The sequence below is a fragment of the Sebastes umbrosus genome, chromosome 12 (assembly GCF_015220745.1).
Source record: "Sebastes umbrosus isolate fSebUmb1 chromosome 12, fSebUmb1.pri, whole genome shotgun sequence".
Classification (NCBI taxonomy): Eukaryota; Metazoa; Chordata; class Actinopteri; order Perciformes; family Sebastidae; genus Sebastes; species Sebastes umbrosus.
Window position 1 is genome coordinate 24,805,741 of NC_051280.1, and position 129,889 is coordinate 24,935,629.

The 129,889-nt window shown below is 40.1% G+C and overlaps 10 protein-coding genes across 12 annotated transcripts; 7 read left to right on the plus strand and 3 right to left on the minus strand.

Moving 5' to 3' along the window:
- The first annotated feature begins 3,100 nt into the window (after positions 1-3,100).
- On the plus strand, positions 3,101-8,092 carry prdx1 (peroxiredoxin 1). Its single transcript, XM_037788650.1, has 6 exons — positions 3,101-3,248; positions 5,245-5,361; positions 5,578-5,731; positions 5,829-5,951; positions 6,669-6,799; positions 7,270-8,092. The coding sequence occupies exons 2-6, from the start codon at positions 5,256-5,258 to the stop codon at positions 7,350-7,352; spliced, it is 597 nt and encodes a 198-aa protein (XP_037644578.1). The 5' UTR covers positions 3,101-3,248; positions 5,245-5,255; the 3' UTR covers positions 7,353-8,092.
- Positions 8,093-9,482: 1,390 nt separating this feature from the next.
- Positions 9,483-13,692, plus strand: zte38 (zebrafish testis-expressed 38). 2 transcript variants are annotated; one of them, XM_037788794.1, is made up of 12 exons: positions 9,485-9,830; positions 11,061-11,208; positions 11,875-11,938; positions 12,031-12,067; positions 12,159-12,179; positions 12,276-12,302; positions 12,434-12,501; positions 12,585-12,733; positions 12,833-13,059; positions 13,261-13,309; positions 13,388-13,428; positions 13,535-13,692. In XM_037788794.1, exons 1-12 carry the CDS (start codon positions 9,780-9,782, stop codon positions 13,580-13,582), a joined length of 930 nt encoding a protein of 309 aa, XP_037644722.1. In that variant the 5' UTR covers positions 9,485-9,779; the 3' UTR covers positions 13,583-13,692. The 2 variants fall into 2 exon arrangements, with proteins under 2 accessions (XP_037644723.1, XP_037644722.1); XM_037788795.1 differs by lacking the exon at positions 13,388-13,428 and having other exon boundaries at positions 9,483-9,830; positions 13,535-13,685.
- Positions 13,644-22,957, minus strand: aldh9a1b (aldehyde dehydrogenase 9 family, member A1b). Of its 2 annotated transcripts, none has more exons than XM_037788793.1 (12): positions 22,831-22,957; positions 20,746-20,950; positions 19,010-19,155; positions 18,161-18,290; positions 17,665-17,799; positions 16,764-16,960; positions 16,389-16,529; positions 16,109-16,297; positions 15,932-16,019; positions 15,598-15,739; positions 15,221-15,333; positions 13,644-14,437 (listed from the first exon to the last, which is right to left on the minus strand). In XM_037788793.1, the coding sequence occupies exons 2-12, from the start codon at positions 20,915-20,917 to the stop codon at positions 14,343-14,345; spliced, it is 1,548 nt and encodes a 515-aa protein (XP_037644721.1). In that variant the 5' UTR covers positions 20,918-20,950; positions 22,831-22,957; the 3' UTR covers positions 13,644-14,342. The 2 variants fall into 2 exon arrangements, with proteins under 2 accessions (XP_037644721.1, XP_037644720.1); XM_037788792.1 differs by lacking the exon at positions 22,831-22,957 and adding an exon at positions 21,026-21,161.
- Positions 21,340-30,020, plus strand: uck2b (uridine-cytidine kinase 2b). The gene is made up of 7 exons (XM_037788796.1): positions 21,340-21,499; positions 25,677-25,836; positions 26,478-26,574; positions 26,778-26,920; positions 27,048-27,145; positions 28,221-28,269; positions 28,548-30,020. Exons 1-7 carry the CDS (start codon positions 21,395-21,397, stop codon positions 28,682-28,684), a joined length of 789 nt encoding a protein of 262 aa, XP_037644724.1. The 5' UTR covers positions 21,340-21,394; the 3' UTR covers positions 28,685-30,020.
- Positions 30,021-30,904: 884 nt separating this feature from the next.
- czib (CXXC motif containing zinc binding protein) lies at positions 30,905-35,676 on the plus strand. Its single transcript, XM_037788797.1, has 8 exons — positions 30,905-31,035; positions 31,127-31,210; positions 31,459-31,515; positions 32,389-32,470; positions 32,569-32,600; positions 33,271-33,348; positions 34,533-34,598; positions 35,367-35,676. Exons 1-8 carry the CDS (start codon positions 30,973-30,975, stop codon positions 35,442-35,444), a joined length of 540 nt encoding a protein of 179 aa, XP_037644725.1. The 5' UTR covers positions 30,905-30,972; the 3' UTR covers positions 35,445-35,676.
- Positions 35,677-36,907: 1,231 nt separating this feature from the next.
- Positions 36,908-57,337, plus strand: scp2a (sterol carrier protein 2a). Its single transcript, XM_037788791.1, has 16 exons — positions 36,908-37,080; positions 38,948-39,005; positions 39,131-39,202; positions 39,448-39,579; positions 39,778-39,842; positions 41,227-41,353; positions 41,489-41,552; positions 41,655-41,741; positions 41,944-42,094; positions 44,287-44,434; positions 45,985-46,092; positions 49,172-49,325; positions 49,584-49,680; positions 52,125-52,254; positions 54,696-54,775; positions 56,743-57,337. Exons 1-16 carry the CDS (start codon positions 37,027-37,029, stop codon positions 56,836-56,838), a joined length of 1,623 nt encoding a protein of 540 aa, XP_037644719.1. The 5' UTR covers positions 36,908-37,026; the 3' UTR covers positions 56,839-57,337.
- A 3,074-nt stretch (positions 57,338-60,411) lies between these two features.
- On the minus strand, positions 60,412-98,434 carry slc1a7a (solute carrier family 1 member 7a). The gene is made up of 11 exons (XM_037786371.1): positions 98,294-98,434; positions 88,800-88,879; positions 74,442-74,657; positions 72,030-72,072; positions 70,796-71,027; positions 70,429-70,528; positions 68,309-68,542; positions 66,832-67,026; positions 63,822-63,956; positions 63,400-63,499; positions 60,412-62,268 (listed from the first exon to the last, which is right to left on the minus strand). Exons 1-11 carry the CDS (start codon positions 98,432-98,434, stop codon positions 62,002-62,004), a joined length of 1,743 nt encoding a protein of 580 aa, XP_037642299.1. The 3' UTR covers positions 60,412-62,001.
- Positions 98,435-110,176: 11,742 nt separating this feature from the next.
- On the plus strand, positions 110,177-114,499 carry LOC119498005 (protein shisa-like-2A). The gene is made up of 3 exons (XM_037786471.1): positions 110,177-111,031; positions 112,844-112,980; positions 113,204-114,499. Exons 1-3 carry the CDS (start codon positions 110,850-110,852, stop codon positions 113,383-113,385), a joined length of 501 nt encoding a protein of 166 aa, XP_037642399.1. The 5' UTR covers positions 110,177-110,849; the 3' UTR covers positions 113,386-114,499.
- A 7,748-nt stretch (positions 114,500-122,247) lies between these two features.
- LOC119498036 (leucine-rich repeat-containing protein 19-like) lies at positions 122,248-126,122 on the plus strand. Its single transcript, XM_037786500.1, has 3 exons — positions 122,248-122,377; positions 124,322-124,505; positions 124,683-126,122. The coding sequence occupies exons 2-3, from the start codon at positions 124,343-124,345 to the stop codon at positions 125,078-125,080; spliced, it is 561 nt and encodes a 186-aa protein (XP_037642428.1). The 5' UTR covers positions 122,248-122,377; positions 124,322-124,342; the 3' UTR covers positions 125,081-126,122.
- A 782-nt stretch (positions 126,123-126,904) lies between these two features.
- Positions 126,905-128,915, minus strand: tmem125b (transmembrane protein 125b). Its single transcript, XM_037787916.1, has 2 exons — positions 128,283-128,915; positions 126,905-128,171 (listed from the first exon to the last, which is right to left on the minus strand). The coding sequence occupies exon 2, from the start codon at positions 128,140-128,142 to the stop codon at positions 127,438-127,440; it is 705 nt and encodes a 234-aa protein (XP_037643844.1). The 5' UTR covers positions 128,143-128,171; positions 128,283-128,915; the 3' UTR covers positions 126,905-127,437.
- Between the last annotated feature and the right edge of the window lie 974 nt (positions 128,916-129,889).

A 129,889-nucleotide genomic window follows, 5' to 3' on the forward strand; every position in this document is an offset into this window, starting at 1 on the left:
CCACCAATCCATCATTTATCCAGAAGCCTTTAAACATATTGTATACCCTCACATGGATGCACTTGGGGAATTACTCAAGGAGAACACATACCTGTGTTGATTTACCAATATTGGATCAAAAGGACCAATACTTTGCAACAGTTTTTCATCCATTTGAACTGTTTTGATTATTTGCATGGCTAAACGTGACCAGGATGATGGACACTACAAGTGCCCTTCAAACATCCAGTTGCTTTGTAACCAGCAGTGGAGCAGATGCACTAATTATGGGCACATTGTGAAACAGGAGATGAACGCAGGGCAACGTTTGATCACTAGCCTACCGCGGTGCTTCTAACGGGAGGTTATTGTGTGTCCCCCTCTTATCTGGCCCTTGATGCGGTTCCCATGGCAACGGCATGCAAAAAACATTGCTTGGTGACAGCGGAGAGAGAGGGCACGGCGGAGGGGTTGTTTGAGCAGATAACAGCGTCTGCCTGTCCAGGTTACATATATAGACTCAGGTGTACTAATGTTCTCTGAAAAACAATACAGGTTTATCTTATATCTACAAATGATGGTTTGAAAACATACATATAGAGCTTCATTTCTTGAAATAAATGTGTCAGCATCTCTACTCAGATATTTGATTTGTTATAGATAGGGCTGTCAAAGTTAACGCAATAGTAACGCGGTTTAAAGCCACTCATTTCTTTAACATAATCGATCTTTTAGAGGTTTTTAGCATCTTCAATTTTAAAGGTAAAGTGACCATGTCATGCTAGCTTGTCGCGAAGGAGGCTAAATAACGCTCCAAACTTATGCTAAATTTTGGTGAGGAAAAACTGGCATGGCCATTTTCAAAGGGGTCACTTGACCTCTGACCTCAAGATATGTGAATGAAAATGGGTCAAGTCAGCACACGGACACACTGACAGCTGTTGTGGCCTGCTGGGCTTGAGTTTTCCATGTTATGATTTGAGCATATTTTTTTTGCTAAATGCAGTTCCTGTGAGAGTTTCTGGACAATATTTGTCATTGTTTTGTGTTGATAATTGATTTCCAATAATAAATATATACATACATTTGCATAAAGCATCATATTTGTCCACTCCCATGTTAAGTATTACATACTTGACAAATCTCCCTTTAAGGTACGATTAATTTGGGATTATTCGTGATTAATTATGGATAATCATGCGATTAATTAAATATTTTAATTGATTGACAGCCCTAGTTATAGAGTCAAGTGAGATTGGCAATAAAATTACATTTTTATAGTTTGTCATTAGGCTCACTAAAGAGTTTCTACTATCAGCTAGTTTGACATAAAACTCAATGTTAAAACAACAGTGCAACACTGTGACCAACAGCATGTGTCACTGAAACCAGCTTCACTTCCCTTTCATTGTGTTTTCTCTTCTTAGCATAGTATTTCTCTCACACAAGGCTTATTGTACTTTATGTTACTGTAGGCTTGTGTGTAAGTTAGACATGGAAAATATCTTCAGATCTTTCCACAATTTTTTCCAACAATGTGAAGTACATGTAAGTGAAAGTTTGGGAATAATAGATATCATAAATTGGGAAAATGCACATCATTTTTTTTTCTAAACTATAAAACTATGTCCTGACTCATCATGTCACTAGGGAACCAGTACAGATGATAAAATTAAAGAAGGGTCTCACCCTCCTGGGTCTTAAAAACTGTCCTGTGGAGTCGACATAATGACACTTCTCAGTGTGACATCAAGACCTTATAGAGAATTATTAAAGAGAACAGGCTCATGTAACATAACCAATCAACAGGATTTTATCTCCCAACCATTACCTATACTGTACGTCAACAGAAGTTATGTTATATTTGTAAAACCAGCATAAAGAATTTCATGAAGGATTAACAGAAAAACACCTACAAATATTAACAAATGATATATTTTTTAATCTATAACAGACTCTCTGAACAGAAAGTAAAAGGCCAATTTAAATTCTTTTTTTTTTCATTGTAGAAACTCCTGCCAGTGTGAACAAACATAGCCAAAGGTTGCTCGTCATTACTGTAAGTAAATATGGCAGTGGCGAGGAGGAAATGAGAATGAAAAATGCCTTCTGCAGCCCACAGGATAAGTACAAGATGTTGCAACAGTGCACCGCCCTGTGCAAAATATCCCAGTGTAAATACAAAATAGCTTGGTATTAAGTGACAATCCAGGAAACATGGAGGAAACGGGTCAGCACATGCAATGGTCTTACGAAGTTTAGTAATATTTCAAACGTGCAATGGTCTCAGTCTATAATTAATATAAATGTGTTGAATTTGTTCTGGTTATATGTTTAAAAAACTGTGTGTGTGCTATTGTTTGGGGAACTGCTGTTTCTATTCTTAGCATGCAAAATCAGTTCCCTCAGTTCCCTCTGAAATGCACACCAGTGACAATTCACTATCACAATGCAAAAAACACTTTAATGTAGAGTGTGAGCTTATGTTTTCAAGGCTATATGTCTGAGGGTCTCAGCCCCAAGCAGTACACTATACATATGCTGAAGTGTTGAGCAGTCTATTTGAAGCAAAGTCATTACACCAAACAAATGTGGGTTGTATGAGGTGGTGGTTTACTTCCTGAGCAGGAAAATTAATCAGTAAGTCATTGATAAGATGCTGCAACAGAAAGCCACGGTGGCAGCAGAAATGTCTGTTCATGATGACAAAGTATTAAATCTGCATCCTGAAAGAGGATGAGTCATATGATGAAACTATATGACTCTGTGACCCCTGCATGTCTGCCAGCTTGGATCAAGGAACTGCAAGCCATTAAAAAATCTCTTCTTTGAGTTTCAGATTAATAGATCTAGTGTTAAACACCATACCTGGCTGTAGAACTAATGCAAATTGCCCTATACATCTGACTAGTGAAGATGGATGAATTATAGAGGTCACATGTGTACCACAGGGATTGATAAATATGTGTGAGCCTTTGAGAAAATAAAGTGTGCAAAATATTTCTGTCTCCTCATCCTTACTCTTTGTGGGGAATGTAGTTTCACAAGAGCATGAAAAATTCCCAGAAAAGGCATCAGGAAAACTGCAAAGTCATGCTGTGTAGTGAAAGGTTGAGACCAGACTGGAGGACTGGAGGGGATGAAGTGGGCTGAAGTCTCGTTCTGAACCGTGTTATCGCGAGAAGTGAGCCGTGGTATAAATTCCCCAGTCGAGCCTGTCAGCTCCTCCACTCTCTCTCTCCTCCTCCTCTCCTGTGATCAAAGCTGAGGTATGTGTTATACAATACATTTATTTACGATTTTCTTATGTTGTTTTACAGATTAAGTTTCAAAGTGTTAATTTCTTCGGTTTATTTACGAGTTTTTATTAGTTGTAGGCTGAATTCAAAGCTCAACAAGTGGTTTTTTCCACAAAATGATTGAAAAAACACGATTTTTTATAAGTAGTAAGCAATTTTGGGAGTTAAATAAAACGTTAATTTGTTGATGGTTTATTTTTGTTAACTTGAAAAGTTTCCACATGACAGAAATGACGGTTTTATACGGTTGATGCTCAGACTGGATGGTCCGGAACCAAAGAGTCAAATCTCAGAACATTACGACATGTTTTGGTGCTACACCGTTGATGTTAAAGTTGGCTAAATTAGTGAAATACCAAAAATGCACTTGGGCATAAATAATCTTTACCTTGACCATTGAACTCAGATGGGTAAATTCATGAAAATGAAACAGGAATATGTATAAAAAACAGATATGTAGACAACCATATGGGGAAACACCTGTGAACACCACAGAAGAAGAAGTGGAACTGCTTCATAGGTTTCAGTTGTTGCCAGTTTAAGCTTTGGTTTAAGCTTTTGTGTCACTTTTGTGCAATGTAAATACTGTAAATCTACTTTTACGGATATGTGCAATAACATCACTCTGTGCAATAATTATATAATTATCTGAGGGACACTTTGTGCAATAATCTGGCAAAACTGTCATCTCATCAATATACATATTGTATTTTTATATTTTATATGGTATTATCTTTTATGTTTTTTATATTTATATTGCACTATCTCTTTTTTTATTGTATTATCTTTTCATTAGCACCTATGGGATTGTCACAATCTAATTACGTTGTACTACACAATGACAGTAAAGGGTTTGAATCTTGAATCTTGAATCTTGAGGCTTGATAATAGCTGATCTGAGCTGATCTGGGTTCTGCAGAATGAGCTTTTAATATTGCCTACATCAGATATCAATCTGTGGTTTCAACTTTGAGTTTAGCAACAAATAAAAAAACAATCAGAAACTCTTCTATTATATTAGAGTGTATTATACACAGTATATTACACGTTTTCATACTTCCATGTGCCACTGATATTTGCATAGTTCTATAAGAATGGCTTCATTCTGATGAGAACACATTTGCTTCACCTTTTAATAATTAATTCAATGAATAATTAATTGGTAGTTACCAATTGATTATTATTTTTTACGATTAGCTGGTTAATTGATTTTTTTTATTATGTCAGAAAATAGTGAAAATGGCCATCATATTTCCTAAAGTCCTAAAGTGATGTCAACAGATATTTTATGTCTGACCAACAGTCAAAAACAGTTTCAGTTTACTACCACATAAGACAAATGAAAGCAATATTGGAGAAGCTGGAACAAGGAAATGTTTGCTATTGTTGCTTGAACTAAGTCAATCTATTATCAAAATAGTTGCCCATTTATTTTCGACTTTTGATAATTAACAGAGCACATTTAGTGTGTTGTTGCACATTTTCGATGGTAAATGCACTAGAGCTGAATTGATTGGACGATTAATTGATTATCAACTATTTGATGATTGATAAATCAGTTTTGTTTTTTTTTATTAACATTTTATAACACCAGCTTCTCAAATGGGAGGATTTTCTGCTTTTCTTTATGTTGTATGATAGCAAACTTAACATGTTTGGGTTATGGACTGTTGGTCAGATAAAACTAATGACTTATCGCCATGGGCTTTGGAAATGTGATTAATTTGATTAATCAAGATGATAACTAGCAGATTAGTTGATAAGGAAAACAATCATTAGTTGCGGCCCTAAAATGCTTTCAATTGTAAAATTGGGTTAACATTCTCCTTAAAAGAGACGTAATTTTTTTGTCCTGTAATTGAGGAAGAGTTATGGTTTATCCATGATTCATTATACACACAAAAGAAACAATGCTGTGAGAATAGATTGCGTAATACATAAACGGTTTCCTTCTTCTGTTATCCAGTTAGACTGAAAATGGCTGCAGGCAAGGCACAAATTGGAAAGCTGGCCCCGGACTTCACAGCTAAGGCGGTGATGCCAGACGGACAGTTCGGCGACGTGAAGCTGTCAGACTACAGAGGTACACCTCCTCAACCTGTGTCTCATCCTCTGTTGAGTAGAGGACATGCTTTGATGACGCTCTCTTCTGGACTATGATTCACTGCTGCTTTGTGATCCCACAATATATTGAATAGATATTCATTTACATTACTAAAGACTAGAATGAATTAGCCCGTAATTACATCACATGACAAACTCAATTGAATTATTTGTTTCCTTTTCCCTTTGGTTGCAGGGAAATATGTTGTCTTTTTCTTCTATCCTCTGGACTTCACCTTTGTGTGTCCGACTGAGATCATCGCGTTCAGTGACGCTGCCGACGACTTCAGGAAGATTGGCTGCGAGGTCATCGCCGCCTCCGTCGACTCACACTTCTCCCATTTCGCATGGTAGTTACAAGCTTTGTATTTTTACACAGTGATTTTGTGGATTCACTCTTACAATCTCCTCACTTTTTTATCCTTTTTCCTGTTTTTGTTCTCAAAGGACCAACACACCACGAAAGCAGGGCGGTCTGGGCCCCATGAAGATTCCCCTGGTATCTGACACCCGGCGCACCATCTCCACAGATTATGGTGTCCTAAAGGAGGACGAGGGCATTGCCTACAGGTGGGTTTAACAATGTGGAGTTTCGGTAGGCTTGAAAACTAGGCTAGGCTAGTAGTCTAGAAACAATAAAGCCAGTGTGAGTTGCTTCCTGAGGGAGATGGATCACTTACCTTAACATGTCATTAAATGCACCACCCTAAAGATGTGGTCTTAAAGAGATAGTTTGGGTGTTTTGAAATGGGGTTGTATGAGGTGCTTATTCATAATCCATATCCACAGGTCTTATCCATAAAACGTATTTTAGCCACCTAAAGAAAAAACCTGTAATTTTTTTTTGCAAACAAGCAACACCCGTGTTCTGCAAGGTCAAATTACTGTTTTTTTCAATGGAGTCTGGTTGCTTTGGCGAGAGCATAGATTATGGCTTCAGTTCCCCGTCGGAAACACAGACTGTATAGCTGTCTGACAGCAAGGTAAACCGGTGAAAATATTCTAAATAGGTGACTTTTATGTGGGTCTTTCTTTTAGGTGGCTAATACATTACTATGCTAAATTAAAATACGTTTTGCTGCCGGCCCCGTCCACAGCAGTACATTGCTTTGCTTCCGTGCGGTAACTCCTGTCTGTTTCTCCAAACTGGGGGCGTGTCGACCGTCATCTACTGTAGGTAATACACCTACTATGGATGAGCACCTCATACGACACCCACTTCAAAACACCCGAACTATCCCTTTAAATCTTTGGAGACTCATGAACTGCTCTTTCTCTCTATTTCAGGGGTCTGTTCCTCATTGACGACAAGGGCGTCCTGAGACAGATCACCATCAACGACCTCCCAGTTGGACGCTCTGTTGACGAGACCATGCGTTTGGTCCAAGCCTTTCAGTTCACCGACAAGCACGGAGAAGGTAAGTTACTGCTGTAACATACTGCAGATGTTTGGCACCTTAACGTATGTGATGTATTTTACTGTGTGTTCTTCTGTAGCATATAACTTCAGTTTATTAAACTCTTATGTTCCTAAAAGATTTAAAGATTGCTTGACATTTGTGACCCAAATATGGTAATATTGATAATTTAACCATTGTACTTCCACATTACATTATTTGAATCAAAAGTTGGCTTTTTGGAAAGCAACATATATGTCAGACAGGGAAAAGACCATAAAGGCTTATTCAAATTCAACAGTTGATATTCTTATCAGTGCATGGTCTAGCACAAAGAACCTTTACATTATGCAACCAAACGTTTGATGCATTTCCCTGCTTTAAACCCAAGACAATAGAGGTTACATAGACTGTATATCGGCGTCATATTTGCACAAGTCTTTATTGTTTCGTCTACCGGGCCAAGACTCATTACAGGCTTATCTTTTCAGTCTGCCCTGCCGGATGGAAACCAGGAAGTGACACCATCAAACCTGATGTCCAGAAGAGCAAAGACTTCTTCTCCAAGCAGTAATAAGCCCAGAGTCTGCAGCCTGCTGTAGCAGATTTCATTTAGAGATTACATTTCCAGAGAACAATATTTAAGTCAGCCGTCGTGCCTGTGGAGGAATGGTTATAGGAGACAGTGTCTTGTAGTCAACATGCTGTGTGTGGTCTGTCGTCTGTAGAGTGAATAGTGCACTTCTGACCGAGGTATATCATTGTGTAATTATGTTGTGGTAATGTTTGCTATTTTCACTGTTGGATTGAGCTAAATGTCTGTTTGTTCTTTCATGTCATTCCTTGCTATTGTTAGATGCAAACGACCATACGAACAGTTTTATTGGAATTAAGCACTCTAAATTATGTTTTGTTTTTTACAGTGAACAACACATGTTCTTTAATCTAAACAAAGAATACAGTTTATAACACTCTCCTAAAGGAACAAACATTACAGGGGAAATGTTACATTACACATTACTTTTGATGGTGTTATCAGTATCAAGTCAGGTACATGTTAGATTGTGTTTTGTGTGTGTTCATGTACAACGCCTTAAGTACTTTAAAATATGGCACAGCATTAGATTAAGGTACTATGATTCCCTTATATTCATCACACCTATTACCTCAGTGAAGAATTACAGCACAAAGTCAAACAAATAAAAAGAGTGTTGGGAGATTTAAGATAACATATCTAAAATAAGATGGAGGTTTATGCTGAATCATGTCCATGTATGAAGAAGTTTAAATAAATATGCTTTCCCTAACAGGTTACCAAATGCTTTATTCTTTGCCAAATGCTCCTGCACACAGCCCATCACAGGTGTTTTTACTTAATTTGGCTGATTAGACCTCTCTGTGCCTCTGCTGGTTTATACCTGTTGGGCAGAACATCCTAAATCATCAGAAGATTTACTTGTCATAGGATGAAAATGAATAACCCTATAAATCCTGATTGTGTTCCTTTGTATTGTGCGTTGCTAACTGGCACACCTAAATCAAACAGGGTCATTAGTAATATCATTAATTACACCTGTAGAGCTGGTTACTGGTAGGCACCTCTGGTTGAGCATACCAGTAAGTTAACTTTCTCTTATTGTATAGTGTGCTCCAGGGATGACGCATTTTTGTAGGCCACAACAAGGAAGTTAGCATTGCCCTGGTTCCCTCGACAAAAAGCCAATGGGATTTTACCTTTGGATTATTGCAGAAATTAACCTCTGTGGCAAACAAATGTTCATGGTACTTACACGTTTTGTTCAGCAAGATAACAAGATAATCTTCACAAATGAACATCACTTTTATTATTTTTTGAAGCATACATTCAATCACCAGAAGTAAAAAGCTAACGTTAGGCCAGGGGTCGGCAACCTTTACTATCAAAAGAGCCATTTTAGGCAAAAAAAAACAAACAAAAAAAATCTGTCTGGAGCCGCAAAACATTTGCAGCGAGGTACGGGGCCACATTGAGGGAAATTTCTTTTGGAGATTTCGAAAGTAAAGTTACAACTTTGCGAGAAAAAAAGTCGTAATATCACAAGAATGAAGTCATAACTTGACGAGAAAAAAAGTTGTAATATTACGAGAATAAAGACATAACTTTACGAGAAAAAAGTCGTAATATTAAGAGAATAAAGTCATAACTTTATGAGAATTAAAGTCGTAATATTATGAGAATAAAGTCGTAATATTAAGAGAATAAAGACATAACTTTACGAGAAAAAAGTCGTAATATTAAGAGAATAAACTCATAACTTTATGAGAATTAAAGTCGTAATATTAAGAGAATAAAGTCATAACTTTACGAGAAAAAAAGTCGTAATATTAAGAGAATGAAGTCATAACTTTACGAGAAAAAAGTCGTAATATTAAGAGAATAAAGTCATAACTTTATGAGAAAAAAGTCGTAATATTAAGAGAATAAAGTCATAACTTTACGAGAAAAAACAAAATAAAACGTAAAATGATTACTTTATAATATTATGACTTTATTCTCATAATATTACGACTTTTTTCTCATAAACCTATGACTTTATTCTCGTAATATTATGACTTTATTCTCGTTTAAAGGCATACTAAATGTCATTGTTAATATAAGTCAATAAAGTAGTAGTATTTTATGTACAGTAATCAGTGAGATGACGTCAGGATACTCTCGCGCTCTCTACTTTTGGCGGGAAAGACAAACTGATATCTTGATTAACGTTGGAGTAACTTTAGTGTTTGAGTAACTTTAGCTTAACCTGTTAGCCTTACCTTAAGACTATAGAGCAAAACATTGAATTAATTATCTGAGGAAAGGCGCCGTTACTATAATCTTTAACCGTTTGTTGTATTTAACTGTTATTAACTGTTATTAACTGTTATTAACTGTTATTAACTGAGTTAGCTTAGATTCATCCTGTTAGCTCGGTTGGCTAATCGTTAGCATCAGTTATAACTCAACTAGAGAAGGAGAACGATGGCAGCTGGGAAGATGTGCATCAGGAAGAACAAGGAGGAAACTGCTGAGGTTTGACCACACCACATACTAGATCTGATTTAACCAGTTTGTGTATTCATAAATCAGTGTTTAACAGGATGTTTTAAGTCTGCTCTGGAGGACAGATTGGGCCATCCTGTGGTCTTCATGTTAGCTCACGTTTTCTCCTTTTTTAATATTTTTATTGAATTTTACATATAGATATATATACATATATACACATACAGACAGACTAACATACAATGAAATGTTTAGTCAAAATGTCCAAGAAAGAGAGACATGACATTTGATGTATTTCACATATCTAACAAAGAAAACAAATAAAATAAAAGATAAGACAAAATAAATAAATACCTCAAAGAAGAAGTACAAAAAAACAAAAACAAAAAAACAACAATATTTTTTATTGAATTTTACATATTAACATATATACATATATACACATACAGACAGACTAATAATATTAATAATTCAATTATACAATGAAATGTTTAGTCAGAATTTCAAAGAAAGAGAGACATGACATTTCATGTATTTCACTTATCTAACAAAAAAACCCAAATAAAATAAAATATAAAACAAAATAAATAAATACCTCAAAGAAGAAGAACCAAAATAAACCCCACAAAAAAAAAAAAAAAAACACAACACAACAATTTCAACAACAGCACTCAGCAACACACAGCAGTTTCAATTTGTCTGTCCAAGAAACTCCAACAAAGGTTTCCAAACATTTTCAAATTCTGCTGCTTTTCCTCTGGTTATGTATGTAAGTCTCTCCAGTACAACACAAGATGCCATCTCCCTCACCCACACATGTATCGAAGGTAAATCCATATTCTCCAAGACAAAGCTATCATTCTCCTGGCCTGCAGGGGTCCAAAGTCAATTAAAATTCACTGTTTTGAGTTAACGATAAAGTTATCTGGATATATACTTAGTATACATATCTTTGCTTGGTGAGGCACCTTCACTCCAACAATCTCAGATATATTCCGAACAATTGTTTCCAGTATTTGTTTAACTTCAGACAGTCCCATACACAGTGAAACAGAGTACCCCTGTAGTGTCTGGGACGTCAGGGGACCATTGGTTCAGTTTGGCCGGGGTAATGTAAGTTCTCATTAACCATTTGTATTGTAATAACATTAATTCTCATATTGATTGATTGTTTTAAGGCCTTTAAACATGCAAGTTCCCAATCTGTCTCTTGTAATGTTTTTTCCTTTTATTCTTTGTTTATCTGTTTTATTTATTTAGAAATGGACAGGGTTATTCCTGAATGACTTGAAAACAGAGCAAGAGTCCCTGGTCTTCGTCAAGAGGATGATGGCGGTGGCTATCTCCTCCATCACCTACCTCAGAGGGATCTTTCCAGAGGATGCCTACAGATCCAGATATCTGGAAGGTGACCACAAATGACCATAAATAGCCTAAAAGTTGAGGAAAATCAGGAAAACTCATGCATGCACTTCATATGAATAGACCTAACGCTATGTGTACTATATGTGATATAGGTAGAATTTTATTGAAAAAGTTATAAATCAGTTATAAATAAACTTCATGGTAATATTTTTTACCTATTGTATGTCCTTTGGGTATGGTTTTTATGTAAACCATATGATAGATAGATAGTAACTTTATTGATCCCGAGGGAAATTCAAATTTCCAGCATCACAGTTCCATAGTGCAAAACATGTTAGTAAAAAGGCAGTAAAAAAGTTAGTAGTACAAAGTACAAAAAGTATACCAGATATAAAAATACCAAGAGCTGAAGAAAACTGTTAAAACTGAATATAGTGCAGGGTAACAACTGAGATATGGGACTAATAAAAATGTGAATATAGTGTAAAAGAAACTGTTAAAAAATGAATATAGTGCAGGGTAACAAATGAGATGCAGGACTATTAAAAAAGTAAATATAGTGCAGAAGAAACTGTTAAAAATTATACAGGTTTCTACATAACCCTGACACATATTTTATATTCCTTTCATGTGAATTGTATTTTACTGTCTTTTTATATGTGTGAAACAAATAAACATAAACAAACATTGTTGTTTGCCATTTCAACAGATTTGTGCATCAAAGTTTTGCGTGAAGACTGCAACACCCCTGGTGCCAGCAAAGCTGTGAAATGGTGAGTGCAGTGATAATCAGCACTTGGTGGCTGAAGGTAATTTCCAATCTCCTAATTGATGTTTTCACCTTGTTCAACCTTGCATGTTCCAGGTTGATGGGCTGCTTTGATGCATTAGAGAAGCAGTATGTAAGTTAATGCATCCATGAATACTTTGAATAATGTTTCATGTGATCATTACTGCCACTATTTTTTACTATTGTTCACTGTTCTCTAACAGCTCCAGTTTGTATTCATTGGGGTGAGTAAATAAAGTCAGCACAGCAACATTTATAGTTAACATATTGCTCATATCAGGCGGAAAAATAACTCTGTACAACATGTTATTGCAATCTAGGTGTACACCAATCCAGATGAACCTAATGTAAGTTCTCTTAAAATACTGAAAAATTATGTGTTTGGATTATGAACATAACACACTGTTGGCATATTTTGTTAAATCATAATTCCAGTGTGAAGCCTGGTCAACATTAAGAAGCATTTCTCTTTGTGCAGTGCATTATTGAGTCATACCAGTTCAAATTCAAATACACCGAGAAGGGGCCAGAGATGGACATACTCAGGTTTGGATCAACTTTCTATGTTTACATCAATGTACTGGCTAAAGCCTCCACATGTGACTGAACTGATGATGATATAACCCCAGGAACAACGACGTGGAGATGCAGGTGACGTTGGAAGACACCAAGAGAGCCTCGGTGCTTCTCATCAGGAAGCTCTTCCTGCTCATGCAGAACCTGGAGGCCCTCCCCGACAAAGTGTACCTCACCATGAAGCTGTACTATTACGACGACAGTAAGACGCGTTCACGCCTCTGCCGAACAAAGTTAAGAATCTAGTGTCACTTCTTGGGGTTGCACAGTGAAAACATCTCCCTCTGCTCTCCTCTCAAAGTCACCCCAGAGGACTACCAACCACCAGGCTTCAAGGAGGGCGAATGTGACAGCCTCTGGTTTGAAGGCATGGCTGTGCACTTCAAGGTGGGCGAGGTGCAGACGGCATTCCACACCTTGAGAGTGCGGGTGTCGGCGGAACAAGGCCGGCTGGAGAAGCTTCAAGAAGGGAACCACCCGAGGGAGACCAAGCAGGAAGGAAATCTTCCAGAAACGGGAATGATCGAGGTGGGTGCAGAAAGAGGATTATTAAAGTTTAACAGTCAAGCACAACATTCCCTCTTTCTCTGCCGACATTTTCTCAAAAAAATTCAACATCTAGCTCATTCCTGTTAAACCATGTCAGTTCTCTCATGTAACAAGTTTTTTTTTCAGTGGGTGCAGTTTGCTGTAAGTTTATTATAATTGTCTGTAAACACCTGGTTACAGGATCCTCTTAAGAAAACAAACGCCGAAGAGGATCTGCCTTCCGAAGATGGTAAGTCTGTGCTGCTACTGTTACGAAACTGTAAAAAGTTATCAAAAGGTTTACACTGTCGACTGTCCTTTTAAACAGAGTCTGCACAGTTCAAGAAACCTAAAAGACCCATGGCAAAGGTACAGTTGTACTAGAGGCATGATTATATTAAGAGTATGCCGGTTACACATGACATTTGACACAATGCAAACTGGACAGGTGATTATCTTTTTTTTTCTATCTTAGAGAAAGGCAGCTTCCAGAAATCTGTCAAGGAAGAGAAGAAGAACTTAGCCACAACATCACACAAAACAAAAGCTCTGTCAGCAATGTGAACACAAACAGGAACTATTTCTTCATTTTTTTGCAATGTTAAACACTGTTTATTGTTATGTTACAATTTATTCGACATGAAAATGTGTTTGGACTGGTTCCTTACATAATTATCTCTACCCACAAGGCAGGATGTTACTGTCTCAGTTCTAATTTAAACAGCAGTGTGCAAAAAGCGTATATGAAGTGTACAATCTAGACTGATTACATTTTGTGTTTATAAAAATATATTGATGTGGTTGGTTCAAGAAATAAAGCTTGACTTGTAAACGTTTCTGTTCTTAAGTACAACTAGAAATGTCATTCTCTACATGGCTTACAGAATCTATTAAGCAAGAAAATATACAGTGCAAATCATATATCACAATGTGCAATTCTCTCTACGCCTTAGAACCTGAAATCAATCAAGGTTCAGTAAATACTGAGTACTTTAACTTGATCCATTTTGGCACAGACGACAATGTGATTTCAAAAGTGTTTCAGATTCAAATGAATATTTCCGTAACTATTTTCCTCACTGTTACATGTACCTCAGATTCAGAAAATATTGACATATATCCTGGTTCATTTTCAGGACGGACTTCCAGGCTTGTTTCTCATCACTTTTGAACACTAAAGGTTTGATGCTCTTTCCCTGACGTGTTGTTCTGGTCCAGAACGTCTGTTTCAGTCTCTAGGTCACAGTTACAGCGCCACCTTCCTCTCGATGTGTGTGTGTCCTCTAGAAGAGGCTGTCCACATCTCCCATCTCCACAAACACCGTCTTCAGCTGGGAGTAGTACTCAACTGTCACCTGACCGTTCTCCCGCCCGATGCCTGGTGAATGTAAAGATTACAAGTTTACTTCCACTTCCACTAAAAAAGTGTACGAAAAAATTTTTGTATGTTCCAATACATAGTTAACTAAAAATAAATTAACTACATCTGGTTGCAAGCCAGCATGCTTTTCTGGCTATTGTGACCTACAATCCTCTGCACAGCGGATATGTGAGCAAGAGGGTCAAAGTTCAAGGCGCAATGTTATGTCAAGTAGTATGTCCCAAAAGTATGCATACAACATGCATGCAACAGTATGTGCTTTGTAGGGGCAGCTGCAGTACGTACTAAAAGTAAAAAGAAAAAGTGTGATTATGTGATTTGGAACGTAGTCTAGGTTTTTAAATAAGGACGTACTCTCCACAATGATCAGATTAGCTACTGATGTTGTTTTCTGACGGTATTATAAGTAATGGATAATGTACAGCGAGCCGGTCATTGTTTTGAAATAAACCCCGACAGGGCGATGTGGACCTGCTAGCTGTACATTTTCCCGCTTATTACACGGCTACTTACTTAACAAAATCAATAATTTGACACAAAAATGGTCCGCCACAGTCTGACATCAGATCTGCGCCCATAGCAACGGTCTGTTATATATAGCAACACAAATAACAGTCTGCAGAACACCATGATTGACCAATCAAAATCAAAAAGAGTATTCAACAAAGCCGTGTTATAATAATAAATAACAGCCCTATAGTGCTTCAAGCAGACTGAAATCATTTTAATGAAAACAATAATTGGCCAGTGACATTTGGCTCCTGGTCTGCGTGCCTGTACCTGACATTTTGAAGCCTCCAAAGGGCACCTCAACAGGAGTGATGTTGTAGTTGTTGATGAAGCAGGAACCAGCCTTGAGGTGTTCCACCACGCGATGCGCTCTCCTCACATCCCTATAGACACAAAGCAAAAAGTAAAAAACATTTATTCATTTAGTTCTGTGTTCATTTTAAGAATATTTACATATATATACAGTATATATATATATATGTATATATATATATATACATAAACTGAGGATAATTCTGCAATAGTGTGCTGCCAGGTGCCATCACTTTGCTGCTTTTAACTTAAATCTAGATTCTTGAGAAAGGTTTAGGGCAGTCATGGTTCAAAAATCTAATTTACGAGCCCTCAATGTCTCGCCACAAACCCACCTGGTGAAAACTCCTGCAGCCAGACCCATGGTGGTGTCGTTGGCTCTCAGCAGCACCTCCTCTTCTGTTTCAAAAGACAACACGGACATGACGGGACCGAAGATCTCCTCCTTCACACAGGTCATGTCATCTGTGCAGTTACCTGTACGAGGAAAATAAAGAAAGAACTAACACTGGTGTGACCACAGAGTCACCTATCTGAACTGTACTCAGGTAGTGATGAATCCCCTTTGACTCTTAACAAATTGTGGTGTTGCAGACAGAATTTGAACACAGTAGAACAGTTGTGTATCTTCTGAATGCACTGTATTAATGGAAGAATGTATGGTCTTACCCAGTACACATGGAGTCATGTAGTATCCACCTCTGAGTTTGGGATCTGATGGGACAAAAGGTTCACCTCCGCACAACACTGTAGCTCCCTAGAAACGGAACAAATTAAGGTCTAAATTTAATTTGCTGGACGCGAGCCTGTTGACAAAGCAAAATAAATGATTAGGATAAGTCTTACCTCTTTCTTCGCCTGATCAACAAAGGACAGGACTTTTTCCAGATGTGTCTGGTTGACCAGTGCTCCCATTCGGGTGCTCTCCAATAGTGGGTCTCCTATCTCGATCGCCTTCGTCCTCTTCACCACCTCCTCCAAAAACTCAGGCAGAATATCCTTGTGAACAAAGACCCTTGTGCCGTTGCTGCAGACCTGTGATGCATTTAATCAAATCAAATATACTTCCACGTGTAGATGTGTAGAAATACAACGTATAAGATCCAAACCAGAACACAGTGTTTACCTGGCCTTGAGACAGGAAGTTGGCCATGAGAGCTCCCCTCACGGCGTTCTCCAGATCGCTGTCCTGAAAGATGAGCAGAGGAGATTTCCCCCCGAGCTCCAGAGTCACGGGCTTCACCGCCTTGGATGCCATCTCCATGATCTGTGGGTCAAAGTCACATGGAAGAATATCCATCGATTACTCTGGTCACATCACAGATTAGAGCGGGAAAAGACAGACCTCAACATCTTTAACACTAAATCTACAAATCCTTAATCTTCACCATCATGAGAGGTAAGGTGTTTTATGAATGAGTGGCATTTTTTTATTTAATGTCTCATGCTAAGTTGATGAGGTGTGTAGAATTTTCAGCTCTACCATGTAAATAACACCGACCTTCTTGCCCGTGGCCACACTCCCGGTGAAGGACACCTTAGCTACGTCGGGGTGGTGGCAGAGTAAGCTGCCGGTCTCCTGGCCGCCCTGCACCACGTTGAGCAGCCCCTCTGGAGCGCCGGCCTCGTCGTAGACCTCAGCCAGGATGACCGCCGTCACGGGCGTCACCGGTGACGGCTTGAACACCATGGAGTTGCCTATTTTAGATGACAAACAAAAAGGTGAGTAAGACTCATTGCTTGACTCATCTAATCAACTAAAGAGCACCCAGAGATTACACCTACGTCAACACCTAAATTGTGAATGTCAGGGTTTATTACATCAAGATTTGTGCAAAGAAACAGACTCACAGTCACTGAGATGTGACCATTTTTATGTTGCTGTAGTGCCATCTAGAGGTGAAATGCCATTATATTTTTCAGGATTGCTCAGGGTAAATGTGCATACCTGGCATTTAAATTTGGCTGCAATTGGACAGTATGTTTGAGTGAGTTATAGCAGCTTATGTCCAATAAGCCAAACCTAAAACTATTTGACAACCAATTATAGAAAAATGGTATGAAGAAAAACAACCATTTTACAGATTTATTTGGGCGGACAGTCTGTTAAGTTAAAATGCACAAAATCTTAACAGCCTTTTCCTGCTTTTAAGCCTTACTGTTGAGTTATATAAAGTGCTTTATAAAATTCTCACATTGTGGTGTTATCCAAACCCAAAACCTCAATGTTTCCCTAACTTCTTAACAAATCCCTGAATCCCTTAAGGTAGCTTTTGAGATATTCTTTGAAATAAACAAACACAGCTAACCAAACACAAAAACCTTCCTGACAGAGGAAATCATTTAGGTGTACTAAAATTAATAATTAACAGTATACAGGAACTTAAGAAGCATCCCATTACCACAGGCCAGAGCTGGAGCTGATTTCCATGCAGCTATCTGGAAAGGATAATTCCAAGCACCGATGCCGACGCAGACGCCCAGAGGCTCCCTGCGGGTGTAGGCAAAGGATCCCCCAGACAACTGGACATGCTGGCCTTGATAAAGGGAAAGCACAAGTATTTTGTAAAAGAGGTTTAAAGGTTGTCATTTTAAAAATGTTGGTTTAAAAAGCGTTGACAGTGTAAAGCTGAATAATGCATCGCATAAAACCTTTTCTTCTACCAACACATATGCAAAACTTGTAAGTGTTTAAGATGATAATATCTGATAATGGGCTAATGCGCCATCATATGGGTGGCTTTCCCACTTAACCTCGCAATTCATAAAAATCGTGGATAACATATTGAGTGAAATTTCAGTCTGTCATGCCGCCGCTATCAGTTATTTTATTTGCCTCCAGACCCTTGGAAGGAGGGAAAACATGTAACTAATGAGTGAGAGTTGCATTATACCAACCTGCCAGAGTGCTGGCCATGCCTGCATAATACTCGATACACAGTCTGGCAGAGTCAACGTCCATACGGGCCTCTGTGATGGACTTCCCATTGTTGACCACCTCCAGTTCAGCTATCTCCTCTCTCCTGCTCTGTGCATGACAGTGTAATACATTTTTAGTGTTACACAACATCTCAGATCCATCACTGGATGTACAAAGCAGGGTACTCTTTTCATAAAGTACAATGAATTTAGGCTGAGGCTATTATCCCCTATTTAGTTTCATTATAAAAATGTATGCTAATCACAAAGGAAGAAATATAGATAATGAGATGAGTTACAGAAATATTTTAGCGTGAGATTAGTTGTTTTAGTGTTGCTGTGTGTTTTATTGTGTTGCTGAGGTTTTTGACCTCTTTAAACATTCAGCTGAGACAGTAAAGTTAGTTACCTTGAATGAGTTTAAAGCTCTGGTGAAATCGCTGCAGTCCAGGTTGTCTGTGTGCAAGTGTTTTTTATGAGCAAGTTTTAATGTTGTTAATTTATATGTTGTCTGTTACTTTCACTATAACTGTCTTGCTGCTATCTTGGCCAGGTCTCCCCTGTAAAAGAGATCTTTGATCTCAATAGGACTAACCTGGTTAAATAAAGGAAAATAATAATAAAGATGTGGATTGTGTGAAACAGGCTGCAACTCGGTATCATGTCTCTGGTAATTTTTTTTACATTAAATGTATACAGTGTATAGTGATTCCCACTCTAGAGATTGTTGTTATGCTTGATATAAGAGAACCTCAATTAAATCACAGGCACACTGAATGTTTTTTGGAAACCAGGGGTTGGCATACAAATGAACAAAACAAAAAACACCTCGATGATATGGGCAGCTTCTATCATGATCCTCGCCCTCTCCATCCCAGACATTTTGCTCCAATGGCCAAAGGCCGACATGGCAGCCTTCACGGCCTGATTGACCTCCGCGGCACCACAAGGCTCCAAATGGCACAAGACCCGCCCTGCAAAGGGAAACATGTCATGGTGACGACTGTTAAGTACACAGGTAAAATGCAAACAAAAGGTTACACAACTTCTATTTGGCAAAGGCCATATCCCTTTGTTTGTTCATTTAGTTTGTACTGATCGAAAGTCATCCTTCAACAAAGAAGGAAATTAAATCTAGGCCTGGCGGCTACAGGCTGTAATATATTGAATGTAACGTGGCATTTACACTCTCTTTTCCAATGATGGGATTAGTGATAATATAAGGAGCATCATTCTGCCTGGAGAGTAGGCTGCACACAAGCTGTGTGCTAGTATTAAACCAAGCTACAAATAGCCTTAAAATCATCATCATCATCATCATTTTAACTCTGATGAAGACATAGTAGTAGTCATGGTCTGAAATTAAATCTTTTCCTCACGTGCCACTGTGGCAGGTCACTGAACATTTCTACTAGCTACACAATCTTTTTGTCTGCCACTTCTGAAATCTATGTAGAACGCTTTAGAATTGTAAACACTGGGACTGAGTATTGGCAAGAATCTGGCGATAGGATACCTATCATGATACAGGTGTTACGATTCAATATATTGCGATATATTGTGGCACTGTAAGCAAGACGATATTTTGTGATTTTGTAAAATCTAGTATAAAAAACACACCGCCATATGCATAACATTTGAGTAACTTTTTTAAAAACTTTTTTATGCAATCAGAATAGTAGTATCTGCATTTGCATTTCTCTTTGCAAATACAATAAAGTGTTGACTGAGTTCATCTTTGCTTGTAAACTATTAATTAGAAATCAATACAGGGTTTCTGAGAATCGATACAGTATCACAAAACATATTATTGCAATACTTTTCAATATTTTTTTACATCCCTAGTAAACACTGAGTCAGTGGTAACAGACAGATTTTAAGATTTTATTATTAACTTTTAAAGCTCTGCATGGTTTGGCACCAAGCTACCTCACTGAGCTCCTTACACCATCATTACATCATTGTATCTGTGCAAGCACTTTGAAACTATGTTTAGAAAGGTGCTATACAAATAAAGATTATTATTTATTATTATTATTATTATTATTATTTATCCCAAACTATTTTTAATTTAGGAATTAATTTTTAAAAATAATATATTTTTTTATATAAGGAAAATCTCTCTGCCATGGTGGCAGGTGACCTAAATGTTTTACCTGCCACAGCCAACATTGACCCTGTATTTAGCAGGTGGCAGGTGCTAATGTCATTCCCTGGTAGTAGTTGAAATGTTTAATTGTGGTTGAACAAGAAAAGAAGCCACGTGTGACTAAATGGACATACTACAGAGATAAGCATGTAAAGGAGTGTGTTGCTGGAAAAAAATGGGTGCAAAGTGGACTTTTCTTGGGTAAGTAAATGTCAAATAAGAAAAATGTATTACTGCATGTAGAAAGACAACTAGAAAGTATCCAACATAATAACATAGATGATATTGTTTCCCAGGCCAGAGATCACCAGACAGACATTTCACACAGCAATGGTCAAAGTCCAGTTAGGAAGCCAGGTCAATCATGTCAAAAGACAGACAGGTTGTTTTAATACCAAAGAATTGTGTGGCTTACCAGTTGCAGGTTCGTAAACCTTTTCCTTGTTGCTTTTCTCTTGGCTCGTCCTTCTCTTCCCATCCCAGAAGTTCAGCGGGGCGGTGATGTCCACTGTGCCCGAGGAGAGGCATCGTACCCCGGCTGCAGCAGCAGCGGGCCGCCGCAGGCACGCAGCGAGCCTCTGGAGCATTCTCTCAAAAAGGCTCTGTGGCTCGAAGTTTAGCTACAAGAAGTGTACAAAACTGTTACAAGTCATTTGTCAGGTTTCACCATTGTCTTTAAATCTTAGCAAACTTACTTTTACAGCCTTATTCACACTTAGTAACTGCGTATTTTAAGGTTGTGAGTCTAAAATAACTGTTAACGACATGATTTTACTGTTGAGCAACCAGGAGGCGGGGCAAGTAACGTACGACCGTTAGTGCTGCGTCAGAAGCGTAACAGCTGTCAATCACAAACAAAGAAAAACGATGAAAATATCTACGAATTAATTTAATCAAATATAAACTATCATCATTAACCTAGACTGAAAAATACATAAATATAATGTAATAAATTAATGTAAAAAAAAATAAATAAATAGCGAGTGCATAACCGTTGGTGTTGTGGGCGGAGCTTCGCCTCACTGATACTCCAGCACAGCAGCTCCGGCAGCCTCACTGCAAGCATGGCCGGCGACAGTGAAACACATCAGAGGGACCGTGTCGAGAACACCGACGTTATTCGACAACCTTTCCTCATCGGTGTCTCCGGAGGCACCGCCAGCGGCAAGGTTGGCACCTTAAGCTAGTCAATCTGACAGGTTTCGCGAATTGCCATGGTTCTATTGTAAGCTAAAATCACGTTAGCCGGGGTGCTAAGTTCGGACCGCGTGGCTTCCTTCAGCGACGAAACGTTTGAGTTTTGATTGACAGATGATGGTGTTAAAACCAGCCAGCTCTTCTCTGGTTTCATTTGGCACTACCACCGTCTGTTGAGCTGGATTTGTTCAATTAACATGTTCCTCCTTTTGTTACGTGATGGCAGCACTGTCGTTAGCAGGATCAACTTACATTAGACTACGTGGAAGAGCTCTGATGTTAGCTTACTTAGCTTAGCTTAGCTGCCTAGCTGAATTCCATCACATTCTAGAAGTAGCGGTTGGTCTAACGGTTAGATCAGGGGTCTCTAAGCAACCAGCAGCTCTGGAGCCACACGAGGCTCTCCAGCTCCTCTCCAGAGGCTCCCTGTGGGGTTATATAAAACAAATAGTGGAAATGAATAACTGTTTTTTTGGTTTACATTTTCATTTTTATTTATCATTGTTGTAGGTCTATGGTACGACGGTTAGATGGAGTATTAGGGCCACATTCAGGAAAAAAAAAATGAGATTTTGAGAATAAAGTCGTAATATTATGAGAATTAAGTCGTAATGTTATTTAATTTTTTTCTCGTAAAGTTATGACTTTATTCTCATAATATTACGACTTTATTCTGTAAATCTCAGATGTTTTTTCCCTCAACGTGGCCCTATTAATACTCCGTAGTACATTGTCTCTTTGTCCCTCACTGCATTAGACGTATATACTATATACTCAGACTATAAACCTTCATCACAATGCTATAATGTTTTGCGCTCCAGACAGATTTTTTTTTGTTTTGCCTAAAATAGCTGTTTTGATGGTAAAGGTTGCTGACCCCTGCGTTAGACAATAACAAGTGAACCACATCTCCTGCATGTCTAGAATACCTTTTAGACATTGCGTTACATGTAGTTAGACTATTCCCCGTTGTGTGTTTTGTTGTTAGTGACCTGATATGACCGCTAACCGTTAAATAACGTCAACCTACACGTTGGTGAAATACGAGATAACGGTCACATGGCGCTAGCTAGCGGGAAACGGATAGCGTCACTGGCGCCCACGTCCTTTGTTCTGTAAAGTTTAAAAAAAACCCACCCAACCCTGTTTTTGACTAGGCCGGTTTGTGTCGTGTAGTATGTATTCGGCCTAGATTAAATCACCGAAACCAACTTTTATTTCATTCCCCTCCATGATTGGACTTTTTAACCGTATTTTACCGCGGCAGTGTTAGCTGAATCACCGGCAGCATCCCGGTACTGACCTCCTTGTTTCCACCGAGCAGCCCACACTGACGTGGATGTTTTTCGAAGACGTCATTGGATTTCTTTGTTATGAAGCGGGTGTATTTTTTGCGACCGAAGAGACCAGGCCTCGTGTTTATCTCGAGTTGAACTGATACGCTTTGTCAGTGACGCTCATAAACCAAGATGCTTTCAAAACAAAAGCGTCGAATAGCTTGACTTTTTAACGGCTGTAATATGTGTCTCATGTGCAGAGTAGGTGCATCGTCCTCAGTTAGCCCCTCCTCCCAACTTTGTCCCAGTTATCACTGAGCCAGTGTTTTGCTTCCTGAAAAGCCCCCTCACAAGGGACTGGGAAAAAACTGCACTGTGGTCTGTACGTTTTTTATTTGCACATATATAAAACTGCACAAAATCCAGTCAATGAAAAAAACAAACAAGAAATGTGTTAGGAGAGGTCAAGAAGCCACAGGCTTATAAAAAGGACCTCCTCCCCAACCCTATGAGAAAAAAAAACTAACAAAAAAGGAAGAAAGATCTAAACTAACATAATTTTAAAAATACAACAAAAGTTAAACAGCAACAAGAAGCGCACAAACTGTGCAGAAAAACCTAACCAAACAGTGGAAAACAATCCAATAAAAACAATAAAATACATACAAAAGAAACAGTACAGGGGGAAAAAAAGAAAATGTATCTGAACATATCAAAAGATAATTGGACATCCTGAATTAAATGTGATGATAATTTCCTTTTTAAAATGTTTTAAGGAAAACAAGCTCTTGATAACGTGTATTTTGGTGTTCCATATTTGTACACCACGATATCTGAGGGAGTACTGGCCATGTTTTGTAAAAAGGCAGGTGAAGATGATTAACCTAGTGTTATGTGAATGAATTACTGAAGTACTGTGGTCTGTACTCAGGGTACGAAATTAGCACCTGCCAAATAAAGAGTAAATGTTGGCTGTGGCAGTTGAAAATTTCAGGTCACCTGCCACCATGGCAGGCAATATTATTTTTAAGAAGCAATTCCTAAATTAAATGTAGTCATGGATTAAGGTTACAAAATATATTCCATAAATCTACGGTCTGGCACCACTGACTCAGTGTTTACAAGTCTAAAGCGTTCTACCTAGACTTCAGAAGTGGCAGACAAAAAACTTGAGTGGCCGGTGGAAATGTCCAGTGACCTGCCACAGTGGCAGGTGAGAAAAAGCTTAATTTCAGACCTTGTCTGTACTGTTTTGACTAGATCAGTCTGATTTAGTAAAATGACTGCACTCAATGCTCATTGATTTGATGATGCAATTTTAGCCTGCTGGTCTGAAAGCAGCCTCCAGCTCAGTGTAGTGCAGCAGCAGTGCAGATTTTGCATTTTCATCGGCCTAACTGCTGATGCTCTTTAGAATATCTTTTTCTTGGTAACAAAAGTAATGAAAACCGTTCAGAATCAATTAACTCATCAATCATTATTTTCAGTAGTAAACTAGGGGTGTAAGAAAATATCGATACACGTGAGTATCACAATATTATGTTGTGCAATATTGTATAGATTCTCTAAAAAAAAAAACTATAGTTTTTTTTTTTTTATTAACCTCTTAAAAATTGTGATGGCTTGTTGTCTGGCCTGGCCACTATTGGGCTCAGTTTTAAAGCTAGAGTGAAGATTCTTTATAGATTCATATGAAACTACAAAACCTAAGGAATCCATCGGTACCAACCATGTCATACTAGCTTGTCACAAAGGAGGCTAAATAAAGCTCCAAACTTGCACTAAATTTTGGCGAGGAAAAACAGGCATGGCCATTTTCAAAGGGGTCACGTGACCTCTGACCTCAAGATATGCAAATTAAAATAGGTTCAGTTTGGGGCAACAAAAACATTTTTTTTTTTAATGCAGTATACATTTGTTGTTTTTGCCTATTCTAACATTTCTAGTGTGTTCTTTATACTATGACAGTTTTCCTAAAAAATCGCCTTGCTTACAGTATCGCAATATATTGATTCGTTACCCCAGTGTCATGTTACGTATCGTATCGCCAGATTCTTGCCAATACGCAGCCCTATAATAAACCGATATTGCCATATATGGCTACAACACCAAGTAGCTCAGTCTTAAAATGGAACATTTTTACAGTGATAAGAAATAAAAAGAAATGCCAGCTTTTGGCATTTGTAAAACTGATTCACTTTTGAAATGGTTGCTTTTCACTTTATGAATAACGAACAATGGATTGTCAGAATATTTACGGATTAATTATCAGTCAACTTTGTCAATCTAGAGTTTGAGCTTTAAAAATGATGCCTCGTTACAGTAAATGTCAGTGTGCATTGGAGCTTTGTGTTCGAAGTCGGATCCTCTGAAATTGTTGTATTTGAGTGTGCTGACACAACTTCCCAGCTCTCCAGTGGGGGCGTCCAAATTCATTGTAGCACAGTTTCATGGACACAAAGGCAACTGAGGTTAGGGCAGCTGGATAATGCCCAGTCAGCACTGGGTATGAGATTCATTTCACTGGGAAGGTCAGTGGGTACAAACATTGTGGGCCGCTGGGCATTTCACCTATGATTGTTAGGTTAGTTGACCTCACACACAAGGTGGGAAATTACCCACCCACGCCATTTCTGGGTCAATGTGACTGTGGGTGTAACCGAATTGTTAATTCTGTTCTATTGTGGACTGAATTGAAACTAGTTTTCACTCCATATTTGGGTTGTGAAAAATACCGGTGTTGCTGCTGATTTTTTAACCGGGCAACCTTATATATATTTTTTTTACCTCATGTAAGCATACTGTTAATGCTTAATCACCCCATTTTCCCCATCTACTGACCTACTTTTTTTCTATTTGTCTGTTTCTGCAGTCGTCAGTATGTGAGAAGATCATGGAGCTGCTGGGCCAGGACAAGATCGACCACCACCAGCGGCAGGTGGCGATCCTCAGCCAGGACAGCTTCTACAAGGTGCTGACTCCAGAGCAGAAGTCCAAGGCACTTAAGGGCCAGTTCAACTTTGATCACCCAGGTATGCACATACTGCGTAGTTGGTGGCACAGCTAATGAGGGGTATAATCACCTCTGATGGCTTTGCAGTAGGCACATGTTGGCTAGTCATATCACAGTTGAAACCAGATTCTGTAAGTGGGAGTTTCACTGTGGGTGTGTGGTTTTAAATTTCTCCATGTACCTGACTTCAGCCAAATTTATATTGTATGAAAGTGGATGCAATAATTTGCACGTTCAAATAAGCAGTTTGTCAAGATGAGATCAAATATTGGCTTGTGTTCAGCAGCAGGCGTTGCTGCCACGTTGATGATTTCTTCTAGTGCGTCTCTGGCAGAAGCATAGACTCCATTTTTGGAGTCTGACTTTGACCCCCGATGCTCCTGCTTCCTTTCTCAGCTGATTTTAAATCCCCACAGTCAGCAGGCCTTTCTCCGAGGCAGCTGCTCTATAAGGCTCAGACACCGAACCCAACACCTGTTACTCGAAGAGGATTCCTGGGTTACCAAACGTGCAGTACGGTGGTCCCATGTGTCCGTGGGCGCACACCAAGCCGGTGGTCCCACGTGTCCGTGGGTGCTCGCCAAGCTGGTGTTACTGCCATTAAGTTATACGATGTCTCATGAAGATCTCATCTGAGCGTTTATCTTTTCTTTTCCTCAGATGCCTTTGACAATGAGCTGATAATGCAAACACTCAAGCAGATCCTGCAGGGAGAGACTGTCCAGATTCCAGTTTATGACTTTGTCACTCATTCCAGGTGAGCACCTATCTTCTGCACGTCACAGTTGCCGTTTGGTCTACAGCTCCCAGCATTGTGTTCCTGCAGACTAGACCCTTGATTTATAATTACAAGTCACGTTAAACCGGTTCCTGATTGACCTGATTATGTAATCATTTTACACTTGCATAACACCATGACTGAATGTAGTCTCTGATGGGTGTGTTGTTGTGTTGTTTCAGGAAAGAGGAGTTTATTACAGTGTATCCGGCCGATGTGGTCCTGTTTGAGGGCATCCTCATATTCTACTCCCAGGAAATTAGAGATCTGTTCCAGATGAAGCTGTTTGTCGACACAGATCCAGACACGCGCCTCTCTCGCCGAGGTGTGTAGTGAGAGTTTGGTTAATGCACACATTGCTGTAGAGCAGTGCATCCCCTAACCTTTTGTCATTTTGTTAAGTGGCTGGTATTTATATTGTCCATCTTTTTTGTGTGATTTCTCCGTTTCAGTTCTGAGAGACATCAGTGAGCGTGCGAGAGAGCTGGAGCAGGTGCTCGCTCAGTACATCACTTTTGTGAAACCGGCCTTTGAGGAATTCTGTTTACCTGTAAGTGACGTTCCTACTTTTCAAGCATCTGTAGTTGTGCAATAGAGCCCAACTGATACACTGGGTTGCCCAACATTATCAGCCAGTTTTAGCTCTGAACAGATATATTAGTTTGAACATATGTCAGCCCATCTGAATCAAGAAATTGCAGTACAGAAAGACCAATATGGGCAGAAATGTCACTTGAAACTGAATTTGAATAATTTATATTTTTATTTAACTTGAATAATCGCATTGAAAACTGAATCACATAATTTGAAATTGAATATATTAATTTATATAAACTGTATTTGATCCTTTTTTTTGTTTTTACAATGAAAATTCAACTCTCAACTACCACATTCAGCGGGGAGGACGATGACGTTTTCTCCTCCCAGCCACTTTGTATTTAATCCAGTAAACAAACTATTAAAATGTACACTGACCGACAAAATGATTGACAAACTTCGGAAGTTTGGAGGAGAGTGGGAGAGCTCAGCGAACTTTGTAACTTTGGAAGTTTGCTCAGTAAACTTTGGAAGTTTGCTCAGTAAACTTTGGAAGTTTGCTCAGTAAACTTTGGAAGTTTGCTGAGCTCTCCCACTCTCTTCCTGGCAGAAGTAGTCTCCCGGCAGCGGGGAGGACGATGACGTTTTCTCCTCCCACCCACTTTGTATTTAATCCAGTAAACTATTAAAATGTACACTGACCGGATGTGTGTATCGGTAAACTAAATTTGAATTGTGATAACTGAATGTGAAAAGATGGAGAGTTGCATTCTCAGTGAGGATGAAATACAGTTTCAGAGCAACTGAATTCAATTCATAATATTGCATTCAGTTTCAAGTCCATTGGAATCCAGTTCCAAACTAATAAATTCAAATTATTTCTAGTGACATATTTCTGCACGTGGGCCAAAATCAAAATTTTTTTCCTTATTAAAATGGTTGTTTATATTTTGTCTATTTATTAAAAACTACTGGTTGATATGTTTTTTTTATACTCCCAAGTATCGGTCTGGCTCTATTGTGCAGTATACAACCGATGATGAGAAAATGTTTTTTTTTGACAGTAACCTTATCTTTATTTCTACTAGACAAAGAAGTATGCAGATGTGATTATTCCACGAGGAGCAGATAACCTTGGTATGGACAATTATTACTTTATAGTACGCAGACATTGCATTTGTTGCATAAACTCTGTTGGGTTTGAAGATTACAAGTTTTTAAAAATGAGAAAAATCTGGGGATGTGGAAGGAAAGAATTGAGCTTACCAAACTTGTAGCCCACTTCTCTTGCGTGGTAGTGTGTAGAAATATAAAAAAAGACCATCTGGTTCTGCTGCATCGATTTTGATACTTTTGAGTCTGACAATTTTGGTGGTTCACTCTGTGTAACCATCTCTCTTCCTCATTTCCCGCAGTGGCCATCAACTTGATAGTACAGCACATCCAAGACATTCTGAACGGCGGACTAAAGCGCCACAACGGCTGCACGAACGGCCACAGCACTACTCCCCGTCAGCGGCGGACCTCCGAGTCCAGCAGCCGGCCTCATTGACCTCATCGCACCTCTCTTCACCGGCCGGAGAGGGGTGTGGGGGTTGCGCTGTAAATAATGCCTTTTGGCATCACTGTATTTAAGAAGAAGAAAAGAGATGCAAAAAGAATTGAAATGCCTTTTATTATTATTATTATTAGGACTACTCTTGTTAACCGGTTCTTTTATTGTAACTGTTGAACTTGGAATTTAGATTTTTTTTTTTTTTTTTGTTTTTTTGTCAGAAGGGTTAAAAGAGGAGCTCTTATTGTTCTTGTGATGAGACCATTGGTTTAAATTGACCCCATGCATTTTCCTCCCAGATTGCATTTTGTTTTTTATGTATCCCCTGCTGCTCCATGGAAATTCATGCCGCTAATGAATAAAAGAGGGGAACCCTTTTTCCTTTTTTTGTAATGTCTGATAAAACTTGAACCCCTAATGGCGGGGGGAGTCTGATAAATGTTTGGGTAAGCTCCCAACGAGAGGGATGTGGATTAGAAAGGAGTTGAAGAAACCGGGATTGCACTCCGTAATTGTACCGACAATCTTGGGAGTGTTTCCAACCCGTTGTTCTGTGTTTTAAGTTCCCTCAGTGTAATGTGTTACACTAGAGGTCTGTTTACTACAAAGTGTCCACCACACTGACTCTGTATAATGTCTGCTGCAGCAGGAACACACTACATGATTTTTCAGTACTGATTGTCAGGTGCAGAATAATGCGACTACCAGACCTATGAAGCCAAAGGCTAGTGTCGTGAGTATACTTCTAATAATTACAATACTGATGACTGCCCCAATCAAAAAACTCATTTACACGAACACGTATAATGTGAATGAGAATAAGTTCACTATCCATTAGACAGTTATTTACTCATAGTATTCCCCATTTTAAATGGTTTAGCTAGCATTCACACGACACAAATCAGCCCCTGTTAAATAAGATTAAGATATGATTCATGTACTCTCAGGTTGGTAAATACCATTTCTGATTTCAAATGCCAGAATAAAAGGTGTGATGAAGGTGTTCAATGCCACAGCAATATTAGTTTCCCCAGGTGTGTGGCCAGTAAAACACCAAGACATCACCATAAATGCCTCTGCAACGTTGCCTCAGGTTAACATGTACAGTAAGGATCCACGCGAGAAGCCAGTTTCCATTCTTTGACTTAAAGGTATGATAAACTGTTGAATCGTTTTTTGTATTCTACGTGCTGTATTTGTTGTGTATAGTGTGATTGAATGACAGATTTGTACCAGATTTGTACTGTAGGCTGTGGAATTGTCTTGGGGTTGTTGGATGATTTATGACAGAATGAAACAATTGCTTAATGGTTAATAAACTCATGCAGCCGTGTCCGTGTCTGAAGAGTGTTATTTCTCAATTATATGCTTTGATTACATTTTTGTGAATGTATTATTTGTGTATATGCGAACAAAGAAGGCTTCTCTCACTACAATGATGTTGCATTGGCCACTAATAAGTAGGTCATTCATTTTATTGTGTCCACTAGAGGGTGCTGGAGTTATGCTCCCTTAAAGTGCTGCCGGACATGTGAACATTAAGCCTGTAATCATCCTGAATACTAACAATGACATTCATTTTTTTTTTCATTCTTTATTATCTAATTTTTTTTTAAACAATTTTAGAATATCTAATGCTGATGTTTTGTTTTTTTGTTCGTTTCTACACTCATTACTTTAAAGTTTGTCTATAAACTTTTGTTGGTATGAACTATAAATTGCATATATAAAAACAATCTCGAAAAAAATAAACTATGTATACAAAGAGTAGTAGAATAAGAGAAAAATAAAGTATATATACAAAGAGTAAAAGAATAAGAACAAAAATAAAGTATATATACAAAGAGTAGTAGAATACAAAAATAAAGTGTATATATACATAGAGTAGTAGAATACAAAAATAAAGTATATATACAAAGAGTAGTAGAATTAAAAAAATAAAGCATATATACAAATAGTAGTATAATACAAAAACATAATGTATATATATACAAAAAGTAGTAGAATACAAATAATAAAGTATATATACAAAGAGTAGTACAATACAAAAAAAGAAAGGAAAAATAGCTGTCATGCTACGTTTAGGTGTCAACAGCATTACATGGGAAAACATACCGTATGCGGTTTAAAATGACAAATGTATTAATATATGTATTGTAAGCACGCCGCACGTGTTACTATATTCACTCTCATCTATATTATTACTAAAACAAAACAGTTTATACAATTTATAAACTACTTTGTCACGTAGATAACGCCACCAAAAAAACTAAAACTAGTCCTTTATGACTGAGAAGATAGAATTACGAAGAGTCCCTGAAGGCAGCAGCGGAAGCTTCATCATGGTGGTATGTGTCACTGCAGCATGTTTCTGATGTCAAAAATGAAGCAATTTTGCACATTTTAGAGACATTTTAACCTCTTTTTTTGTTGTGACAGAAATTTGGGCTCCAGTTCAAAGCCACTCTGGAGAATGTCACCAATGTGAGACCACTGGGTGACGACTTCCGCTGGTTTCTGAAGGTAGGATGGCTATCAAGCTAACATGCTAGTTCACTTTACATACTAGAATATCATGTTGTTTACCTCTGTGGTTGATACTGGTCATCATTTCATCATGAAACGTACTGACATTACCTCCTACGGGAGAACTGAATAAGGGATCAGGTTTACACTGTGCAAATGTTGATTATGTTGCTTCACTGTTCATTATTTACTTGAGAAACACTAAACACAAGCCATGTTTTGTATCCTTTATCCCCTTAATGCAGCTGAAGTGTGGAAACTGTGGAGAGATTCCAGACAAATGGCAGTATATAACCCTAGAGGTAAGGACAAACAATAAATCTGTGCAATATTAATACACTGAATGTGAAATACATTTGACAGTGCAATATATCCTTTGATGCAATATATATACCTCAAGTGCAACTACCTTTGTTTACATTTTATTTATTACATCTACCCTACCTATTTTACAAGTGAAATTACCTCTGTTTACATTACATCTATTTTACCTATTTTATTCCTTTAGTACCTCTGTTTATATTTATTTATTACATTACATTGCACCAAATATCTGGAACAAGCTCCCAGAAACCTGCAGGACCGCTCCAACTCTGAGTTCTTTTAAATCAAAGCTTAAAACTTTCCTGTTTGCTGCTGCCTTTTATTAAACCAGATAATGATCTTATACTGCACTATAACTTTTACTCTTGTGTGTTATATTCTAGTTTAGCTTCTATCCTAGCTTTTATTTTTAGCTTGTTTTTATTTTTGAATCTTTAATGTTTTTATAACTGTTTTAATTATGTCTTAAAGTACTTTAGCACTTTGTGGCAATGTTCTTGAATGTTTATGTAAAGCACTTTGAATAGCCCTGTTGCTGAAATGTGCTATACAAATAAAGCTGCCTTGCCTTGCCTTGCCTTAAGTCTACTTTACCTGTTTTATTTGCTTTATAACTGTGTGTTTTACCTGTTTTATGTTTTACCTGCCTCGTTTAGTCTTGTCAAGTATTTGTTTTAAAGCACTGACCAGAAGTGGCAACTGTGAATCTCGTTGTATTTAACAAGATGATAATAAAGCTTTCTATTGTATTCTATTCTATTCTAAACATTATATTTGTGTCCTTACTGTTTGGAAAATGTTGCACACTTTGTCACTCACACACAGTGTCCAACCTGTTTTTTTTAACATAGGAGAGTGTGCCACTTAAAGGAGGAAGAAGCAGTGCCAGCATGGTGCAGAAATGTAAACTTTGCTCCAGGGAAAATTCAATTGGTACGAGCTAATTTGCCTCATTTTGTCTTTTTTCTGAGATAAAAACTGTGGTGGAAGTATAACATGTAAACTGTTTTTTTGTTTGTTTGTTTTTACAGATATCCTGGGAGACACAATCAAACCTTATAATGTAAGCAAACATCTTGTACTTCTACATATCACCCGTCCGTCACACAGAAGACTTATTTGTTCTATCTCCAGTGCAATAGGCCTTTTTCACTGCACACATTTTGAGTTGTCACAGTAGGAAAAACACAGGTGTAAATAATGAAATGAATGATGGCTGAATTACATTTAATTTTAGTTTTAGCTTCGTCGCTCGTTAGTTCATTCAAATAAAAAACAATGCAATCAAACTGATTTTGTCACATTCATTTGTCACATTCTGTTTGGACGGTGTAATATACACACATCCCAGGACATTAGACCTTTCTGCGTTGTACACATTACCTTCCCTCTAGATAATTTTTTGTGAACCCCAAACTGTAAAGTTCAAACTGTACCTATGCTTCACGAGGGGATCTTTTAATAGGCAGAATGATTACAGCAAGAAAAACCTGTTTCAGTGTTCACATGAGCACCTGACTATTGTTTTAGGACAGACTTGAGAAATTGTGAAACTATTCTTTAGTGTTTTTTTCCGGAAGTTTTGTTGCATTTTTTGTTGTCTCTTCAGTTCTGATTCTAGAAATCCGCCCTCTGTCACATAGACCAACATAATGACAGCTTGTGCTTCTTTTTCCAGCCATTAACAGTGTTTCTCCTTCTCTGTATGGTGCCGTATGTTTGCTGGGTTGAAGGCAGAGGACAGCGAAAAATTCAAGACAATGGTGCAGTTTGAGTGTCGAGGTCTGGACCCCATCGACTTCCAACCTCAAGTGAGTCTCTGTGAACTGATATGAGTTTTACAATGTGTCTTTAACATAAGGCTTCTACACAGCACACATTTTAACTTGTAGAGAAAGCACAGGTGTTACTAATAACATTAACGATGGCTCCGTTCTATTCATGTGTCCGTGACAGCAAGCCAGCATGCATAATACCAGGAGCCTGAAACTGAAGCAGCTACTGTACATGAAATTCAGCCATCATTTATTTTTATCATTTCCACCTGTGCTTTTCCTGCTCTGACATGTCCAAATGTCTTCTATGAAAACAGCCTTTAAATGTGCAAGTTTTTATTTGACCTTTTCACTGTTGACTTTTGGCCAAATACAGCTGCAAAACACAATTGCTGCATTCTAGAGGTCGACCGATAGTGGAATTTTAAAGGCCGATATAATAACAATAGTTTGGAGCAGGAAAAAGCCGATATCTTCTTTACTTCTGCAGCAGCCTAGTCGGCTACTTTGCATACGCTGTTTTTAATAAATCGTTTTTTTGTCACTCTGAATTTAATAATTCGTAAGACAATCTCCTGAAGTGTGATTTGGTGGATTACATTGGAAAATTTTCCATTTATTTGCAATGGGCCATGCGCTGTTCTGTGGCTTACAGTACAACTGGCCAGGGTTACTTCTGTTGCACATCCTCCTACATTGTTAAATGCCACTCTGGCAAACCATAATGTTTGTGTTTCATGAATGGATGGTTACATGGCTGGATTATTTGGAAGAGAGAACGCTAAATTGGCAAGCAAGTTAAAGTAAGAGTGAATGATTTTCCTCCCTGTGTCTGTCTTGTATCTGGCACAAAGAGCTGGTAGTGTTGTGTTATATATTCGAGTGATAACTTTTTTTCTCCCCCTCTCCCTTGACTTTGTGTATGGAGCCTCCGTGCAAAACAGTGATGTATGTCCCCGCGTGACTGGTGGAGGCTGCGCAGCCACCGGCCGCTATTAGAGCCCAGTTCTGCCGATTATAAGCATATTAAGCATATTGACTCACTGGAGCAGCTTATTGGCACATCTAAATTGGATGAAATTGATTGTCATTAGATACTGCTGCGAAAAAGTATATTGCTCCTGAGTCAGACGGTTTTACTTAAGGTAACAAAATCCATGAACTGGACAGTATTATAATAACATCTGACTCCTCTCAATTTCCTCTTAAACCCACTCCAGGCTGGCTTCGCTGCACAAGGAGCAGAGTCTGGAACACAGTTTCCTGAAGTCAACCTGCTAGAAAAAGTAAGTGCCGTAGCCATGGTTTAGAAATTAGTGAGCGCCATACACTTCATTTCCTGCATTCTGGAGATTTTTTATGCAACAGCTTATGGTGGAAATGCATCTATATAAAGGAAAACAGAAAATTCAGGCGGCGGGTGAATATAAAGATATACTAGGTTCTCATTAATTTTGTATTGCTTTCAAATATGAAGATCAACTATTTTAATTTAATGTTATCTCTGCTGAGTCAACACACATGTATGTGCTGTCTCACCATCACATTCCCCCCACCCCCAGAGCACAGGAGAGGGCTGGACTGTATGCTGCTGACCCTCTTGGTCAGCTGTGGAGTGCACCGCAGCTCATGAAACTATCATCATCGGTTGTAGAAATCCAAGATAACATTAAATACTGTGCATATATCACCAAGTACGATTTTAATTTTCATATAGTTTTTGTGTATAAAATCACTGCAGTGAATTCTGAAGACAGAAATGGGCTTTTTAGGAAATAATTACCGAGGTCTGGACCTCGGTGTCCTCATAGCTGGCTACGACCATGATAATGGGAATAACTTGTCTGTTGTTTTGGGACATCATTTATTTGTGTTGAAATTCCAGTAGTTATTTAGTTACAGGTTTTTTTCATGTATTTGTACTTCTGCTTCAGTCAGTTGTGATTTCCCAAGTCTTCCAAAAATGACTTTCAATAATCCCGACCTTGTTTACATAATGTGGCCGCCTCTTTTTTCTGTGCAACTTGACCACCCCATGTTTTTGTAAATTTCAGGACTGGACAGACTACGATGAGGAAGTCAAGGAGTCGGTGGGAATATATGAGGTCACACACCAGTTCATCAAGTGCTGATGTCATCATGTGCTGAGCCTCAGAGGTGGGCGAATGAACACTACAGCCAAACATCCTCAGGCCTCAGACTTTGCCGGCATCAAGGGTGCTTCAGATGCTGAGGTGGCGTGTTTCGGTTGATGATGAACATTAACAGGTGTGGATTGATACCACAGGTTGTCCATACACGTCTTGGATTAATGAACATGTTCAAGGCTTTTTTCACTGCCTCAATAAAACTGAAAGGTGGCAATTTTGAATGAGGCTCTTTTTTTTGCACATTTGAGTGCCACTTTAAACCTGCAGTAGGCAACAATTCCATAATAACCTTTCAGCATATTGCAATTCAAGTGTTCTGAGAGAAAACTAGACTTCTGCACCTCCTCTTGGCTCCTTTTTCAGGCTTTAAAAAATCTAGCCCGTGACGGGAGACTTTGGCCAATCACAGGTCATTTTAGAGAGAGCGTTCCTATCTGCTGTTCATTCAACGGAGGCAGCTGTCAATCATTGCAAACTCTGATCAAACGGTCAAACTAGGGAACTGTAAAATGTTTAGCTGTAAAATGAGAAAGTTTGCTCCAGCTGGTGGGCGGTGCTTGGTATTTCTTCAACTGATCTCAACATCAATTCAATGAAGCCGTATGGAGCAAAGAAGCCCTAATCCTCTTAAGTACAATAGCACCAATGGAAATGTGTATTTTTTTTAAGAGAGATAAGCTATTAACATGTTAAATGATTGAACACTATGAACAGAAGGACTGAGTGCTTATTGGTTAATAAATCACTGGTTCAGTTTGTGGAAAGTTGGAAAGATAGCCTGGCACAGACTGCACAAGGTCATTGGAATGTGTTTATCTACAAAAGCATTCTGGGTTTAGTTCCTTCTTACTCGTCTTCACTTTAAAACTGGAAGTCATAATCTTCGTTCTATGGACATTTTGCAATTTGTTGTTCCCAAAGTAAGGACTGAATTTGGAAAGAAAGCTTTTAGGTTTTTCGGCACCTACAGCTTAGAATAATGTACAATCTGATCTTCAACTTCAAAATTTAATTACCTTGAATGAGTTTAAGGCTCTGGTGAAATCGCTGCAGCCCAGGTTGTCTATGTGTCAAGTGTTTTGTATGAACAAGTTTTAATGTTGTTAATTTATGTGTTGTCTGTTACTTTCACTATAACTGTCTTGCTGCTATCTTGGCCAGGTCACCCTTGTAAAAGAGATATTTGATCTCAATGGGACTAACCTGGTTAAATAAAGGTAAAACATAATAATAATAATAACAAGGTGTAAACAAGTGAAATCTGGCAATAACGCAACTATAATTAAGTTATTTAATAAGGTTTTTAAAGAGAACACTTTTTTGTTTTTAGGATAACTCTCTCCAGCATGCCCACAGAAAGGTGTTGTTTTTTTCTTACCGAGTGACACATCAGATGAGGTGTAGACGATCTTTGCTCTATAGATGGTAATGTTTTTTTTTTCTTACCGAGTGCGCATCCTTTCGGGGATAGACGACCTTTGCTCTACAGTGAGTGGTGCTGTCTGCTCTCTGCTGTTGGGACTATCATCTCTGTGAGGACCAGCTGCTGAAGAGAGAAGCGACCATGGCACCTGGAAAGAAGAACAGGGTGTTCGTCATCGGTGTGGGCATGACAAAGGTTATATTATTCATATATTTATATAGTCTCAGACAGTCTGCAAGGCTCTTCTGACATTGTGTAATCAGACTTGAGGCTAGCTTAGTTAGCTAACTTCAGATTGCATTGAACATGTTCCTCTTAAAACATCTGTTTTGTCACAGTTAGACAAAAACCTCAGTAACCACAGTGTAGTGAACTGTTAATTGTGCTCATATTGTGTCAACAACTCTCAAAGACATGTGTCACAAAGGTCACTACACATTGTAAACATTAGCTAGCTAGCTAAGTTAGCCCAAACAAGATGCATTGTTGTTTCAGTTTGTTTTTGTAGTTTTAAACATGTTTTTTCTTTTAGTTAGGTATAGCTGCAGGTCTGGGTTGAGCTCTTAACACACGTGGCTCTGTCTCTCATGTCTAACAGTTACATTTTGAGTCCATAGTTCATGGCCAACAGAGTTACAATCTGTGCTGATGGTTATCACTGCAGCAGGCTGCTGTGAACTCTGTTTAGCTAAAGTTAGTCTCAAGTCTCATGTCAAGTCTCCTGGTCCTTCTAGTGGAGTGGAAAAATTGCCCTTTTTCACATGTTTTTTTCTTGTTATGAACTGAGAGATAATGTCAGTTTAGTGTGTTTTAGTGGGGATTCATGAGGATGTTTACAGTGGTGCTCCAAGTGTAATAATGTTATTATGAAGCTGTTTATTGATGCTCCTGTCACACTGAATAGTATATAAACAATATTTCTCTTATTTGTTCATACTATTTTAAAAGTGCTATCACTTACTGTGTTTTATATTTTATTATTTTATGTGGGTGTTAATATTCTTGAGGTTTCAGGTTGCATAACAATGTGTTCAATGTTGCCAAAAAGTCAGGAAATATTTTTCCAAGTTCACTAAAATGATTATAATTCTAAATATAAAATGTATAAATACATGCTTTTACAAATAAGTATTATAGGATAAATCTATTAATTAATATGCACTCTGCAGATTATTTTTTCGCTTGATCAATTAACCATCAAAAATGTAAAAAAAAATAATAATTTTACAATGATGGATGACAAAGAATAGCAGCAAATCCTCTCATTTTGAGAAGCTTTAACTAGAGAATGTTTTTGATTATGATTAGAACGATTAATTGACTATCAAAATAGGTGCATATTATTTTACTGTCAATTGATTAATCGTTTCAGCTTTATTTGCATGTCAAGTTCATCACAACCATTTTATAAGTACAACTTGAATAGAGTGACTGTCACTTAAAGCAGCGGTGGGTCGAATTGGAGCAAATGTGATTTTAAAAAGTTATGACAGTAGTGCATGAGACAGTGTGCCTCTGTGTCCTCCGGTGTCCTTTGGTGCTCCTAAAAGATTTCATCGAAAGTTTGTGACCCGGCAGCCATGGTGAAAACAGTTGAGAAAATACAAAGCACCGCCCACCAGCCGGAGCAAACTTTCTCATTTTACAGCTAAACATTTTACAGCTCTCTAGTTTGATCATTTGATCAGAGTTTGCCAGTGATTGACAGCTGCCTCCATTTTCAGCCAATAGGAACGCTTTCTCTCTGAAATGACCTGTGATTGGCCAAAGTCTCCCTTCACAGGCTTTTTTAAAGCCTGAAAACAGAGCCATGAGGAGGTGCAGAAGTCTAATTTTCTCTCAGACCACTTGAATTACAATATGCTGAAAGGTTATTATAGAATTTTTGCCCAATGATGCCAAAAAATATTCTGCCTACTGCAAGTTTAAGATTCATCTAATGTAATGGTTACGATGACAATAAAGTTTAATATTTACTCGAGAACAGGAAAAACAGCAGTGAATGCTTACGTTTATTGACACTCACCGTCTGACTGTCCCACTTTTCTGTATTTTGCTGCAGTTTGACAAGCCTGGAGCCCGAGGCGACTATGATTACCCTGACATGGCCAAGGAAGCAGGTTCTTATCTTTCCGAATATGAACATTGTTCAGTCACTCAAAAGATATCATATCTGAATATCTGTGAAATGATTCATATTGCATAACCAAGTGTTTTATTATTATATGTCTACATACTATTTTAGGTCAAAAGGCTCTAGCAGATGCAGGAGTCCCATATTCTTCCATTGAACAAGCCTGTGTAGGATACGTCTATGGTAAGACGTTAAGTCTCAAATAAAATGTTTTGTATATTGTTTATGTTTTACATGTCATATGCTGAAATACTGATAGTATCAACTTTTATATTACAATGAACATAAACACTAAAAAAATAATTGTTACGTAATTTTAAGTAAAATGCTTTTGGTCATAAAAGAAAAGTCTCTCATATTGTAATTATCTGAGTAAAAAAGTAAAATAAATAAGGATTAACATCTTCTGCTCTGCCTTATTCCCTCAGGGGACTCCACATGTGGGCAGAGGGCTATTTATCACAGCCTGGGCCTGACCGGGATCCCCATCATCAACGTCAACAACAACTGCTCCACGGGCTCCACCGCTCTCTTCATGGCTCGCCAGCTCGTTCAGGGAGGTGAGTCGAGCAGGACGCCTTGAAAATCTATAAATCTAATCTAATCTATAAAAGCTGCAAAGTATGACGGAGTATTAGGGCCACATAAAAATCAGAGATTTCCAGAATAAAGTCATAATATTTCAGGAAAAAAGTTGTAATTTAATGAGAATAAAGTCATAACTTTACGAGAAAAACACTTCTCCTCTCCTGTTGCAGATCTTGCTGACTGTGTGCTCGCTCTCGGGTTTGAGAAGATGGAGAGGGGCTCTCTGTCCGCAAAGGTATAAAACTATATGCCGTGGGTTGTTGTACTGGACGTATAACACTTTACATTATCTTGCAATCCACTCATACGGGTTTTGTTCTTATTGTGTTCTCCCCATGTAGTTTTTTGCTATCTGTATGGTTGTTCTTGCTGAAAAGAAAGAATACCAGCTCCACACTCGTCCTCAGAGGGATACACCTCATTGATAAACATTTAAAAAACGGATCGCAGTAGATACAACAGCTTAGTATGGCTGCACCCCAGAAATGAAGAAATAATGAACATCTGCCTTCTTTTATTAGTTTTCACTAACCGCTTATTGCTATTGAGTGAATTCCTACTACAGGGGAGCAGAAGGGGCAGCGGTTATAATAAAAAGGTCTACCTTTTTAAAAAAACAAACCTCAAACACAAAAAGCAGTTCGTCAAAATCCAATTTGAACTTGTTACCAAAACATAACAAATATAGAAATTTAGGGCTGTCAAAGTTAATGCGATAATAACGCGTTAAGGCAAAATCGTTTTAACGGCACTCATTTTTTTAACGCATTAATGCAATTGATATTTCGGTTATAGTTCAGTTTTTAGTAGTTCACTGATATCATATGAAACTAAAAAACTTAGGGAATCCATTGGTACCAACCATGTCATACTAGCTTGTCCTGAAAGAGGCTAAATAACGCTCCAAACTTGCGCAAAATTTTGGCAAGGAAAAACTGGCATGGCCATTTTCAAAGGGGTCCCTTGACCTGTGACTTCAAGAAATGTGAATGAAAAGGGTTCTATGGGTACCCACGAGTCTCCCCTTTACAGACATGCCCACTTTATGATAATCACATACAGTTTGGGGCAAGTCATAGTCAAGTCAGCACAGCTGTTGTTGCCTGTTGGGCTGCAGTTTGCCATGTTATGATTTGAGCATATTTTTTATGCTAAATGCAGTACCTGTGAGGGTTTCTGGACAATATTTTATCATTATTTGGTGTTGTTAATTGATTTCCAATAATTCATATATACATACATTTGCATAAAGCAAGCATATTTGCCCACTCCCATGTTGATAAGAGTATTAAATAGTTGATAAATCTCCCTTTAAGGTACGTTTTGAACAGATACAAAATTTGCGATTAATTTGCGATTAATCAATCGACGGCCCTAATAGAAATACATTAATATCTATTATCAACAAAACAGGCATTGCTATGTTATATGCCTGTACAGATGTGGTGGCTCACTCCAGATGTTTATGGATTTGTTTGCTTATACAATTCTGTTTCTGAACATTTTGGAAATCCCAGCTTGTTTATGTATTAAATGCAAATTCGCCAGATTATACCATCATTCTCCACTTAAGATGTCTCGTAAAAGTAAAATGTTATTTGAAAAAGACCTGTTTCTAGTTTATGGACAGGACCAATCCCATGGACAAGCACATGGAGGTGATGATCAACCGCTACGGGATGGTGGCAGCTCCAGCAGCAGCACAGATGTTCGGCAACGCCGGCAGGGAGCACATGGAGAAATACGGTACATGCTACGTGTGTGTGTTAGATACAGAAACAGCTTACTAGCCGGTCTAAAATGAGAAAGTGATGGTCGTATCTTGCATTGAGGTCATGATTTTACTATAAATGTTTGTGTCGTTTTTTTAATCTCCTTCAGGCACAAAGTCGGAACACTTTGCCAAAATTGCCTGGAAAAACCACAAGCATTCCACCAACAACCCGTAAGACAGGGTCAACTTTAAAAAAAATGCTTCAAAAATATCCTTGAATTTACATAATATTCAAGTGTGTGCGTGTGAATATGTGTGTCTGCATCCATGCAGGTATTCCCAGTTCCAGGATGAGTACAGTTTGGATCAGGTGATGAACTCCAGGAAGGTGTTTGAATTCCTGACTCTGCTGCAGTGTTGGTAAGAGCCTCACTGATTCACAGTTAGTGTCGTCATCTTTTGAAAATAAATTCATCATCCTGCCTCGAGTGTAACTATGTCACAACAGAGACTAGCAAGTAGCAGTTATTTCTATTTGATCAAAGTGCAGAGTTATTGATGATAAATGCTTAAATTCCTAACGCCACCGTGTCTCCTCGTCCTGCTCTTCTTGTCTCGTCAGCCCGACATCAGACGGCGCCGGAGCAGCAGTTTTGGCCAGCGAGGCTTTCGTCAGGAAACACCATCTGGAGCACCAGGCGGTGGAGATTGTGGCTCAAGAGATGGTGACCGACATCGCCTCCACGTTTGAAGAAAATAGCTGCATTAAAATGGTAAGATATTGTCATTAACATAAGTGTGTCTCGGTAACATTCTCCCCTCATCTGGATCTACAGAAAACTAAATATTTGAGGTTTAATAGTACTTTGTTAGGGGATGAGAAATGTAGCTACATTACAGCCAAAACTAGGGAGAGATATGTAAGAAAACACACTTTGATGGCTGAACTAAAGGAATTAGTACGACTCACTACGGCGCTATATTGCATGAAGAAACATCATTTGCACTATTCAACGAAAATATCTTGAGAATGTTGAGAAAGCAGGCAAAATGTTAGACTGAAACAAATGGAGAATAAGCCCTCGGTTCCTGCCATTCATGATGACAAAGGCTCCCTAATATTTGAACTAAATCAAATAAATTGCAGTAGGGCTGGACTATATGGACTAAAAATCATAACTCTGTGTTTTTAGATTGAATGGCAATACACAATAAAATATCTCTGTATTTTTTAGTGGGCTAAATGTTCAGTTGTAGTCAAAGCCACGTGAGATGACAGAAGCACTTTTATTAAAACAGATATCATATCATGAGACAAGATTAAGCTACTGTATGTTTGAGACAAATAATTGACGACTGCTTTAATTCAATAAATTGATGCAAACACTGACACGGCTTTACGGAAAAAAACGGTTTATGTAACGCAACATCACACTATATCGATATAAACCATATTGTCTCATCTTATATCTCGTTTGAAAATGTATCGATATACCTTAAAAAGTTACCCTAAATAAGACAGTAAAGCATCAGGGGAGGACTGTCACAGCATTGAGTTTTATAAATGTTTTCAAGATGTACTGATCCCCTTCCTCACTCCACTATACACACAATGAGTCCTGCTGTGATTTCCCCGTTGCCAAAACCAGGCAAAAACCATTTGCACCATTTTATCCACAAAGTCTGTTAAATAATGATTATAAAGTGTTTGCAGAGGTATTGCAGTACGTCTAGAGAGGTTTCATCTTGAACTCATATAGATGAAGTGGGTTTCATTATCGGCTGCCTCACCTCTATTACCATGAGGGGACTTTTTCATATAATGTCAAGAGCTGAATCAATTCATGGACTTGCATTTATATATCGCCTCTCTAGTCATCCAACCACTCAAAATGCTTTTACACTACATACCAACATTTACCCCGTTAGTGAGTTAAGTTTCTTATCCTATCCTATTTTCACCTCCTTTTCAACTGTTTAGATCTATTAGACAGGGTTCTCCTGCATCTCCACTCATATTTACAGTAGCACTTGAACCATTACCCCTATTGTATGGAAAGCACAAGGAATGACATACAGTATTTATATTATAATCAAATCTCCAGTGCTCCTGAAAACAATAAAGGAAAACCTCAAGAGATGGGTAAATTTGCTATTGCCATCATCATGGAGGACAGCAGAAATAATTAAAATGAATGTTTAGTTTAGTTTTTACTTTATTTATATTTGCACAATTATTTTCGAAAAACAAACAAAAATACACAAACAAAACAAAAAAATTACAAATAATATACATTGCAAGTTTCTGAATTCCACATGTTTATTCACGTTATATATTAATCTATAATGGTCGATATCCACTGTTAAAGAACAATATGAAGCGGGTAGTTGGGTCTGGTTGGAGCAAAATATCATCGCAGAAAATACAAATATAAAATGTCACTTGGCTCTCTGTGGTGTTACTCTAAATGTAATAGAAATATTAGTAACCCATTAATTCTCCATTCATGTGACAAAGCTAAAGATCTTTATAGACGTCTTCCTATTTTGGCTATTCCCTGCCTTCTTCCATGCAAATCCATTATTAACAGCTGGAGGGAAGCTGATTTTTAAGAGGGGATTGGCAGCAGAAAAATATTGCTAAATTGTGTCCATTGCTTTCTGTTGTCAATATTATTGAAGTTCATGAACTGAAAATGCAGTAAAACTTAAATGATGCCAACTTCTTTCATTCTTTACAGTTAAAAAATACTTACATTGCTAAAGGGCGTCACAATATCAATATTCCATTATGACATTTGAAGCTGTGTAGTCGAAGCAAAACCAGGATTGAAGGTTAAGTCTTGTCTTTTAGTTATCAGCTATAAGTGCTTATGATTTATCGGGACCTGAAAGATAACTTCATTATGATGAATTTGTTTCGTTAAATGAGTTCCTAAACATACTTATTTTTTTCTTTGTTCAGGTGGGATATGACATGTCTCAATCTGCTGCCAGAAAGTGTTATGAAACCGCAGGTCTGAAGCCGAGCGACGTCGACGTGATCGAGCTGCACGACTGCTTCTCGGCCAATGAGCTCATCACGTATGAGGCTCTGGGGCTGTGTCCAGAGGGTGAGACTGCAGCGCTTCAAACGTACTTTATCCCCCTATAGCTATTTTAAAACTGGGCTGTTAGAGCAGTTAACTGTCCTTCTTCTACCTGTATTTAAGTTTCTACATTTGGGAGAATACATAGACATGAAAATGGGACAGGATTAGGAATATCTTTATCGAATTGATATAAGCAATTATCAAATAAAGTCTTTCCTACAGGGATGCTGAGCTGAGTGGATAGTGTGTGACAATATTGTGTAGAGCAGCCTCCAATTTCCGCCTGTCTCAACCCGCTGAACACATTTGAAATCAAATAAATTAGAATTTAAATATGATTTGTTCATTCTCAGAAACTTTGCCTGTAGTTTCCTGCCTCTTTGTTACTCGGTTTTGAGGCCATTTGGCTGTGAGGCTAAACACAGAACATGGCACTCACTCAAGCTCCGCTCTTGTGGGAAATTCAGTAATAACGGAAACTGAATAAAACCTGTGGCCTGCCTACTAGTGTCGCACTGCAGGACGTGATCCAGAAATACCTCAGATATTACTGAACCATACAGGCATGACAAGACTATTATACATGCAGGAACTGACAGTATTTTCCCCCAAATGGGATTCAACGCTACTAAAAACTGACATCTGTTTCCACAATACGCAGGGGATTCAAAAAACAGCTATCATAATGTTTGATCAGCTTTATTGACACAGCAAATGAGTGATTGCATAGAGAGTTGGAGCCAACAGATACTTGGCCGCTGCTGCACAGAAGCACCCGACCATTATGTGGGAGGACTGACGGCTTCATCGGTGTTGCTGAACAGCTCATTTTCTCCTCACTGACGCTGCAGAGCAAGCGTGACAAATATATTCACTCTGGAAAACGCTGATTTGGTGTACGAGTGACTGAAACTATAAGTACATTTTGATTGATTTGACTTTCACCAGGTCATGTCTTTGACTGCAGAGATGTATTGGCTTGTCCAGTGCAATGTTAAATTAGATTAATCTGCCAGGCATGACTTATGGTCTTTCATTTGGTTAACATTCATCAGCTCTTATTAGTATATTGGGGTCTAGAGATACACATACAGACGTACATCAGACCAACTTCATAGTATTTGTAGTATTTCTTTTTTTATTTGTAGGCACTTATTATTCGACTCCCTTTCTTACATTTCCCTTTTCAAATAGACCTATACAAATGAAATATTTTGAAAAAGTTTGCTTAAACTTTTCTTCACTTGTGATTGTTTTTAATTGATCCTTTAAAAAAAAAATAATAATAATATTTTTCTATAAAATGTTCTACTATATACACACCAAGGTGTGTTTGTATTATTATTATTATTATTATTATTATTATTATTAATAAGTTAATTTCCAAAGATGCAGACGCACCTTCCATAGAACACAATTCACAAAGTGATTTACAAGAATAAAAATTAAAAACAATAAAACAGCTGTTAAAAACACAATACTACCATGCATGTACTGATGATATCATATTAACATGTCATAATATTAAACTGTAGATTTCACTCTGTGCTGTTTTGTGATCTGATCTGCAGGTAAAGCCGGAGAGATGATTGACCGAGGCGACAACACATATGGAGGCAAGTTTGTGGTCAACCCCAGCGGTGGTCTCATCTCTAAAGGACATCCTCTGGGCGCCACAGGTGAGCCGAGCCTCTGACTCTTGATGAAAGCCTCTTGTCGCGTACTGGAGGACAAAGCACACAATACATAATCCAGTCTGGTAGAGAGCATAGACTGTATATAAGAAGTGGACGTAGTCACCGTGACGTCACCGATTGGTTTGTGGACTGCAGTTTTGAAGCCTCGAGTTCGGCATTTTGGCCGTCGGCATGTTGTTGTTTTGCAACCAGGTATAAGTACAACCGAAGGCTGAATAAGACATTTTTAGGCGACCAAAATGTTACAATTAACTTTCATGAACTGAAAACACAAACTGTGAAAGGGTTAAAGTTGTAAGACGAAAACGTAGACAACTCCAAGACCGGACAACGCTGTGGTAGCGACCTGTCACTCACAAGGTAGCCCCGCCCTAAAGCATCCCCTGCTTTATGGTTTATGTGACTCTAAATGGGACCATCATTTACTAAATGAACATCATGCTGTATTGAAGAAGACTTGAAACTAGTGATTGAGACCATAAACTCATGTTTATAATGTTTACTGAGGTAATAAATCAAGTGAGAAGTAGGATCATTATCTCATAGACTTCTATACAATCAGACTTCTTTATGCAACCAGAGGAGCCGCCCCCTTTTTTGGAGCAGCAGATGAATGGGACTTGCTACACCGTACAGAAGATATAAACAATAGTGTTTATTGTGATGTGCATGCTGGTGTGCATCTTCAAACTTTGCCAAACTCCCACTGTGGCCACTAGGTGGCATGTGTCCCATAGTGATGGCCACCTTGTAACTGGGTAAGCCTGCCTGTGAGAGGGCAGGAGGCTGTGGCTTTGACAAGCCTCCCCTGTAATCATTCCACATATTAAACTCTTGAGGGACGAGACAAGCGGTGCAGCTGACTCACCCAGGCTACCTCGCAGGTCCAATATTTTTTTCATACACATACCATTTTTCATATTATACATGGTCACAGCTGCTTAGGTTTGTGTGCACTCAAACACACAAACACAGATGGTGAAACAGTGCTGTATTCTCTCCTTTTTCCTTCTTGTGATACAGATCAGTAGATTTCTGACTTTGATTTATCATCTTTATTGTAGGGTTGTCAAACAAATAAATTAATTAATCGCGATTCGCATGATTGTCCATGATTAATCACGATTAATCATAAATTAATCACATTTTTTCATTTGTACAAAATGTACCTTAAAGGGAGATTTGTCAAGTATTTAATATTCTTATCAACATGGGAGTGGGCAAATATGATTGCTTTATGCAAATGTATGTATATATTTATTATTGAAAATCAATTAACAACACAAAACAATGACAAATATCTCCAGAAACCCTCACAGGTACCTCATTTAGCATAAAAAATATACTCAAATCATAACATGGCAAACTGCAGCCCAACAGGCAACAACAGCTGTCAGTGTGTCAGTGTGCTGACTTGACTATGACTTGCCCCAAACTGCATGTGATTATCATAAAGTGGGCATGTCTGTAAAGAGGAGACTCGTGGGTACCCATAGAACCCATTTTCATTCACATATCTCGAGGTCAGAGGTCAAGGGACCCCTTTGAAAATGGCCATACCAGTTTTTCCTCGCCAAAATTTTGCGTAAATTTGGAGCGTTATTTAGCCTCCTTCACGACAAGCTAGTATAACATGGTTGATACCAATGGATTACTTAGGTTCTAGTTTCGTATGATCTTCAGTAGTTTCACTCTAGCTTCAAAATTGAGGCTGCTACAACCTCTGAAAGATCAATTGCATTCATACGATCTCAACCATCACTCCCTCTAGCTCATTATTTATGCAGTGCTGTTCCCCATTCATGTCACCAGCGCTCCCTTTATCTCCTGGGTCACTCTCCCAGTGTGGGAGTGCCCCAATCAGCTCTAAGCTCTGTCTGATCCATGGTGTTGCTCCTAATCTTGGGTGTGACCTTTGTACTCGGGAACTGTGAGCAGAGATATTGATGGCTAATTTACTGACCCGTGCAGGGACCCAGTCTGAGGAGGTAGCGTGAGCCACTTCAGGAGGATGTGATTATTGTGTATTAACCTGACATCCAGGGACATTGAAGTGTGTATGTGGTGAATTACCACATGCCTTTACCCTTCAGAATTTAAAAGGGCTTGTGATCATCAAAAGAACCTTATAATCTTCTCCCTTTAGAAGACTTTACTGAAGGACGATTTATGAACGTTCATTTTCATTGTGTATAAACAATATGAGTGATATCCAGAGGCTCTTCATTATGATAAATAGCCGTACCAACAGTATATTCTCCTATTGGCATTTAGACACTAACGAGTCCTCATGGAGCAGATTAGGAGTGTGCTGCACAATGTGAAAGAGGCAACATGAAGAGGTCTTTACTCTTAAGTCCTTTAGCTTATTGGGATAATGGAGAAATGCAAAAGCTCATTAAGCAGAAGGGATGAACAGCTAAGCTGTAACGCTAGCGCAGGAGCCGTCAGTGCCGAGATTAGGGAGTTGTCAGATTAGGAGTCAACTTGTCACCCCTCTCATTGTGAAGATATCGTGTTTAACACTTGCAGAATGCTTTAGTGTCTTCACCTGGAGACTGAGACATGACGGGATTGTAGCCACACTCTGTGTTTGATATGCCCCGCTGGCTAGCTCACGGCCGCCACTCTGAACTGCTCTCATACGGCGGTTACAGCTGATAACGCCGTCCTGACCGACGCTGCCATTGCGAAAGTGTAGCACCCGCCCTCCAGTCCCCCCCCCCCAGGTTAACACTGTTAGCTCTGTCAGCAGGTTTGCCGTTGTTTTCATGTTTGCCGCTGTTCGCACCATAAGCTGTCGGCTCAGCTGTCGCCATGTTGAGAGCCGTGCGGAGGCAATAGAAATACTCCCAATCTCACATTTAGCAGCTTTAAAACATAATGAACCAAGGGGTTTAAAAAACAGTTCCCGATAATGTCTTTCTCACTTTATTTAATGTACCTTTCCTCAGTTTGTGTATGACGTTGCCAGATCCACCCTACACCACATTCCCCCCCCTACGGGTAGCGCCAGCCTCAACCTCTTTTCCTTCTTCTCTCCCTCCTTGTGCTCTCTCAGGTCTGGCCCAGTGTGCAGAGCTGTGCTGGCAGCTCCGAGGGCAGGCTGACAGGAGGCAGGTCCCGGGGGCAAAAGTGGCCTTGCAACACAACATTGGCTTGGGAGGAGCTGTGGTTGTCACTCTCTACAAGTTGGGATTCCCTCAGGAGGCCCGGTGAGGAAGTAGTTACCACGATTTGTCATTAGTTCAGTTTATGCAGCATCTATTAACAGCTCTTCTCTTCATCATTTGGGCTGTAGAAACGGTACATTGCTGTACCCACTGTTCCTATTCTGCAACATAAACTCTAGATTGAAATGTGTACAGCTTTACATGTGTCTGAATCAAAGTGAAACCTCAGATAGCTAAAGTCCTTTTTTTTCTCCACATAGTTTGTACTTTGATTCTTGCTGTTCTTTCTGCTTCCCACAGTTCCCACGTAGGTGCTGTTCCCACCAGCTCAGCCAGCGGTCTGGAGGGGTTTAAAGCTTACCCTGTCTTCAAAGAGATAGAAAAACAGCTACAGGAGGTATAACGGCACACTGTCCCCCTCACACATCCTGTGTTTGATCCTATGGAATCAGTGTATTTGCATCCAATTAGATGCATCCATATCTTAGATTTTTCTTTGTTCCCTTTTCTTTCTTCCTCTCTACTGATCGCTCCATGTTATGCAAATATGCCCGTAAGCCCTTAGTACCGTAGGGGTTCATTAGTATTTCATAAATGCATCCATAAAAGAAAAGTAAAGGTGGTTGTGAGTCTATCTTCTCTCAGTGGGCAGTTTATGGTCTTTAGATGTTTTTATGTACAAAAGCAGCCATAAAAGCCGACTGCAGTTTCAGGGCCATGTAGCACACACACTTTTTTCTCGGCATTTAAAAGGTCTTTATAGCCACCAAGGACTTGCTGTGTTGTGAACATTACTGTTATAAAGGTATAGTATGTACTGTTAGAGTAGAACAGCAACAACAATGTAAATGTTATTTATAGACCACTTTTCAACAAATATTATACATGTAATATATCATGCTTTGGAAGTGCAATGATTCACAAATCAAAAATATAAGTAAGGGATAATGTACAGCGAGCCCTTCAGGGCATGGCTTTATTAAGAGAACTGGATACAGCGTTGGAGGCGGGGCCCCGTTCATTCCTATGAAAGTTGCTCAGTGGCGCATGATGCCAAAATGGCTCGACTTCCGTCTGAAAAAAGTACTCGGATCTTCCGGCGATCTTCCGCATCCATTGGGCCCATGGAACATGCGCAGTAGCGTCCGCTCGGTCACATGGCTCGGTCACGGGGTCCCAATGTCACGCTGGGTCTGGGTCTCATTCACATGAACGGAGGAAGGGAAATAACTCTGGATTTGGCTATTAGTGGGTTTTACAACTTTAAGGACCTAATGATTTAAATAAGGGCTATTAGAGTGTTCGTACTGGGGAGTTGATTTACCTCAAAAGAAATTATCCGAGTTACAAACGTCTCTTTCCCAATGTAAGTCTATGGGAAAAGTCTTTTTGGGCCCAATGGCATCACGTGACGTACACGGAAGTTGTAGTAGCGCCGTTTGGCTACTACGGAAATTAGGATCAATGACTGCCGCACTTCCTGGGGGCTTGCTTCAGGGTGATACAAGACCCCTGACGGGATTTATTTCACAACAGTGACCCGCTAGCTGTACATTATCCCGCTTATTACACGGCTACTTGCTTAAGAAATCAATAATTTGTCAGTCCGCCAGAGTCCGACATCAGAATTTGCGCCCATGGCAACGGTCTGTTATACATAGCAACAGTCTGCTATAAAGAAATAACAGTACCGTAGAACGCAGTGATTGACCAATCAGAATCAAGTATTCAACAAAGCGGTGTAATAAAACCTGTTAGTTCAACACTGACAACACACGTATGTAACTGGGTGTTGTTTTATGTTACCAGAAGACATGGTCAACAGTAGAACATTGTGTTCAAGCCATATAATTGTGCTTTGACCTGTCGGAGAAGATCAGGTAGACCAGTACTTTATGTGCATTAGTCATGCTGTTATCTTGGGCCTCCTTTATAAATGTACAAACGGTTCGTGGAAGGTAGGCACCATTTGAGCCTGTGATTTGTCATTGATTGTCAGTTATTACCTGCATTTGACGGAGGCTGACCGCTCGGGGGTTGGTGCCGAGGGGAGCCGCTTAACAATAATGATGTGTAGGAGTGATCAGCTGTAAAGCTGCTGATGTGCCTGGAAGCCTCAGGAGGCAGGAGGATGTATGTGGAGTATATATTCATATTGATTTGAATTCTGCTCACTCCTGCCTGTCCAAATCCCTTCCTACACTGAGTTGGCAATGTGATGTTGAACAATAGCTGTGCTGCTCACTGGTAGATTATAAGAGCCTGTGGCTCTGAATAACTGCAGGGAACTTCAGTTTGATTGTTGGTTGTAAGTGTTGGTCACATTTCTCAACAGCGGACATGATTCGAGGCGACTCTCTGGTCCTTCTTGCCAAGAATCATTTGGGTTTTTTGAAGATGTTCCTTTTACAACTGAAAGGGTGTAAAATGTGAGTGGCTCTTCAAAATTGAGTGATTGTGTCCACAGAATATTTTAGAGATGTTTTTTTTTTTTAAAACTAAAATTCAGTCAGATGTGAAAGAGGCATAGTCATTGTGCTCCAGGAAGCAAAATGCATCCGGTCCCCTTCTTCACTGAAATGATTGGGGAGCAAATTGACAGCATTTTCAGAACGTGGCCAGAGATCCCATCATGCAATACTGCAGAGATGAAGTCTGAATCTGAACAGGGCATGTTCAGAACACACTGTAAACATTAAACTGCATTGCATACGAAGTAGCCATTACAGAGACAATCAAATCATAATTTTAACCTGACAGTTTCCGACCTTAATTACAAAACCATATGACTGTGATTAACCATCATATGTCGACTCAAAAGCCTTCTGGACTCCCCTGCAGGAAGGAGAGAAGCTTGTGAAGAAGGTCGGTGGAGTGTTTGCCTTTAAAGTGAAGGATGGACCAGGCGGGAAAGAGGCCACTTGGGTCGTGGATGTGAAGAATGGCAAAGGTTCTGTCAGCACTGACGCAGGTGTGTATCTCAGCGGAGGTGTTGGAGGAGTTGCATCAGTGTGATTTTTATAACATGTTAAAATGTATTTCCATCCTGGGCCTTATTCTCCTACTTTTTGCCTCACGGTTATCGTCACTAAAAGAGCAAAGGGATTCTCAGAAATATTGCTTTTTAATATACAATAACAATTCTCTAGCAGTCAGTCTGAAGTTAAAACATGACATTTTCACACACAAATCTCTCAGCAGCTGTACGTGCACCAACATGTGTCACTTTTTATCCATTGAACATTTGTTATTGACAGAATTTCATATGGCTTTCTCTTTCTTAGAGAGACCACACACACATATCTGTGTATCACATCCCTTGCTTGTGATACTTGTAGTCTGTGTTGTGGAAGTAAAACAGGTTATAGAAGCTCGGGATTGAACCTCTTTCTTTGTTTGGCTCTTTTTCCTTGAAGCTCAAACGAGAAATAGGTTCAACGCCCTCAGATTCATACTGGTATAGAGATTGCGTTGGCTGTCTGGCTGTGTATTGGATAGTTATATAGCCTCTGAAGTAGTCGACATTTTGAACACAGTCTTCACCGCAACAATTATCTTTTGAGTTGGATTTAAAGACTGATAAAGCTGCCGCTGCAATGGACATCAAAACATGACACTAATTAAAAACTCACAGCCAGGGGGGGGGAAGAGCAACACACACACACACACACACACACACACACACACACACACACACACACACACACACACACACACACAGGAGAGTCTCTAAAGCACATTTCATCATTTTGATGCCTTAAGCATTTTTGACATATCGTCGATATGCTAGAGGCAGTAGTCTTGCTAAAGGAGTTGTATTCTGCCTTTTTTAAGCCGAATGTGGCCTCCGCACTCAAAGATGTTACACACACACACACACACACACACACACACACACACGCACACACACACACACACGCACACACACACACACACACACACACACACACACACACACACACCATCTCATAAATAGCCCCCTGACTGTTTCCATTAGGCTGCCCCCCTCTTGTGAAGCTCTCTGGATCCAAGCCTCTATTTCTGAGGTTTTTGCCTCTCCATCTGACTCGCTGTTCAGAAAATTGGAAAGAAATCTTTAGGAAAACCTTTCGGAGATGCTCTGTCAAAAGGCATTTATTGTTTTGTTGGTTTCTTTTGCCTGTATGGTATGACAGTACTACATTTGGTAAGTAAGAGATGTTAACGGCTAGATTATGTCACTTTTGAAATAACACAATCATTACAAATGAAAAGACAACAAAATACACTCCTCTTGACCAATAAGGTTTTCCTGCTACAGCCGTACTTGATCTGGTATGACCATCTGTAGCTAATGTTGTCTAACTACATTTTAGCATATCACAGCTAAACATTAGTTTAATCACAGAAGTAAAACAGGAAGTAAACACACCGTACTTCAGCTCCCCTAATGATGACGTCTCTAAAGCCACTCAGGAGAATGAAGGGAAACGTGACATTATCTTGTAATTGCCACTTATGGCCGCCACAGTGGGCGCTGTACAGGAAAGGTTACAAAGTGAGACTTTAAAGTGGTTATTGGCAATCATTTTATAATAACAATGTATTAAACGATAATGTGACGGGGGTCGCTCGTAGTGATGAACCTACTGAGAACTTGAAGAGCACTCGGAGAGCGCAGACCCCCGTCAAGGCCGTTTCCCATAAGGGGCCATGTTGCACTTTTCATGAAAATCGGGCCAGTCGTTTTCTTCCGTAACCTGAATCTGCAGCTTTACGCAGCTTTATAGTGAGTCCCAGCTCATTGTTTAGCTACCTGTGTTGGTTCGCTCTCATCGCTCTCATAGTACCGTTCACTTTTCAAAGAGACATTTATATAAAGTATTTTAGGACTGTAAGATTGCGGTATTAAGTATTCACAACACTTATATACACACAGTTTCTTCAGAAAAAAAGTAACATCTGATTTCACTGTTTGATGCCTCAAGCATATTGATGCATCATCATTATGCTCGAAGCAGAAATCATGCCAGTTTTAAAGATGGTGTAAAAGGTTATATTTAACAGGCTGGTGGTTTCATTCAGATATTTTGTGTCAGAACAAAGCATGGACAATTTTTCCTAATGCTTTCTGAATTGTTACGTCAGTGAAAGAAACATCATTGCACTTGTGTGCTGCACACAACATGTTTTTGTACACTAATGGAAAGTTTCAAGTGTACTCTGGAGTGCTTTCTATTTACAACATTGCGGTAATGGCGACAAACATTTTCCTTTTGTGAGTCATATCAGGTTGTTCTTTTCTATCTTGTGAGCACATAGAGATTATCTTTCCTTAATGTGCGTCAAAGGATCTACAAATATGCATTTGTTTCTGATGCATTTGCTATATTGTGGTAGTTGGCCGTAATAAATACTTTTTTTTTTTTTTAGGTAAAAAGGCAGACTGCACCTTAACCATGAGTGACGAGGATCTTCTGGAACTGATGACAGGAAAGTTGAACGCACAAACGGTATGTATTTATGCATTAACCTTATCTATCTGCACTCACATGGTGACGCGTTTACAAATATAAATATGAATAAAATAAATGTAGTGTACGCCTTCACAGGTCAGGAGATTGATTTCCAATTGACGATCCACAACGGATTAAAGAGTAGTTGTTGTTTTTTAATGCATGCTAAAAATCACATATCCACTATCATCAAGTTCTGTGGTTGGTTAGTTTGCATTCACACCATTAACAAACCGCACCACAGTCCAGTAAGAAATGGACCTCGGTCCAGTTGTTCAGTCCGCACCACAGTTTGATTGAAGGCTTTCACACCAAACAAAGACAACGGGGGGAAAAAAAACACCAGAGTATGTTTTAACCATAACCTCTGAGAAATCTGATCTATTTCTGACACTGACATGCTGCGAATATTTTGCTGGCAAAGTGCAGGTTTGACTGATGCATTTCTGCCAGCGCAGCCGTATCCAACTGGCCCACAGCACACACTGAGGTGCAGTTAAACACAAGAAAAATCATGTAGAAGTATCAACGAACACTTCCTACACCAAGATGCCAAATGAGTAAAAATACCATTAAAGGTGTTATTGATAACATTTTTATGCAGACAAATAATAATAAAAAAAATCCACAGAGCTTTTAGAAAGGTGCCAAATAAAAGTATGTTATAGTTCTCTCAAACAAAGTTAGACGATGATGCTCATCGGAGGGGATTCAGAAGTGGGTCGCCGACTGAACCAGAGTTGGTGATTGTTGGAAAAACTTTAATGAGTTTTATTGGTAACACTTCATTTTACAGGTCCGCAGATTTCATAATAATTAGGTGATAATTAGCAAGTAACCTATTTTAAATTTCTTTGGAGCCTATAGCTACATGTTCGCAAAATTACTTTTACTCCACCGCAAACATTCATCACTTGACATGAGCGTCTGAGTCTCTCTCAACTCGACCATAAAACATGCAGGTTGTGCATCGAACGGGCAACGACTTGTTGTGAAGTGAACGCAGTGGAACAGAGGAGGGAGAATGCAACATCTAGTGGCGGAATGATATTAATGTCATCAATTGCACCTTTAAGAAAATTGGTTAATTTTTAGATAAAGTTATTCAGTATTTTAGTGACAGATAAACAATGTGATGTTCCCCCAATAATGCTGAAATTGAACAAGTGGGATGTTCTGTAATGTTTGATCTATGTGTTCTTTCTGTCAAGCCTTTCATTTGACCCCCACATGGCTGTTATTGTTCAGGAGTGGTGTGCTCAGATAAATGATTAGTCCATGTGGGAGCATGTAACCCTCTGGTTGTTTAGCTGATAGTAAGGTTATTATCCAATTCTCTACATCCTCTAACCTGTAAAGAGCACCAAAGCCAGAGGCCTCTATAGTTCGAGGGCAGGTGAAGCTTATTAAAAATAATGAGTCGTGGTAGATTGACAAGTGCTAGCTCGAGGCTCAAAGCTGCATCCAGCCTTTGTTCCACTAGAACATGTTTACATGCTTCAATGTTCAAAAAAAACCTTTACTTTTCTCATACCGGCTGTGCTGCAGCACCTCTTTTTACCCTCTGTCTGAAACGCCCAGTCTGCTCTGATTGATCAGCTGGCCCACTCTGTTGTGATTGGTCAACCTAACCAAACTCTTCGGACTCAGCTCCAGCTCCGCTCTGACAAGCTGTGTTTGAGGGCGTGCCAAACTAGCCGCTAGGCAGGTATTATGCAAATGTGTTACTTGGTGACATCACCACGTTACGGAAGAAAAGGCGGGACTTCAAGCGGGGCGTTGCAGGCAGTTCAGGAGTGTTTCTGTGGGGGAGAGTAACTCGCTTTGGCGTGGACTTTGTAACTTTGCAGACCTTTTACAACACAAAAAACTATATAACCCAATAAAGGAAAGGGGAAAAGCATAATAGGTCCTCTTTATAAGTCGACTTTTTTAATATTTTCCCTCTTAACTCCTGTCCGTAGGCGTTCTTCAAAGGGAAACTGAAGATCGCTGGGAACATGGGCCTGGCTATGAAGCTGCAGAACCTGCAGATTGCACCAGAAAAGGCCAAGCTGTGAGACCCGGAGCTAGCCGTTTGTCCTCTGAGCAGCACTTCATGGACAAACTTGTTGGAAAACTTAATTCCTCCTAATCAACAATCTTATGGAGTACTTTGATGATGTGTTTGATCTTTGAGACGATCTATAAAGTTTCAAATCCAGCTGCTACTTTGATATCAGAGCACACTCACTGCATAGTACACACAGAATTTTTAATCCCCTGTTATGTGTTGTTTAATCTTTTTGATCCGTAACCTTTACATGTGATATAAAGTCTGACACATCCAGAGTCTTTAGGAGCTGCTTGCTTACATGCAACATCAGTGCAAATTGCAAAAATATATATATGGCGCTCCTCCCTGTTTGATTAATCATGTAGTTAAAACACTCAATGTGCCTCTAAAATCTGTGTATGACATTAAGATTGTGGTTTTAAAGCCATTTTTGGCCTCAACCATTTTAATAATTTTGTATAGAATACTGTATACGTCTGTAAATGATAGCAATTATCTAATTTTTTAAAAATAAATCTTTCGCTGACAATAACAACCTCTGAATTTGTCTTTCCCTTAAAGGTAGGTATATCAATATTTACTATCTTTCTATTTCAGCCTGCACACACACACAAAAAAAACAAACTCCACCCACCAGGGACATTTGGACATATGCCACAGTTTTTTTTCTACCTCCTTGCATGTCTCAAATGTGTCATCCATTACATGTAGGAAAAACAAGGAGACAACTTAGATTCAGAATCAATGAACATGAAAGTGCTATCCGCCGTGCTGATCCTAAATCAGCTGTTATGAGACACGAGTCATTCTATTTAGGATTTGTCATTTTGTGGCTTTGACATGATGACTCATCGTGGGTGGAAATATGGCTCTTTAATATGTACTCCAATGTGAATGCAGATATCTTCTACCTTGCAACGCTTCACCCCAGTGGGCTAAATGAAGAACTATATATCAGCTGTTTTCTGTGTCTCTATATTGTCTTTCTGTCCCCAGTGTATAGGCTTGTTGTATGAGAATGTGTCAATGCTATGGATTTGTTTGTCCCTGTGTCTGTAACGACTTGACCTGCTGGGCAATTTGCGTCATGTCTATTGAATCAAGCCCTCGGTGATTGACGAGGTGCACCTGCATGCAGAGTAACCCACATTTAGGGGCGACTCATCATGCATGCCTCATCTTGCTCAGAGGAAAGTCCAACATGGACTGAAACGTTTGCACTCTAAATAGAAACATTTTAAAATCCAGCTCAACCCCTTGCGAACCACAGCTTGTAATAAGGCCATCATACTATTGTTTGCGTTAATCCAAATTACGAAATACTTGTGCACATAACAGCATCAGTGCTGTTTACGAGCGGCAGTGGCACAGTTCTCTACTAGTTCTCTCTGGATAGCGTTCAAACAAAGGGATTTGAGTTGTTTTTGTTGCTGTTTTTTCAGCCTTTGTGCCCTACTTCCCTCTTTCTCCATTTCCTCTCCCATTTGTCCATTTATTTTAGAGTTGATCCCGACCTCTCCCTGTTGGCCTCCCCCCCCCTCCGCCCACCACCATGCACCTTCTGCCAGATCCAGCCTGCGTTCCTAATTGCTCCTATCCGGCCAACTCCCTTTAGCCCTCCCCCCCCCCCCATCTGTGCCTTTTGCCAGGTGGCCAGCTGGCCAAATGGCCATTTTCAGATGCTGCACACAGGCTGCATGGCTGGCCTGCCTCCCTGACCATTAGCAGCGGGCTAATGTAACCAGCGCAGTGTGAAGGGGTGAGATGGGGTGAGGTGGAGTGGAGTGGTGTTAGCGGAGGATTGTCAGGCTTGGTTTGCCTTAAATCAACTTTAGATTCTCAGCATGAGCTCGAATAAATAACCTGGGCTCAAAGTTTTCCTAGAAAGTAAAAGTAAATATTGGACTGAATTTGAATGAGAGCCATCAATTCTGCAAAGGTCTTTGACGTTTGTTCAGTGGATTGAACTTCTGCTACACCTAAATTCACCTGCCTATATCTATATCTGAAAAATTGGACCTTGGCATCTTTCATGCAGACATTTCGTCGTAACAGCATGCTGAACAGACCGGGGACATGAAGTTAGATTTATACAGTGAAAGAAACTATTACATGCTCTGCTTTCTGACCTTGGGACACCGATATCTAATAGCATAATAATTTATACACAACTATAGAGGAGCTAAATTCAAATGTGTTCCATCCTCAGCCTTTACAACCATTTAAGTTCAAGGCTTTCCAAACCTTTTCATCTTCTCTAGCGCTGGTAACGCATATTAATTCCAGTGGCATAGCCTTTTTGAGACGTCTTTTTTTTTTAAAAAAGGAAGAAATCAATAGCAAAGAAAGTCCTTTTGAATTTAAGGGTGAATTGTGTGTTATAGAGACCGTAATGCACTGAAGATGGCAGCTTCTAAACACCAAAACAAAAGACCACTGTACAGAAGATGTCCATTATCATTTAAAGCGAGACTGTAATGTTTGATAATAGCACTGAATTCAACGTATTTTTCCAAGATTCTCTTGAGTCAGTTGCTTTAAAAACACCATCATTGGACCTAATATATAATGAGTGGGATGCCATATGGATGTAGCAGCTAATTAATTCAGTGTTTCATTTGTAAGAGGAAGTTTGTGTTATAAAATATCCAATACATCACTGATTTTACTTCAGCAGAACGAAGCCAGCTTCCTTTAGCTCCGTTGTCGTAAACATCATGGCAACTATAGTTGTTGCAAAGGAGAAAATCATTATCTTTTACGAAGACGAAGGAGCTTTAATGGATCTACGGTAGTCACATTTATAATAAACTGCTAACAACTGTATTGATTCAGCTTTTCAGAACCATTGATAAAAGAAGCCCATTATGTAACCATAGCAACCTTTAGTTTTCAGTCTATATGTTCTGGTGTTATTATGTGATAAATAGCCGTAATGTACGAGTTGACATGCATCCCATTCTTCCACCACATACATTATTTTTTTACGCAACATTTTGTAGAACATTATGACTTAAATCTATGGTATTTTCTCAATATATTTTAAATATAGTATATGTATTAAATGTATTGAGTGCATATTGGACTCCAGAGTTTGCCCACGTAGAATAACATATAACACAAATAACATTGCTGTCATATTTACACTCTCAACTTGAATATCATACCCGGGAAAAATGCCAGGTATGATTTATGTGCATCCGACAAATGCAGTTACCTAGTATAGTATAATTCAATCTGCCTCCTGATTGTTTGGTCAGTGGGTCGGAGATTGTACACAATTCCTCCAAAGCGGCCCTGCTGATGGTGTTTCTCTGATTTTTATATCCCCATCCTACTCCAAGGCTGATCTTGTCTCGCCTGCACAAAGCTTTACAATCCCCAGTGAAATTACTCCTCATACAAGCCCACTGTAAAGGCCTGTACAGTAATCTGCTGTGTGGTTACAGTGTGTAGAATATATGTTGTAGTGTTTTGTCGTACTAAAGTCCTTGAAATGATTTATTGACATGGTCGTCTTGTGAGTGGACCATGTGCCATAGTGCACCTCAATATGGAGACATTTTAACAAGTGCACTTGGTTTAGCTTGAACAAGGACTTATCTTATAAATCTCTTCTCTTTACCTCATTTAACAGCTCCGTTGACTTTAGTTTACGTTGAGATTTATTCATGTTTCAACATGACATTTGCTGAGGTTATTAACTAAACACCTGCAGGTATGTGTGCCTTTTAAGAGAGAATATGTGGCTTGTTAGATTTCTAAATAAAGCGTTAATTTTGCAGTTTTTAATCCTTGAAATGTCATATACTTGAACCTTTATTGCACCTGCAGTTCTTATAACTCAAACTTCATATTCCAAAACCATTAAAAATAACTTCAATAGTAAAATATTTGTACATTTTTCATATATTTTTCATTTTCTTGACGTTTTTGATACATTTTTATAAATTTTGGACTACAGTGACTTTATACAAATACAGAATGGCAGCTCTTGAAACATACTGACATGGTAGTAAAATCTACATTTTTTTTTAAACTTTTAAAATACATACATGTACAGCATATATCACATACATATGGACAGAGTTTGACCTGTGATTGTTGACTTGTTGTGTTGTTTTTGTCTCAGCTGTTTTCGGCGTATAGTGCACGTGGTCCCGCATGCTTCTCCTTTGGTCGTTTAAGGCAAAGAGGAAATACAATGGGGTGCATAGACAACTTAACATGACTTCGACACAAGGGCAAACACTCGTCTTCGTTTTCATCGCGACCTTCATCATCTTTTTTGTCTTGATTCTGGCAATGACCGTGCAGTACTGCAGGTATGAGGCAGAGTACCCACTTAGAGTCAGGACAACAAGGCAGAGAAGAGAATTGCAGGGAAAGATGTGGCTGAGAACATTTGAGAAATCGTACATAATCCCTTTTTTGTTTTTTTTAGCCCAAATTAGAGACATTTTTTTTACCTGAATCTGAACAAAACTGTTGCATATCGTTAAAGCTGAATTATCTTGTATTGTCCCACTTTGTCTCTTTGTTGTGCGTGTTATTAAGTCAGTGAATTTATTGGAAGAATGCTCCAAACAGGCATCATTTTCAGTTTCATTATACAGTTCAGAATGACAAAAAAAAAGAAGAAAGATACAAAAACCCAACCAATATTATGCTAAAAACATGCCAAACCAGATCATAACCAATAAAAAGAGATAAGTATGGATGTTTTTTTTTGTGCCACAGTCCACAGAGGAATAGGTTCCTTTAATTATATCTGATATTATGTTCTCCATTTCCACTCCTTTGAGTTTGGCTGACTCACAGATCTGGCTGGGATCTTTGTGAAACCCTGTTTAGGATCCAGTTTGAAATGTCTGTCAGCTAGAGAGCAGCACACTGCTTGTACCAAATAATACATCTCTGATAAATATGTACACACACACAAACATACACAATCAAATGTGGGTCATTATTTAGGTTATGTAGAAAAACAAAAATCGTCTTTTTTTTTTCCTCCAGGGTCATCTGCGTTCATCCACCCTGGGCTGCTCTCCTTCTCGGAGGGGAAAAGCGTGTGAACTTAGTCACCTCAATCTTTAATTTGTCTTCCTCTCCTGCCAGTCCTGCAGCTGTGGACGTGCCAGTAGCTTGCTGGCAGGGCAGCTGCTTTTTATACGTTAGTCTCCAGCCCGTTCATATCAATGGAAGTGTGGTCCTTGTCCCTGTGCTCTCCTCTCTTGTGGTGAGAGGAGTGAGCGTGTTTCCTCTTCTCCGGCCGGATGCCCTCCTCCAGCTGCATCAGGCGAGCCACGTCCGGGGCTCGGTGGTCCTGCTTGCTGCCCGGCGGGGGCGGCTGGTAGCAGCCGTTCTTCTGGTTCTGGTAGGTCATCATCTGCTGGATGCTTATCATGGGCTTAGTTTCACAAATCAGAGGCACCTGGAGAAGAAGAATCACGTTACTTTTTTAATTTTCAAATATATCTTTCATTAAAAAAAAAGCTTATATCCGAGGTTGGATAGTGATGTTTTATGGAAAAGTTGGATTATACACAGCTGTCACATTGACAGATGAAATGACATGTTTATGACTTTGAAGACTGAATGTCGTCTACAGTCATTTGTTTACATATTCACCATCATCAGAATAATTTAGGCTTTGGCCTCCAAAAGATGAATGAGTAAACTTAAAGGTGCAGTGTGTAGGATCTGGCGGCATCTAGCGGTGAGGTTGCAGATTGCAACCAACTGAACTTCTCCCCTGTGCCAAGCTTTTAGGGGAACTATGGTGACTGTTGTGAGAACAGGAAAACGCGAATGGGTGAAGAGGACCTGCTCCCTGTGTAGTCTCAACGTCTCATTCTAAGCTAACAAAAACTCAACAATTCTTATTTTCAGGTGATTATACACTAAAGGAAACAAAATTATTAAAACGTATTAATATTATATTCCATTTCTGCCAATGTTACACACTGTTCTTTTAAAGCTTTTTGCATTATTATTGATTGTAAATATGGATAAACTTGCCAGCATACATTTACTACAATTTCCTCTGACAGTATGTCACGACAATATTCTGTATTTAGCCTGTTGTCTTGACAAAATTTGTAAAAATTTTTAAACCATAATAAACGTTTTCTTTATAATAAACTCAAATATGATCCAGTAGCCAGATGTTAGCAGCTGGTAAGGTAAGACATATACGTTATATAAGGGAGAGATTCGGGTAAAACGGTTTGCTTTCCTGTTGAGAGTTAGATGATGATAACTCTCTATTTGTTAAATATGCAGCTAGAGCCGGGCGTTGATTAGAATAGCTTTGCATAACGACTGGATGCAGGGAGAACGGCTGGCCTGACTGTGTGTTCAGACAGACAGTGAATTGCGTACAAAGCCAATAGAAAGACGTGATTAGATGCACATTTGAGAATGACACGAAGAAGCGAAGATTTGCGCTCATCCTTCAGAAACACAATGAGACTGGAGGGAAATAACAAAAACAACTGGAGACCCCTAAGACAACCTTAAGAAGACAATACATGGATTGTTTGTTGGCCTTGCAGTCTCTCACCTGCTCCCCTTCTTTGACAAAATCTTTTCTGCAGATATGAGCCATAATGCCCGTGGCCAGGGCGTCACCCATCACATTGACCATGGTCCTGAATCGATCCCTAGATTATAAAATGATAAAAGTCATCCACAGTGTTAATGAAGCTTGGGAAAATAAGATATTCATAATCTAAAAAAACACATTTAATTTAGAGTTTATAGCGTTGGTGTTCATTCGGTTCACTGAGACGTTCAGGTTTATGCAAAGTAGAGGCTTATAATAATCTTAATACATCAGGTATGGTACCTGTACACTGTACTATAAACTCCAGCTAAGAAGCTATAGATTAATACTTCCTGGAAGACACTTAAATGCCATTCCCACCTCCCGATGTGATGGCTTATATTCCGCTATTCATGATGGAGAGATTAATCTTTACTTACAAAGCCCAATCAACAGCAATGATGAGAGTGATGTCATCCGTCGGTAGACCCACAGATGTCAGCACGATCACCATGGTTACGAGTCCAGCCTGTGGGATTCCCGCTGCACCGATACTGGCTGCAGTGGCCGTGATGCTGAGAGAACAAAGAGTGCATTTATTTCTAGGAACAAGTCTCCATCAAAAGGTCTTCTATCTTTCTGAACTGAAGGACAGCGAGGCTGTTTGCCAGCGTGTCAAAATTTCCATTCTAGCATCGGCACATTTGCAGTTTACACTGAAAACGGTGGCAAATTTACAACTCGAAATTCTTCATAATTATTTCTTGATTTCTCACAGATATAAAAGTCAGGCTCCTCATTTGTAACCAGTGACCACGAATTTTGCTGGCAAGAATAAAAATGTCGCTAGCAGATTTTATAAGCCGCAGCTAGCTAGTGTAAGCCGATGGAAATGCTAAACTCTAGCTGACACTTCAATGTTACCAGCTGACTCACTTCAAAGTGAGAGCCCTAAAAAGGGAGTACTTTCTAACAACCTGTAGCCCCACAAAATAATGCAGTTGGATTATAACATGCCCGTTATGCTTTGAGAAGAAACACTGAAAACACTGTTTAATCCATTTCTTACACTTTTGCTCTTGTATTTTTGTTTTCGGCACTACACATCACCCTACAAACTCTTTAGATACCGAGTATTACTCTTACGAAAGCCCCATGGACACCGTTTCAGCATGTGGAGAAATTCAAAGCCTGACAGGCTTACTGTGCCTAGTTACAGCTCTGCTCAGGGGTGGGGTGTCGGGAAAGGGCAATTACAGCAAAATTGCCTATATTAGCCTATAAATTAATATTATTATTATAGTTTTTTTTGTCAAGAATATGGTTTTCTCATGGCCCTTTAGCAAATATTATGAGGCCAGTACTCATCCACAGTCCTGGGTTTCCTAATAAGATCGGTATGAGATGACCCAACACCATAATAAAGTAGTTAAACTTGGCTTCACATCGACCTACTGCAACATTAAAATGCTGCTAAAATGCTACTCCAACAATATAATCGGCCTATACCGTATAATAATCTCTCCCAAAGGAGCTAACCAGCATAATGCGTAGGCTACCTTTACTTTTTTCTTTAAAGGTACTAAATCAAAGCGTCTTGAGATAACTTCTGTTGTGATTTGACGCTATACAAAAATAAATTGAATTGAATTGAATTGAATTAAATGCGAGATTGGGAGCATTACTATTGCCTCTGCACGTCTCTTTAAGCTTTTAACCGCTGTATGAACGCAGTTCAGCGCGGTGAGCTATAGCCAGTGCAGCACAAGCACGGAAAAAGCTTGGATTACAACACACTCAGAGGGAGAGCGACTTCATTCTCTGCTCAGGTAGACATTACGCCTCTATATCTTTACATAGTAGATAGTTGTTTGCTGCTATATTAATGCTCTGGATATCATATAACGCACCTTTAAGTACATTTTGATGATGAAACCTCTGTAATTTCAAAATTTTACTTGGAACAGAGTATTTTTATATCGTAGCGTTACAACTTTTAATTAAGTAAAGTATTTGTTCTTACACAACTGTGTAGAGAGACTGATTGAGTGGATATTCTGTCCGAGACCTGGACCTCTGAGGAGCAGAAACTGACAAACTGTCCCTCTGCAGGGCTGGTGTGGGGATGGGGGGTTGGGGTTGGGGTTTGGGTTAGCATGCAGATGGAGCAGCTCCATGGTCAGCGGCCAAACGGCACGGGAACAGGACGCAGAGAGAGGCAAAAAATTATTATAATTCTGGCGTGACAAGGGAGATGAGTAATACAGGTCATATGGGTTTTACCGCCAAAGGGATTATGAGGGAATGGGCACAGACTGCAGCCATGAGGAGAGGTCTGCTTAATGTTATTACTGTGGGACATGTCATGAAATCAAAGGAGGGACTGGCCATTTCCCTAGACCCGGGTGGGCTTGTTTACCTATGGTTAAAAGCTATAGGGTGGGTATAGGGGACTGTTGGTGTTTCTGTCTGTCTGTCTGTCTGTCTGTCTGTCTGTCTGTGTCCCCGGGGCTTCCAGACTGATTTAGCAGAAATCAGATCAGACTAAGAAGCTCATATGAGGCGTAATCTGTGTGACATTTACATATATGTGTATCTAGTAAATCCCATAATATTTTTTATTAATTCAGAATTAAACTAAATGTGTGACGTTAGATTAATTCACGTTGCACTCAAAACACCACAAGTATGCCTGCACCATTTTTTTTTGACCCAGATGAAAGTTACTTATATTGTCACACTTTGGGAGGTTTTTTTCCTCCGTTGCAAAAATTGCTGTTTAGATAAGAATCTGTCCAAAGATTTATTATTATTTTAAAGGAATAGTTTGACATGCTTTCCGAAAGTTAGATGAGAAGATTGATACCATACTCCATCTAAGGACATTTCACAAAGTATTCCTTTAAATATTCCTTTAACCCTTAGTAAAACTGCAAATATTTTCTACACGTTGGTTTTCGGAGCTTTAGTCCTGCTGTTTGTTGCAGTTACCGTTATTGTTCGTCAGCCGAAATTGTTAAGCTCTGACTATAGCACAGTTATCTGTGGGTTCATGTCGTGTTTACTGCCACAGAAGAGGAATAAAATCTTGTTCATGTACAAGTTTTTCCACCGGCGTTTATCAGGCTTGCGAATGCTAATGCTACCAGCAGCTACAGTACGTGTTGCATAAACTGGGGCTACGATTAGGTAATCAGTGGAGGGCCCTTTAAGCCCTTTGCTTTTTTTCCCCACTATATTTTTTTAAGTCATCCAACAAAATGCTATGAAAACAGCTAAATGAAATGATAGAAACTGCCGTTTAAGAAGTTTGCTCTCAGATTTTTGCTAAGGAAGCCAAGAGTGTGTCATCCGAGTCCACCCTGACCTGCTGACATTTACCATAGTTTATTACATTTTCCACCAAATGTCAATTTATATGAGTCAGTTCCGGTCTACATGTAGCCTTACCTGATCGTGATGATCTGTCCAAAGTCGAGCTCATAATTATTCACTTGGGCGATGAAGATGGCCGCCACGGCCTCGTAGAGTGCGGTGCCGTCCATGTTGATGGTGGCCCCGACAGGCAGCACGAAGCGGATGATGCGTCTGTCGATGTGGTTGTTCTCAAGGAGGCACTTGAAGGTGATAGGCAGAGTGGCAGAGCTGCAGCAGGAAATAATAATAATAATAATAATAATAATAATAATAATAATAATATGTTGAGGTTACTATGTGATTACTAGATGTGTTCACAAGCAGACAACAACAAATTATTCCATTAAGCAATTTTCTCTGCGGGGGCTCTTTTTGCCACCACAACAAAGAGATTAAGCACCTGCAGCGCTCTAAGACTGCCTCAAATTGGTATTTATACATTTGTCAATGCATTTATTTACTGCATTGATTTCATTCTGAAAGCTGCTGATATTAGGACCAAAAACTAAAAGAATGTGACATAGAAGGTTTTCACTTTTGTAATTCTAGAAAACACCGTCTTAAACAGACATATTGTGTTTTGATGGGGGGGGAATGCTACTCTTGGGGTTGATATACAAGAACATATGCGAGTATATTAAACATTTAAATAGTCAAATAAGTTCCATAATACTGTTGCACATTAGCCAAAAAGCCAGTATACATGCAGTGATAAAAATCTTAGCTTAGCTTGGTCTGTGTTTTTCATTATGCGAGCCAAGTTGCTGCAAAAATGTCTTTTTATTTCCTTTAGTTCAACCTCTCAGTTAGCTGTTAGCTGCGACACATAATGACACCACAAATGTTACAATGTCACAAATTAATCTTATTATCTATTATTTACAGGAACGTTCACTGATCAGCTGGAGAGGGTTTAAAGAGGATGTGTTTAGAAGGTAATCATCCGATTGTAAACCAGGAGCAAACACTCTGACACTCATTGGTAATGCTGTTCACCCACTTGAAAGGCTGCAAAAGGTAGTGTTGCTGGAAACGACAAATAAATGGCCAATCATAAAATGGCCTTGTGGTGGCGTATGAGGTTAAAAGGGTCACAGTGAAACCCATTTCATTCAAGGTTCATTCCATTATCCAGTCCATTAGCATTATAGTCTGAAAGCCTATCCTCTGACCTCGGCAGGTTATTGTTGTTATTTTATGATTGCACTCACACATTGTGAATAGTTCTGGTAAACGTGACCAGAAACATTCAATATGTACATTAATAATTCCATTTTCTGAAAAGCTTTCAATTATGTGTTCCTTGAGTAACCCAATTAGAGCGTCAGGTGACCTCACACGATTTTTATCTTATACAGGGAAATAAACAAAACAAAATGTAGTGAACTTGATTAAGTGGGTTTATTTTCCGTTACGTTTGGTCCTGAAAAAATTCAGCGTCTCCACATTTATTAATGAATAATAACAAAATATAAATCCAATGCAGTGTTTAAATTTGTCAGATGTTTACCTGGAGGAGGTGGCCAAGGAGATGAGCAAGGCCTGCAAAATGCCTCTGATGTAGACGATGGGGCTCTTCTTAGTGATGAAGAAGTACATGGCTGGTAGGATGAATAAACCGTGTAGCACCAAGCCCATTACCACCGTGATGGCGTAAAAGCCCAGCTTCTTCCCCATGGCTGAAGGGTCGTCCATTTCCAAGATCTTACCGGCAACCAGGAACACGATCCCGAAGGGGAAATACCTGTGACGGACAGAGGGAAGGTATAAGTCTTTTATTTAAAATGATTATTTCTTTCTAATAAAGCAGGGCGCATTTACTTTTCAACATGACTTCTCCTACAACTAGTGGCTCTGTGAGGCTGTACTTTGAGCTTAATACTAACATGCTCACAGTGACAGTGCTAACAGCAATTGATGGTGCTGTTAGATACAGGAGCGAGCCTCTGTGTGCAGCCAGCCGGAGAGCAACCCGTTTTTTGAGTGCAGTGAAAATATAGTTTTCAAGCAGAATACTTTGTTAGATAAAAACATGTTTTGAATTTTGGAAATGATAACCTTTATCTTTTTTCAATCAATTTTGACATTTTGACTGAGGACTGAGACAATTACAGAGAGATGGGCTGTCGTGTTGCTCGCTGTGTGTGTGTGAGAGAGAAAAGGTGAGGTGGACTATGCACGCAATGCAAGTTATTAATAATAATAATAATTTGAATGTCAAAGTTATGAATGAAGCTTCAAACTATTCAGTACAGCCCTAATGCTGTATGATTGTGGCTTGCCTTGTGCTATTGTGTGACCAAACTCTTGCTGCTTGGGGAGGGCAGGGCACACGCGTGTGCATGTACTAGTTGTGCATGTATGTAGGGGTCCGTAGTGAGTTTGTGTCGAGAGCCTGTGGTCACGTTAATCCGTCCATGTGAGAATGCCACTAGTTTTAAAGGTATTAGGTCATTTTGGTCAGATTGGACAAATTAAACAATTATGAGCTGAGGTCAAGGGATCACCAAAGCTATCACAACTAATCATGAATGGCTGAAACAAATGTAATCGCAATCCTTCCAATAGTTGTTGAGACATTTGAAGTGATCATCAAAGTAATGAAGATACATGGTGTAGTAGGAACCATGAATATCTGAACAAAATGTTCTGCCAATCCATCAGACAGATGATGGAAACATGAGGATTCATCCCCTGGGCACCATGAATATCTGTACCAAATGAAATGACAAATCTATCCAGAAGTTGTGGAGACATTTCACTAAAAAAACAAAAATGTCAACCTCACATAGCACTAGAGGAAAAGTCAGGGGATCACCAATAACTATACTTACATGCACACTAATATTCCACTATTATTCTGAATATGACAATATTGTGAATTTGCATATTCCGTTTAGATATACTGAATGGAGCATTTTCCGATGAAGACATGTGGGATATGCTGGTGTTATTCAGGCTTAGCAGCATTCTTTGGACATGCATAGCTACAGCGCTTTCGGAATATGCATCTCAATTGGTGTTTTTACGGCAGTTTGCGACACACGGCCTCTTGCCTGTTTAGGGCCAACTCTGTGCGTTGTACACAAACCAACTAGCTGACAGTTTGCAGAGATGCATGCCCAAAAGAAAAAAAGTCCACATTTCTGGTCGTAAAGAAATACAAACCTATGAAAGACTTGGATATCAACAGGTTTTTGGATATGTGCAAATATCGCAACGCCAACCTTTTCAAGAATGCGGTTGAAGGAATGAAAGAGGGAGGCTGTGTTTGCACGGTCAAACAAGTCTGCCACCGGTTACGTTAATCAGAGTATGCACAGCTTCATGTAAACAGGAATATTAGCGGAATTTCATTAGCCATGTAAACAGTTTAGTAAGAATATTGTCTTTATTTTTTTGCATGTAAACGTAGTCAATGTCAGTAGGATTTATCCTCTGGGGAGCAGGAATGCCTTATCTAAATTCATGGCCAACTGACTGACCAACAGACCGACATTGCTGTCCATAGAGCCAAGCTAAAAAGGGGAAATTCTTAAGGCTGTTTCAGCTAACATTTTGATCATTATTACCAGTATCAGCTAAACTGCTCACACATTTTATCACTTTATTTTGGTGCTGTTTACTTACCAGATGACAATGGCGACAATCTTCAAAACGGCCTCATTCACACTCTGGCAGAAGTTGACCAAAGCGCTTCCATTGGGTCCCATTCTTCCTAACATTATGCCTGAATCGAAGAAGAAAAAAGCACAACATATGTTGCATTCGTGAAGGGATAAATGCATCAATCATACACCTACAATGATGCATTCAACAGTGTAAATTGATGAGTGTCATCATTTCTTTGTTCTCTGCCTTCCTCATGAGCACAACTGAATTATTCAAAATACAGGTGCCAAGACTGCAATTATGCAATTATGCATATTTATGTATGTACATTGTGCATATCACTCTGTGAAGGTCTGTGTGTGCAGGATCCATTCCAACTGCTTACCCATGGTAGCAGAAAAAATTACAATTCCCAGCACATTCATGCCTTCACTGGTGCCAGGCGATGTTTTCATGATGACGTCAGGCGGCGGCGTGAGATCCAGGGAGAAGTTCTGGATGTCCGTGCCGTTGTCGTCCTGGATGCCGTAGATGTAGATCCTGCGTGTGGTGCTCTCGTCCAGGAGCTGAGCCACCGTTGGTTTGGGGATGAGCTCGGGGACTCTCTGGGTTCGATACTTGAAACCAAAGCAGAGCGTAGGCCCAAACAATCAGTTCACAGGAAGCATGACAACAACAGAGATGATCAATACAGCAGATTCTCACATACAGTATGACACATACGTGGGCTCACATCACAGATATTAACATGAAATGACTATGAACGCAGTAGACAGTGTGTTATTTCATAATCTCTGTTTCTATGGTATTTTGCGTTAAAGATGCTAGACCTTTTTTTACTTCCCTGCATGCTAACATATATTTTTATTGTTCATCTAAATCAAAGAATTGCTTTGTGAAGGAGAAAATAAGAAATACTGCTGCCTCAACAGTGAGGTTTAAAGGAATAATTTGACATTTCGGTAAATACATTTACTCTCTTTGTTGCTAAATGTTAGATGGGAAGATTTGCTGCTCTCGTTAGGGGTCGCCACAGCGGATCATTGATCTGCATATTGATTTGGCATAGGTTTTACGCCGGATGCCCATCCTGACGCAACCCCCCCTCCCCCATTGACTTATCTTAGCTTAGCATAAAGACTGAAAACAGGCGAAACAGCTGGCCGTTTTTTTTGGTACCAAACGAGATGCAATGTGTTTATTGGTGATCTTTAGAGATGTAGATAGATAGATAGTAACTTTATTGATCTCGAGGGAAATTCAAGTTTCAAGCATCACAGTTCCATAGTGCAAAACATATTAGTAAAAACAGCACAAGTAAATAATACAGAGTATAGAAAAATATACCAGATATAAAAATAACAGGAGATGAAGAAACTGTTAAAAATGAATATAGTGCAGGGTAACAGCTATGATACGGGATTATTAAAAATATGAATATAGTGCAGAAGAGACTGTTAAAAATGAATATATATGTATATGTATATGTATTCTTGGTCAGAGCCTGTTTCCCCCCTTGTTTCCAGTCGTTGCTTTCACCTTAGTTCCAAACTATTAGTGCTGTTTGTGTGTTTTGAACATCTTTTTAGTGTGTCTTTGCCTTCGAAAGTTTTGCTCACCTGTTGAAAAGTAGCTTGAACCAGGTTGGCTGGAAACATGTTGCTGGGGAAGAGAATGTTGAGAAATGTCATTTACAGTCACAGAAACACATGCGATGCAAGGTCACAATGAATAAAAAACATCCACCAATGAAACCAATGCCACAAATGCAATATGTTCACGGCCACACGTCATGCAAAGTAGCCTGATTATAAGCTGTAAATTGTAGCTGGTGGTTTTAGCTAAAGGTTGTCTTTCTATATGCGTCAGCTATGTGATGGTGACGTCTTTAGTGTACTCCCATCTCTTGCACAATGTGAGCAGGGAAAGGGTTCTTACTCTATATGCTGTACTACTGCTAGTAGGCGGCTGCTGCTCATGTGTCCTTGAGGAAGATACTGAAGTGCCGGAGAGGCACATTGTAAAGCTTTTTGGTATTACAGCACTATATAGATATACAATCCATTTACTAATAATAAAGAATCTTGTGTGTGTGTGTGTGTATATATATATATATATATTTTCTCATCATGCATATACAGTACATCCTGATTACATTCTGTCCATTTGAAATGCTGCTATTTTAACTAGCATTAGCCCTGGCTGTAAATCCCACATCAACACAGACCTCAAACCCACAATCACAATCCAAACAGCACATTCCAGACACAGAGAGATTAACAGCCATGTTGTGTTTTACAGCTCGTGCATCCAGCAGCCAGCAGAGTGACTTAAAAAGACATATGGCGGAAGACCTACAGGGACAATATGGTGCAACTCGTGTGGACTGTTGTTGAGTGTTGTGCGTGGATTTGACCACTTAGCCACTCAGCAGCCTGTCCTGTGTCTGAGACGGAGCAAAGCAGGCTAATAATGAACCACTCTGACCCCGGCGCCCACTAATACATTCAAGTATGCACATATTCATGCATAATGTGCTCATTATGCATACTTATCACACACAAAAACACACACAAACAAACAAACAAACACACACACACACGACTGCAGGCAGTTGCGCCCATTTGTGAGTGTACCGATATAGTAGCTATGCCTGCATGATAGATGAAGGCTGCAAAGAAGCTTTGCCAGATAAATCCAAAGCACAGCTGTGCTCTGTAAAACACACACACACACACACACACACGCACACACGCACACACACACACACACACACACACACACTGAGACAGAGCTTCACCTCTGCCACATGATCAGTACATAGTTGGATTTCATGAGCTTGGCCAGTTTATTACTCCCTCTTTTTACATTCTGATTCGAATAAAATTTTTTCTTATTGGATTTGATTTTGTTCTCAATATACCAAATTGAGCAGAGGATGAAAAGAAGCCTGACTTTTAAATGACAAAACATGAATTATTTTTTACTTTAAAAGTCATATTGTTGGTAGTTCGTTTTGCATTTGTGATAAAATAGCATCATGAATTTAGATATTGTGGTGCTGGAGTCAACAGATCAGCAGCTCGTTGCGTTCCAGCCCGTTGACTTTATCCCACTGACCGACTGTCACAGTGACACAGCGGCTCTCGGGGCCTCGCCGTCACGTTTCTCACAGCCCTGCTGACCCCGGTTCACCTCAGACATACCCTCTCCTTCCTTCAGCAGCACTAATTAGCTTAGCACAATAACCCACTGGCTCACACGAGGCTCCGGGCTTTAGCGCTCTGTGACCTCAAGCATTAATTTCCCTGACTTCAGTCCTCGTGTAGCAGCACGCAGAGCAAGGAATTTACATAACACAGGTGCTGAATTATAAAAGCTACTGCACTATAATGAAAATGCCGACATTGCTCACCTCTCTAAGGTTACAAGCAGATAATTATATTTACTCTCAGTGCTTATAATACATATTCCCCTTATAGTCTGCTTTCATTAAGTGCTGAAGTTGATATCTGTCATTTTTCACAAAATCCAAAGCAAGCACATTAATAATATTTAAATTTGAGTGGTTCTGAAGTGAATCCATATTCTTATAGATTTATCTTGTTGTTCTTACTAAAATGATCTCATGAAACTCTGACCACGTTGGTGTCCATTCTCGGGACAAAACCCATGCACGTTGCCTTGTATTTGATTCAAACAAATACATTAGAAAAGTCACATGATAATGTGATTTCCCATCTTATAACTCATCTTGCAATCAGATTTATCTCGTGGTCTCTTGGAGGTCCTGACCCTCGGGTTGGGAACCACTACCATAGAACATTTAGGTGTTTTTTTTTGTACATCTCCAACACATAAAAGATAAAAAAGACACTCCAAAGAATCCAAAGAATGATATATAACAGTGGTTTCCAAACCTTTTTAAACCATGACACCATCTCATAGTGATTTATTTTATTCTATACGTTCCTATAAGGATGCTGACAGTTTACTAACACACTGTAGAAGATATGTGACAGCTCTCTTACCGGATGAGATCCAGCAGAGCGTCAGCAGAGCTGGTCATCGGCTTCTTGCTTTCCCCAGAGTCCTCCTTCTGAGCGGCTCCACCCGGGTGGATGATGTACACCATGACGATGCCCACTACCACGGCAACAAAGGTGGTCCAGAGGTAGTAGGAGATGGTCATGATGCCCAGGCGACTGGAGCACTTGGCGTCCAAGGCGGCCAGTCCTGACATCAAACTGAAGTGTGGAGAAGAAGCGGAGACAGAAAGAAAGAAACAGAGGAAGAAGTTAATGTTTGTAATCGAGAAGAAGGACTTACACAACTACTGCCTCAGTTTTCAGGGGTGGATATTTTGAAAAGACTGGATGGAAATGTTAGCTCATTGGCATGCTGCTGCAGCTAACTCATTTAATGTCCATTTGCATTCAAGGCATTTCTGGAGCAAAGAAATAAGTGGCACTAGATTGACTGCTCTGACTTGACAGAACCACTTAACAAAACTCAATAAGACTATTTTCACAGCGAATCCAATGAAATCATTTCCCCAGTCTCTCAATTGCTCTTGTACTTGTGGAATGTGAATCAAGCCATTCAGAGCTTTGCACCCCTCTATTTCTATCACAGAAAGCCTGTACTGTAAATCATAACAAACAGAACAGAATCATTTGCATTTAAATAGGCTACTCTGAGTAGTACTTCCTCTTCAGATATTCATTTTCGCTGCACTGACGTGGTGACATTTGCTGTACATTTTTAAAAAAAAAAGAAAAAAAGAGCATTCATTGAAGTGTGCTTTGCTTCTCAGCTGGTGTGTTAATGCAGCAAATGCCATTTGTGGGAAGATGTTGAAATGAAGGAGCAGCAGGAGGAGCAGGAGGTGAAGCTAGTGAAAGTAGGAAGAGAGAGAGAGATCTTTACTCGGTCTCTTGAGCTGGGGCGACAAGGTTTTCTCCCTGTTCAAAGTGTAATCTGGTTCGACTTGGCAAGCGTTTGAACGGGGCTGCTGAGTCTTTCCGTGCAGTCTCTGCCTGTGCTCCACCTCATCCTGCACATCACTCCTTTTTAGCATCTCTGAAATGTACGACAGAGAGCCTCCATCTCCTGTCTCTCACACTCACATTGGGGATGCTCAATGTTTACATCTGTAAAAAAAAGTGTGAAATCTAATTTTTGTTCAGCCAGGCTGTGACTGCTTACACAGTTTTGAACGATGCCCAAAAAAAGTGGGTTCACCAGGATGCAAAGGTGTATGTGTGTGATAGCAGACCCTCCATTTATCCATAACCCGAGTATGCTGAATCATCAGGAAGTATTTGATTGAAGTATGAAATTGGTTTCAGCTGCAGCAGTGATTTTCTGCTTGTAGAGGATGCTCAAATTAAGCACGGGATTAAATGTTTTTACTGCACTGAAGCAGCAGAAATATGTTTTACAGGTTTGGACTGGAGATCACAACATGAGCGTGCTCAGCTGCCTCGCTGAAGCTGGTATGATAAACAGTAAAATCATCAAATTGAGTACCTCGTATCGCTATTTAACAAGCTACTGTAGCTGTCTCAGGGACCCTAAATGAAGGTTTTGCGAAGTACAACTTTTTTTTTCCCCTCTCCCTTTTTCCGTGCCTCCGTATTTAAGAGATAGGAAGTTAATCGAAACAGTAAAATATGACACATTCTTCATGTTTACGCCTGTCTGGACCTTCAATTGAGTAGTCGTCATCATCGCCGTAACGCCATGTTGTTGTAGCAACTTTAGATTAAAGTATGGTGTCTTCTGGATACACACCATGGATGTATAATAAGATCATGATACATACAACCACACACACACGCATACTAAGCACACACATATATAAATAATCAGGCACAAACATAAATACATTTTGTACATGCCCCGATGTCCAGGAAGAATGATTACAAGACATCCTTCATTCCATCATCTGTGACCGTTCTCAATAAGAGCCTGTTTAATAGCCCCACTAGGAACATGAGACTGTTTCATTTAAAAGTTCCTCACAGTAACTTTAAGTACTATACATGGCAAGTAGGCCTATCGTACTTTGCTACATTTCAAGTCACATCCGTTACAGAGTAAAAACAAAAAGTCACATGAAAAAGTGACACCCCGGAAATGATATGTTAAATGTTTGCGTTCACGGGGCCACCGAGTTCATAGGCCAGGGCTAGTTAGCACTCCAAGCGCAATCAAATTAAGGATAATTGTGGTGTGGTTATAATAAGCATTATTGTACCTCGGCATAGTTAAAAAACATATTGCATCAATCTTAATTAATGAGCGGTTTAATGCACCACTCAGCGAGCACGCTAAGTGACACATCCTTTTGCTGTAATAATAAGTAGTAGTAATATGTGTGTTTGCTGCAGCTGCTGTGGAGTTTATATTGTTAACCACGTTGTCTGCTTTGGTGACGCTATATTCTATTGTTGATTCTAAAATAATAATAGTGTCCGTAGCTCTTTTCTGCTTAATTCTTGTGAGGCTACACTGTGTTACATCCCAGTCTCCTGATTAAGGTCATGTTTTCATTGTTTCCAGTTTTGTTAGTATTTCCTGTTTTATTTTGGTAAACTCATCTTGTCTCTAGTTTCAGATTCTTCACTTCCTGCCCCCTGTGTTTTTTCCCCGCCTCTGTGATTACCTGCCCCGCCACAATTAGTTTCACCTGGCCCTGATTACCCCTCCTCAATGGTGTATTTAGTCCATGTGCTGCCTCTTGTCTGTTGCCAGTTTGTCTGCTTTCCCAGTCAGCGCTCCAGTCCTTTGTTCCTCGTGTGTTCCTTGTTAGCTTTAAACCTTGCTTGTCTGTACTATGATTTCGCCCAGTGTTTTTGAATAGCTTTGTCTGTTTTGACCTTTGAACCTTTTTGCAAGTAAAAAACATTTTTTTTGGCGTTGTGTCGGAGTCCTGCTTTTTAGTCCTTGCATGTTTGCCCAGTGTGATGCACTTAGGAAGGCAGTTGTATTTATAATTGATAATCATTTGCATGCACAGACTGCAGAGTTAGACTTAAGTTGACATTTAATTGTCCGTGGGAAATTGCAACCTTTCCACTGAAGACAAAAGCCGTGTTAGTGGGTGTTTTTGTCCAGTCACCAATCACCCACTGCTATGTGTTTCTTGTTAGGTTGAGCAGAGCTAAACCTTTCCATCATTTTCTGCTCTGTAATTCAATAGGGCTAAGAAAGCATACTATAAAACCAACTCTCTATTCATGAATTTCATACTTCTCTTTCGACCTTGAGGGATGCCTTTTTTTTTTTCAATTCCCTCAGGTAGTGAACCTGATCTTTGCGTCCGTGAAGGATCTTCGGCAAGATATTCAATACCAACGGACATTTTGACACAAAACATCACTGTTTTTTTTTTTTTTAAATTGCTGACATCTTTTAGATAGATCTATAAAGAAAAACGGCCCTTCTCGATGAAAACATTTCTGTTGCTGCCTTTATAATGCATCCTCAACTCAGCTGAACACCTATTTAGATCCATCATTGTGCTTTAGACCACTTCAGTGAATGATGCAGCGTGTGATGGTCATTTGAATGCAATTAGCATTAAATTGCTGCCTATGTTGTATGAAACACTTACATTGAATGCAGCATAAACGGGGGTATTATGGGGGCTAATAATTACTTTAGGTACTGAACCGAAGGAAGCATGCTCGATTTGCCAGCATGCGATCAACAATCATGATTTGAATTCTTTACAGAGCAGCTGCAATTTGACTGGAAATGTATTAATATTCCATCCACCAAGTTGTTCCCATCTATTAAACAGAAAAGCTCTTGAAAAGGCCTTTGTCTGTTTGTTTGTAGCTTGAACCGAGTCTTGTGACTGGAATTACAATGTCAGAGAGATACACAGCTTGTGTGAGTACACCTGGCCCCCTTTGGTATATCAGACAACACAGTGCAGCTGCAGCAGTGATAATTCAGGGGCTCAGGGATCAGACGACCTCTGGCACGAACATCAGAACGTCGAAAGTAGATAGTCAAGCTGAGGTGGATTGACGGCACAACAAAACATCTATCTTCTGGGAAATGTCAAACTGTTTCAACTGAATTGTTTTTCCAGATGGTCGGTGCAGAGTTTTTTTTTTTTTACTGCATCTCTTTGGGAAAGCAGAACCTGCTGCCAGGAGGTCAAAAAGGGAAAAAAATTACATTAGCTATTCCAGGGATTTACCTCATGACCTCCTCCTCTTCCTCTCTACTCTGTGCATTTAAATCTGATAATAATATCAGTAGAATATCACGTTTTTTTTCCCGTCTTATCTTGAGTTTTTGACGTGCTACTGTCTTGTGAAACTATGAAACTGATAAAAACATCAGAAAATGAATAGAAGATAGATTAAAATATGAACGATCTTTCAAAATTAAATTTCATTTGACAGCTTTTTTATTAAACTGACAAAACTTTTTTATCTTCGGCCAAATTATTCAAATCAGTTGCTGATTAGTTTTAAAGTTTTAAAATGTAATTTACTAGTTTAAGCACTCTTGGTCATTTTTAAGGTTTCTGTATTTTATTCCCCTTCATAGATTAATACTATTAAGAGTGTTTTATTAATCATATCACACCCACTGACTTATGAAAACACATGATCATACATATATCCTCATAGATTGACTTCCGAACCATTTTGGTTTGTGACTCTTTTAACCTGCGCTTGGCCAACAAGCAGAGCACACAACACTAACATGTTATCACCTTTTAAGTTAATATGGTGAACTAATTCATTTATTTTTTTATTCTGTTTTTGGTCTCCACCAGGCAGCAACCTCCGGGTCTGAAAAGTGAAGCCGATGCTCAAGTGCCTTAAACTTGCATTATTTCTAATAGCCAGCAGGGGGCGACTCCTCTGGTTGCAGAAAGAAGCCTGATTGTATAGAAGTCTATGAGAAAACTCTCGTGTCACTTCTGGTTCCAAAAAAACAAGATGGCAATGGCCGAAAACCAAGATAGCGACGGCCAAAATGCCGAATTCGGGGCTTCAAAACGGTAGTCCACAAACCAATGGGTGAGGTCACAGTGACTATGTCCACTTCTTATATACAGTCTATGTTCTCCACCATGTCTTGAGGGAAATATCTGGCTTATAAGCTGCTAAATGCTCCACCAGTTAGTCGCTGACTTTGTCTGTCTGCTGTTTGCTGTTGAGCAGGTAGTGCACAGTTGATTTAGAGCTTTTTCCTCTGAAAACAACTGACTACTGCGACCAAAAACTGCTTTATGAGAGTAGTGGGATTGAGCCAAAACATTAAAGTTGCGGGTAAAAAAATCAAAACAATGAGCTCAAAGACACTAAAATACTCCGCAGAGCTGAATGGGTGATAATTCTGCATAGTCATGTAATACATTATAAAAAATAAATACATTTATAAAATGGTTATAGCAGCTTAAAAATGAAGTCATGTCTACTTGTGACCCCTCATCACAGGTTATGGTCTGTGAAGAACATTAAAAATGAAAGAGGAGTCACATATGATTCCTATCCATTTAATTATCTTGTGACCCCTTTGATTTTTCTTGGCACCCCTCGGTGGGCCCTGACCCTCAGGATGGAAACTGTGTATAGGTTGAAGATCTACAGAAAGCTAACTTGGAATGTATGGGATATATATGAAGCAAATGAATGAGGGTTACTGGAGTAGAAATGTATTTTAAATCAATGCCACAGGACCAGGAAGATAGTCAACATACAACTTTCAGTGCACTTGAGCCATTGCTTTTCAGCTTCTTATTGACATAGAGTATCTAGATCGAGATCTCTGACCTTCACTCTGATATCTGAGTCAAGGTTGGATTACAGAGCGTCACCTGCCATGTGTAGATCGTGAGGTTTCGAGCACACGTAAGGCAGATCTGCCACAAGACATTCAGACCATATGGGGCTTACAGTCCTCCCTGCTGCACCTTCGTTGAGCTAGAGCTTTACAGTAATCCTTCGTCCAGATGAAAAAAAGAAGGCCGAGGCTCCTTGGAGGGTGGGGGGGGGTAGTTATCCATGACATCCGTGACATGTGGGTGGTGACACTGTGGCCTTTGTTTCAGCAGCTCAGATCATTATAGGTCACATCGATGTTCTACTTCATGGCAGTTTTAACCATTTGATATTCCAGGGTTATTCAAAGTCTTTAGATGTCACACCTTAGCAACAGCTTTACAATTCATCAGTCTTCATTAGACTTATAATTGCATTAATGTCAGGAATCCAGGACTTTTCCGTGAACTTGCCACAAGATGGAATAAATAATAAAATAATTATATTGACTCTGTAATAACGTGTCCTTTTTTCTATTGGGAAATTTGCCTTCAAGACCTTTTCAAATCAAGATGTGGGTAAACAGTTCCACGTCGAGGTGAAGCCAAGAGAAGATCTTTTCACCGTTGCTTAATGAAAAATACTGAGCACCAAAACAGACATCCTGATTTCAGGAATTAATAAACAATTGGATTTATTGCTGCCATCAGAGTCGGGGATAAGAGAAATCCTCAGTGCCCTGCTGTACACCGCCGTGTGTTTGTCTGTCTCTCTGTATGCTGTGATTAAGAAAACCAATTCACTATAAACCTCTTGTTCATCCAACGCCGCTGCTGAGCTGACGTCGCTGTCAGATGCTAGCTTTCTGCTTCCCAAACAATAACATTAGCATATATATATATTAAGATCAAACCCAGCAGTCAATAAAATAACTTGTGGAGTTAAAAAAAACTGTACTGTATTTCCATGTTTCTACATAATAAAGAACTATACACCTGTGTTCTTGTCATCGATCTTAACTCCTCTTTATGTGCTGCAGATCCTTTTTACGCTGACTTTAATATTAATTTGGCTTGGCACTATTAACTACTCATAACTGTCAGCAGTTTATACTTTGACAGAAGTAGATGCAACACAGCTAATAAGCTACAATAGCGTCCTCCATTTTGGCTCTCTGTTCCCTCAAAGGTCAGTACAGACGGCTTGATACCAGTCAACACGGGTCAAAGTTCACCTAAGATAAACTTGACAGCAGGGTCTGAAATTAAGTATTTTTCTTTGTCTGCCAATTTTGAAATATATGTACTAAATAAAGGAATAACATTTTAGATCTGATGTCATTCAATGACATCAGAGAGCCCTATTTTTGGGGGGCGGGAGGATACTGTACACAGTATTGTACTTTACTTTGCTATTGTCATCTATAGGGAAATTCAAGTTTCCAGCATCACAGTCCCATAGTGCAAACATATGAGTAAAAAGACACAAGTAAGTAAAACAGAGCATAAAAAAATATGCCAGATATAAAAATAACAGGAGATGAAGAAACTGTTAAAAATGAATATAGTGCAGGTTAACAACTGAGATACGGGACTAATAAAAATGTGAATATAGTGCAGAAGAATCTGTTAAAAATGAATATAGTGGTTATTTGCATAAAAACACACAATTCAAATTATGATTATTTAAATATTAGCTTTGATTAAAAACAAATCTTGGCATCAGTAGTTTTTAATTATGTACTATAAGCTGCTTAGAGCTAATGTTAGGAAGTTAAACAGGTCATATCTATCTCTCGATATCTATTTTATATTGCTGTGAAAACGTCTCCTTCAAACAACTGGATTTATTTAAGTTTCTCGCCAGAAATTTAATTTTACGAGATTACATTGAACACACCATGATGACGTTGTAATTTACCTTCACTGAGCAGCGTTTGAACGCCTTATAATTATAACTTAATGGCACCTCCGTTAACGTTAGAGCAGGACTGTGCCGCCCACCGACTTCTAACAGGTAACGTTACTAACTCTCCTCCTGTGCATTTCAACACAGATTTGTTGTTCACAGTGTCGCATTATCAGGGAAAAATAGAGAGCTTCCCTTCAGGTTTAGTAGTAGTAGCTCCGGTGTGTATGCGTCATTGTGTATAAGCTAGCTGACTGTCTGAAAGCATCGATAGGAATCGATAGACACAGAGGCATGAGATGCCAAGGAATCGGGACAACTAGGAACCGGTTCTCTATTCCCATTTAAAGCCATCACTAGCGTTTTCCCCATAGACATATATGCATAGATTAGTAGTAGAACAGTATTGAATTGTCTGTTTCATAACTAGTTAAAAGTCCCTTCTTGCCACTTTAATTAATAATTAATTAGTTGCCTTCTTTTTTAAGTAGATCCTACTTGTAATTGTGGACTCTTCAATGTTGCATACTCTCTAATGAGTACTGCAGTTTATAAATGATGTGTGATTGCCAACTAGTTGATTAGACTTTATTCCTGAATGGCGTCATAGAGGGAGTAAATGCAGCCCAAACAGCAAAACCAATTAGGTTGCATTAAGCTGTAGAGAGGCAAACATCATAACACAGCCTGACCATCACTATGTGACTTAATGAGCAGAACTGAGTCACCCTGACATTCAGCGAAAAAGCCTACAAGGACTTAAATTTGAAGCTATAATCAGAGTTCTTCATGCTCTTTTCGCTAGTACATTAGCGCAGTCTCAAGAAAATTACAGTTGTTATCTCTATTTTCTTCTTTTAGTCAGAGAATTATTCACAGTAATTACTTTGCTACCAAGCAAATTAATCATCCTGCTCCTGTGTGAGGACAGGAATTAGGCAAATATCGATCCAACCAAAAAACATGATTAAAACATCCTCTTCCACACTGTGTTACTTTAAAGTTAAATCCCAAAACAGTGGGGATGAAATTAAAAATATAAATAAAAGTAAATTGAACCTACATTTTCATTGGAAATACATGCCGCTCCAAGAAGTACAAAATATGTCTGAGATGCACAAATTGATTTTTTTATCCTCAGGAGATGCTGTGCAATCACGAAATTATAATTCAGTCTGTTTCTAAGGATGTGGAATCGAACCAAAACGCCCGAGAAGGACGCCCGTGGTTGAAGAATTACTGTCATTTTCTGAGAGGAAAACACAGTCGCTTTACATTTATATGAAACATGTTTCAGGCTATACGATTTCCATATTTCTCAAAACCTTGTAAACAACCTGCAAGACACGCCCACTCAAATCTGTTTCACAACGCTCATCTTCCATGCCAATTATTTATTTTTCACTGTGTGTGACTGAGCATCCACATATGGAGAGACTGATTGAGAACAAAGTAGACATACAGACAAAAACAGAGTGAAACACAACTCTGGAAATCGTGTCCTGCAGCATTGTTAGCCATCTTCAGCAAGAAGGATTCATTTCCACCTCATTAATATCTCACTATCAGATGATGAGCGCTCCGAATATGGTTTGGATCCGCCATATGTTGCTGCATATCATTAAAATCCTCTTCACCTTTGACCTTCAGATCTCAGTCAAAGCATTGGTAAATAAAATGTTAATGCTTTCTTTAACTATAAACCACAAAAAAAAACACATATTTTTTCAAAGTCTAGTTCCATTTATCATTTTAATTCCAATCCCAAAAATAAAAGAAACCTAGGACATAAGGAGGCAGTAAGTGGAGTGGCCATTGATTCAGCATGGCGGGTTCATGGGATAATCTGGTTTCCGCTTTGGCTGCTGCGCAGATGGCACTGGGAGGGAGGGAGAAAAAATGGGGACAGGCAGGCTATAGGGCTGGGGCGGATATTCACCCCTAGATAAGCCCTACTGTACCATGCACCGTGTCAACCAGCCGGTCTGTGCATCCCAATCTAGATACGCTCGGCTGTCATCAGTTGGCATGGCGGCGGAGGAGAGAGACGGAGAGAGAATTGCAGGATATCGACCGAGACTGCGTCTGTGGCTGGATTGTACGTGCGTGTCTGCAGAGGGCTGCAGAGATATGCAGATACACCAATCATCTCCGAGTGTATGGGAACGGAGGGATAGATATAAGTGCAAACACAGCAGCTGTGAAGTATCAATCCAAGCCTTGCTCCTTCATCACCCATTTATTGCCTCCGATGAGTCACAGGCAGGCACCGAGAACATTGAGTGTGTTTCACATTCAACAGGAAGTGATGTGTTTTAACCTGGCCACGTTTGGCCCCCTGCCTGCATGCATGTTTCAGATTAGTTGTAATTAAGGTCTCTTGTCCTCACGTGCCTCACGTTTGGCAGGAACCCTGCACTGAAGTGATCTCCTGCTCTGAATCTGTGAAGCGGCGAAGTGGACCGTGAGTGTGAATAAATGCACAAGTAAAGACTCTCGTTGCCCTTTGCCTCGTGTTTAAACAACATAGATTAAGACAGAGAGAGAGAGAAACATGCAAAGAGACAGACACAGAGAGATAGAGACAGAGAGACAGACAGAGAGAGACAGAGTGACGGAGGGAGGATTAACTTCTCATCCAGTCTTTGCTGTTGCATAGATTGTAAGTAGCTTATTGCACAAAGCACCCGGCATGTAACCGGTGCCTTTGCATGATTTGTTTTGGGAGTTTTTTTGTGCAGTGGACATCACTGACCTCACGCAGGCAGGCAACTAAGAGCTTTGGGCCTAAAATAGTCGAACTGGAGAATCTGGCAGGCTGTGCGCTTCTAAGAATGAATCCAGAGCTATAAAAGGGCAACAGGTTTACTTCCATGTACACACACACTACCCTTTAATCCTCGACGCTGAAAAGGGTAATTGGGTACATGCATAAAAATGTCATGACACTGTATGGAGAAAACATGATTTAAAACTTAAATCAGAGAACTCTGAGAATTTTATATTAAAGGGAAAAGCCCATACTACTACACTATAATTAATTTGGGATATTCAATAAATTTATGTAAAGTATTTTGTGATTACAATTTCCTGCAGGCTGCTTTGTGTACTTGAGGTCTGCTTCAACTCTCGGTTCTATTGCCCCTCGTCCACACCAGCTGCGTTTCTGCTGCTGCAGCTGCTGCTCTCAGCCCTTTCTTTCTACATAGAGTTTGCCTTTTAATGGCCATTTCATTTCATTATAAATAACATTTGTATTTATTTTAGACCGAGAAAGGTTAAGAAACGTGTGGTAATTTGTAAATAATAGTAATAATCCACAATTAAAACCCGTACTACATTCATTCATGGAACTCTCTAAGTCACTCTATGTTCTATAACACTGTCCGGCACATATTTCAGAATAAAAGCCTTGTGTTAACAACTGAAGGAATTCTGTCCACAGAAAAAAAACGCTTGAGGGCTTTTATTTTTAAATGAAAATTTTGATTTAAAAATAAGTCTTTACTTTTTTTCATCTCCGTAACATTTTCTATAGATAAAGAGATCGAAACTGTAGTAATCTTGCTGATATGATGTCAATATACAGTCAATAGATCACCTTCACTGTCTGTGACATATTCTACAGATGTCTAGACATTAAAACTGTAGAAATCTTGCTGGTATGATGTCAATATACTGTCAATAGATCACCTTCACTGTCTGTTATTGCTGTGAACGGCGCGCTGCTCGCATCAAAAATAGGTGAGACCTCGAATCCCTGAGCTGACACGCAGCCGAGCCGCGCGCGACTTCATTCTCTGCTCAGGTAGACATTAGTCCTCTATATCTTTATAGCAAATAGTGAATGCATTTTCATCCCAACTCGTCACATACTGACGCTTTATCAGACCCCTTGGCGTGACCTTTCGGCCGCAGTAAACACGTGCTTGCCGTTGTGAATTAAACAACAACACATGCTTAGGTTCACTAAATTAGGTTTAGGATAAAAACAACATGGTTGGGCTTAAAATGACTGCGTTTGTACAGTGAAAATGACATTATGAACATTGTGAACAAGGGACATGAACGAACAGCTGATTGTAACGTGAAAGTGAAACTTAACGCACGGGACACAAACAGCAGTCTCTTGGATGAAAGCCTTGTGTTTGACCCAGCCACCTCACCTCCCGCCTGCGTTGCGTGTGTCTTTCACTCTTTAAACTACATCACCTCAGCCGTCTCTCAGAACGTTTGATATTGACACTGATGGCTTTACATTGTAGTCACATACTGACGTTGAGGGTGCCTTGAGCGGCGGTATTGAACGCCGACGGCCGTGACAAAGCATCTGTGTTTAAAGCCCTGGGAATGAAAACGTGCTGAAATAGTTTCCTGCTATATTAATGCTCTGAACATCTTCTAGAGAAGCATTAAATTGAAGCGTAAAACTTTTCCTGTTTGCCACTGCCTTGCATTAAATTGAATTTGGATCTATTCATTCCTATTGAACTGCAGCGTAATTGCATTGTCCTGTTTAATCCATTTTATTGAAGTGTAATTTATTTGTTTCTTCCGTTCAATTCTTCTCTTTTTTAATCCTATTTGTAATTGTTTTTTATGTTGCTTTGTGTTTCTTTTATATTTTGTCTTTTGTTTTCACGTCTTGTTTAAAGCACTTTAAATGCCTTGTTGTTGTTGAAAGGTGCCTCACAAATACACCTGCCTCATCTTGTGTTTTAACAGTAATTTACCACATTTCCCAGAACTATTTTCTAGTAAAACTAACCTGAACTTGAGACTCTAAGTCAGTGGTGGGTGTAAAGACGGATTGATATTCAAAAAGCCAACTAAAGTTTTTTCTTTTTCTCTTCCTGTCAGTGCAGATCCTCAGAGCAAAACACCTGCCGTCACCAGATGGTGAGTCACTTGTTTCTGTCATCAAACACCACAAACATTGTACAACTAATGTGTTGCAGAGTGTCTCCGAGGCAATAAAAAAGTACTTAAACTAATTCACATTAACATATTCAAATCATTTCAGTAAATGTCTTACTATGGAGCCCTACTTTCTCAAATGGCTTCTCTCTCTGCATTGCTATGCGTAGTACAGCGCTCTTCGAGGTCAAACATTCACACCTCTCATTCTGATGCAATCTCAACGGTCTCAGCAGAACATTCAGTTACCTCCCAGGCTTTCGCTTTCATCAATCAAAAGAAAAGTTGAGGCATGTGGGGTCAGCAGCCAAGATTTCACAGATAGTACAATTTCAAAGTAATCTTAAACACTGCCAGAGGCAACAGCGGGCTTTCTGCCAAATCATTCTGCGGCATATGACAGCATGCTCCTCCTAATATGTATGAGAGTGACCGCAGTGACAATGATCCCAGTGACTGCAAAATATGTCCTCTATCTTTGCAGTTAAGTCCAGTTCAGTTCAATTTGGTTCAATTCATTTCACAAAACATTGATGCAACAGGGTGATAGTAGTGATAAGAATATCAAAGCAAATATATAACTCTGCTTTTTATGTTGCTCATTTTAATTCTTTATTAAAACCTGACTGAAAATTAACATCCACCCAAACATATATGCAAATCTTGAAAGGGATAGTTTGGGTGTTGTGAAGTGGGGTTGTATGAGGTACTTATTCATAGTCAGTGTATTACCTACAGTAGATGTTGGTTGACACGCCCACAGTTTGGAGAAACAGACAGGAGATACCGCACAGAAGCAAAACAATATACTGCTGTGGACGGGGCCATATATATATATATATATATATATATATATATATATACTGCATATTTATATATTATGTCGGCCTTTCTTTTAGGCACAGGCGCAGTTTGTGTTGGTTCAGCCCTTATATTCTTTATAATAACAGAACTAATAATTTATTGTTATGATGAATAATATCGACCTTGTTATGTCTTCTTATTGACAGAGTAAGAAACCAACAAGATAAGAAGATAGATATAGATTTGTGGTCTTTATAATTTACTTGCAGCCTAATTCGGACACACACCGTTAAATACTCTGTAACGTCATGTAAACAAACCAGCTGTGAGGTCAAGATCGGACTAGAGACATGTTTGTGTTTTTTAAAGAGAAAACACAGGTTTTTATACTGCAATATTTACTGAAAATGACATACAATACAGCCAACAGTAGCCTAAGTAAACTTTTCAGGCAATCTCCCTCCAGCGTGCTGCCTCCTTAATTAGGATTGTAGTGAAATGAGGAGGTGTCGTACAGATAACACCTCATTTCAACTTTACAAATCAGCCGTTCCTTGTCCGTTGCAACGCTTTCAAAACGAGCGACATAAATAAACAGACATTAACGTAACAAATCTTAAAGTTCAGACTGCAGCTATGCTTTTAGGTGGCTAAAATACGTTTTGCTGCCGGCCCCGTCCACAGCAGTGCGTTGCTTTGCTTCCGTGTCGTTACTCCTGTCTGTTTCTCCAGACTGGGGGCGCGTCGACTGTCATCTACTGTAGGTAATACACTGACTATGAATAAGAACCTCATACAACCCCACTTAAAAAAAAACCCCACTTCAAAACATCCGTCTAACTAACTACTGAAACAAGTTTGGCATTTGACTCACACAGCAGCAAGTGTTTATGTGTGTGTGTGTGTGTGTGTGTGTATGCGTGTGTGTGTGTGTGTGTGTGTGTGGAGCTGCGTTGCTCTTACCTGGATACGACGAGGGGCAAAATCAACATTTTCAACATCCTCATTAGCAGCTCTCCAGGAAACCCGAAGTACTTCACCTCCTGCAAGTGGCAGAGAAAAACACACTGTTTATATCAGTACTCTAATCACTCAGCAAAAAAACAACAACATCATTATAAGCATATTTCCTAAAATATCCAACTTTTATGTATTGATGAAGTTTTAAGAAGAATGTCGATGTCATTCATGCTGACAATTTTCACAAACATGTATTGAAAGATTTGTTTTTTTTATCACTTAAACAATATTGCAATATTTGCCAGAACTTCATTTTACAGGTCCGCAAATTTCACGATAATTAGGTGATAATTAGCAAGTTACCTGTTTGAAATTACTGCCAAATTACCCCAATATTTACCTCAAAATGTATCGAAAATTACTTTGTTTGGCTGTCTTGACTTGGGACTTGACTCTATGCAATATATAATATAAATATATCTAAACCAATCCTTTGCCTGCTTTTGTAACTTGTATAAAAGAAACTAAGATAAGAGGCTGTTGCAGCTCTCAATGCTGTCGCCAAAGGTCTGACGGGGGCTAAGAAAAGGGAGAGGACACATGCAGCGCCTTTCAGCATACAATTGATTTCGATTATTTGCTCTTATATAAAGCATGAATGGCCCTCCTATCAAAAAAAAATGTTAGATCTACTGAAAAGCCACTAAGACCTTTGGCCATCTGGCTTCCTGCTCTAAATTCAAAGACTCACATATAGCTTTTATTCTCTTTGTTGCTGAAATAGTCTCCCAGAGGACTTGCATGCTTTAATTTTTTTCCCACTTGTTTTAAAAATAGCCTTGAATTTTTCTTTTTCCCAGTTGTCAATATGCGTTTTGTGTGTCTGTGTGATTGGTTGAGAAAAAGGTTTCCATTATTTACAAGATGTTTTAGCCTATTCCAATTATGTTGATGGACTTTGATCTAAATAAAAAACAAAAACCTACCATTTAGTATTGCCAAAACAAAGACCATAAATGAAACCAAGATCATGAATGTCTGTACCAGATTTTATGGGAATCCATCCAATAGTTGTTGTAAATAGTTTGCGACAGTCGGTCCGATGGTTGCTAAGAGATCAGACCTGTGTTTTCTCTTCAAGTAATGCTTCAACAGTGTTAGAAATGAAGGTTTATGGTCATGGTAAGCCCAAATACTGTAGCTATAGTATAAGACTTCTTCAGCTTTATAGAGAGGCAAAGTCCCGCCCCTTCCAGTGGACCATCATGGGAACTTATTTTGGAAAAGAAATATGAACGGTAGTCAACGGCGAGAGACATCATTTTTTAATCCTGTTTGAATTGTGCCATGAATCACACATATGATGTTTGTCAATTTAAAAGATAATATTTCAAGTGAAGAAAGTCGCAGTTATTGTAAAAGACTGTGAAAATTCATAGTTAGAAAGACGACACATCCAAAAGTGTGACGTCTCTCTCGCTGAAGCTACGATGCCTGTGTGTTTCGTACTGGGATGTACTCACACCAGCAACGGGTCTTGCTCGTTCTTTCGCTTCCGGTCTGATATGAAAAGACCAGGAGTCGCTAGACATCAGGTCAGATAACGTTTCATCTGTGCCTGGAACATAGCTAAGTTAGCTATCTAGCTAGTGTTGGTGACGTATATCGTGCGAGACGAGAGATGTAGTCCACTGAGCGGTTTCACACAAAACTAAATGACACTATGACGAACCAACGAGAAATTGCGACTTTCTTGACTTGCAAAATTATGTTTTAAATTGATAAACATCATATGTGTGTTTCATGGATCAAAACAATATCTGTCTCTCGCCGTTGACTACCAAACACATTTTTTCCGAAATATGGTCCACCGGAAAGGGCGGGACTTTTGCTTCTCTATAAGTCCTGTTAGTTTTGTCACACTTGCTTATTATTTAACAGTGGGGTTTTTTTTTTAAGATTATTTTTTGCTCCTATTCACCAGCGTTTGATCAAGTGTTGGAAGTTGGGATTTTGTAGGTCATACTGAAAAGAAATACAATAAAAAGGCCCTCTAAGTCAGAGTTAGTAGAGAGGGAACAAAAACTGTACTGAATGTACTGAAAGTGACGTGTTTCTTACTTTCATTTCTCACCTCACCATTACGTGCTACGCCGCATTATGCTGTTATCTTCTCCTTAATTTAGTATAATGTTCAGTACTGAATGCAAATGTATAATGTAAGATAGATTGATATAATTAAGTCTGTGCATGTCTAAATGCACTGAATGATTATAAATGGACCTATCAGCCACAGTGCTCTTGAACTGGACACAATGTCAAACATTATTTCATGATGACATTATTTAACTGTGGTTAAAAACAAGAGCACTGAGCTGTGTGTTCAGAATATATAATTACATTTACATAACTCCTCACAAAAGCAGATGTACAGTTACATGTGTTTGATAAGAAATGTGTTTGAATGATATCCGTGTCTCCTCATCCGTATGCACAGATGCTGCTGTTGTGGAGTTTCACAACCCCCCGAAGGCTGTATGATTTTATCATGTTTCATCATGACACTTTTCTCATGTGTGTGATACCTGTGATGGTACACTGGTTTCTGTTTATGTACGGCATTGCAAACAGCTTGCAGAGCGTTCCTTGAGATTGGTAATTCATCTTGATTGAAAACATTATTTACATTAAAAGTTATATTATGATTGTATTGTAATGCAGTGATCTAACCTGTTACACAGAACCATCTGAGAAGCAGTCATTGGAAACTGTTTGGAAAAGGGCAGGCACTTTCAAAAAATACTTGGCAGGTTGGATGAACCATCTGTCAATCAAACTCTTGCTGAAGCCAGACAGGAGAAGAGCGAAAACATCTTTTCTAACGAGAAAAGCCGTTTCAGTGCCGTTCTTTGCTCTTCTTTCAATGAAGAAATACTCTCCAGTTAACTGATGCTATTGCCGCATCTACGGTAACTTCTTTAGGAGTCGCCACCGTTGTTGTTTAGAACGTGACGTCTCACGACTGTAGCTCTTTACAGGATGCTGATTGGTCCGTGATCTGGCTTGCCGGACACAAACGCATTACATGAAGCCTGACAAGATGGATTTTTGTGTGATATGTGATCCTGCGATTCTCTTGTGACATCGCGAGAATCCAGCTGCCATGCAAAGTAAATTATGATCAGGGAGGGATTTAATTACTTATAAGATAAGATAAGATATTCCTTTATTAGTTTTTAATTTTGTGAAAATCAATCATCTGCGATCATAGAGGAGGTACTGTATACGGCAACATTTGCAATATATTGTCAAGTAATTAGGAGACCCCTCGTCCTCAATATGTATACCCTCGACCCTTGAGTGAGCAGCCTCGAGCCCGAACAGAAGGCTATAGGCAGCGTCGAGACCGTCGGGAGAGAACCAGAGGACGCTTTCGAGCAGAATTCTCTCAGCCTTATCCACGTCAGGCATCTTGAGAGAAGGACATTCCAACGCAGATGAATAAAAAATGGACTCTTGTGACACAGATATATGTAATCCCTGATCAGTATGACTTGATTAATGTTAGCAGAAAAGTGTAAGATTTGCTCCCTATTGGAGTAGGAATGATACATGATTATATAAATAGTTGTGATTAACATATTGGCATGTAACCAAGATCAGGTCTTAGGAATGTGAAATAACAAGAATGATTTATGGTCGACATAAAGGACCTTGTGGATGTGAAATGACGACATATAGGTGTCACTGTGTTACTATAGTGACTATCACTCAAAGGGAGTGCATAGACTATAGAAGTCAAAGTGATTTATTATTTAGTTTTTTCTAATCTATAGAATTAAAACCACCAAATTTACATAATAATTTACAGTGTCTGCGTTTGTCTCCTTGTTTCTCCTTGTTGGAGATCAGGTTCCTTAGATGCACCAGAAAGAAAGAAAGTCTCTTCCTGTCTGACTATGTTGCCATGCAACAATTGAAGGGCAGCGTTTTATTATCTAGTTCATATCAGGACTCTTTGAGTGGATTTTGGTTGTAATCTAAAGCGGTTAATAACAGCTGATGAGCAGCGGGCTACAGAGGTCTGGTAAACTTCATGGTAATAAGGTGATAATAAGCAACTAACCTATTTGAAATTTCTTTGGAATTACTGCCAAATTACCCCAAAATTTACCTCAAAATTTATCGAAAAGTACTTTATTATAAACATTGTTTAATAATTATATTCCGCTATTTCCCAATAAGCAGTAATAAATTGCTGGTAATTTATTTAATACTTTTCCAGGAAAAGAATACAAAGGTAATTGACATGCCTTCTGGTAAATAGATAATAATTATCAATATTTCAAATTTCTTAAAAAACTCCCTGAATCATTACATTAACTACCAGGTTACATTTTTGTAAACAATAAGTCACACAAAGGTGTTCACAATTTTGTAAAAAAAAAAAAAAAAATCCAAACCATTATCATGTCAAAAAGTCACGAGGAGAAAAAAACAATAGAAAAACAAAGCAAAGGTGAAGAGTCGGCAGTGAAAAATGAAATTTAAGTACAGCACATCTGTGCAGTGAGATGATGGAGCAATAAAAGCTTTTTGATTCTGTTTCAGAGGGACAGAGCTTTTAGGCCAAATGGCTGAGGGAGCATGTGTGTGTGTGTGTGTGTGTGTGTGTGTGGAGTGGGGGCAGGTACATTTGTGTGTTTTGTGTTGTACGTCAGTCCGTGAACGCAGTATTCAGAGTGTACATATGAACAAACACACACACTCATACGCACACACAAACACAGACGCACTTTAAGGCCGTGAGCTGGTATTTAACATTTGTATACAAACAGATAATATTAGTGAAGCTTGTCTTTACATTAGTGCATCTGGCCTGTTATTAAATCCCTGTCTGCCTGAGTGACGTTTGAGACACTGATTGCATTGTTATGACCAATAAATGCTGAGATGATATTATGAACTACACATAGCTGGGCGACAGAGTCAAGCCAGTTTTTTCACTTCAGATAAAAACACCTTTCTGACCGAAAAATATACTTTGAGGTGGCGGAGCAGCAGGTCATATGAGAAACAATCCACTCTTGTTCTCTTGCACTGTTAGTGAGAAACAGAGCTGCTTTTGTGAATATGTGCTGTTAATTCATTTTGTATTTATTCTGTTATCTTAAAGGTGCAGTGTCGAGGATTTTGTGGCGTCTAGCGGTGGGTTTGTCCGTTCTGGGCTACTGTAGAAACATGGCGGCCGGCTCCGTGAACAGGACCCGCTATATAAACGAGTCATTAAAAGCTAACGAAAACACAACGACTCTTATTTTCAGGTGATTATACACTAAAGAAAACATACTTATTAATATTATATTCCATTTCTGCCAATCAGTAGATCCCCTGAAATACTACACACTGTTCCTTTAATGACTCTTTGGGCATAGAAAGAGAGGCCAATACAAATCATGAATGCTACAGTACAGTAGCATAACACCATAACACACCCCCACCTCTGCCATTCACCAGAGTGTTGTATCATTATTCATTTGTATTCCTGAATGCAGCATGAACATGACCTTTGTTTTCACCTTCACGCTACCAGCTGCCACACAATCGACTGTAACCCACTACCAGCCTCTTCATTCTACACAAAGTACTGAATGCTTTCTCATACAACTGAATAATTTTGTTCCTCTCGAGGTCAGGGTGTTCGAGGTTGTGGAGAACTCAGGCAGCTACTACACTGTTTTCCTTTTTCCTGCTGAGAGAGTAAAAAATCTTGGTGGCAGTCTCAGCGTGGGGGCAGATGGTCTAGCTTGTTAACCACCGCTCACTGTTTGTGACCGAGACACAGAAAAGAGCTTTGTTTATCTATAGAAAACCACATTCCCTCCCTATTCTGTCCTATCCTGATATGTCTAAGTCACTTATTTCAAACCTCAGTGACAAAGTGGCAAAGACAAGCAAACCAGAGCTGCTTAGCGTGTTTACCACCATAACAGCTAATCAATTAGCTCTGTCAATAGGCCATAGTTGTTTTTCTATTATTTATAGATTTTGCTAACGAGAGGTTTGTGGTTGGACGTGTTCTAAAATTAAGTTAGAGCACATACTTAAAGCTTCAGTAGGTAACAATTTTTTTGGCCTCATAGGGCAAAAATTGCATAATAACCTTTCAGCATATTGTAATTCAAGTGTTCTGAGAGAAAACTAGACTTCTGCACCTCCTCATGGCTCTGTTTTCAGGCTTTAAAAAATCTAGCCCATGACGGGAAACTTTGACCAATCACAGGTCATTTCAGAGAGAGCGTTCCTCTCGAGCGTTCCTATCGAGCGTTCCTATTGGCTGTGCTCCAGTTGATGGGCGGTGCTTGGTATTTCCTCAACTGATCTCAACACGGCAGCCGGGTCACAAACTTTCTCATTTTACAGCTAAACAGTACACTACAAGATGTTTCTGAAAACATTTGAGGCGAGAAATAGGCATTACAGTAACAGAATATTAATTAATGTTTGATCAGCGCTGCCTAGTTTGACCGTTCGATCGGAGTTCGTGAGTGATTGACAGCTGCTCAGAGACGGCAGACTCCAGCTCGGCTCTGATTGGTCGTTTTCTTAGGTGTACTAAGAGGACACAGAGGGACATGATCTTTTTTCAGATTACCTGTGTCATGCACTACTGTCAGGATATAGTGACCGTTTTATTAAAATTAACTTTTTTTAATCATATTTGCTCCAGTTCTACCCGCTGCAGCTTTAACATCTGCATGCTAGCATAGTCATCGTTAGTATGCTGATGTCAGCCTCGCAGAGCAGCTAGCACGGCTGCAGACTGTAGTCTTGTTACAATATATTGACATAAAGGTTAGAAGGAAATATACTTTGAAAAATGTTTAATGTCACATGATGGCTTCAGTTTCTTTTGGATCTGTCCTTTATGACTTCCCCTGTTCTCATTTCTAAGATGAATCGGTTTAAGGCCAGACTTGCTGAAGTCGTGAAAGTGTCTCCTCGAGTCTCTCCTTATAAATCATATTCATTCTTCTTCTTCTTAAGGCTATAGCAAACTCTCCCATGTGGTGCACAATTCCATCAATCGAAGTGGCAGAAAGTAGACACACATTTGCTTGCGGTGGCGTGTTCAAAAGTCATTTAATTTTTTATTCTTGTATGCCTGTACCAAATAATGGGAGTACAGGGAGATATGAACTTAACACGAGGCATCGCCAGCTCACTGTGATGAATTCATCCCAGTGGCTCCCGTGACCTCTGTGACCCTGAAGAGACGGTTAAGTGGATAATACAAAAATGTAGATTGGTGCACATGTGTCCACTCGGATAGTATGTTAACAAGACCGTGTGGGAGGATACAGCGATAAAGCCTTTTGTTCACTTCACTGACACGCTGTGCTGTGAGCTCCATTAGCAATTGTTGTAACGGAGAGAGATAAATCATTTTATGATCCCGTTTGAAGTGCGCCATGAATCACACATATGATGTTTGTCGATTTAAAAGATCATTTTGCAAGCCAAGAAAGTCGCAGTTTGTCGTAGGTTTGTCTTAGTATCATTTAGTTTTGTGCGAAACTGCTCTGAACTACGTCTGTCGTCTCGCACAATACACGTCAGCAACGCTAGATAGCTAACTTAGCTATGTTCCACGCACAGATGAAACGTTATCTGACCTCATGTGTTTTATCCAGCGACTCCTGGTCTTTTTATCAGCCGGGAAGAGAAAGAACGAAACACACAGGCATCGTAGCTTCAGAGAGAGAGACGTCACTACACAACTTTTGGGTGTGTAGTATTTCTAATTACGTATTTTCACAGTCTGATACTTCAACAGTTTTACGACAAACTGAGACTTTCTTGACTTGCAAAATGATCTTTCAAATTGATAAACATCATATGTGTGATTCATGGCGCAATTCAAATGGGATCAAAGAAATATTTATCTCTCTCCGTTGACTACCGTTCATATTTTTTCTCTGAATAAGGTCCCTTGGGGTCCACCGGAAAGGGCCGTGACTTTGGCTCTCTAAACAGTTATCAGAGCAATGCTTCGGTGCTCAACACATCCCCAGGAAGGCACACATCTGAAGCTCCCCTGTGTCTCACTACAAAGTCGTTCGACGTAACAGGCGTGCTCAAACATGAATGGCAATACCTACACACATCTTACATCATACATACAACATCCCACGTACACCCACCACCTCCAACAGGGCATCATCCAATTTTAAAACCTTTTCATTTTTCAAGCACCCTTAAAGTAGCAGCTATTCATTAAAATTTGATTTCACACATGCTTTCTCCACAACACGTCTTTTAATCATTATCAAAGTGCTTAGAGGAATAATCATGCATGCAGTTACCTGCATAAATGCAATTTCTCTGTTCGTCTGCGCCATCTCGGCATTCTGAACTATTTAATTCCACTTCCTATTCAGTCATGTGTGAATTATATAAGTGAACACGAATGGTATGTTGTTGACTTCATGTCTCTGTGAGTGATTGACAACTAATCTCTCTACCGGCAATCCCTCTCCATGAGTCCCGCTGAGGGGCTGTGGGCAATCTGAGCGACTGATGAGACCTATTTGAAAAGCAGAAAAAAAACTATTTTCATGCTCTTTTTCCATTAAGATTGTACCTGACAGCAGACAAATTGACTTTTGGATGAGGCAATTCAATGCCATTCTAGGAACAACTTAACCACTTTCATTTAGTGTTTTTCTTCTTCTCTTCATTAAAAAACAGACGACCCCCGGGGGGTTTCTAAACGCTGTATTTTTGACACTCTTTTGCAAATCCAGTTTGAGCAAGATAAAGAACCTTGCGTCGTCAGTCTCTTCGGTGAAATCGAACAGCCATCATCAACAGATTCTTTTCAATCTGCCCGAGAGAGCAATCTACTATTGATTACTATCTTTTAATGGTCCTGTGTGGCCCATTGTGGTGGTGAAACCTGTACTTTGGTAGAATTAGATGGGCTTGGATAGGCTAAGAGAGGCTGGTTTATAAAGATAAGGTGAAAACGTGATTATTTGACGTGAATTTGTGTGTGGTCGAGTGTGTGTGTGTACTGTGAATTGAACCGATTGTGGGGACTTAACAGTATCAAGTCCCCACAACGGATCATTTTAAGGTTAAAGGTTGGGGTCGGGCATGTAGCTAGGAGTTACGGTGATGCCTCCAGGGATTGAATGTGAGTCAATACGGCGCCCTCACAAAGATAGCAATACATGTTTGTGTGTGTGTGACTGTGAAAATGTTGGTGTGTAGCCCATGGAGCGGAGGTAAAGAGGCAGATGCAGGGAACAGGGAATTGGGTAATCTCTTGTATTAGGAGATGTGGCGTACCAGTCCATCACAGCATTTAAGAAGGAGACATGGGGTCACACACTTGAGGGGGGGAGGCGGGCAGGTGGGTAGTGTGTGTGTGGGTGTTTGGGTGGGGGGGAACCAGGCGTCACAATCACCACCAGGCGTTTTAACCGACTGACCTGCTCGGAGAGCTGCTTGCCTCTGAGGAAGAAGCCAAGCAGGCAGCCAATGACCACGGCCAGCACGGACAGGATGAGCAGTCCGTTCTGCTTGCAGACATTCTTCACCCGCCCCCACACTTCATCCAGAGCCACCGCCATCCTCCTCCTCCAACCACCTACTCCTCCTCCTGCTTGTCCTGGTCCTGACTTCGCGAACCCCCCCGCAGAGAAAACCACCAAAGCAAACCCCCCCCCTCCTTTTACAACTTATTCAGCCATATAGAAGCAGCACAGAGCCAACAGCTCGCCACCGCTGCGGAGGAAACGGAAGAGTGTGGGCTCGGCAGGTGGGGCGAGATAGATAGATGGATGCAGACTGAACTGATGAAGGTGGGATTGAGAAAAGTGAGAAAGAAAAAGTTTAAAGATGGAAAAAAAAGTTGGGGATTTGGTTAACAGAGGAGAGGGTTGAAAAGAAAAATTAAAGAGGTAGTCGTCCAAAAACAAAGCACTTTAGCAGTTTCTGTGTTCCTCTTCCGAACTGCTTCCTTTATTATTCCACACGAGACTAAGCGCATCACACACTATCTCTGTCTATCTGTGTCTGTCTCTCTCTCAGTATCAGTCACCTCCCCCTCTGTCTCTCTAACCTCCCCCCTACCCCACCCCTCCGACGCATTCCTCCCGGTGGCCAACAGGGGGCTCTGCGACAGCTGGTGGTATTGTCATCAGCGCTAATACTACGATCCTATTAGGCCGTGCTGCACGACTCAGATCTAAGGCTGGATTAGAGAGCTCTCTGAACAATTGGACAGCGGATTGTTCCAGACCACAAAAAAAAAAAAGAAAAAAGAGGAAAAATTGCACAAGTGACATGAGGTAAATAACAGCGCAAAACAAAAACAGGGACTTAGATGAGCTGTTGACCTGTTTCACAAGAGGTACAGCAACAGGATTGGACATAATGGTGATGACACAACTGAAAGTACACACAGAAATAACAGACACCGAATGCACACACACATACACACACTAAAGGTCATGAATATTTATTAGAGCACTTACACACTGTTTGGATAGCAGTCAATTACACACACAGGCCACAGGTTGAGTGTCTTCGATTTCTACTTAAAGCTGCAGTGGGTAGAAATGGAGCAAATATGATTAGAAAAGTTATTTTTGGGAAACATTACTATATCCTGACAGTAGTGCATGAGACAGGTAATCATCATGTGTCTCTGTGTCCTCCGGTGCTCCTAATGGCATCTGCAAGATTTCACAGACCGGAGGAAAACAACCAATCAGAGCCGAGCTGGAGCCTTGCCGTCTCTGAGCAGCTGTCAATCACTCGCGAACTCCGATCAAACGGTCAAACTAGGCAGCGCTGATCAAATCTCTCAGAACACTTGAATTACAATATGCTGAAAGGTTATTATGGAATTTTTGCCCAATGATGAAAAAAAAAAATATATATATTCTGCAATACTGCAGACTAAGACATAATTGGAGAGCTAAAAGAGGCTTGTAGATGTGCACACAGCACATACAGTATGTGCTCTTGCATAGTCATGAGTCTGTTTGGCTCAAAGACGACCTTGGAAAGTTACTTTAAAAATGAAATCAAGTAATCATTGCAGGAATAATAGCAGAAAATGAGACATTGTGGTTAAAGAGGACAGCCTGCTGTGAAGGTATTACTGTACTGATGAATGGCAGCTAATCACAGTGATTACACGCAGCACTCCAGAAGTCTCAGTGAGAGAAGCTGCGGAGCTTACACACCAACTCTAAATAACATTCAGCTGATTCCCTGATCTCCTGTTTGTGTAGAAGCTATACCGCCACCCTACGCCTCCTGCGCCTGAGCCAAGCCGACATGTCCTGGACAAGTTCCGAGTTTGCTGAATGCACAGAGACACAATTGATATCAACCCACACACCCAACTCTGGGTAAGATGTAACATATATTTACTGAATTTCATATTGTAATCCCTTACACTATAATCATTATTGAAAAAAAGTTATTGTAAAGAAAAATTTAAATACATTGGAATCAAATGACAAAGATCAAGATACACAAATTCAGCTTCAACGAAATTGAGAGGCGTGAAATCAGCAGATGTCTATTAAAGTGGCAGTAGGCAGTATATTTTTGGCATCATTGGGCAAAAATTCCATAATAACCTCTCAGCATATTGTAATTCAAGTGTTCTGAGAGATAACTAGACTTCTGTACCTCCTCATGGCTCTGTTTTCAGGCTTTAGAAAATCTAGCCCGTGACGGGAGACTTTGACCAATCACAGGTCATTTAATTGAGAGAGCGTTCCTATTGGTTGTGCTCTGGTCATGTGACCAGAACTTGGCGTTCCTTCACCAGATTTCACAATGGCGTCACAAACTTTCTCATTTCACAGCTAAACAGTACACTACAAGATGATTCTGAAAACATTTGAGGCGGGAAATAGGCATTCATATTTGATAAGCGCTGCCTGGTTTGAACGTTTGATTGGCGAGTGATTGACAGCTGCTCAGAGACGGCAAGGCTCCAGCTCGGTCTGTGAAATCTTGCAGATGCCGTTAGGAGCACCGGAGGACACAGAGGCACATGATTTTTGTCAGGTTACCTGTTTCATGTTCTACTGTCACGATATAGCGACCGTTTTATAAAATAACTTTTTAAAATCATATTTGCTTCAATCTCGCCTACTTCAGCTTTAATTTACACATAAATACAGTACAAACAAGCACCCAGCGGCTCAGTTAAAATAAAAGCATCCGCTTAACATGCCCCCGGGGTTTCACACAGTAACAGTAAGCGCTCGCTGCAATTATTTAAGAAACATTATTCAGAGCATGTTTGGCGTAAGGTTAGATAGGAGTTATCACGCTACCATATCTCCCTTTAATAACTCTCCTCAAAACACGCTTGCTGTAAACACTCTGCTTTCTATTTATATCCCTAGAAATCATCCCCCATAGAGACTCATTTCACTTAATTGATTCTGCTGCGATGCAACCCAGGAAGTGGGGAGATAAACATGCTGAGTTTAAAAAAAGAAAACGATTGCATTTATATAGCTCTTTTCTTCACTTAGCGACCATTCAAAGCGCTCTACAACATTCATACACTGATGGCAGAGTCTCCCTTCCAGGGTGCCACTTGCTCATCAGGAGCGATTAACATTTACATGCACACTTACAGCAATTTGGGGTTCAGTATGTTGCCCAAAGACACTTCAACATGTAGATCGCAGTGTTGCCGGGGATCGAATCACCGACCTTCCGATTAGTGGGCGATCGCACTAGGAGGTCTGATGGATAAGGGTGGATAGATTATAATTCATATGTTTGTAATGAGATAAATAAGCATAGGTTATTAGTCAAGATTGTGTGTAAATTAACCAGGAGTGGATCTTTAGTCATCGGCAACACTTCAGCAGACTTATATATATATATATACAGTATATATTGTAATTGGATGAATCAGTTTACATCAACTAATTTCTCTTTAGCTCTTCAGACTCTTGAACCAAAATAAATTAAAATAAATGCATGTAAAAAACAAGATTTTAGACCACCATACCATCAGTATAAAAAAAGAAATCTCTTAAAAACCCCCCATATATATTAACTTTTCTCCTTTCAGCGCCACGCCAGGGAGCACTCCTCTCTGTTGTTGAGAGCCTGATAAGCATGATTGTGTGCTCATTCTCCAGGGGAATATCCATTAGACAGTCTACACTTTGACTGATAAGATAAGATAAGATAAGATAAGATAAGATGAACCTTTATCAATCACCGGGGGGAAATTCAGGGGTCAAAGCAGCAAAAACAGCAGACAGGCTGAAATGCAGGAGAGGTACAGGTGTACAAATATTATAAAAAAACAAAACAAGAATATACAGAGTGAATGGGTGAACATAGTGTGTACCGTCCGTCAATAAAAAAAAATGTAGTATGTACAATAAATAAATGTAATATGTACATATGTGCAGTCTATAAAGTGGTATATGAGATGTATGGTATAAAGTGTAAAGTGCGCCAGTGGTTAGAGTCCAAGGTGGTTGCAGATAGTAAGTGTTTAAAGTCCTCATAGTACTCATGTGGAGGTCAGCCTTGGTAGTGGAGCCGGATGGCTACCAGCATGAAGGACTGACCCAGGAGCTTTGTGTTGTGACGAGGGCTGATGAGTGTGTGACTGAAGGTGCTCCTCATCATGACTAGCTCATCATGGAGTGGGTAGGAGGGGTTCTCAAGGATAGCATCCAGCTTCCTCCTCATCCTCCCCTCTGCCACCACCTCCAGATCATTCAGTTGGGATCCAACTACAGAGCTAGCCTTCCTCACCAGCCTGTTCAGTTTGTTGGCATCCCTTGTGTCGGTGATGTCTTTTGGACCGAGAGTTTTTGAGTAAAGTTGGGAAAAAGTAACGCCTCCACCTGTGTACGGAAGATCATTAAGCTTAACGGTGTTCGGTACAGAGCGCATTGCATGATTTCAACGGCGATTAATGAAAATTTAAAATGTCAAAATCTTTCATTGATGTAATAAACTTCACTTGAAAACTTAAACTTTATTGACCTTTTATTAAATAACACTGCTGTAACATCAATATTGCGCTCAGGATTACAAACAGCATCTGTGTCGACAGAGTTGCTGCTGCAGTGCCAAGCAGTCAGTGATGTTTAAAATGCCAAAGTTCAAAGCATTTATTCAACAAAGGTAATATATTTAACAACTTGTGATAGCATAATAATCATTTCATACAGACTACAGTACTGTGAGAAGCATAAATTAGCTCGAAAAGTACATTTATGCTGCTCTAGTTATCTCCCCTCTCAAGCTGCAGTCGGGTCTGGAGCTTCCCCTCCTGTTGATATCGTACAAATTTGTACAATACGTTACTTCACAACATTTTCTCATTATGTTAATAGAAAGTGTAATTCGGTTGGCATTACATTTTCTCCAAAACGTATTATTTTGCTGTTGGAAATTTGTTTTATAGAAAGGTAGTTTATTGGAGAAAAACAGGCATTAGGTCCATCAGCTGCAGATCTTTGACCTGCTCAGTGAAGATGATCAAATTAAGAGAGAAGACAGAGACAAACAAGGACGCCAGAGGGGAATGGAAGGTAAAGTAGCTGAAAAAAAGAAAAAGCCAAATGAAAACTATGGAAGATGACAGAAAGAGAGACCAGAGGAGGGAAAAGTGTAAGAAAAGCGGCTCATAGTGGATTTATGAAGTTATAAGGACAGGAAAGAAAAAGTAATCTTGCAATAGAGCCTCTGTGCATCTACCCTCAGACCTCCATCATGCTGATTACATCAGAGACCTGCACAATGCAAACAGCTTATTTCATTTCCATTAACAACAATGCCCCCACGAGTGACACATGGATGAAACTGGAGGCTCTCCTGTTATGTTAACATAACAAGCTTCCACATGATGGGTGATATTACTCTAATTGTAATCCCACAATGCCGCATCTGCTGCCTTGCGAGGCTGCTGTGTAATCCCTAATGGGCTCCAGGATGTGCCGTCGTCTGCGGCTAAAGACGTGGACGCCGGCGAGGGCCCTTGAATCTGCCGTGGTCTGAAATTCTAATCGCTAATGCCATTTTTTTTTGTGCACTGCAGAAAATGTCATTAAAAAAAGCCAACTTGAGTTGTAGATGAGAAACAGCTGCGGGCTATTCAACGTCTCTGCGTTGAGCACTGCTCCCCCCCGAGGGAAATGAAGCATCTGCGGCCGACAAAGTGCAGTTTTCACAGCGGAGTCTGTGATAAGCACGGGGACATGGAGACCTCACTCCAAAGCAAAATGCTATAAGAGGAGTTTCACATAAGGCACAAAGGATAGTCGGATGTGTATTGATGGATGGATCCCTTGTGTTATCTTGTTGCTCTCTATGCCAGAGAATATAACATCAATGAAGAAGAATTGAATTCAGTTGCCGGGCTGAGTTTTTCCCATTGTTAAAGGATGACGAAACACGCGTTGACGATGTTGTGCACTCTGTCACGCTCCTTCACAGACTCTGAAAGGGGCTTTTTACACGAACACGCTTAGCAAAAGAAGTAGATCTTTGAGTTCCTCCTAATGACATTTCACTGGAAGGCAATTTCAAATTCACCATAAAGAATTCATGTAACATCACGCAAAACGAATAAATTACTTCCAGCACATTCACATGTTGCATCCTACATGTTTTTTACGTAGGTGTGAGATGGAGTTGCTAACTCCTCTGGAGATAGCTTCCTTTAGTTTTGCACCTGTAGCATTGACATGTTGTAGCGTAGAGAGAGAAATGTACAGGTCATATGATTGCACGCAATTCTATGTAAAGCAGGTGTGAAATTTTAAATGAAACACATTCACACTGACAAATGGCTCCAGCTCAGTTGGCTGAATTGTGCTTTTTCAGTGTGATGCCCCCCCCCCCCCCCCACCAGATGCTGCTGTGAGAGCAGTAAACCTGTTACAATGCAGCCATTTCACTCTGATTATTAATCACATTAATCTGTTATGCACCGCACTCGTGCCCACGGAATACCAATGGAAGCATTAATTGAAAAATGTTTCTCGGTACTTATTTGAAATCACACCGTTCTAGGCAATTTGCTTTTGTTTTGCAGTGTGCATAACAAGCGAGACAGAAATAAAATACCAATTAGAGTGGAGAGGAAGTGCAGCAGCATGGGAGGCGGTGATGGGATTGGTGTCTTGGTGGCGATTAATGCTGTGCAGCATGGGGGTGGTCGGCGGCATCTGTCGTGTGGCAGTGATGGAGGGTGTTTACCGACGGTCTCCTGGAGATGGCTGGGCTGAGATGGATGTGAGGAGGAAGGTGGCAGGGGGAGGGTGAAGAGCCAGTCGGGTTTCGGCCGGGTCATGTCACTGCTGTGATCAATTCACAACCTTGACTCATGAATGGACAAGTGATGAAAGGATGGACCTCAGTGTGAGAGCTGCACACTGGATTTGAAACTGTAATATGTGTATGTGTGTGAGTAGGTGTGCGTTCTAACCACCGCGTCACTCCGCAACCCCCCCCACTACCACTGTCAAATAATCCCCTTTCTTCTGCCAATTTTTCCCCTGTTTCTGGATTGGACTGGCAGAGATAATCTGGGATTAGAGCGAGCAGTCAGGCCTGGTGTGTTCCTCATTCATTTAGACTGGGCAGACATGTTCAACATCCACAGGTCATCTGCTGCGGGCCTCGACACACTCCATTACATATCATCTCGGGGCAAAATTGGAGCAGATTTGGGCACTTTGGATGCTAAACTGAGAGCAAGAATGAATGCGGTTGCCGCCTGTTGGGCTGCAGCGGAGCAGCTGATTTTATCCCCAGCAGACTCAATGAATGTGGTCCTGACATACTGGCACATATACTGTATGTGACTGATGAGCTGATCCCTCTCTCTTTCTAACTGTTTTTTCACCCTTCTATTACTGTCTCTCTGGCACCTTTTCTAATTTATGTTCTGATATCCCGATTATTCCAGCGTTGTTGTACAATGCTCCTGTAACAAAATGTTTGTGTCGGGTGGCAGGAAAGATTATTCTCTTTGATTAACTGCTCCATACCCATCTTTTCTTTCTGCTTTGTAAACCTCATGTTTTTTGGTAGTTGTGAACAGGCATAGGGGCAAGCAAGAATGGGGAAACAATTGTGTTTCTGTGGAATTTGTTTTTTATTTTGTTCAGTTAATAATAATGCTTTGTATGGTTAATTTCCGCAGCTTGTCCCTTTGAATCTCCGAGAATCCAATAAATCAAAACAGTCAACCTTTTTGGATATTTGAAATGTCTGTATAGCCAACCCCTTCTCACTCCCAACTCTTCAAATACTGCCCTTTGTTCCTCCTCGGCATCGGAAACCGAGGCACGGAGGCACCCTTTAGCAATGTGACAACCCGGGCTTTCAACTTTTGAAGCCTTTTTGTTTGTCTCACCAGCCAAACTTCTGTTTCCTCGGATTATAAGGTGGGATTCTGTTTTCATTGTTACAATACCATTCTTCATTTTAAAGGATTACATTATCTACTTTCTGAGTCTTCCTTACCTACAGTATGGTGGTATTCCTGGATAGGTTTCTCCCCACTCATGTATAGAGCGAGATCAATGCTCCTCACTGAGAATGTAAAGAAAATCTAGTGGTCCACTCCTTCTTTAAGATGATTGAAAACGCCCTCTACCAGAGGATGTTCCCCCGTGCCTTGTTACTGTAATGGGAGCCCCTGATCCTGGAGCCAAGAGGTCTCATTATCTCATTATCTCCATGTGCATTAACTTTCCTTTCACTCTCCATCAGAGAGATGAGAATATATTTCATTCCATAATTATGTTCTTGTCTATCCATCTATCCATCTATCCATCTCCATCCATCTATCTATCCATCTATCCATCTATCCATCTCCATCCATCTATCTATCCATCCATCCATCTATCCATCCTTCAAAGCCTAATAACGTTGGGGCCATCATCAGGTCCATATTTCAGTTGAACAACAAACTACTTGTTCAGAGATTTGAACTTATTGTTATGAAAAAAATAATAATTCTCGTCCACAAATTGAGCCAAAGCGAATGAAAAAAACAGTAAAAAAACAAAACACTATCGTATGACAAATGTCTTTTTCTATTTTCAAAGAATGTTTCATCTGACCAACAAAATGTGCCTCAACCTAGTATTGCTCTGATGTCATTGTTTTTGGGATTAAATACACTTCAGAGTTTTTCTTTTCCATTTTTCAAAAAGGAAAGAAAACCTTCCCTGATGTTTCCCTTTTCTGCCGCTTCACTTTGCCAGAGAGAGCTGAAGTGGAGGACTCGGGACGGTAATGTAAAAGCTTTTCATGCGGGGGCAGAGTGTCTATTGACCTTTTTAGACCTTGAGAAACAGTATTATGAAGTGTACACAATACTTTTTTCCATCCTATTTGAAAAAAAAGGTTTTCACCATCCTTTTTGCGTCAGTTCAGTGGATAGATAAATACTGCACTACGTAACTGATGTCATCTCAAAAATATGTTTCACAGTGAGAATCAGATTTCGAACATTCCTATTGCCTCTCAACGGCTCTCAACATGGCGGACGACGCAGCACGACAGTACAAACAACGGCAAAAGTGCTGACAGAGATAACAGTGTTTACCTGAGGGGGAACCAGAGGGTGGGTGCTACGCTTTCGCGATGACATCATCAGCTGTTATCAGTTGTAACCGCCGTATGAGAGCAGTGCAGAGCGGCGGCCGTGAGCTAGCTATTGGGGCACACTCACATGCACTAAAAGCCCGCACAGTCGGTCCGTCTATGTCAACAAAGCGCTGAGAAGCTCATATTACAACACAGAGGGAGAGCGACTTCATTCTCTGCTCAGGTAGACATTACTCCTCTATATCGTTACATAGCAAATAGTTGTTTGCTGCTATATTAATGCTCTTGATATCGTATTTAGAACCTTTAAGGGTGTATTCACACCTAGTTCCTTTGGACCAATTGTTTCAAAACTTGGTGCGTGGATTGGTTCGTTTGGGCATATGTGAGCGCAGCAATCACACTCGGATGAGGGGCAAAACAGATGGGCCGAGATCGCCTAGAGAGGGAGGTCTCGGCTCGCCTCCACTCAAACTCTGGAGCGGTTTGTTAGCAGTCAGAACGCAATCGACTCCTCCATCCGAAACTAATTATAAAGTTAATCTAATCAAGTTTACCTTATGCGTCGTCTGAAGAACAATTGTTGTGTGAGTGTGTGGCAGTATACGTCCATCTCCGACGCCGAACTCTCTAATAAGATGCATCAGGACATCACCAGTGAGAGAACAGCTTGCTCGGGCATGGCATTTATTTACAACTCTTGAACCGCTCTCGAGTGTTTTTGAACACAAACAAAACCGAGGGACAAGTGCAACAATTATGTCAAATTAGTCTCTGAATCGGAGCAAAGCAGATGGACTGCAGTTCTGGAAAAAATCCTAAAACAAGTTGTATTTTGGTGACTCAACCTGTGCTAATGAGGTCTGAATGTAGTCCTGAGTTTCTCTCTCCAAATTGAACTATTTATCTCCACTTTAGACTCTAATGAAAGAAAAATGTCCTAACAATACTGTGTGACCTGATATATAATTGTAAATGAAGTCTGCATTGCATTAGAACTTTTTCAGAGTGAAACTGAGTGAAGGTCATTGTGAGTCATACTGGGTCTGTTGAATAAGAGAGAAAAGGCAATGTTTCAACCAAATTGAGCTTTTTGTCTGTCTCATTGTCATTGTCAATCAGTAAGAGCTAGTCAACCTGTTACTGCCACATGGCCAAGGCTGCTCTTTCAATAGCTTTAAAGAAACAAATTTCCACACACAATCAATGTTGTAGTTTACCTTAAAGGCCCAACACAGGTATTTTACTGTAATATGGGATGGATGGTAGAGATAGGAAAGATGTCCATGTTTGGGCTACAACTTGGGAACATTTACGTCATCTGACAACTAAAGATGGTTGTGTGATTGCAGAGCATGTTGTGTATGGGTTCAAAATAGCCGTTTCAGTAATTGCCACTATAGCAGTATTCCCATCAAATGTATTTAATTACCTTGGATGACGGCTGACGTGAGGAATCGATGTTTGGTTTTCAGGCACTGTATTATTAAGTCCCAAGACTGATCGTTCAAAGCTGTTGGACCGCACGTGACGTGCATACTATTACCAGAAACTGGTAATTACAGCAACTCTGATATGACCGCAATGCATCATTAGGCTAAGGCTTTGACTTCACAAATGGATTTTGCTTCACTCACAATTTATAGGTTCTCTATACGATATCCATAGCATTAATATAATATATATTTAATATATAATATATTAATATAGCCGCAAAACAGCTATTTGCTATGTAAAGATATTTAGGAGTAATGTTTACCTGAGCAGAGAATGACCAACGCCGTTGTCATGGTAGCATGGCACCCACCCTCCTCCGGTCCCCCCTCAGGTAAACTCTGTTAGCATCGTTTGCTGCGAGCCGCCGGCTCAGCCGTCGCTATGTTGAGAGCTGTGCAGAGGCAATGGAAATGCTCCTAATCTCACACTGAGCACCTAAAGAGTTTACTTTACATCACAAGGAACTAGATACAGTATATATAGATGTAGACAAACTTGTGGAAATTGAATAGTATATAGGCCTAATGTAAACAAAGTCAATTGCCTCATTGTTATTGTCTCAGGACTATAACAGGACTGCCTTATCACGTTTTTTTTTTTTTTTTAAAAGCTGTCCCTTTAAGGAACAGTGTGTAACATTTCAAGGGCTCTACTAGCAGAAATGGAATATAATATTAATAAGTATGTTTTCTTTAGTGTATAATCACCTGAAAATCAGAATCGTGTTTTCGTTATCTTAGAATGAGCCGTTTATATCTAAATAGGGAGCGGGTCCTCTCTCCTTTAAAGGGGTCCCTTGACCTCTGACCTCGAGATATGTGAATGAAAATGGGTTCTCTGGGTACCCACGAGTCTCCCCTTTACAGACATGCCCACTTTATGATAATCACATGCAGTTTGGGGCAAGTCATAGTCAAGTCAGCACACTGACACACTGACAGCTGTTGTTGCCTGTTGGGCTGCAGTTTGCCATGTTATGATTTGCGCATATTTTTTAATGCTAAATGCAGTACCTGTGAGGGTTTCTGGACAATATTTGTCATTGTTTAGTGTTGTTAATGGATTTCCAATTATAAATATATACATACATTTGCATAAAGCAGCATATTTGTCCACTCCCATGTTGATAAGAGTATTAAATACTTGACAAATCTCCCATTAAGGTTAATTTTGAACAGATAAAAAAATTTGCAATTCATTGGGATTAACTATAGACAATCATACAATTAATCACAATTAAATATTTTAATTGTTTGACAACCCTAGTTCAAATTCAATCAAAACTGAAGATTTCAAATTGAGTTTATGAGAGAATCATTCACTCGCATCATTGAAGTGGGCACAACCCTTTAGTTGAGGAGGCTACCAGAGAATAATAAGTGATGAGATGGTGCAGACATGCTCTCTTGTTTCACTGCATTAATGTAAATTAAGGATGGCAAGTTTGCCCCTCTTAATTTACATGCGTTGCCATTGGCAACGCTAAAATTAAAGGGGGGGAAAAGTGCACCTGTTTTCTTCTTCTTCTTCTGTGGACAAAAAAAATGAAGTGACAAATACTATTATCAACAAAGTAAGCTTAGACTGTCCAAAAACTTAAGCAGATTAAGTAAGTAGAGTAAGGCCATATGTGTGTCTGCGAGAGAGAGAGAGAGAGAGAGAGAGAGAGAGAGAGAGAGAGTGAGAGAGAGAGAGATCCAGTTTTCTTCAGATTCAATGTTTCCTCCTCCATCCTTCTGTGTGTCCAATTACCGTGGAGCACAGAGCAGATGGAGAGACACACCGGTGTAACATCACCTTCACACTGTTGCAGGCTGCAGGGATCTTCTTCTTCTTCTTCTTCTTCTTCACTTTAAACTCTGGATAACAGGTGTTTTTCTTCTTCTTCTTCATTCATCCCCCTGTTGCAGCATGAGCTCTGAATGCAGCAGCTACTCCAGCGCTGACGGTGTGTTAGTGGACGGATTCTTGTGCCCCAGACCTGGAAATGCTGCTGCTGCCGTCTACTGCTGCGGCTTCAATGATGTCAAGTACTGCTGCGATGATCCCAACAGTTTTTTCCCCTACGAGTACGGATACATGTGGTGGCTGAGGTGAGGGCAATATTTACATTTTTTTTTGTTTTTATCTCCCTGTTGTTAGTTTTCACTGTCTTACTTATTTTGTCATTTTGGGACTCCTAAATATTATAAAGAAGTTGTTGTCATATCCTGTCATAATCAACAGATAGGTTGTGTATGTTGTTATAACATTGTTTTCTATCCAGAAATGTGGCTCTCTTGTATAGATAGATTCTCTTGTGATTCAGCAACAACAAATATCTTTTCAAAAGTTAATTATATCAGCTGCTGGAGTGATTTTGTATTTGTATCCATCCCAGCTCTCTCGTATATTTTCTGTTTTTATTTTTATATATACTCTTTTTTTATATTCTCATTATCGTTATATTCCTATTTATCATTTGTTTATTTATTTTGGTCCTTGTGCTGCTGCAACATCTGAATTTCTCTTCTGAGGATCAATGAAGGCTTATCTTATCTTATCTTATCTTATCTTATCTTATCTTATCTTATCTTACAACAGTTACAGCTTCATATTTTGATTTATTTAATTTGTGGATAAAAATGCATATTACATATTTACTTCTACATTTCTACTTTAATGCAACATCTAATCTCATATCCTTTACTGAATATTTAATCTTTCCATATTTTAAATTTCCTCTTTTTGTATTCCTTTTTTCCATCCATCATCCTGTCCCCTTTTACTTCCCTCTCCTCATGTCTCTTATTTTCTTCTACTCTTTCTCTCCTCTCTTCTATTCTCTCCTCCTCCTCTCTCCTTGTCTCTTGTCCTCTCTTCTCTCCTTGTCTTCTCTCCTCCTCTCTCCTCCTCGCTCTTCCTCTCCTCTCTTCTTCTCCTCTCTCCTTACCTCATCTCTCCTCCTCTCCTCTTCTCCTCTCTCCTTGTCTCCTCTCCTCCTCCTCTCTACTCCTCCTCTCTCCTTGTCTCCTCTTCTCTCTTCCTCTCCTCTTCTCCTCTCTCATTGTGTCCTCTCCTCTCCCCTCTCTTCCTCTCCTCATCTCCTCTCTTCCTCTCCTTCTCTCCTCTCCTATTCTCTACTTCTCCTCTCCTCTCTTCTCTCCTTGTCCTCTCTTCTCCTCTCTCCTCCTCACACTTCCTCTCCTCTCTTCTCATCCTCTCTCCTTATCTCCTCCTCTCTACTCCTCCTCTCTCCTTGTCTTCTCTTCTCCTTTCTTCCTCTCCTCCTCTCCTCTCCTCTTCTCTTCTTTACTTCTCCTCTCTCCTCTCTTCCTCTGCTCTCCTCTCTCTTCCTCCTCTCCTCCTCTCTCCTTGTCTCTGTTCTCCTCTCTCCTTGTCTCTTCTATCTTCCTCTCTCCTCCTCACTCTTCCTCTCCTCTCCTCTCCTCCCCTCTCCTCCTCCTCTCTACTCCTCCTCTCTACTTGTCTTCTCTTCTCCTCTCTCCTCCTCACTCTTCCTCTTCTCTCCTCTCCTCTCCTCCTCCTCTCTCCTTGTCTCCTCTCCTCTTCTCATCGCTCTTCCTCTCCTCTCTCCTTGTCTCCTCTCCTCCTCCTCTTTACTCATCTTCTCTCCTTGTCTTCTCTTCTCCTCTCTCCTTGTCTCCTCTCCTCCTCCTCTCTTCTCTTCTCCTCTCCTCTTCTCCTCTCTCATTGTCTCCTCTCCTCCTCTCCTCTCTTCCTCTATTCCTCTGTACTCCTTCTCTTTCCTTGTCTCCTCTCCTCTCTTCTCTCCTTGTCTTCTGTTCTCCTCTCTCATTGTCTCCTCTCTCTTCCTCTCCTCTCCTCTCCTCTCCTCTCCTCTCTTCTCCTCCTCACTCTTCCTCTCCTCTCCTCTCCTCTCCTCTCCTCTCCTCTCCTCTCAGTATTGGTGCTCTGGTTGGTCTATCCATTGCAGCGGTGGTCCTTCTTGCCTTCCTCATCACCGTATGTGTCCTCTGCTATCTCTTCATCGCCACCAAACCCAGTCGTCTTGACAACGGCCTACCCCTCAGAGCGCCAGGTTAGTGTGTGTGTGTGTGTGTGTGTGTGTGTGTGTGTGTGTGTGTGTGGGCTCTTTCACTCTAACACTAATTAGTTTCATACCGATGTGCTCTTTCTGAAAGCCTTTGATTCAGATCAAATCGCTGCAATTCTCAGGTTTGAATTACCCTTTTTGTTCTGTGATTGATGCACAGAAAACTGTGTGAGTTTGAACTTAAAACGACTTTCTCTGTGCTTCTCAGCAGGAGATCCCAGCGAGGGTTCCAGTCATGTGAGAGCGACCTGCGTCTCTGGTCCGCAGGGATTCAGAAAACACTTCATGAGCAGGAAGCTGGACTGTGATAACCAGCCGCCAGACCCAGAGCTCCTGTTCCAGAAATGTTTCACAGCTACCGTCTCCGGCAGGAAAGTGGAAAATTCCTAGTAGGCTGCTGAGAGACTTCTGAGAAAAAAGAGGGGCCAGCAGTCCAGAGATGAATCTGGAGGCAGACTGCGCTGCCAGGGGACGCTGGGGAGGATGACATAATGAGGTGTGCATGGCGGCTGAATGGAGTAAATATCAAGTCACACTAACGGGAAAACGTACTACTCTAAGTGCTTTACATCTCACACTTAAGTTTGCACAATGAAGGCTCAGAAAAGCTTTGATTGAATTTCTTCCCACGCTACTCTCCTCCTCATGGCTGCAGTGTTAAGTGTTAAGTGTTTCAGCACCTTGCGGCGGAGATCAAGAGCATAAGGATGGAAATCAATCATCCATCATCTTCTCGGAAAATACTTTTTATAAGTGGCCTCAAGAAGGCAAAAGACGTGTTGAGTCATTAAGGCGTACGGCAGTGCAACTGGGGACACAAGCTGAGTGTTACGATCCAGTTTACACTCAGGATTCTTATTATTATGTGTATAGGTAAGGATTCCGAAAATGTGGCTTACAGCAGGAAAAAGAGCCGGACACACCGAGACAACAGCAGAGTCTGAACAGCCACGCCGTAAAGTCAGGGTGCACCCTGGTGAAGAAGGGTTCTGTGGCTACATTTTACTCAGGGACTGGATGATTTGTGGGGAACATCTACAGTGTGATGAGACAAGAAAAACGACAGCGTTGGTTATTTGTTCAAATGCTTCAAATGTTTCCTGACAACAGACCTCGTGCAAGTTTTGACTCGAGTTTGGGATCGACATCTGTCTCCTACCAACAGTCAGAGCTGGATTCTTTTAACCGTGGCCAATTTCAGTCAAAGACACATGAAAGATGATTTTTATTTTTATTTGACAGCTGCCAGTGAAGAGGCAGAGAGGAAACTGAGACAGGGGTATGATGTTTTATATCTATGGATATGACAAAGGTCCTCAGCTGCAACTAAACCGGGGATGTTGTGGACAGTTTTGTGGTATGGGCCTTAACCATTCGGCTATCAGGCCGCCATGAATTATAGCAAATGGTTATACACGTAGAATCTCGCTTTAAACCTGCAGTAGGCAGAATGTTTTTGACATCATTGGGAAAAAAATCCATAATAACCTTCAGCATATTGTAATTCAAGTGTTCTGAGAGATAACTAGACTTCTGCACCTCCTCATGGCTCTGTTTACAGGCTTTAAAAAATCTATTTCAGGGAGAGAGCGTTCCTATTGGCTGTGCTCCTGCTGGTGGGCGGTGATTGGTATTTCCTCCATTGATCTCAACATGGCTGCTGGGTCACAAACTTTCTCATTTTACAGCTAAACAGTACACTACAAAATGTTTCTGAAAACATTTGAGGAGAGAAATAGGCATCACAGTAACAGACTATTGATTCATAATTGATCACCGCTGCCTAGTTGGACCGTTTGAACGTAGTCCGCGAGTGATTGACAGCTGCTCAGAGACGGCTGGCTCCAGCTCGGCTCTGATTGGTTGTTTTCCTCCGGTCTGTGAAATCTTGCAGATGCCATTAGGAGCACCAGAGGACACAGAGGCACATGATATTTTTCATATTACCTGTCTCATACACTACTGTCAGGATATAGTGACCGTTTTATAAAAATAACTTTTTTTAATCATACTTGCTCCAATTCTACCCTCTGCAGCTTTAAATGGTACTCTCATGATAATCTGAGTCACAACAAGCATTCTGTTGAGAGAATAATAATAACTAATTAGATAATCACTAAATCTTTTTTTGTGATCACATTTTTTTTTTTACTTAAACATGTGTACAGAAAGAAAGAAACTTCTCAGGACATATATGACGGACTACATTTCTCTCAAAACTGGTGCCATGACGATACTCTAACTCCACCATAACAAATGATCCACACAATGACCGATACCACGACAAAACCAACAGCACAATCAACCACCCATGACACCTCCCTGCGAGGGTTTACGTATTTACAGTAACTAAACTAAAACTAAATCTTAGTTAAATCGACAATACCAACATTAAAGCACATAAAGGGCGGTGGAGCTGTGGCAGCAGCTGGCATGAGCATAATTAACAGAGTGACAATGATAGGCGCCAAGTTAAAGACCTTTTCAATGCCATTCTGTTGCTAGGGGCAACAGCTTTAGTCCAAGTTTACTCCCTGTCAGCTGCTGCATCATCAAACATTGCAACAGGAAATACAAAGGAGCCCATTTATGATGTTTATGTTGCCAAGTTTTGGTGCTTTCAAATGGAGTCTTGATTACCGTGTTCACTAGAAGAGTCCATATGAAAGTTTCTGAAAGCTCCGAGTCCATAGAAGTCGAATCTTCCGGCGATCTTCCGCATCCATTGGGCCCATGGAGCCCATTGGTGCTCGGTCACATGGCTCGGTCACGGGGGTCACAACGTCAAGCTGTCGTCACGGCTTGTTAACTCCGCCTCCCAGCCCTCGCTCCAGCCTCGGTCTGCGTCTCATTCACATTAACGGAGGAAGGGAAATAACTCCGGATTCAGCTATTAGTGCGTTTTGCAGCTTTTAGGACCTAATGATTTAAATAAGGGCTATTCAAGTGTTCTTACTGGGAAGTTGATTCACCTCAAAAAAAGTTACAGACGTTTCTTTCCTAATGTAAGTCTATGGGAAAAAGTCTTTTTTGGGCACAATGGCATCACGTGACGGACATGGAAGTTGTAGTACCACCGTTTGGCCACTAAGAATAATTGGCATCAACGACCAGCGCTCTTCCTGGGGGCTTGTTCTAGGCGCCGACAGTAACGTTAATATTGCCGTTGCTTAGCAGCGGTGTTCTCACGACTTAACCACTTGAACGCCAAGCATATCGTGTACACGAGCTCACAAGTTTCATTTGAAGGCACCATTTGGCCCACTCGACTCCTGCATGAATATGATTGGATGTTACTAGTCAGCTGATTATGATCATGAATCCATCAGCTGATACCAATCAGCTAATATAAGTGTGACTTCAGTGCTCTGCCTGAATTGATCGGGGTGCTTGTTACTTAAACTAACCAAATATTAGACCGCATTCAGACAGACTTATCTGTGCATAAAGAAACACAGCCCCCTCATTCATTTGAATGAGCCCAGTCCGGTGACGCGGAGGGAGTGTCGATGTTGACTCTCTGGGAGAAAAGTTGAACCTGGCTCAGCTTTTCCAGTGGTGATGAAAGATAATGTACCACCTTGATCATTTCTGAGATGTAAAATCTTGTCTAAGGGTATTATGTGCAGTGTTTAGGCGTCTGGTGACTTCAAATTCACACACCTGCTGCTCAGACTTCCTTGATTGTATTTCATAGCTGCCACCAACGCAGCGCTGTGCGTTTTAACGCATTGAGACGGCAGATGAGAATAAGCTTTCATGAATAATTTCTGTAACATCATTTGGGTCGATGGGAGGCAATAAAAATGACATTTTCTTGTCGTTTAGGTATAGTGTGTGATACCAGGCAGCCTCTGAGACAGTCCGTGGTTGAAACTGTAGAAAAACAGCTGAGCTGCCGTCTCTCTCTCTCTGAGGATATTCAGTCTGACGTTGTGCTCCAGGTGTAGGTGACAACAGGTTTGCTGATTGTTGAAAAGAACATCTCATGCTCCTTATTTTTCAGCAAGTTTCTAAGTAGCGCCGAAAAAGCACAATGGACGTTGCCAGCCTACCAGTATACACCGAGTGTAAAGATGGATGTTTTTCAGGACAATCATAAAGCTTTCTGACCACTGTGCCCTGACCACTGTGCCACTGAGCTAAAAGGATTTTTTTTTCAGTCTCTTTTATTCAATGATTCCAAACTAAACAACTTAAAGGATACGTTCATCTTTTTTTTTAAATCTGTCTTAAAACAATAAGGGCATGTTACAGCAGCCTTTTAGCTTTTGTCTGAAGATAAAGATTGCTTTACAGTGCTGCTTTATATAAAAAGAGATCACAAGGCTGCATTCCTGTAGACACACCAACCCAGTCGCCGGAAATTTTTTTTAGTATTGTACATTTATGCAAACCAAGGGATATGTTGAATGTCGGCCTTCCTTATGTAATTTTATATAACAACTGTAAAGTCAACGTTTGCTTTTGGTTTCACATGGGACACAGACAGCGGTCTCCTGTGTACCCACTCTATGGAACCCAATGGATGCGGAAGATCGCTGGATGAACCGGGTAATTTTATACTCTGAAGTCAAGCTTTTTTTGCTTCATGCACCACTGAGCAACTTTCATAGCAATGAATGAGGCCCTGCCTCCAACACTGTATCCAGTTTTCATACATACATCCAAGATGTGCTCCAGGGATGATGTATTTTTGTAAGCCAACCAGGAAGTTAGCATCGCCCTGGTTCCCTCCACAAAAAGCAAACGAGATTTTTCCATTGGGTTTTGGATTATTGCAGAAAATAAGCTCTTTGGCAAACAAACATTTATGATACTTACACGTTTTGTTCAGCAAGATGATCTTCACAAAAAAACTCCACTTTTATGATTTTTGAAGTGTGAATGCAATCGCCAGAAGTAAAAAGCTAACGTTAGGCTATAAACAAACTACACCACGGTCACATGAGCCTGAGTATAAACCATGAGGCTGTAAAGGCGGACGAGTCGGTGTGATGACGTTTAGTAGTCTCATTTAGTCACTTGTTGGCAACCGGCTTTTTTGAGACACATATAGGCTTAAAAATTCACTAGTGGGATATTTACTGATGTGTTTTATGTCGGTGAAAAAAACATTAAAATCTCTGAAGCTTGTGTTAAACACAGACCTTATTTCAGGCATCTAACTAAAAACCCATTGACTTCCAGATGAGGGAACTGAAAGTGCTAAAATGCTAACTCATTTCTGGGTTGTAGGACTCATTCCTGTAGCACTCTATAACACGTAACTTGTAATAATGGTCGCTCTATATACTACAGATCTTGCTCTGTGCGTCGCTCGCTGTACTGCGTCGCTTGCTCTGACCGAATGCAAAAACGTCATCATTCAACGTATCCAGGGTTTGCAGAAACGTACAATGCCAACATGTTTTTCAGGCGACTGGGCTGAACACACTGGGCTCTGTATCTACTGAACAGTCGGTTCCTTCTCAGAACTTTCAAGTGCCCTTGTTTTTGTAACCCAGAATCGTACCTTAAGCATTTATACATTCATGCAAAATGTCATGTCTTGTATTTGTGAATACATGTCGCTTGTGTAATCGTTATATGGAAACTGACCTCAATTTTGAATGTCAACACTTGTGTTCTTTTTTTCAACAGTGTCTGTCAAAATGTGCTGCAAAAAGTGAAACACTTTAAAGCAAAGTAGAAAGGGCCTCATTTAACAGTATGTTCATAAATGTCTGTACATGTTAAATAATTAACTTCTGGAGTGCTTGTTAAATGTTTAGAGGATTTAAGTTTCTGTTGTACTCACGTATTATGTTGTTGAATTAAATTTCTCATTCGTAAATGTCAGCACGAAGGTGTGCGCAGTAATCTGCTGTAGCATACATGTACGTTTCAATGAATGTAGGAGGAAAACAAGACCGAGGGGTTCGGGGGTTCCCTACCTTTGATGGCAGTGTTTTTCAAACATGAATGTACATAGTGGTGCATTGACCCAGTCCTTGAAAGAGCATCAATCAAATCTGAATCAAAAGACCCAGCTTTATTATTATGCAGCGATGCTACCGTTCCTTTGATGGACTTCCATGTTGCAGCAAAACAACAAAGATGTTAAAGCTCATATTATTTACAATGTGAGGTGCTGTGGAACTCTAACAAGATGAAAGGAAGCCGAAAGAAATACATTTCCTTTGTTTTTTTATTGGTTTATCATAAGGTTTCTCCATTGCCGAGCTGGCGTTGGTTGTGTTTGTGTTAAACGCAGCCAGTTGAGCAACTCTGATGATGAAGGCTTCCTTTGTTTCTCTTGCCCTTCGCTTTAAAGCCACCATGTCAGTTGAATAGGAAAAGATTAGACGGGTCAGTGAGACTTAAAAGTCAGATTTGGTGCTGGATTTTCCTTGATCTTTCTCTGCGGAGAGGCAGAGCCTTGCAAAGACGGCAGGAAATATTTCTGAAAATATAACGTGGTGTAAGAAGATTCAGTGAAAGGGATGACAATGACAACAAAACCGCTTTCATCAATGTAATAAACATTACACAATCATGTTGGCTTTCTTTTCTTAGGTAAGATAAAGGATTTTAATACAGACACATGCATGAGTAATCCAATGTCTCCTCCTTTAATGACAAGTTCCAGCACACTGCAGGTTTGTAAGCATCGAAGACACTTTGTTCAGTTCCAGGTCTGACAATGTGCATAATGAGAACAGCTATTATGAATTATAATTGGATGGTTCTTACTGCACACTAATCTGCACATCGAGTGCAAACTTTTGTAGAGCCTCCATTAGCATCTATTATGCTTCAAACTACGCAGAGATGTCTACATATTAATAAGCTATGTTAGCTTGATGAGAGAACTAACTAACTGTCAAGTGGTAAATGTGAATGAATATGCCATAATGCTCTTTTCAGATTTCTGTTAATAAGCAATGAGCATTTTCATTCTTGACACCACTGCTGGGATCAGCCATATGTCAAAGTACTTTTACCTCTTTCAAATAAGACTCCAATAAAATCTATATAATAAGATATAATACGATAAAAATGCACACACAGACGTGTATTTGTTTCAAGAAAAAAAACTGGATGGAATGACTTAAATTGGAAATCTCATTCAGCTGACTGGAAAGTACGTAACCACAAAGTTAATGGGCTACTGGCAAATGGCAAATCAATTTCTTTTTACAAGGAAGTGATTAAATGTGATGCGCTGGCAAATGGAGTATTAATGCATTCAACACAATTTAGGAAACGCTGACAGGCTTCTGTTCTTACATCTCATTAAGTAGATAGAAGACTGGGGACTAAGGGACCATGAACTAATTATTTGAAGTGGAGGAGAGGGCAGAAAAAGGGGGCGGGTTACGTCGTTTTTCTCTTAGGGTTGTCCGACTTTTTTGGAAGCACGGAGGAGGAACGAGCATCGCTCAATACAGTGAGGAGACACAAGTCAGCTAAAACCACAATATCACTCTATATTTCAGCTGCTTGGCAGTAATGTTAGCTGACCAGACGAAGGTCTCTCCATGAATCAATGCTGACCCAAGTGTTGGCTTTTCCTGCTTCAGCCTCCAGGAAGCAGCGTGGCTCCGTAGCGAGTAACGTTATCACCTCCTGACCGCAGCCGGAGAGAGCAGGGGAGACACCGGCACCCGGTCGGAGACGATAGCGTTTCTCTCTGCGGAGCCCCGTCACTTCACAAGACACAGGAAACCTCTGTTGGTCTGGAGGAGATATTCTCAGAGCTAAACTAACTCTTCTGCAGTGTGGAGTGAGCGCGCGTTCACGTTTAGAGGTGGAGCGAGACAGCGAGAACGCACGCGCTGTCTGAGTGAAGGCGAGCAGGTAGAGGAGGAAAGACTTCAGCCACACGCGAGCGCGCATGTGGCTGAGCCCTTCATATCTACATAGGGAGCGGATCCTCTTCACGGAGTCTGCCATGTTGCTCCGCCATGTTTCTACAGTAGCCCAGAACAGACAAACCAAACACTGGCTCTAGAGAGAACCTTTTACGTTACCTGAAGGCCACCATAGTTCTCCGACACGCTTGTGAAACGGCGGTAAAGTGAGGTGCAGAGTGTAAAACCGTGAAACCGCCAGCCGCCGTCTGACTTCTGTTGCTCCTAAAGTAGTGTTATTATGGTGAGGATCACGTTACTGCCGTCTTGGAAAGGGAGGACTGAGCGAAAGGATACTCAGTTGGTTGCAATCTGCAACCACACCACTAGATTCCACCAAATCCTACACACTGTACCTTTAAACCCAGCGGAAGGGTGCCCTGCAGCCGGCTGACTTAAATTTAACTCTGGGGACAGAACGGAGCAAAGAGTCCTGATTGGAGTATAAGGTTTAAGGAGATCAGTTGGAAGGGATCTTAAAGTCTGATCTGATATGGATGAAGGGAAGTTTTACAACAAAACGTTACAATAATCAAGTCTGAGACCAAGATATGAATTAGCCATGGACAGAATATTATCTGGTATTTTCTGAGTATTGAAGGCTCAAACCTCCACTTCACTGTTCAATAATTGCCACTGATCCTTTGTGAAGTATTGCTTTATTCTTGGTGAAGAGGAGAGCAGGTTGAGTAACGAGGTGCCGAGAGAGTGTCAAGTGTCATAACTCTTAAGCTTTGAGCTCCTCTAAAGGCACTTTGCGTCCTCCCACGATCAGAGAGATGATGATGGTCGAATGTGCATAAATCAGACCAAGGCCACCTGGAGTCTCTTCAGTGCTTTTCAACCTGCAGTCATCACCACTGACTGAGTGGGAGGTGATTCAAGAAAAAAAAAAAAATGAGAGAAAAATCCACTGAAGCAATGTACAAACAACAGCAATGTAGTAACAGCAGTGTAGATCTCACTGATCTTCTGTAAACTCCCCAAACAAATAGTAAATGGATGCAGATGCCCTCCATGCAGCATGTAGTCTATGGTAGAGTGCTTTTGTTTCACACATGTGATTACAGTGACACTATCTGGCCTCAGAGCACAGATGCAATAATTGTGACTATTTAGCCAAAGGCTTTCTTTGTCATGGTTGCTGAATTTTCACTTCACCTCTATTTTGAAATAGTGGAAATAACAAGCACCTTACGGCATTACTCACAATAAAATTACTGAATGCATTCACTCCTATCTGGAACAGTGAAAAAAGGAAGGAAAGAAGTAGGAAAAATGGATGACAAACCTAATAAAGTTACTCATTAACATCTCAGTCTTAAGGGCATGGTGCAGGGAGGGTGGTATTATGGTATGTCCTGCAACCTTTGCCCAGCAAGTCTCTTTACTTTTCAGAAGGAGCTGAAGAGGAAGACGAAAACAACGGTTAAAAGTCAGGTCTTGGTGGCATACACCTGTTCTGTCAGTTAACCTATTTTGTACAGGTAAGTTATTTTGGACTTTTTGTGTGTGTGTGTGTGTGTTGTCGTAGATTGTGTAAGTTGTGATGTAGTAGATATTATTGGGTTTGTTGTTGTCATATGACACAGCTACTGTGTGCTGACCTGCATCCCCAGATACATGTTTACCTGTATTACCTGTGTACGTACTGCTGCCTCAAATTAAATAGCCAAAATATACAGTATGGATACACACATGTGTCTCTGCTCTCTGGATTATCATCTATAGAACATATGTGTGTTTATGCTATGTCTAAAGTTAATTAGTAAGCAGTTCGGGACTATAATCATGAACATTGCTCAAGACCTGGCAAGTCAACTCCCTAACATCATGTGACAGTTTCTGTATGAACATTTAATCACACAGTTTTATGTTTTTGTGCAGGTCAAATTGTTTGTTTAAAAGTCCTTTCCAGTCTCACAAGAGAGGTGTTTATTGGCTGGCTTAAGGGACCTGTCAACTCATGGATTACTCTTTCATTAGCTTTTTTTAAATTCTTGCACTTATCGCACTTATATTTCAGGGTTTTGATCATTGATGATAATGACGGTGTGTCATTATGTAGATTGGTATAACTAAAGTTTTGTCAAATCTTTGAAATCAAATGTGTAAATGGAAATCTTATGAGAGGAAATACAAAACAAAAAGGACAGTAAAGAGGAATTTATATCTAACAATGTTACAGATCTCCCATTTGTCCAATCAAATCTGAATGTGCGTTGAGCATTCAGATAATGTCAACCCTCTAATATTCCAGTGTCAGTTTTAGACATTAGACATTGGTTTGAAGGTTATTATTGGCCATGAAATATGAAACATAAAGTGTGTCGTCCTCACTGCAGGTGTCACGATGTTTCATCAGCCATACGTTAAAGGAGAGATTCACTTTTTTCTGTCTGAAAACAATACTGACAATCCCATATGTACACTGAGAGAGTTATTGGTTGCTGTGATTGTTCCTTTCTCTCCATACTGGCTGAGAAAAGATCCCTTCCTGATGCAATATAAGCGATGGGGGATGAAATCACCTCCTTATTCGGATGTGTAAAATTGCAAGTTCAAAAAGTTAAAATCAGGTTCATCAATGTTATGGCCTTTTTAGTGCACATTTCCCTCTTTGTGTTTCTCCCAACTCGATCTTATGAGAAGACGTATAAATAACACAACATTTCTGCGTGTCATGATAACACATTTATAAACCACAGGCTTACTTTAACACCACGTTAAATTTAGGGAACAAAACCACTTAGGTTTAGGAAAAACATCATGGTTGGGCTAAAAAAAACGACATCAAATATGTACGTAAACAACGTAACATACAGAAAAAAACGTCAAAAACGTCACTAATGTCACAAAACTTGAAAATAACTCAGCAACACTTTGAGAAAATGGTTGAAAGTCCTGCGTTTGTTTGATCCATCCACCTCCATCCACCATATGCCATGTTTCTCACTTTTTATTCTACGTCACAAGCTCTGAGTGTTGCATAAAGGCCCGCTCACACATAGGTGAAATTAATATTCACCTCCCGTTCACTTCTATGCGAGCGAAAGGGGCGAAAAAAAATTTGCTTCTCTTTGCAAAGCAAATTTGCATCTTCGCATTTGTGTGGAGGTCAACTTTGGTGAACTTTCAGGTGAATACCACCTCGGCAGGCGCATGTGTGACCGTGCCTTTATGTGGATGCGTTTGCATTGCAGTCAGTACAGGCTACATGACGTACACATGACACGCCAAAAGCAATAAAGGCGTTGTTATTGCATGCAAAATGACTTACAAATTACAGTGTCATTTGGTGAGACCGGGCTGCATCGCGTTTCCTTGCTGATTTTATAGGATTTTGTACCCAGAATTACGTAATTTTTTAAAATTTGGTGCCTCTTATGATCCTCAGTAGATGTAATCACTTGATGATTTGATTTCTTTAGGTTCTCCCTCAGAACGCAGAGATGGGCCGGTGGAGCTGCAGCCTCTGTGTGGTGTTTTTTCTCAGTGCAGCGTTTATCAGAGAAGCACGTCAGGCTGCTATATCTGATGTCGGGGGACACAAAGGTGCTCAGAGACATCTTCTGATGGAAGAGGAAGATCACACCAACAAAACTGATAGTCAAAGTAAGTGACACACTTTACCATCATCCAACTATTTACAACCAGGTGTGTTTGAGGAACTTTGAACTCTGTTACACTTCATTTACAGGAAACAATTTGAATGCACTGGTGCTGAACCTCTCTGTCTTTATAGCTACATGTAGATGCAATAAAGTTTATTTTCCCCTGCTGTGTTCCTAGGGGCAGTCGATCCAGACGAGAGCCCAAAGTCGCTGGACTGGACCTATATGGCTGCAGGACTGGGAACAGCCCTCACCATCTCGCTCCTCATCGTGACGGCCGTCAAGTTTCGTGTCTTCCATCGCTTCCTGGCGAGCTACAGACACTCCCTGCTCCAGGAGGCCGACGGGGTCAGCCAGTACGGCCACGACGTGGGGACCTACCCTAACAGTGTGATGGGTAGGATGGGAGGGGTGGGAGGGACTGCGAGGCCGCTGGACGACGATGACGATGGCTTCATTGAGGACAACTATATCCAGGCCAGTGAGAAAGACAGGGCAGACAGGGAGAGGGAGGAGGAGGAGGAGGAGGAAGAGGTAGAAGACAGCGACGATGATCTTCAGTTCAGTATAGCGTGATGAGATAAAAGGTTTACAACTAAAATGACACTATAGAGGAGATTTTGATTGACCGTTGACAGTAAAGCAGTGATTCGGAACATTTCTGGCTTGTGATCCCTTAGAATGAATCTACTTGCAGTCTCTTACACCTTCCATACATCTATGAACTGTGAAGAGTAAGTTCCCCTTAATAAGTATCTTATTGTTTTATTGATTTAAATCATTAACATAGGCCAGGACAGGCAAAACTATGGATGTCACAGTTTAAAGAAAGTTCAAAGTTTAAAGAAAAATAAAAAGAGATCAAATTTGTGAATCAGAATTTTGTTTTCTTGTTCCAATTAATCTTTTTGCGACCTCTAAGATGATCTTGTGACCCTTTGGAGGGTCCCAACCCACAGTTTGGGAACTGCTGAAAGTGCACAGCACTGTAGATGTGTGATGAATGTGAAAACAGAATGAGCCACGGTTGTTTCAAAACGTCTGAATTTGCAGTAATAACTGGACTTGTGTCCAAAATGAGCTAATTCAAATAGTATGATGATGATGAAAGTAATAATGAAAATGTATAAACAGATGTAAATTGAATTTTTGACCAATGTTACTGCTTTTATTTGAGTTCATTTGAGTACAGTATAGTAGCTGTATCCCATGCTACACTTAGGCTGGGTGCAGGATAGCAGTAGAGATGACCTGCACTCTGGATTATAGCTCCTATAAACTTTATTGGGTTGAGACAGGCAGCGTTTTGACTGTACTGGGTCTTCTTCAGATGCCATGTTTGCTTTTGTTGTGTTAGCTATTTTCCCAAAGAAGATAAGTTTAGTCAAAATGCTGCCTGCCAGATAATTCCTACTTTTTTCCTTTCATGCAGAGTAAAAATTGTTTCCCCTGCGGCTGGAATCTCGTTAAAAAATGAATATATTGTGTGTATATCCATCTGTTAAAGTCACTGTTTGTACCCTGCTAATGAGAAATCCCTGCCAATCACTTGAGTAAGTTAAGTATTCACATTTAAGTGAAGCGGTTGGTGGGTTGATTATATTTTGGCTGCGAATCAACAACATCTTTGTTTGGAGTCTGAATGTGCAGAAAGTTACAGATTTCAGCTTCAAAGTCCCCGATCTGTATGGGAGGCAGGAACCTGAGAATTTGTATGTGTGGTATGAAATGGAGTTGTTTACCGGAAATATACTTTATGAATAAATTCTTTATAATTCCAATTGAGTAGTCAGTCATTCTTGCATTCAGCTAACCAACCTTGAGTTTATGAGTCATTGGAGGAGAACAGAAACATCAAGAATAAAGAGAATATATCCGACACAGTGATGTTTTGTAGAAAAGGAAAAGATCAAATGCTCGGAAAAAGTGTAACGAAGGTGCTCTTTGGTAGGTAACACAAATATTAAAGAAGAAGAAAGGTCCAATAGACAAGGAGATACCCAGCTTTATAGCTATCTGATTAAAGGCTTTTTTTGTGATAAAATTGTATTGACTTTGTGTTTCAAATATATTTTATTAGTAAGCATGTGCATATCAGTAGTACAGACCTCTGTGAAGGGAATATCATGCCTCATTTCAGATATGTAACAACAAAAGACAAACAATACCAGGAACTAAAAGCGAAACAAGACAAAAAAAAGAGACAAGCAAGCACATGAAATCATAAATTATATATATATATCAACCAACCCAACCTTCCTATCCCAAATTTTTATTAATTTTAAAGATGTGCATTGAAATTATTAACAAACATTACATAATAAACAAAAAGACAAAACAATGAATGAATAAAACAAACATTAATTGAGAAAATATATATATATATAAATAAATAATAAATACCCCCCCCCCATACACACACACAAAATAAATGAGTAAATTAAATAAAACTTAAAAAGAAAAGAAATAAAAAGAAAAACCAGTACTAATGGCACCATTAAAGCTTTTTAAACTGTTTGCCAGAGGAGTGCCTTGAGCCTTTCTTCTATTTTAAATAGGGATGTTTTGAATTGATGTGACCACTTACTCATACTGAGTCTTTCTTTTCAACCATAATTACTAAAATGTCTCAAAATGGTGTATTTAAACAGTCAAAACAAAGCAGAAGATGATATTGATTGAGCCGTTGTAGAGAGCATGCGGTGCAGCAGCCTGTCTTTCTTTTACAAACTACCTACAGGTATTCTTTTGATAATGTTCAACACAAGTCAATTTTATGTGAATGGGAACAAAAGAACTCAGACTAAAGCTGCTCTCCTAAATTCATCTCTATGTTTCCTTTTTGTACATCTGCTAGACAAATTTATTCAAATCTTTCCTTCCACAGACTCTTTGACCGTTTTCCTCTGAGTGGTTTTGCTCATTTAGTCCATTCATATCAGGCTGGTCCTGCTGGAGGACGTCTCTCTCCTGGCCTGGCTACTCTGTCCTCCTGAGACACTGAACACCCTGATGGTTTGACTCCCCAGCCTCCTCGCTCTGCTCATCCTCATCATCATCCTCCTCCTCTGCTCCCTTCTTCTTCTAAGGAGGATGAGCACGCCGTAGCCCACCACAGCCAGAGCCATGCCTGTCCCAGCAGCCATCAGCACCAAGCCGGACACCATCATCTCCTTGCTGTCGTGACCTTTGCTCCCGACTGTGGCCACGCAGAGAAGCACCGTCCCACAGAGCATCACCGCCAGCCCCACGGCTAACATCAGCGCCGGGTCGGCCCTCCCACCGCTCTTCAGCTGGTCGATCCGACGCCAGCTGCGCACGCAGTTCATGTCCTGGATGGCAGAGCTGAGAAGCTGCTTGAGCAGAACGGCCAGGGCCAAGAGGCAGAGGGTGGTGCCCACCCCGAGGCGCCACTCCCCGGACAGGCTGGTGGTGGTGGAGAGGAGGCCCACGCCGCCGAGGCCCAGGCCCACTATGAGGGCCACGGAGGCGCAGTAGCACAGCAGGGAGCGGCGTGGCTCTCTGGACCACCACAGCTCCACTTGATCTTCCAGGACGCGTCGCTGCATCAGGGTGGGGTCCAGGTAGAGACCTGAGGGGTGACGGATGGCGTGGCGGGGCTGGTAGAAGGCCTGCATGTCACAGCTCAGCCAGCCCAAAAGCAGACCTTGTAAGAATGTGCATAAAAAGAGGATTTTAACTATTACTTTTGTATTCTCCACAACTATATAACTGCAGAAACTTCCTGTTATTCATCTCAGCTTCAGTGAAAACTCACCTGGTGTTAGATGAGTGTCATCTGTTGCTGTCCATCCATCTGCATCCCATCACGCGACCTTAGTCAAAGCATTACAGTAGTTTGTTTAGAAGATCCTACAGTTGGTTGGTCTTGTTGCTCCATTATGTAGAAGAGATGGTGTTTCACGTAGAAATAATCCAGCTTCAAGGAAAGTTTTCCAATAATGAAGTAGTCTCAGGGATGAAACTCAGAATCCTGACTCCACTCTGGAGGCAGAAAAACAGCAGGGACCCCAGCCGTAGAGGAGCAGGGACTTCCACTGAGTAATACTCACTGTAAGTAGAGAAGTGATGATGTTGTTGACATCCTGGCCGGGTGTTGTGTACGTCCCCTGTCCACATGCCGGCTCATGATCACCACAGTGACTGTACTGGTGTCACAGATTACTAATCTTCATATTCTCTTCCTTAGTGCCAGGCAGAACAGAGGACCCCTCCTCCTCCACCTCCTCCTTATATCATCACACGGGAACACCATCTTGTCTTAGGGAAAAAAGACGGGTCACAATAGCAGTGTTGGATCATGGTTTGGACAGAGAGATAGGCGACATTGTCCACCATTCCCCCCACCACACACAGACAATGGGGCTGACCGGCAGAACACAATGACTGTGCTGCGGGAGGCGGGCGGTGGTGTGTGTGACCCGTGGAGGGGTGTCGCGTTGCTGTTGTGGAGGCCCGAGTGATGTCAGCGTGTAGTGATAATGGTGTGTCTGTAATCCTAAGGATAGCGTCATTCACACACTGTGCTGAGCCTCTTAGATAGGCCACAGTGAATGAGAAACTCCCTGACACGGGCCTGCTGATCTGTGTCTTCCATTAATACACCTGACATAATATTTCTTCAAAACGGTTTTGTCTTGAATTTAAAGGATTAGTTTGACATTTTGGGAAATACACTTTCGCTTTCTGGAGGAGAGTTAGATGAGAAGATTGAAACCACTCACATTTGTCTACTAAATATGGCATCTTTTAACTGGTATACGTCAACGTGAGCACATCTCCCCTATTCTGGCTTCTCTTCAATGGCTCCCTGTGCGTTTCATATTAACATATAAAACGTTAAATGGGCAAGCTCCAACTTATCTTCAAACCACATCTTCAAGGACACTCAGATTCACTGACCAGTTGCTTCTGACTGTCCCGAGGTCAAAGTTAAGGGGTGACCGAGCCTTTTCAGTTGCAGTTCCAAAACGTGTTTTTGAGAAGATGTAAATGAAACCTGTAGTCACCATGACTTCAAATATTTGGGGGGCGTAGAGGTCTTGGCACATGTATGAACAAAGACCCCTCACTCCTGACTGAAAGCGCTTGTCAGCTCATCTGTGACACTAGTGCTACTTTCCAGTTAAAAGTTACTGAAATACCTTAAACACCACAACGGTTCCTGTAACATTATAACCAGTTCTTGCATGTACCCAGTTTTCTTTTGACTAAACTAAATGAAACTGCGCAAACCATCAACAGAGTGAACTTACTGAACTAATACCAGTCAAACTCTGTGCCATAACATCAGCATTATGACTGCAGGTGTGATCACTTTCTGATGAACTCAAACTGCTCTTTCTCCCCCTAGTGGATAGTATC

Bases quoted from the DNA above. Each gene is read 5' to 3' on its own strand.
- prdx1 (XM_037788650.1), top strand. From the start codon at position 5,256: ATGGCTGCAGGCAAGGCACAAATTGGAAAGCTGGCCCCGGACTTCACA. The intron at 5,362-5,577 runs GTACACCTCCTC...CTTTGGTTGCAG, and splicing joins GAAGCTGTCAGACTACAGAG to GGAAATATGTTGTCTTTTTC. The intron at 6,800-7,269 runs GTAAGTTACTGC...TTATCTTTTCAG, and splicing joins CACCGACAAGCACGGAGAAG to TCTGCCCTGCCGGATGGAAA.
- slc1a7a (XM_037786371.1), bottom strand. From the start codon at position 98,434: ATGGCGGTGGCTCTGGATGAAGTGTGGGGGCGGGTGAAGAATGTCTGC. The intron at 74,658-88,799 runs GTAAGAGCAACG...TCCACACTTCAG, and splicing joins TTGCCCCTCGTCGTATCCAG to TTTGATGTCAGGACTGGCCG. The intron at 63,500-63,821 runs GTAAGTAAAGAT...TTTATAATCTAG, and splicing joins ATTGCTGTTGATTGGGCTTT to GGATCGATTCAGGACCATGG.
- czib (XM_037788797.1), top strand. From the start codon at position 30,973: ATGACTGAGAAGATAGAATTACGAAGAGTCCCTGAAGGCAGCAGCGGA. The intron at 31,516-32,388 runs GTAAGGACAAAC...TTTTTAACATAG, and splicing joins GGCAGTATATAACCCTAGAG to GAGAGTGTGCCACTTAAAGG. The intron at 33,349-34,532 runs GTGAGTCTCTGT...AACCCACTCCAG, and splicing joins CCATCGACTTCCAACCTCAA to GCTGGCTTCGCTGCACAAGG.
- uck2b (XM_037788796.1), top strand. From the start codon at position 21,395: ATGGCCGGCGACAGTGAAACACATCAGAGGGACCGTGTCGAGAACACC. The intron at 21,500-25,676 runs GTTGGCACCTTA...CTGTTTCTGCAG, and splicing joins GAGGCACCGCCAGCGGCAAG to TCGTCAGTATGTGAGAAGAT. The intron at 25,837-26,477 runs GTATGCACATAC...TCTTTTCCTCAG, and splicing joins GTTCAACTTTGATCACCCAG to ATGCCTTTGACAATGAGCTG.
- aldh9a1b (XM_037788793.1), bottom strand. From the start codon at position 20,917: ATGCTCCAGAGGCTCGCTGCGTGCCTGCGGCGGCCCGCTGCTGCTGCA. The intron at 16,961-17,664 runs GTAATGGGATGC...CATCTAAAATAG, and splicing joins AGCTCCAGCTCTGGCCTGTG to GCAACTCCATGGTGTTCAAG. The intron at 14,438-15,220 runs GTACAGGCACGC...TACATTCACCAG, and splicing joins TGGAGGCTTCAAAATGTCAG to GCATCGGGCGGGAGAACGGT.
- LOC119498036 (XM_037786500.1), top strand. From the start codon at position 124,343: ATGGGCCGGTGGAGCTGCAGCCTCTGTGTGGTGTTTTTTCTCAGTGCA. The intron at 124,506-124,682 runs GTAAGTGACACA...CTGTGTTCCTAG, and splicing joins CAACAAAACTGATAGTCAAA to GGGCAGTCGATCCAGACGAG.
- zte38 (XM_037788795.1), top strand. From the start codon at position 9,780: ATGGCAGCTGGGAAGATGTGCATCAGGAAGAACAAGGAGGAAACTGCT. The intron at 11,939-12,030 runs GTGAGTGCAGTG...TGCATGTTCCAG, and splicing joins GCCAGCAAAGCTGTGAAATG to GTTGATGGGCTGCTTTGATG. The intron at 12,502-12,584 runs GTTTGGATCAAC...ATATAACCCCAG, and splicing joins CCAGAGATGGACATACTCAG to GAACAACGACGTGGAGATGC.
- LOC119498005 (XM_037786471.1), top strand. From the start codon at position 110,850: ATGAGCTCTGAATGCAGCAGCTACTCCAGCGCTGACGGTGTGTTAGTG. The intron at 111,032-112,843 runs GTGAGGGCAATA...CTCTCCTCTCAG, and splicing joins GGATACATGTGGTGGCTGAG to TATTGGTGCTCTGGTTGGTC. The intron at 112,981-113,203 runs GTTAGTGTGTGT...TGTGCTTCTCAG, and splicing joins CCTACCCCTCAGAGCGCCAG to CAGGAGATCCCAGCGAGGGT.
- scp2a (XM_037788791.1), top strand. From the start codon at position 37,027: ATGGCACCTGGAAAGAAGAACAGGGTGTTCGTCATCGGTGTGGGCATG. The intron at 49,326-49,583 runs GTGAGGAAGTAG...TGCTTCCCACAG, and splicing joins GGATTCCCTCAGGAGGCCCG to TTCCCACGTAGGTGCTGTTC. The intron at 52,255-54,695 runs GTGTGTATCTCA...TTTTTTTTTTAG, and splicing joins TTCTGTCAGCACTGACGCAG to GTAAAAAGGCAGACTGCACC.
- tmem125b (XM_037787916.1), bottom strand. From the start codon at position 128,142: ATGCAGGCCTTCTACCAGCCCCGCCACGCCATCCGTCACCCCTCAGGT.